Genomic DNA, 144,179 nt, shown 5'->3' with positions numbered 1-144,179 from the left:
CGAGCGCAAGTGGAGATCAGACTATTGCCCCTCAAGACAATTATCTTTCTGACTGCCCTTAAGAACTATAAATCCGCTATTTTAGCAGCCAAAACTGAATACTTCTCTGCAAAAATTCTCTCAATTCCTCTAACAAGGCTAAAGAGATTTTCTCCATCTTTGATGAATTAGCCAAACCGGATCGCGTCTCCATCAAACCACTATCATCACAGTCTCTCTACCACTCCCTTAACAGCTATTTTATTGAGAAGATTATTAAGATCAAAGCCAGTATTCCCACAACTGCCCTAATCTCCAATTTGGGCACCTGTCCTCTTAGATTTTCCTTTAATGACCAAGGAAGTTTTCTTCTCTCTCCTCAGCAAAGTCCGCTCTGGTTCTCCACAAGACATTTGTCCCTCCAATATTGCTCGTAAGATCTTCCTTAATCTCCCTGACCCTGCTATTTCTCTCATGAATACCTCTCTTACATCTGGGGAGGTTCCCCTTTCTTTTAAATCGTCTCTCCCATTCTTAAACAACCGGGAGCTGACCCTGAGGTGTTGAGTAATTTCCACCCCATCTCGCTGCTTCCCTTCTTGGGTAAAATTCTGGAGGCCTTTGTAACAAACTGTCTCAGTTCTTTTGTGGAATCCTCCCATTTTTTAGACCCCATCAAGCGGGGTTTAGGCCTCAACATTCAACCGAGTCTATTGCCCTGGCAGTTCATGAGGTACTCAGAAAGGGGGCTGATCAGAACATCTCACAGGCTCTGGTGCTCCTGGATTTGTCGGCGGCAGTCGAAACCGTCGACCACACCATCCTTCTCGAGAACGCCGGCATCCGGGGCACCCCACTCTTGTGGCTGACATCATATATCCAGGAACGCAATCAAGCAGTCCGTCTTTCTGCTTTCACCTCAGAAAAGAAAAGCCTTGCCTGTGGAGTCCCTCAGGGCTCCTCTCTCTCTCCTTTATTATTTAATTTGTACATCTTCCCCTTAATCTTCGAGCTTCAGAAGAGAGCAGTAGTCGTCTTCAATTATGCGGATGACTTACAGCTCATCTTTAACATTGACTCTTCCCCCTCCTCTATTGCTAATGTCCAAACTACGATGACCTTTATCAGTAGCTGGATGAACGTGAATCAGCTCAAGCTCAATCCCGACAAGACCGAGCTGGCCTTGGCAGGGCCCCCAGGGAATCCCTGGAATACCAACTTCTGGCCTCGTTCATTGGGCTGCCCTCCCTCTCCTGTTAACTCTGTAAAAAGTCTTGGAGTCACTATCAGTTGTGACCTCTCCATGAGGGCCCAAATTAAATCAGTGGTTTCAGTTTGCATCTTCCACTTACGTCGCATTAGGAAAATCAGTAGATTTCTTTCTCGAGACGCCCTTGTTCAAGTCATTCTGGGCTTAGTCATATCCCGGATCGACTATGCTAATGCACTTTATGTTGGAATCCCTGCCTATCAACTGCATCAACTTCAACTTATCCAGAACCAGGCTGCCAGACTGGTTTTTGGCCAGCCCAGGTCCAGTCACACTACACCCCTGTTCAAACTTGGTTGCCTGATCCACAAGGCCCTCTCCCTGCAAGGTCCCGCATTTACTGCCTCCCTGATCCCTGTTATGCTCCCTCTCGTGCTCTTCGATCCTCGGGCACTAACCTACTGTCCACATGTACCTTCAGTCGCAGGAAACACGGTCGCTTACGCTTTTCTTCACAAGCTCCACTCTTTTGGAACTCTCTTCCTCTCACTCTCCGTTTAACCCCCTCCTACTCCCAATTCAGGAAGGCTTTGAAGACCTTGCTCTTCTCTCAAGCCTACAGTTAATTGGTCATAGCTCTTGCATGCTCCCAGCCTGTCCATAAAGCGCCAATAAACCGCTGGTGTACGCGTGCCACATAAATCCCTGCTATCATATCACCTTATCATAGCCAGCATTACGACAAGCAGTGTGCAGTACATAAGTTACTTGTGTTGTAGTTCTAGTCTTTATAGAATGTTACTTACTTGACTTGTATTCCATCAGAATGCTCTTGTGTTTCTGTTCTATGTTTATTCTTAAGCAAGGGTTCTATTCCACGGCAGTTGCTTGTAGCCTCTGTGGAGAAGAGTCCGCTCTTGTCTCTTCCTGCGTACTTTAATAAAGGACTTCTCAACTTACCTGTTGTTTCCTGCAATCGTATTTACCACACAGTGGTAACCTCGTATGAACCCCATGATCTTTCCCAACTCATTACAGGGAGATGTGGGGTCAGTGTTCCTTGTTAATCCCACTTCACCAAGTGAGGAGTTAGGCAAGTGCGGGGTGCACTGGAAGCCCTGTGATTGACATGCATCCTTGAGCAGCAAAAGGCTGAAGCTTGAAAGGGCCCAAGTTGCATTGAAGTAGCGAGGCTGACTTTCGTCACAGGTAGGAGGAGCCCCACACAGTGGTGGGCCTCTGAACCCAGGGCTGAAAAGGAGGTGAGCTTTGAAATGCCTGTATCTGTTAGTACATGCGCCCCAGCACATGCCCCAGAAAAAGAGCCATGACTCTGCCTGACCCTCCTGCAGAGCTTGGGTCAGAGTGAATAAAGCACAATACGAATTATATTCTTGAAGCACATGGAAGGCAGGAAATATGGGCAGAGCAGAGGCCCTACGCTCATATTAATGAGCCGCTCTTATGCCACCTCCTGGTAGGTGGCTAGGAGGGCCCTGTAATCTGGGTAGGTTAGGGTGTCTTGCAGTGTCTCCTCTGTCTGTTCATTCTGTCTAACTCAAGCCAGGGCATGCTGGTGGGGCTGCAAGAAGCTCCTCCTGCGGCCAATCTTAGCACACACCGGGACAGGCAGATAAAGTGGATGGATTGCTCTGTTTTTCATTAAATAAAAGTCCATACTCCAAAAACAGAGACAAGCTAAGCCCTGTGTGTTTCCTGCACTATGCAAGGGGGCTTGGCTTTAATTCTGAATGTATACATGTGCTTTCAGTAGTTTTCTGTGTGTGAACCCGGGTGGGGCACTTTAAAAAGCAATGGCTTAAACAGTCTCCTTGAAATACAAACCAATACATTCGCCTTTTTTGATTGGCTACTGTCAAACACAGAGCTTTCTGTCTCTGGGCAGATTTCAGTAACGTGCAAATAATAGTTGATGGATTGCAAGCGGTGTCTTCCTGAGGTGCAAGAAAAGGAACCACATCCTGAAGCTGAAGTGTGTGACTAGAAAATGAGCGCCTGTCTATCCTACACCCAACCCTTGTATCGGAGTGTACACCTCTTTCTCCATGGCAGTCCAGCTCACAGCATCCTAAGTAGGACTGTCATACTCTATTGCAAGCATTGGTGTGGAGTGTGGAAGGTCCCCAGCTAAGAGCAGTGAAAATAGATCATGGGTACTGCTGGAGAGGGCCAAGCCCACATAAGAATCCTGGGTATACTTTAAAGGGCCAAGCTTATCAACACTTTGCAGTGGTGCAAATTCACCAAACGTGATGCAAACTGCTGCAAAGTGTTGGTTTGGGTTTTACTTTCCAATGCAAAACTGCTATACGCTGCTTTGTGCTACTTTACAACAAGTGGGAATCTCATGGGTGGTACATGGGCGTTCCCATGCAACCACTCATGTTTATGAAGCAAATTCCCCATCTACTAACATTTGTAGTAGATGGGGACTTTGATCCAAAAATGTATACATCCTAGGGTTAGGTGCTGGTAGACCTCTTGGGGCCTATTTACGAGAATGTCAAGCAGTGCAGCCCAGCAAGTCACCTTGGTGCACTGCACTGCGTGAAAGGGAAAGGACAGGAATGTGCTGAATTTAATGCAATATGGCACATTTCTGCATTTTAATCTGTGCTGGTGCCCCGTTAGCAGCCTAGTGCCAATGCAGGCACCCTTGCACCATGATGCAAGGGTGCTTGCATTTCATGCAGGATTGTTTTTGTACAGGAAGGGGCACCTTCCTGCACAAAAACAATCCTGAGAGGCATATTCATCGATCTATGTGTGCTGCAGAATGCATATCTTTTTGGCGCAGTCCCAGACTTAACACTTCGGGTAAATGTGGGAAGTATTTAAAAACCATGGGAGTTGTGCAGGAACACTCACTCAATGCCCATGGAATGCCTTCCCAGGGCAAAGTAAAGCAATGCAGCAATTTGCGCTGCGTTGCCTTGCTCCAGATTTGTGAAGCCCCTCAGGGCCCCGCACAGTGGCCTTGTATGGCTTCATAAATCGCATTTAAGGTACGCAACGTGCATATACCATGTTGCATGGTGCAAATATGGCACAAACCAGCTAATTAATAGGTGCCCCCGTTTTACTGGCCGTAGATTCTGGCCTGTAAAATCACTTTGGAAAATGGTTGCACTGCAGCCCAGACCTGTTTTTTGGCATTTCTCTAAACTTCAGCCAATGCAGATGTGAAGTGTAATATATATTAGCACTAAATTCCACAAATACCACTTCTTTGTACGGTAAATAACAGCTGTTACGAATAATTAATGTAATGGTGTTTGTGCATTCTACCCCCTTAAAGAGCTATGAACCACATTAATTAATGTAATAATATTTGTGCACTCTAAACCTGAAAGTGCAATGAACCACATGGCACCATACTCACTCACTTGCCATTTTGTCGGATGACTAACTATCCTGGAAACAAAGATTTACTAGCCATGTTATGTCATACGTAGGTGAACTCGTCAATCCAATACCATGACCTCCCTATTTTCAAAGTAACACCTACCTCTCATTGTAAATGTGAAGTCTATTTTAATTAAGCATGGCTTTAAATTACTATTGGTGAACATTAATTGTGTGATTAAAAGTTGGGAGTCACACAGCCACCAAACTGGCTATTCAAGCTGTCATTCAGACACATTTTGGCGGACGGAAGTGAAGAACGATTAATTAATTAATAACCAACGTATGGAATCGAATTATGACCCTACATGGCTGACATCAACTACCACAAAAGGACTTTGAACCAATATTCTCTTTTGGGCAATGCAGCTTGCTAGAAGAGACAGCCAATAGCTTTTGCTAAGATGTAAACTACATTTTCTTTTCCATTTAGAAATGTTGGCTTGCCTGTGTACACATGGGTTGATATAAGACTATTACAAACAAACTTGGCAAGCAAGCACCAAATATGTCAACATCAATATGTGTCCATGCTTCTGTGTTTCCAGCACATTTTAAGGAATTTGTGCGGACTCAAAACAATTTGCTATTAGTAGGATATATGAATTAACGTTATTTATATTCAAATATGATAGCGACAGAACCTTAAACAAATTTCTAGAAACATGGAACTGGCTGGAAATAAAAACAAACTTGCCTCAAAAAAGAGGATTAGCATAATTCAGAAAATCAACCTTTTCCCCTAAACTAGAAATATATCGATTTTTGGATATAGCATTAGAATGTTTCCCGCTACATACAAAAAGGGGAAAATATTCGTTTTGTTTAGGCAATAGATATATTTTCTGAAGAGAAATGCAAGCCAGTCATACAGGTAAATTCAAGCCTCACAGACATTCTGCACTTTTCAGTAAAATGAATATGCATGTTCGTGTTCCTGATAGACCTTCCAGAGCCATTGGTAGATTTTCTTCTGTTTTATACGGAATATGCAGTAGGGGATTTGCAAGTGAGTACACCTTGGTGACTGAAAATGCAACTAGACTTGATATGAGTGTCTGCATTTCAACACCCCCTTCTTCCTCTCACTTCTCTATGACAGCCTACTCAACTGAACATGACTAAACACTAATAACCCATCTGCTTTCTTCCAAATTCTATCAGAATATATCGAATAATGTGTTGGCCCAAGGGAGAGACCATACTGGAGGGGGTGAAGGAACAGATTGTTACTGCATGCCATATTTTTTAAAGCGCAAAGTGAGCAATTATTTGGAAGTTCATCAACACAAATCGTACAAATGCTCATCACAATCACTTTTATTTAATATTCACGATCATGCCGGCGCACACACACCTTAAACACACATTGAACAACTTCACTTACACAGACATTGTAAACTCTTTATCCACACAAATATGGCATATCTTGCACAAGAATATTCAAAGCCAATATATGGTAAATACAAACTTTGTTACTTAAGTGCATGAAAGACCAAAAGTATCTAACTAAAAAAGCTCCACACAGTTATAGTGGGCGCCCAATTAATGCAGTTACACTGAGCTAGATAGGATCAACGAGGGGGTCATCGAAAAGTACCTACAGGTCAATTGGGGTCCAGATTTCCAGCTGAGTAATGCGGCAGAGGGCCCAAATCTGACGTGATATCGCCATGCGCCGCTATTCAGTGGGTGTCCACTCCTGGCAGGAGAAGATCTGCCCACTGGTATAACTAAACTTGAAGGGGCCCCCCTGCAAGGTACAATCAGTAGCCCTCCAGACAGAATATGGTGCTGAGGGGGCACCCTGGAGCTTTGAGGCCCCCACTCATCGCGGGGACTGCGGGGGCCTGTGTTACGCCACTGGTTCTGCCGCAAGCTCTTGGAGGATCTTCGCCGCTGGGCCCAATTTAAGCCTCAAGACATTCTAGGCTTCTCCTCCCAGACACATTCTCAGCACCTCAGGAGAGTTCTGAGGGCTGACTTGTCTACCCTCCATGCTCAGCAGGAAGAGTTTGCGCAGCAGTGCTATGGTAAGTCAATTTTTGTTCATATTTACTCAGATGCACATGCATTTTGAGAGTGTTGACCTGTAATATATTCACTTTTGTGTTGTTATAACCTTTAATGATTTATGTATCATGTGTTGTATGTCTGTTATCAAACATTTGAAAGCTTTACACCTCTAACATGTGCATTTAGCTCCTTTGTGTTTAGATTGACTAATCATCTGATTTTGATATTATGGAATGCTTTTCGAAATCTAGATTTTATGACACCATAACAGATAAAACCTAACATTACTGATCTGTTTAGCTTGGTCGGGTGGTTAGTGGACTTTTGCGTCCACTCCAGGATCCTGGTTTGAACTCATAGTCACATGTTCAAACTTGAGTGGGATCACTCAACCTTTCATCCTTCTGAGGTCGAGAAAATGAGTGCACTTGAGTAACAGTAAACATTTGTTATTCTGTCCCAAACTGTGACCATTTGCTCTGTAAACACTCACGTTACATTTTTATTTTGCCAGAGTTAGTTTATGTGATGATGACTTTGTGTACCTCCACGGTATTTTCTAATCATCATATTTTGTTACCCATTACATTTTAAAATCATGCAAATAATAAATACAGTGTGAAATATTGTGAAAATGATTCAACAAAAAGACACTCCTTTATAATGTTGCCTTGTATTATAAAACACTCTCATCTCAAACAACCAATGCGTAGAAGATGTTGAAAATCATCTTTCTCAAACTTTTAGCACAAGATTAGTCAAATAAATAGGAACTTATCTTAGCACTTTCTTCTTCGGTAGATGCCTAATTCCACAAATATTTAACCAAATATCATTTCTAACTATAAATCCGTAAACATAAACTATATGGACGGGCACAAATATTAGTTTCAAAGCATAGGACAAGTTTGTTAAAGGCTGCTGCTCCACAATGTCAGCTCTTGTATAAGGGATAAATGATCTCTTTTATGTACATTTATGTAGAATTTGATTATTGAACATAAGAATTCAAAATGTCTCTCTTTTTTGCATTCCTTTTTGGTGGACCAGGCTGGTCAAGCCTCACCACAGCAGGACACAGAAGAAGAACAAAGATCCTCCACCGGAAGACTAACACAAAGAAGTAACACCACCTGTGACAAGGAGGAAGCCACCTCAAACATGGCTAGTGCGCCTGCCCAAATCAGACCGTATCTGTCACCAAGAGACTGGGGCAGGAGTTAAAGAGGCAACTGGAGGTTGGCTATGTGGAGACCACTAGTCATGAGGAGGCAGGTGTCTGTGCTACTCCTGGCATTGAGCAACAATACCCCGTGGTGTAGAATATCTGGCCTCACCACTATCTATCAAACACAACAAGATGCTGGACGGAGTGCTGAATCTTTTCAACCACTCACCCCCTGTCACAGATCTCGGTTTAATCCATTGTTCTTTTGCTCACTATGCCACCCCAGTTTGGACCCAGCCATATGCAAATCAGCCTTTTATAATTTCTCACTGAGCACTCCACAATATATGTTATAATTCAAAATTATTCTGATTGTAACAAGTTCAAATCGTAAGGTCACAACATCCGATTGTCAATAAAGATCACGTCATCCAATAGTCCTTATCGACATAATATCCACTCGATTGTAATCTTGAGGTAAAATGACTAATCTACAGGATATGACCAGTAGATTCAGAAATAGAGGCTATGAAGAGAGACCTATTGGACAGGCATTAAATAGAGCCTACAAACTAAAAAGAGAGGATACTCTTAAACCCAAGATGAAACATGCTAAAGATACACAATTTCAGAAAATCAGAATAGTTACCAACTATGGTACAGGTAGCCATAAACTTTTTTCGATTCTTACTAAATATTGGCACCTCTTGAAGACTGACAATGATATTTCTCCATATTTACCTAACCGGCCTAGTTTGACATTTAGGAAGGGTACTACCCTAGCTAACATTGTCAGTCCAAGTTACCCAAAACCTATACAGAGGAGGGTTTGGTTGGGTACTCGCCCGATGGGCTTTTATTACTGTGGGAAATGTAGCTCTTGTCGTTGGGCCACTAAGAAAATTCAATACTTTGAATACAATGATACAGGGACTTTTAAAATCAAAACGTTCATTTACTGTGATACGATATTTGTTGTTTATGTTATTGTATGTACATGTGGAAAAATTTATGTCGGGAGTACAGTGAGACGACTAAAAGATCGAATGATTGAACATTTTCAAGCACTTAAAAATGGGGATACCAGGTACCCCATTTCTTCACACGCAATCCAAAATGGTAACGATTCTGTTAATCACAGGTTCACATATTAATGAACATGTAACAATGGATCGGAAAGGTGGTAACAGAATCCTTAAACTGCGACGCATGGAGGCAAAATGGATAATGGTTTTGCGTGCAGTTGAGGAGGGTCTGAATTTGGATTCTGAACTTCAATACTTTTTGGGATATTGATGTTTACTTCTTTACTATTTGTAAATCCTTCTGTTGGAATACCACACTATGAAGAGTGAGGTGGATTGTCTTTTTATGAAATATATAGGACTTCAAATATATGTATGGCTTACAATATCACTGTATGTATTGTACATTATCCATGTCTAATTGAATGTTCATAGTCTCTTCTAATTACGCTTATTTATTGGATTTTGAATATATTACAAGAGTTTATTATAGAAGGTATGCCTTTCCTTCTATTCTGACTCTCCTTCCCCTTCTGTATCTTTAATTTCATTTTCTTTGGAATTTGGTGGATTCGTTGTTCTGAAATATTGGGAAGCCGCTTTGTCTTTCATTTTTAATGTATATAATGTTAGTTTAATTGCTTACTAAAATATTATAGGTATGGTATAACACTTAGATGATTTGACTCGAATGCCTGTGATCGCAGGTTCAAGGTTGCTATTATGTTTGATCGTGTTATTTATATCACGGTCACCACCCCCTTTGTATGCTACACACTTCTTAGTTAAATTCATAAGTGCGCTGAATCTTGCTCATATTTTTTTAATGCTACACACTCCACAGTTAAATCCATTAGTGCGCTGAATTTGGTTTGCACTTTCATTTATTTTTACTGAATTTGGGAATTTAAGAAGTCGTCCTTCTAACCATATAACTTCGTTATTTTACTGATTAAGACATCCCGGGTGTGGAGTCATGCTTAGACTCTCTGACTGCGATATTTGGAATGCCGGTTCGAGTCTTTTATTAGACCCGATCGTGGCTATTACCATTGAACTGTTAGTTCTTTAATTTGCCTATTTTAGAGAAATATAATTTGACTATCTAGCGTTTTTGGTATTGTATGGTAAAGTAGACTGTATTGGCAAGTATGTTTTGGTGAAAGTATACCAGCTTCTTAGGCCAATGATGTTGGTATACCGATTATATTTTAAAAATGTACCGACTCATTCCGTGAGAATGTGCATATTCTGACAATTATACAATATCTCACATAATACCTGTCTCATTTGATTGTTGGATTAGAATATTGGTGAATTGCTGTCTTATATAACTTAGTAAGTGTAATAGACTTATTATTTAGCCACTACAAGATGGCTGCCAAGTCCAAACTCCGGACCGCGTGAATATATTTAGACAACATGGCGCGTATGTTGAACGCCAGATTTTGGTGTGACTGAAGCACAGACATACTCGGAACCGGTAAGATGAGCGCTGTTGAACAGTTTTAGTTACATTACAGGGTGTGTCAGGGAATCTGTAGCGTTGCTAACCCCGTGTTCCCTTCTTCTTCTTTTTCTGATAGAGGAACACGTACTCGTGTTTCGAATTCTTGACTCGATTTGAATACAACATATCATTACTATTGCCCATGGTGGGACTTTAAAGGATTATCACCTCATGCAGATGACTTTGCTGCAAAAGGAGGTGAGTTTTGTTTGCGGCAGTATATTGGGCTCACTTATGTATTTGATATATCTTTTTATAGTTGGTCTTTTTGCACTTTTTGTTTACAGATTTTGACAAAAAGAGATCTTATTAAATTAATACTGGTAAAAAGGATTAACTCTGAGGAATATTACAATTATCATATACTGGATATAACGAAACTGTTAGAGGAGCCTCTTGTTTATTGAGTATTTATTTGGATTAGGATTATAGGTTGGCTTACACAGATTCGTGTTAGGATATATTTTGAATACGGCATTCCTTTATTTCAGAATTTTGTTTCTCACATTATTTGTGACCATATATACAATTTTATGGCACATGGATTACCAGTTGAGGTAATTTTTATTTAACTTATTTTTCTTTATTGGCATCTTGGTCCTTCCATAGACACTGTGGGGTACACTTTAATTTTGGTTTTTCTTAAGTGACCGTTTCACAACTTTGGGACTATGGGCCAGATGTAGGTAATTCTATTTTACCGATTCATAAATACCGAATTTTACCGATTCGGTATTTATGAATCGATGAAATAGAAGTAGTGAGATGTAGGTAAATTTATTTTTCAATGTACCGAATCGGTATTTACCGAATCGGTATTGCCCATTGATTCCTATGGGCCATGAAGCCCATAGGAATCAATGGGCAATAGCGATTCGGTATTTACCGAATCGGTAAATACCGAATCCTGCAAGGGTGCAGGGGGTGTCACTTTGACACCCTCTAGCACCCCAAATACAGGCATGTGCGCCATGTGGCACAAAGACATGCCCTAAGGGCATGTCTGTGTGTCACATGGCACAGGTGTGCATGCACAGATGTGCATGCACACCTGAATTCGGTATTTTACCACCCAATTGAATTGGGTGGTAAAATACCGATTCTTAAGGGCCTGTAACACTCTTAGGAGTGTCACCTACATGTGGATTTACGCAATCGGTAAAAATACCGATTCGGTATTTTACAGAATCGGTAAATTTACCGAATTGGTAAATTTACCGATTCTGTAAAATGATGGCCCCTACATGCCAAATCCTAAATACCGGTCGGTAACGGCCGAAATCGACCGTTACCGACCGGTATTTTCTCTCCTACATCTGTCCCTATATTCCTTACCTTTTAAAAGGGTGATTATTACTCTTTCTATTTTCACTTTCTTACATTATGGAGGTGATGTTAAAACTTATGGAAGAATGTCTAATAATTATATTTCCTAATTACTTCCTCTTGGGTTGCAGCCCTGATGAAGTCATTGAGGCATGACAATAATGCCTGACAAAACATGTGTTGGCTGCTGAGAATATTATTTGCTGGGAGAATCAACAATAAATCTCACAGGATTGAACATTGAGCCCCAGTGTCTTTTTACCTCAAGATTACATTCGAGTGGATATTATCTCGATAAGGACTATTGGATGACGTGATCTTTATTGACAATCGGATGTTGTGACCTTACGATTTGAACTTGTTACAATCAGAATAATTTTGAATTATAACATATATTGTGGAGTGCTCAGTGAGAAATTATATAATTCTGAAGTACCCAGAGTTCTCTTTGGGTGATGTGGGAAAGTTTGGTAACCTTTCCTTCTTGCTTGGTAGCACCTCTATTAATCTGTGATATTACTTTGCCTGTACCCAAGCTGTGCGCCTTAATTTATACCTGGTTACCTCAATTTTTGCATTGCAAATCAGTCTTGACCCTGTTTATCATGGGAACAGTCAAGCCCAAACAGCCATGCCAGGTCCTCCCTGGACCGGTAACAAGCATCTTGGGACTGGTTTCGGGGTTCACCCCTCATCAGCCAGGCTAGCTTGAATCCAGTGGCACAGTGAGCAAGAGGACACACATCTGGCCATACCCTTGGCCTTTGAGTGTGAACATAGCAAACACATTAGGATGATTGATGGAGTGCTGAAAATTTACAACCACTCAACCCAGTCACAGATCTGGGTTCAATCCATTGTGCTCTCCATGCCACTGAAGTCAAGCTAGTCTGGTTGATGAGGGGTAATACCCTGAAACTGGTCGCAGGATGCTTGTTTTTGGTCCAGGGAGGACCTGGTCTGACAGGTTGGGCTGGACTGTTCCCATGGGAAGTAGGGTCAAAACTGATCTGCATATGGCTGGGTTATAAATGGAGTGGCACGGGAAGCAAATAAACGATTGATTTAGGCTCAGATTTCTGTACCGGGGTGAATGTTTGACATTGTGCAACATTCTGTCCATCAACTGTTCTTTTTGCATTTCTCACTATTATCTAGGCCTTCACCCAGCACCTCCTTAACTCCAGAAGCCCCCATTCCATCGGGACCTCCTGCTGCACAGGGATCAACTCATCCTCACAGTGCCCTCAAAGAAGAACAACAGTTGAGGGACACTTCAGCCCCTGACATCCCACACCCTGTTTGTGCAGTCCAGTTCGTTACTCCTGAACCTGTGCCCTTGGCCGCTTTCAGGAGATTCTGAGGCCAATCGCAGAGGTTTCAGGGAGTAATCTCTTTGGATATTGTAGACTTAGTTGGAGATGTCTGGATACTAATAGAGATGGCCATTGAACAGATAAGCTCTGTACGTGGCCTCCTTGATAGCAGGCCTTACATTGCAACTCCCTCCCCAACCCACCCCATTGCCTAATATTTCATCTCCCAGATCATCAGTTATACCTGATTCCCCTGCTTCCCCTGTATGTTTTTCATCCAAGTGGATGTCTGGTCCTTCCACAGCCAGCCATTTATCTGCCACATCTTAGGACATGCTGAGGAACCTTTGCCCCCAGTCCAGGAACGTGAATCTGGACCCCTGCCCCAGCTTGACAGAATTACTGTATTATAGGTTTGGACAGTGTACACATGATTTTGGACTATTCAGGGAATATGGGCTTTAATGTATCCCTTTGTATATAGACCAATTCCCCAGACATTTTCTGACATATTCTTAATATTTGCCCAACCCCCCTCCAAATTAGCCATGGCCTCGAATTAAGACTCCAATTTCTTTAATTCTGGCCACTTTATAAGGACACGTTTTCTTTATACCTCAAAATGATTATATTGCCAAATTTCTTTTTTCGTAATTCAGAATCTCAGGTCTTGTAATTGTTTTTGGACAACTAGGTAGAAATAGCGCATTTATGCAGAAAAACAGATAAGAGGAACAGGACCTTATTTGCAGTGCAATAACTTGGTTCAGGAGTGCTGATATAATAGTCTGAGTAAAGTATTGAAAATATGACTGGTGGTTCCCATTGCATTACCCATGGCATAGTTGCTATATTGTTACTGTTAATTAGCACTTAGTTTGATGAGGGTGCAATGTGGTATTAGTAAGGTATTGCAAAACATGCCAATAGCCTGGGGTATGAATTTTCAATGTTTCAATTTTAAACATAAGACTAATGCATTTTTGCAGAGGTGTGTAAGTCAATACTGTGTGTGTCAGACTTAATGATTTGTAATCTGAAGAGGAGGGAAACTTGAGGGCTGAATGAAAATCCTTGTGTAGGTCTGTTATTAGCAGAGGTGCTCATTGTCCTGCGAACGAATGAGTGTGGTAAGTAATTGTAACAGGTGCATTTGGACACAGGAAGAGCCAACTACTTGCATGTTTGGTCCATTTTGGGTGGATATTCAGAGTTCTGTTGTAATGTGTGCTGTTGAAAGGCAGTGTGCGGGTGAGAGAATGGGTTCTGACCCACTTAAACCCCCATGGATTGCTTAATTTTGGATCGCCAGGGGCAGGATGGCATGTCCTTGAGCTCTACCACCTGGGAGGGGAGCCAACTAAAAATAAAAATGTCATCAATGTATGGCCAAACTTAGAAGAAAGGAAGCCTGTATTGAATCCTCCTGGTTGCTGGAGCATACATCTATGGGTCCAAGAAAACAAACCCTGTCCAGAAATGCCTATGTGGGCTGGAGAACTAACCATTTTTCTAAGTACTCAAGGGTGGTTTTCACTGGGACTGCTGTTCCGAAACAAAATCCAGCTGCATTGAACTGCAATTCTCAACTAGCCCCAGGACTCGTTTGGCCTTGTGGATCCCCCTGGGCAGAATGACTAGAGGAGTGCCGCTAGCTCTACTCTCCAGATTGCTCCAGGGAAGGCAAGGAACCCAGAAATCTACGAGCCTTGGTCACACTGTGTATATCCAAATCAAAACTTCTGACATGAAGGGTCAGTGCAATGAGAGAAGAACATAGAGCCCCTGGGGAGGATCCCTAACTTCCCAGTTGCTATCCCTCTGTCTGGAGAGTGGGCAAGAAGCGCCACTAATGTCCTTTTACACATGCTCAGGTAGAGCACAGAAAGACATTCTGAAACTATTGCATGTTTCCAGTGGACTGTAAGCATGGGGATGTCTTCAAAGCTGAATGTGATGCCATGAACCAAGCCTGAACCAGCATGGCCCCAATCTAATTGCGACCTCCTGTAGCGCAGAAAAGGATTGAACGTTTTTACTAGAGCTGATTGTATTTCCAGTCTGGTCAGTTTTTACATGCCTGTATTCCTGGTGACATAGTAACATTATGATTTTCATTAACAAGGATTGTATCTGCATATGTTATTGTATTGTTGTTTTACTTATATGGTGCTTCATAACAGTAACGAGGTTCTGAAGTAATTGTGAATATACACTGAAATAATGCAAGCATGCACCATAGTAACCACCTAAATATGTTGCCATAAAGCTGGTTCTCTCAATACTGAGTCTGTCTTGTGATTAATTCAAGAAGCATACATCTAGTATCAGTGTGACTCACCTCGCATTAGAACATTGGAATTGTGGGAGCTCTATTGAAGACAATGGAGTGCTCTGGGCTTCTAATGGCTGGTAGAAGCCCGGAGCTCCAACATTCCAATGTTTGTTCACAGCTGTTGCTGTGAACAAAGGCCTCATAGAACCCGAGGGTATTTAAACCCCCTTGGGCTCGTGAGGCCTTTGTTTGTGAAAATTAGAACATTCTTCCCCCTAGCAGTGGAACGTTCTAATAGCCTTAGAGCTCTCCGTAGTTGGCTCTACTGGCCATTAAAGGCATTTTCCCTTGATAAAGGCCTTCGCTTTCAGTTCGGGCCTTTAATGCTGGAGCAGGCCTTTAATGACCAGTAGAGCTCACTACGGCAGGCTCTAAGGATATAGTAAACCACAAAAACTACTCCGTTTATGAAATTGAAGGAAACTTGGGATCACTTTAACTAGTAGGTGTCATTCAAAAAATAGAACATGCAAAATATTTATTACTAACTTTACATTCACTACTTAGCAAAGTATGTTTCACCCATTTTGACTTCTGAGACTAGTTAAATTAGTTACTATAATCCACGTGTGTTGTGTATTGTCAGCTGGGCAGTAAAATGTGTGCCTAAAACCACTAGTCCCAGAACAGGATGTGCAACATATAACGCTGCATCTCTTTTACTGTAGCTTCCTGTTATTTTATTGATTGATGCCAATAAATTGTGTACTGCAACAAATTGCAAATGATTTGAAATTGGTTATTAACTAACAACCAATAAGAAATTCTCCTTCACATATTGAGAACAAATCATGCATTTACTCAAGACACATGGTCAATCCACAAAGATTTAGCTTTGAGCAGATGAAACAAAAATTTGTGATTTGAACACCATGGCAATTTTAAGACGTTTTGTGAATTTTCCTGGAGGGTCAGCTTATTCTTCCATGGGACCGTATCAAAACGATTCACTCCGAAAATTTCTTGAAATGCTTCCTGCAAAACGTTTTGTCTGGATTTTGGTTTCTGCATGATAAGTATGTCCTTGCTTTCAATTTTCACTCAAGATTCTTTCAAGATCCTCGAAACGTGAAATAATTTAAAGATAACTCCGTTAAATTTCGCAAAATAATTTAAATATTGATTACCCCTACTCTTATTTTACTTCTGTATTCTAAGACTGCGTAACAGCAACATCTTTGTGAATGGTGCCTAAATAATTTTTTTCTTTAGATCGATTTCAGTGTTGCTGTTGCTTCCCTGAGCCATTAATGTCCATACTGAAAGAATTCTTCCTATACAAAATGTATGTAAACATTGTTGTGAAGGACAAGCAACTTCAATCTGAATGTGCTGCACCATTTGACCTTACCGAGTGTATGAGAAAAAAAAACATTTGGTACAGGATGAAAAGCAGTGTTGGAATGCTAATAACATTCTCAAAGCGTTAACGATGCAAAACTGATTGGCACTAAAAGCTCGATTTCATTTGGTACAGTGACAGTGAAGCCCTGCCATCATGAGTGCATGTCCATGCCCACATTATTACAGGGCAATTTAGGTCATTGTATTTTAAATTTCATGGCTCTGAAACACAGATGTAAATCAAAGTCACTGAGGCAAATGATGATTTTTTTAAAGAGGGATTTTATGTGCTTGATCATGAAAATATGCTTTGGACACAAGCTGTCTATCAAAATTCTTTGAATTGGCCAGAAACCTGTGCCTTGGTGACGGTGTGTAATTAGATTTAGAATGAAATATCCAGAACGTTTACTGCGAGACGTGTTCTGTCATTTTCACAGTATGTTTTGCTTTGCCACTGTATAAACCATTAAATATTAAAGAACACTTCATTTACCCTTGCTGCCAGGGAAGAAGCAAATATCTAGAACCATTAATTTACATATCCACAAAATACACAGGGGCTTATTTATGAGCCCTTAGTCACTTTTTGTGACGCACCAGCGACGTAAAAAATGCACCATGTTGCTTTATATTTACAAAGTGACGCATCTAGGCAGATGCGTCACTTTGTAAACCACTGTGCCACATTATACCTGCGCCATGCATAATGTATGCAGGGTGGGCGTTCTGACACAAGTAAGCCTCGTAGAAGTGACGCAGTGAAATCTATAAGATTTGACTGCGCCACTTCCAGGATGCAAATGCGTCAATATCTTACGCCTGCCACACAGCAGGCGTAAGACTGAGGCAGCCACATTGAATTGGGACTTGCCCATGTTAAATGACCCATTGCTGAAGATGCGTCACTTTTGTGACACACTCCAGCAATGTGTCATTTTTGCGCCTTCAGATACGTCAGAAATACTGACGTATCTGTAGCTCCTTGCAACCTGATGCGTCATATTGTAAATATGACGCATCCAGCATGTCGCAAGGAGGGTGCAATGAAAACTGATGCATCGCTGTTTTCACACAGCGATGCGTCACTTTTCATAAATGAGGCCCACAGTCTGTATATACATAAGTCTACTGGGTAAAACTGTAGCGAATGTTCTAATATGGTTTCTCTCAAAGTGACAAATGTCTTGTAATGGGCAATACAAGGATCACTCTTCCTGTACACTACCAAAGAGTTTGGTGTCAAGGTGAAATAATACATTAATTGTAGTGATCCGTATGTGATCTCATGGTCACACGTTTGAATCATGGCAGGTCGAATTAATTTGTATTATTCGGAGGAAAATAAAATGAGTATCACTGAGTTGCTTTAGAATACACATCTGTTATTAAGTACCAAAATATCCCAAGAGGTGAATGTACGTTTTCCAAAGACAATTTGTGCCATATCATATGTGGCATCCTACATTACATCATAAATAATGTCTTTAATTACTTTACATATGACATCAAACTGCCACAGATCTATCCAGAACCAGATGGAAGATGTCTAGAACAAATTGCTCATGTGCATTTTATTAAATGAAGCCATGTTGAGAAAGTTAAAGTTAATTATAAGTGTACTTTGGTACCTTAGGTAAAGAATTGCTAGATAGTTTAGGCTTCTGTTGTATTCGCTTTTTCACAACTTCAATGTCACCTTCAATTTCAAGTTAAAGTTTTCTTCAATCAACTTGAAGGATTTTAGTGATTTTCCAACCCACTGATGTTGAAAATGATTGCACTTCACAATGAGAACATACAAACTGTGGATGTGGGAGGGGCTGTTTACAGAGAAACAAAGGGTGTACAATCACGAGGGGTGGCGTCTTGGGGAGACAAGTTAATGAAAGAAAGACTGTGGTCTACCAGTAAATTTTCATTACAACTCATGTACCAGAGAGATTGAGAGCAAAGAAATGTATAATAGTACAGATATATATGTTTACTGAGATTAAGAGATTAAGGGAACTGCTGCAGAGACCTATGTACATCTTGTATGTTTCAGGACACTATATTTACTGATGAGACATACATGTAAATTGTGTTAAACAACCAAAGCTGAATGTGGCAAGGCTCTATGCACAAGATTCTTAGTAATCCCCACAGTCAAATGCAGAAATATCAGATTGTGTGCTCCAAGGAAGTGGGCAGCCACTCTTACCCACAAAAACAGTCCAGAAAATTCTGGTCCTACAACAGAAAACAGGTTATCCTGAGCACTACTCAATGTGTATTATGAAATCAAAGTCCAATCCGTCTTCGCTCCACTCCATTGTTTATTCTTGAGATAGAGATATTTTCATCAGAGGTCACTATTCATCTTTCCTTTACACGCGACAATGTTCTTCAAATAGCAAAAAACAGCCGAACACGTGTTTCATCAGATCTGATGCGTCTGCATCTCTGACTTCATAAGGGCTCTCAAATATCTCTCTATTCCACCCTTATATTGCTTAAAATAGATTTCTGTACAATCGCTATTCCTTTCTAGTCCTCTATCGAGGACACTCGATAACCAAAATAAAATCCTTCTGACCCGAGTGGCAGAGAGTACTCCTTACTCTTATTTTCGGCGTATTGGATTTTATTTTGGTTATTCCTCATTATTTAATACATACAGTGTTTTTATAAATACTATTGCCCATGAGAAGGGAATCATGCTCACCTTCATTAAAAATACTTTCTTTGAAAGGCAAGCTTCCAATTTGTCAAATGTTTATGATAAATAAATGAATGATGGAACAGATTATCTATCTTGATTGACAGAAAAATTGACAAAATTTGGTTGGCTCTCCTGTGTATGATACTCATATGCAGAGGGAACTTGTTGATAGGCACTTTACTCTAAAACCAATGTCACTGAGAGCTCTGAAAGTTCCATTTTTTTTACATTATCCCAGGCAAGATGACTGACTAAAATGGAGACCACAGTCAATACCCACGATTTGAGACTCCCCAGACAGACTGCACATGCATACAACATGTAGGTGTTAGACCTGTCATCCTTGGCGTGGTTTTTCCCTATCTTTTTGACTCTGCCTCCTGTAGTTTTGCTGTGTGCTGAATTTAGTTTTTGCTGGTCTAGTTGCTTTGGACACTTTGCCACTGCTGATCAGTGCCAAAGTGCAAGTGCTCCCTCTATCAATTGTGAATATGGATTGGTGTTTCCATTATTGGCTTGCTTGACTTACTACTAAGTCCCTAGTACAGTGCACTGTGTGTCCCCGGTGCCTGAAATTCAAATGCTGCTAGTGGGCCGGCAGCACTGCTTGTGTCATCCAAACAAACAGCCTTTCAAAGGGGTCTCAGATCTGCCACTGCAGTGGCTGCGAGCAGTCTCTACTGCCATGTCAGCCTAGTAAGTGTAGCCACTTGCCAGGCCCTAACCTTCCCTTGCATTACATGTGTGTAAGATAGGCCTGATGTACCACTGTGGGCAGGGTGCAGCATTTATAAAAGGTAGGACATGTACTGATGTGTGTGACATATCCTAATAGTGAACTACGGTGCATTTCATTTTTCACTATTGAAAGGCTATCTGTCCTATAGGATGCAATGGGAGTTTACTTATAATATCTTATAAGTATAACTTCCCATGGGGACAAGATAGACACATAGAGTTTAGTATGCCTGAACTCAGAATATAAAAATACATCTCTTAGTATAAGATGATTTTTATATTGTGTGTTTGAAAATACCACTTTTAGAAAGTATGTATTTTCTTGCTAAGCCATACTGTGTGCCTCTGCTAGTTTGTGGATTTACAATCTGGCTTTGGAGTGGCAGGGGCTGGGGATGTGCACTCACTGGAGACAGCCACTGGGGGGTTGAGGTGTGTCCTGCCTTTCCTGGATGAGTCAGGGCTAGGCTGAATAGACCTGGGCTGCATTTAGAGTAGAGGAGGCGATTTCCTTGCACCTAAATGGGCCTGGTCTGCCTTACACAATGCTGCCTCCAACTCCTGCCTTGAAGCTGGAATAGAGAGGACAGCATTGGTTGTGACTGAGCACAGAGCCTCTCTGCCACAAGAGAACAACGACAAATGATGTATGATTATTGGGGCCCAGACGCCAGTAAATTAGATTACTTCTGGACTCAAGAGGAACCTCTGCCAGAAGAGCTGTGAAAACTGAAGGAGAAGTACGGCCTCTTTGCTGTGTGCTGTCTGGGGTTGTCCTGCAGTGGCTGTTTCTGCAAAGGAGAGAACCACAATTTTGCAGTGTGCTGTTTATCCTGCTTCATTTCCTCTGTCCTCCTGCAAATGGAACTGCTCTTTCAGCTGCCACAGAGGGAAATTGGAACACCGACGCTGGTGAGTGATGCTGCGACCTGCACCGAAGCCATGGGCACTGCTCGTGAAGAGCACAATGCACTGGTCCGACTTGCACTGCAGCCCTGTCGCCTGTCGTCGCTGCACAGTATCGACTCAGATGCCGTAACCGATGCTGCTCCTGTACCAGAGCCGAGGGCACCACTCGGATGCTCACAACACACTGCCCGACTCGCACACAAGTCTCGATCTCATCGACGCCGGTGCGTCATCACCGCGGAGCCGATACTGGACATGGGTGCCTTCCTGAATCCAATGACACCGCATCGTCGTAAGGAACCAACCCCTCACTGCCACCGTGACATCACTTTCCAGGCAACACTAAGGAAATACATTCACACCTTCCTGACAATAGTAAGGAATCAACACCTCACCCCCCCCTGCATCACAGTAAGGAACCAAGGCCTAACCTCCCCTGGAGTGGTAAGGAACCAACGCATCACCTCCCCTGTGGTCGTAAGGAACCAATGCCGCTGCCACTAATGTAGCTTCACCTCCCCGATGCCATGTAAATCTTTGATTTCAATGTTTGCCGTACTGTTTTTTGGTGGGTCTGTGTGACTCTGTGCCCGACGTCGCGCACCTCGCGTCGTAATATCTCCAGGTGGAAGTATTTGTTGCTACAAGCTTTATTTGTGTGAATAACCTATTTTTTAGGATATCTTGGTATATGTATTGTAGACTTTTGTTGTTTTGGTCTTGTTTGGTTTAGATAAAGATTACTTATTTTTCTAAACTGGTGTGATGTGTGTTTGTAGAGCTTTCACTGTCATACTGAATGTGTGCACAAATGTTTGCACATTGCCTCTGAGATAAGCCTGCCTGCTCATGCCTAGCTATCAAGAGGGTGAGCAGGGGTTGTCTAAGGGTATAACTCCCTTACCCTGACTAGAGTAATGGTCCCTATTTGGACAAAGAGGCAAACCATTGCCAGCTACAGAACCCCATTTTTAACAGTAACATATTACAGTAATATTGGACTTAGATCTTCAGAGTGCTACTATAAAGTGAACTCTCTGACCATTTTCTATGGTAACAACACTCACTCAATGATTTTATAGGCATTACACTTTTATGTAATCTAATGACTAAATAATGGTCCAACTTTAATGTGACTTTAATATGACATCTGTTCTGAGTGCACAGGCTAGAGGTGGCATGAGAAAATTCTGTAAGGTTTGGCAAGTTAAAACTGGTTATTTACCCTTTAAGTACGAGAGAGGATTTAGGCACAGTGCTTAACGGTCCGAAAAATATGTTCCTTTTTAATGTAAATATAATTCATTCCATGATGTCACTGTACGTACCATTAACATGTACTGGTAATATGAAATAACTACTTCACTGATTAGTCCCCCTTACTCAGCTTTGTATGAAAATCATCAAATTGAGAAATTTCCAGCAAAATTAAGGTTTTTTTCTAATGTTTTTAATTACCTGATTTTTCCTATTTTTAACATTTTTCTATTGGAATTGGATGTGGTACAAAAACACATCGAAATACATTTGAGAAATAGAAAACATTCAAAAAAAGGAAAAAAGGGAAGAAGCGAGAAGAAGAAGAAAGAGGAAAAGAAACAGTAGAGAGCAAAACAACAAGATAGAATAGAGAAACAATTACGACCAAAAAGCATGAGAGCCAAAATATATCAGATTTATCCATAATTAGTTTCATACTTATATTCCATATATGATGATTCCTATCCCATATTCATAAACAATGAAAAGGATGAAGGCTCACATCAAAAAAAATTCTAACATCAACAGAAGGGAGCTGAGATTTCATTTTTACAGTTAGTGCCCTTTTTGGTCCCTAAGCCGGAGAACTGCAACCTCCTTCTCACGATTTTCCCAAGGAATGCCCACCACTGATTCCATTTTCTAGCAATACATAAACAAGCTATGATCTTTGCAACACATTTAGCAACAGATATATATATTGGGCTGTATCTTCTTTCTATCACAGCATAATATCTTTACAGATAGCTGCACATCAGCCTAAAAGAATTGAGAGATATGCTGAGCTATAGTGTTCAAGTATTGCGGTAAAAGTGGACAATTAGCAAAAATATAAACAATGTCTGCAGCATACAATCCACACCTTGGGCAACCACTCCTGTTGCTGGACTTATTCAGACCCCATGTATCTACCTCTTCTGGTGTATAATACTGCATACACAGGCTTCTAAACTTTGATTCAGGTTAACGGAGACAACAGAATAGTCAATTATTTTGAGGGAACCCTTAATATCCGATGCCTGGACAGGCAAACCAATCTTTAGGCTACACTTTTCTGCAACGCTACCTAGGTTGTCCTCCTTATCTGTGGTCATAGGAGGATAGAGCATCCGAATAATTAGTTTACTATTGCCCGAAGGCATATATGATAGGAGCTTTGGATCATTGCTGATAATCTTGCTTACATCATTATGTTGAAAATAATCCCAAATCTGGAGATATTTTTAAAAGTCATTATAGGAAAGACCACACTTTTGCTGGAAGACAAAAGCAAAGGTGCTAAAACCTTGATGACCGAATAGCTGCCCTGCAACTTTAATCCCACTTAAAACCCACTGGAGTACCAGGATCTAGAGACAGCATCCTGAAAAATATACGGTAAGGATGGATTCCCCTAAAGAGATGCAAAATAGTGTAGAGATGAAATTTGAAAAGCATAGCAGATTTCTCCTCATATCTTACCTACATCAGTAATTACCTTAAATCATACAAACTTAAAATAATTAGGGTCAGAATGCCTGTACACTAAAACTTCTAGCCAGACTCCTCCCCTATTTGATACACAAACGCACTACAATCTGGTTGACAATAGGTAAGAAGGCAACTGCTACGAGAGCCGAAGGCTGCCTAAAAGTACATCTTAAATTCCGTGTAAAGCCCACCTTCCCTGGTTAGGGGACTATTTCAGTTTCCCCTGTAGATAATCTGACCTGTATACCCCGATAGAAAGCTGCTAATTGCTTGTTGAAGTCTCCTAAAAACAAATTTGGTCCACAAGGTCTGATAGCATGGAAGAGGTATAAAAGCATGGGAAGAATGTTAATTTTGACAATATTGTATCGCCCGGTGATTCCAATAGGTTGTCAATGCCATAAATGCATTTTAATTATAGACTGGTGAAGCAGCTGGTCATAAGTTAATTTAATTATCCTATTAAGGTAAGAGGTGATCTTAACTCCAAGAAAAATTGTGATTTGGCAAAACATGTGGTTCCTTCAAAATACAAGCAAAACTAAGAATATTTTGGGTCTTTTGAAGATTAAGACGGTACCCAGAAAATATCTTGAATCTCTTTGCCTCCTTTTTGATAAATTGGATGGCCTGAATAGCTTCTGAGAAATGCACAGCTATATCATCCATGTAGGCACTAATCGTGATCTCAATTCCATTCAAGGCTACCGGAGTTATGCGCAAACTACTAATAAGGTACTGTAAATAAGGTCAGAAATAAAGAGCAAATAAGAGCAGAGATAATGGGGATTCCTGATGTGTGCCAATGGAGATTTTAAAGACAGAGAAGTAGAGTTCAGCCAGAACTACAAGTGCAATTGGGTGCCATTATAAGCAATGGACATTATCATCATATCTATCCCCAAAGCCCATAGTTTGCAGAGCTATCCACTGAAAAGACTACAAGACCCTGTCATATTCTTCCTCAGCATCTAATAATATTCTTCCCATGCATCTGCCCAAAGTGTTAGCGTTATCAAATAATGCCATAATAGCATTAATATTATTGGTGGTGTCTCTTCATGGGATAAAGCTGTGCTGTTGTGAGCATACTAAGTCTTGGATACAGGAAGCCAGCCTTGTGGTCAACAGTTTTGCAGTATCTTAGCATCTGCATTAAATAATGATATAGGCAGATATAACCACTTCTCTTCTGCTGACTTGTCCTTTTTAGGAAAGATAACAATATCAGTAGAAGTGTCTGGAATATTTTCTTCTTGATCAGCATGAAGAATAACCACAAATAACACAACTACCAGTTTATCCATAAATATCGTATATAATTCTATTGGCAGGGCATTGTTTTCCTGATACCTTGACCAACAGAAGTGATCTAATAGTGACCTTTAACTCTTCAAGAGTGAACGCATCATCAAGTGCCTCTCCTTGCAAAGATCCTAACTGAGGAATATTAGCTACTAATATGTATTCATCCAATTCACTATGATTCGGGGGCAGTGTCTCAGCGTATAGATCCTGATAAAAACTCTTAAATTGTTCAAGGATGATCCTCGGTTTTTAATGCTTTTCCCGTGCTTAACCTTAATACATTTAACCATGTTCTGATTATTATTTTCAGCTATTTTATATGCCAATACCGTGCCAACTTTCTCCCCATATTCCAATAAGGACAACCTTTGCACCATGTAGGCCTCAGCAGCCTTTTCCTTCTGTATACGATCAGTACTGTGCTGCATCTAGTCATATCACAATGTATCTTTCACTAGGATTACTTGAGCATGTTTCTGCTCCCACCTAAGTAGTTCAAATTGCAACGGCTGTGCCTGGCCCTTATGGAGCCTATTAAGTTTAGATATAAATTAAGCAGTGCCCCTCACCTCCAAAAAAGCTTTCAAAGTATCCCAGCCATTACTAGGAAAATAGGAGCCCACATTAGCCAATATGAATTTACCCAACTGTATATGCATGCTTTCTATGAATACGATATTTGATAATAGGGCCTAGGAAAAGTCCATCTTTGATGTCATTATGAAGAATCAGAGATCTGAAACGTTAGCATCAAGGGGTTATGTTCACTAATTAAACCCCGAGAGATTAATATCATATCAATCCTAGAGTAATGTCTGTGAGGTGCAGAATAATATCTAAACCTGGGGCCAGATGGATGCAATATCCTTGAAATCAACTAGGCCATGTACTCTTGCTGACTCCTTAATAGGCTGCTGAGTTTTAGTCATATATATAGAAACAAAATGGTCCCTGACACAATTCAAACTCACATTTAATGTAAATCTCGTTATTTAAATAACGAGATTTACATTAAATGTGAGTTTGAATTGTGTCAGGGACAATTTTGTTTCTATATATAAACTATCACCCAGGTCCCTTGACCGATTGGGTTTACCCCATTGGTTTAATGGAGTTTTAGTCATAAACGGACTAGCAGATCTATTAGTTATATCCACCTTATAACTCATAATACAATTAAAATCACCAAGGATCAATAAATCACCAGACTACTATGCTTGCTCAACATTTAGATATCTAGAACTTATGGGTTATCTTTATCTTTATTGGGACCGGAGACAGCACAGATAGTATAGACTCAATTAGTTACCCAAATCTTGGAAATTGCCCACCTACTATACGAATCAGATGCAGTCCGTAGTACCTTACATTCAAAAGAATGAACATTTAAAATGGCTACCCTGCGGATTGAGACCTACTGAGTTGTACAAGATGTTATGTTATACCCGAGTTGCTGAAGAAGCATCTTAACTTTAAAAGTCTAGTAAGACGTATGTGATGTGGCCTTTAGAAAAGTATCTCCTCTTTAACTAACCATTGTTTCTAGGGGCGGTTAAGACCAGCAACATAACAACTTATTACCTTAAGCTGAATCATGATTAATGAAAAAATTCCCAACTTTCCCTTCTGTCCTTCTTTCAGCCATTAAATTCACCCTCACCCAAATAATAGCAATTCTTGTATAAAATAATGTACCATACTATAGGAAAGTAGAGTATATTATGGATGGGTGTTGGTCCTCACTATGTCATATTATCACAATACCCCAAAGATGGTCCTTGGATTCACACTAATAAATCCTTAGCTCAGTTCTGGCATTCAGGCTTTACTAGAGGAACATGTATTAAGCATTTCAGAATGCCAACATAGACAATAAGCAATTGAAATGACTCAAGAGAAATCTGACACCAATTTATAAAAATAGAGAGTATTTGTATTTTAATTTCAACACCAAAATGAATGGAATTAAACATATACAAACAGAGTTATAGATTTAAGAAGCAATGGAAAATCAATGCAAAATAATACAGTGAAAATGTAACATTGTGGTCAATGGGAAAACCACTAGTGACAATGGGTCTCTTGCAGGTCGAGTTGCGTTGGACCCATGTAGGAAAAGGTGATGCAGGACCTAGGACCAAACCACGACAGTGATTTCAATTTTACCTGGCCCATGGAGCCCGGTTGCAGAGTTGTCCTGGCTGTTCCTGGTGCTGAACGGGAGCCGCAGGAGAGCTGCTTTTACCACTGAAGCTGTGCTGCAGGGAAAAAGATGCAAAAAGACAACAACAAGTGGTTGATGATATCAGTCAAAGGCAGATGGAGTTCCCTCTTAATGCAACATCAAGTAAAGGGGTCAGTTTGCAGACTGTCAACCAACAAGTCTTGGCAGCGGTAAGTAGGGCACGAAGTAGCTTTGATGTCCAGAGGCCCACAGGAACGCAGTACTGCCTGTAACTTTGTGGAAGACAGGACTGCATTCCCACAATGAACTAGACCATCTGGATTTGGGCGATCCCTCGGAGGGTCCAATGGCCAGCTATTCGTCGGAACCAGAGCATTGTTTTACCTGCAGTTTGCAGAAGACTAGTGCCACTTTTCCTGGGGAATCTGAGGGTGCTTCAAGCTTCCACGGGGGTCCCTCTGTCGAGGGGAACCAAGAGATAGCCTAGGACTTGCTTTTTTCAGGCTGTTCCAAGAGTGTTGCCTCAGGTGCAGGGTATTCCTCATTTGATTTGTGCAGGTCTTGTTGTCGCTGACAAAGGTTTCTTCTTCAATCCTGTTTGATGCAGGTTGTTCAGAACTGAGTTCTGGTGCCAGGGGGATCTCTTAGATTCTCGATATAAGGGTGTGAGAGCTAGTAGCCAGTGGGCAGCTAGTCCCTGCAGCTAGTCCACCCCTGAGGACCGAAGCCTCTATCCGCTCTAAGAGAGCAGAAATCTGATTTGAATGTACGTACCAGGGTGCTTACTCCAGAGGTATGGCTAGACTTCTGGAGTTGTACACATGCATTAATAACTAAGTTCCCCCCTGCTTGGGTACAATTGGGCCTGGGGCAGGGGGGGCTGTTTTCTTCACTGGAAGTCAACCCTGATGCATATATATCAGAGGAGGTGCCGCCTCTGAAACTCACCACCTTGAAGTGCTACTTCACTAGCCTGCTTAGGAGGTGGGTGGTGTGACCTCCTTCCTGTCCCAGCCTTTGTTCCTGACTCCTGGGAGACATCACACTGCCTAGCAGGAGGTCAGAATCCTGTCTTGGCAGCAGCAAATGCAGGAAGCACAGACTTGCCAGCTAGAGCACAGAAAAGATGGGGCAAAGAGGTGGGCAACCTCTCCTGGCATGCACATAGGTGCATGCCATATCACCCAGGACAAAGGATTTGTGCCAGGGGTGAGACGAGATGTTATTTGATACCAAACAAGACATATTTTGTTAGTACCATAATGGAGTTTCCAACCTCAAAAATGCCCCGGGTGCAGCGCATGTTATCATATGAACCACTAACACTTACAGTAGTTTCCAATGGGGAATGCTACTGAAGGGATATATCGGCTTGCACTTAGATGTCCTCACCTTTAATATAATGCATCCTGCCTCCTGGATCCAGGAGGCCTTTTTTAGGGGTGCCTGACATATATTAAAAATAGAGTATTGGCTGTGCCCCACATGGTGACGGCACAGTCGGGTTTGAGCAGTTTGCACTGCTGTTGCAGTCTGCAATGGCAGCCCTCCTGTCAGTAGCTTACCTGGGTCACCCAGGGTGACAAACATATCTGCTGCAACCCTGGAGAGCACTTTACCACCTATGCCCTGGGTACCCCTGGTTCCATATACTATGGACTTATACGGGGGTAACGTCTTTGTCAATTTCTGATTACCAAGTTGAACATAACAGTTTGGAGAGAGAGCACAGGCACTGGGGTCTGGGCCGCAGACTCAAGTGCAATATAAGAATCATAACCATCAGCATTTGAAGCAAAATGTGGGGGGTGACCATACAAAAAGAGCACATTCCTACACATACATATATCACAGTCCAAGTCACCACAATAATTCCTTTTATATCTTGCAATTATAACCCCTCTGCACATATTACTGTTTATCAGATGTTGCCAACAAAAATCCCACCCACTATCCCACCACCAACCTCGCACCCACCAATAACCCACATAGGAAAGATCACCTCGTGCCTTTCCTGTCAGTAGGAAAGACAGTCCCCCATCCACCTCCATCAGATACCCCCTTCAGCCTGTCCACACATGAAATACAGAAGTGCAAAGATCACGATAACAAAAACAACAGCAGAAATCTACAATTCGGTATTGACACTCAAATAATCAACAATAATTCTGTTTGGAAGACAATTAGACCCCATCCTGCTGTTGTTTCCGCTCCTAGAGAACATTTATGGCTTCTTTATCAGTGAAACAAAACCTAGTCTGTCCTCTGTCCCCCACACACTCTTTTAAGGTACGCAGGTTTCTGAAGATAGTCCTGAGAGCTGGTTGCTTTTAGTGGTTCTATCAATTTTTCTTAACCTCCATCTGCGATACATAGTTAGTTTACAAAAACCAAGTTGAACAAAAAAGGAAACAACATCTACACATATTGGAGCTGTTGGGTAGTCTTGAGATAGGTAGCCTGCCACTAAAGAAAGTTTCCTACAAAGATCAGTGTAGAGCAAGGGCTGTTGCCAGCACCGAACCCGGAGCCAGAAAGTCTAGATATCGGAAACCTGTGTACATGTGGAATCTGGCAGTCCCAATCCCAGTTCTCTATACCTGGAAAGGCCTGTTGAAATAGCTAGACTACGTATGAGCAGGTATTGCTACCCTATTTGTCTTCCGATATCCCTACGATCCTTAGGTTATTATGGCTCTGACGATTCTCAAGATCTTCTAGCTTTGATTGGGCAGACTAGATTATGGTATCATGTTCTGTAACTGTCCATGCTACAGATGCTATAGCCTCCTCAACCTCAGTGACCCTCTGCTGGAGATCCTGCATATGAGATTTCAGGGTGGTTATATTCCCATCCATCTCCATTATAGTTTGCAGCAGGTGGGAGTTATGCTCCCTAACCTGAGTATAATGTTTTATAGTCTGAGAGTGATCGATTTGAATCAGGTGAAAAATGGACGAAAGAGACGGCTCCGAACTGTGAGTAATGAGGTCTCTCAGACCAATGTTGATTTCCCTTGAGGAGTTATCCTGCACCAACTGAGCATGAATCTGCAGGGGAAGTAGGCCGACCACGTGCTACGGTAACATCCTGAGCCTCCCTGTACTGAGGCTGAATGGCATGAGAAGGGGTTCTTTTATCAACAGCACCGATCTGCGGAGGGGCAGTTATATTTATTTTCACCTTTGTGCTATTAGTCGTAGACCCCCTTTCTTGTTATCAGTCTCTGCTTTAGGGGCCCACCCTAACTATCCACAATAATAGTCTAACAGCAAGATTGGTAACCAGGTTTAAGTTTGGGCGCACTACCGTCTGTCTGGGCGAGTAGTAGAATTCCCGTAATAAATGAGTGCTACTAAGGGTGGAGGGGTTGGTTACCAAACAATCCCACAAGTCCCCATGAAATGCGCACAGCTAAACTTATCACAGTTCCTCCCTGAACACTTCTACATAAAGTCAATCAATTGTGTAAACAAATTCAACGAAACAAATTTGATTAAGGTGCAGACAATACAAATGCAATTGCTCCAATGTCCAGATATTTATGGTAAGACAAATTATTTCATTGTTGGTTCCAAAGAAGAGTCCTATTCAAATCCAAAGGAATCTCCAATATCAACAGTAATCTTCTCAGTATCAGCAATTATACAGATCCAGAGTATTACGGTTATCATCAAAAAGTGCAGCCACCGCGTGTTTCGTCATGCAAATTCAAATGCATCATGACTTCATCAGAGCTTATACACCATATATTCAGTCATAGATGTATAACCTTTTGTCTGTATACTATAATAATCCAAACTCTCAAAAAACGATTATCACAGTAAGTCATAAATTGATGAAATCTCCCTTCAAACGTCTTAAGGTACTTATAGGTCCCGAATAGCAGTCTCCATGTATTTCATATTCCTGCTGGGTAGTCGGGCTCACCTCGGAAGTAACAATTCACTCTAGTGGTCATATATTTATCAATTGTCCATTTTGTAGCTCTTCCATATTACTTTATTTCAAGTTGGGATTATAATCCTTGTTACGGTGCAATCGCGTAAGTCAAATTATTATGGAATCCAAGAGTACTTGCTCAATTCCCGGTATGTGCGTGCTCTCTCCACGAGTTCGAGTTGCAGTTTAGCATACAGCTCGAACGCCATCTTACGTTTCCTTAAATCAAACCATTTTCATTGGTGATCGGACAGTTACTGAGGCACCATCTTTGAGTGGTGATTTTTTTTAAAACAAAATGTATAGTTTCTCATTTATTTGCTTAGTTATTGCAATTCCATGAAAGCATGCAATACATTAATCCAAATTAATGAATGATGCTTCAAAATAAAAATTTCAATTTCACAAGATTATAATACGTCATCTACACTTCATACAGATTCCTGCCATATTGTAACCTTATATATTCGTCTCCTTTCAATGAAAACCAGTCAATGTTTAAAGCATTGGTACATTTTTCTTCTGAACTAACATACTTCAAATTCAGATACTAATATTAACATGGTGTTTCTATTCATTTTGAGAGTTTGCTTTTTCATGTTCCAAAGTTGCATTTTTATAAATTCCAGTTCTTAATTACTCAATCAACAATCAAAAGCTCCATGACAGTTAATAAAAGACATCTCAGAAGGTGGTGTCTCCTAGAGATTGGACCTTTTTATCTGGAGAGCATGGACACAAAATAAAGGGCTCATTTAGAATGTTATGTGATATAAGCCTTGCTGTGTTGGGCCAAATAAATATGTTATCCACTTGGAATTTATCAGACCATTAAGTATATATTCTTGGTGCATGGAATGTACTTTGGGGCTTAGATCGCCCACCCCGGGAAAACCAGAAAAACTAATTAGGATGTATGACATTACAACGCATGCTTTTACCACGTATGCCTTTACATCGCAGTTTTTACAACGCATGCAGTTACAACGCATAGCGCTTAGGGGTGCTGGATAGTGAATAGTTTAATTTACTATTCCAACTCCAGTCCCCGTGGATAGTAGGGAAGGTGTTGGCTAGTAAATTAAAACTATTCCCTATCCTAGAGCGCCCCCCAGTGCAATGCATTGTAATGGTTTTCGTTGTAAAACCTGCGTTGTAAAAGCACTGCGTGGTAAAAGTTGCGTGGTAAAGGATGTTTCCCCACTAATTAACAGGACTAGTCTAATTTTTCTTTCTTTAAATAAGTCCCTAACTAATTTATTTAATAAAACTATGCCTTAATATCACTTTATAGTGAGGGGGTTAACTGATGTTAGCTAGGGGCCTATTCTTACATTTGGAGATCCTCTTTAAAAGGTTTTCTCAGAAGTTACTAGTGTTGTGTAGTTCCTTTAAATCTATATAGGATCTGCGTGTTTAGACAACAAAAACTGGGGGATTGGTTTCCAGACTGATTCCAGACACCCCCACAGGACATGTTCATCTGTACACCTGCTAGCTCACAGAGCCACTATGTGCTCCTCTTACCAAGAAGTGAATAGTTCCTGGTAACTATCGAACATGACAACCCTGACTCCTCAGGGATGATGGAAACAGTACAGTACTTTTTGCTCAGTCATTCATGCTCACTTTGTCTCAGAGATATACACAGAATAAACAATGGGGACTTTTTCAATAAGCATTTATTGAACAGGCGTCCTTCTAGAGTAAAATACGTGTGCAGCAACAACCATGAGACCGAAACAGATATATACGGTTATAAGTACCAACAGAGTACATTGATGGTAGGATAGTGCTAAAACAATGTGTCTCTACAGGTATGTGGATACATGACAGTAATAATGCATACTCCTAAGATGTAAACCCTAACTAGATGTACCTAAGTGTACCTAGCATGTATGTAGTTGCTATGTCATGTCAGCTAAGGATGATGATAGTGATGACCCCTATACAGAGTTATTATGCATAAGATGGTAACCCTGCTGTGATTCTGCGAATCCTTATGCATAATAAATTAGGCTAGCTTTCAGAGAAAACCACACAACATTTACACAGCACCTAACTAGGTAAAAGGTCAGCACCAAAACAGTTATGTAGTACAATGGCAGGGTAAATGTAGGTGAAAGATTAGATGACTACCCAGGCCTATATTGGGGCATATTGGGCATAATAACACTAGTAAGTCTTTGTCAGATGGTTCATTGACATAGGAATATGGAAATACCTATGTGTCGTGGATTAATCTAGTTACAGAGCACATTTTCAAGTACTAATACAAATTTGACAATTTCCCACATAATCACATAATGGTTCTCTGCAAAAGAACATCAAAGTATACAACTAGAGTTATAAAATGAATGTGCACAGAGGAAGTTACAATGCCTAGATTCCATAAATTCTTCCTCTATGTCTAAGAAATACTATAAAATATTGGTAGTGGAACATGTCTATGCAGTCTTCTCATTGGCTCTTATAAAGGACATTTTGTGTTGTGCTGCTTATGAGGTGGGGGAACATGGTTTTTCTTCAATGGGGTCTGGGACTGAGCACTATTCATTCAAACATTTGACAAGTGTCAAGTTTTAAAAAGGTAAAAAAGTTATATGAAGAGGAATTATGAGAAATTAGAGATTGATGGTATAGTACTACCTCTGGGAGTAAAGCTTATAGCGATCTTGTAAGGAAAACAGAAGATGGTGTACATGCTGAGAAGAATGTTATTTCTTGCAACTTCAGTAGATTTGATACACTTGAGACCAATTTATACAGGTGTTTTTGCCTAATCAATGTAGCTAATGGCACAAAGGAAAAAAGGAGAGGGGATAGTGTGCACCCCAGCTGGCACCCCACTCAATAGAATGGGGGTAGAGAGGGTTCAATTGACCTGAACCTGAGCCCGTGCTGTGGTGAATAATATTTATGTATGAGCCAGGAAGAGAGGGCCAAAGGTCATATTTTCGAGAATCTGGAAGAGGAAGTGCAAACCAATAAAGTTTAAGGCCTTTTCAAAGTCTATCAAGTCCACTGCAGCAGAATCATGGAACTTCCCAACATTTGCCAATGCCACATGTAGGTGCCTGTTACAATTCTGGGTGCTGAGTTCAGGCACAAAACCCTTTTATCCCCAGTGAATTACTGATCAGGTTGTTTTTATCAACATAATGTCTTCAGTTTTTTTTAAGGAATTTTGTTTCTATGTTGATTAGTGAGTAGGGCTCAATTAGGCATATTCACTTGGCATTGAATATGATTTCAGTATAACTGTCTAAATGATACCTCTGAGGTCATGCGGTTGACACAGTTTGTAGAGCCTCTTCATATATTGCCGGTAAGTATGGGTTAAACGGGAAGAGTTGTGTTTGAAGAATTCCAGTGGGAACCATTGGGACCCAGTGTTTTGCCAGTAGGCATTCTAACATCATTTGTTATTGGGTTTTCAATCTCGACTGTGAGTAAGTCGATATTGGTGTAAAATTGCTGGTGGTATTTTGGAAAGGTTTCTAAAATGTCAGGATAAACACCGTCCGGAGGCAGGAAGCTCCCCCCCCCCAGCTCAAAGCATGGGAAAAATGGGTGACAGCTATTGGTCGCCCCAGGCTAAGTTGGGCCTCCCCCAATCAGGGTAAGAGGCCACAAACCGCGGAGGGGGGTAAGAAGGGGGCAAGAGGCCCCCTTGAGCATACAACCTCCTCACGCAGGCTTACGCAGTGTCCTTGGAATGGCTAACGGCAGGGGCACTGAGGGAGCCAGCAGTGGACATTGTAGCCACAAACAGAGTAGATGGGAGGCTCCCGCATGGCGCTTGGGATGACTCACAGCAGGGGTACAAAGGAGCAAGAGGTCTGAACTCAGCCACAGGCTGGAAAGATGAATTGCTCACATGGGGTCCTTAGGATGCCACACAGCATGGACCTGGAGTAGCAGGGATTGGTCAAGATAGGTCTGAAGGCAAGCGGGATGACACTTGTGGTCCGGGAGAGTCCGGATGGACACCCACCAAGTTGGTAGCAAGTTAAAGCCTAACCCCTTACAACAGTGGCCTTGGTAATTGGGCCCCTCCCCAGGAAGAGATCTGTCTGAGAGCAGATAACAAACAAAAAACGGACTAAATGAACTATGATGGCAAATCAGTTAATGAGTCAATTGAAATGTATGTATGGCCATGCAGAGGAAATGTTCAAGTGTTATGTGTTATAAACTGTGACCTTTTTTGGCATCAAACAAGTTGTCATTGGTGGTGTGAAGGGTCAATGGGCACAGTTTGGAAAAAGGCTAAGGGATGGGGAGGTAACTCGCCTCTTGTGAGGGGTTTGTTACTGGACTTATAACCGAGTTCCAAATCCTTGGTATTATTCTGTTCTCCATGTTGTGATTGGCACATTAATATAGGAGTTGTGCCCACTAGTGCATTCCTACCTCTTTTTTAACTCATTCATATACCCTTTGCCTTTGTCTCTTTCTTAGTCTCCCTCCCTCCCACTTGTTTTCTTTCAATCTTTCTCAACCTTACACATATTTATAGGCAACCACACTCTAGGTACCCTCTTGATCATTTTTTGGTGAAAAATATATACCATGTTAAATGCTGTCCCATATCAATGACATTAACATTGGAATGTTTGCACATTCACATGCCAAAATGGTGAATATTTCCAGGAGAAAAACCATAAGGAGAAATGAAAGGGCTGTGGAGTAACAATTCTCCTCTTTCCTATTTTTGTATTAATATATGGTCTTCCTCCATTTGTTTCTTTTTGTTGCCGATACCACTAACCTGAGGTATATCTCCAGGCTCAATCCACAGGAGCGATGAGAATTTTCCCACTCTCCTAAAGCCTGTCTATGGGTGAGAAGATGCGGAACAATCACACTCCCAAACTGACTCTCGGTGATGTGGGGATCAGAAGCCAGAACTATTTGCCTCAAATACCCTAGCGGATTCCCTCGGAATGACCAACAAAGAAGAGAGGTGAACCTACAGGGAAAACAACAAAGACAAAGTTAGGACACAAACCTCCCCTCCCGTGGAACAATACAGGTCATAAGGCACTATAATGCAAGCTTTATGGAAAACACACGGGGCCAGATGTAGGTAGCCAAATACCGGTCGGTAACGGCCGAATTCGGCCGTTACCGACCGGTATTTGGCTTTTGAGATGTAGGGGGCAGGAAACAGGACATTTCGGTAATTTTACCGAATCGGTAAATATACCAGTCGGTAAATTTACCGACCGGTATATTTACAGAATCGGTAAAATTGAGATGTAGGTGGGACTCTTCTGAGTCCCACAAGCCCTACAAATTCGGTATTTTACCATCAAATTCAATTTGATGGTAAAATACCGATTCAGGTGTGCATGCACATGTGTGCATGCACACCTGTGCCATATGACAGGCAGACCTGCCCTTAGGGCAGGTATGCCTGCCACATGGCCCCCGAACCTTTTTTGGGGGTGCTAGAGGGTGTCAAAGTGACACCCCCTGCACCCTTGTCAAAATCGGTATTTACCGATTCTGTAAATACCAACCAGTAATGCCCCATTCATTCCTATGGGCTTCAAAGCCCATAGGAATGAATGGGGCATTACTGGTCGGTATTTACTGAATCGGTAAATACCGACTTTTTAAGATTCGGTAAATCCACATCTGGATTTACCTACATCTCGGTACTGCTATTTTACCGATTCATAAATACCGAATCGGTAAAATTCGGTATTTATGAGTCGGTAAAATATAATTACCTACATCTGGCCCACGGTCCCTTACCAGGTGGACATCTCCAGATGCCAAAAATGAAAATCTTAATGAGCAGCAGTGCAGGAACAGGATTCTGTAATCTATCAGGTAGGTAGAACTATAGATAATTCACCATAGTTAATGGCATAAAGGGAAAGTGAATATAAATAGGATTAAAGAAGGTCAGACTCTGTTGCAAACTCTTAACAGAATTATGATTCAAGCGAAGAACTCGCAATCTAAAAGGAAGGGGGCAAAAAGGCTTCAATTGCACCACAACAAAAGCAGCTGCCAATTCTCACTGACGTAATGGCAGAAACAAAAAATAAACTCTTGCGCACTGTGCGTTAACAAATGCCCCAAAGGCTGCTTACAAAAGGAAATAATTGAAACGCGCACCGCGCTTGTAAAAAGATTGCCTGTGCTTTTTTTTTATATAAAGAAACGGGTTATAACCGCAAAGATGCAGTGGAATGATAGACGCCGCCACGTCTAATTAAGGGGCCTGGGCGCGGCCGCGGGTGCAGGAAGAACATTTCGGCATGCACTCCAAACACGCACAGAACAAAGGGCAAAGAACAAACAACTCGAGACTTCTAGGGCCGCCAAATACACACCGGCTGGCCTGGAGAGGGGAGTAAGGAAGGGGCGAAGGCTGGAAGGGCGAAATAGCAGGGACAGCAGGGATCTCAGGAACCGCTACAGGGAAGTGCAGAACGCTGGGAACAGGCGGAAGAGGCATGGATTCAGGAAGACGAAAGCCAAGCACCGGCTTCTTGGCCATTCAAAGTATTTAAATGGAGGGAGCGTCCAGAAACTCCACCTCCATCAGAGGTACCATCTAAAAAGCGTGTATTCATAAAGCAAGCATTCAGCCCCCTCCAAGATTCCAAGGAACTACGCAAGAAGCCTGATGCCTAACACTTTTAGACTCTCTTCTTTTCACTCACTCACTCTTTGTTTATTTTCCATCTCTTTTATTGATTCTCATTCCTTATCTCCCTACCTTGGTCATCTGTTGAAATAATGTCATAGGGATGGAGTTTGGGTTCAATTCAAGAATGTCTTTATTTAACCTACCTAAGAATGACTTCCCTGTGCTAGCCATAACTCATAACTGCCACAGGTAGAATCCCCACACATCAGGAATTCACAACAGAGCATTAATAGAAAAGATTCTAAAGAGTGTTTTACAAAAACAACATATCCATCCTGTTCACATTATACAAAAGCACATAGGAAAGAAACAAAAAACCAAACTACATGAAATATAACTCTAAAATTAAAATAAAATTGAATTTTAGAACTTGAGGGAAATGCCCCCAGAGCAATGATAAAATACCTATGAATTAAACTTGCACATATTCCTCCAGATACTTAGGTGATCTCCTCTCTCTCTCCTTGCACATCCCAAACTCACTCCTTCACCAGCCACAAAACTCCTTCTTCCTTCTATACCATTAGCACCAACTTCAGAAACCTTTCTTTATTATTCCACACTACTCCATGAGCCACCACTTGATCGGCATTTCAACTCTTTATCTCCTGTCAACATAAATCCACTGAAATCACTTTCTTTACCCTTCACCTCACACCAACTACCTTTATGATAAGGAGCTACTGTTCATCTGTGCATCTGTTCCACTTGTCTCCATTTTCCAGAACCACATGCCATTCATTCACCTTCTTGACTTTGAAAGATCCTAGGAACTTTGAAGACCTCGCCTCACAAGGCTATCTTTAATTTAACCCAAATTCCAACTTTAATTGGACACTGGAACCAGCCGACCAAGGAATGTACACTTTACATCACAGTGTTCTAACCAACTTTGTACTAACTTGGATCTAGGTTTCCGACCTCTCATAACCTCAGCGAAATGAGTGACAGACTATTTACAGTGGTACGATGTGCCCACACCAACTCATTAATAGCACAGTGGGCATAATAGCACAGTGTGCATTAGAGCCACCCTGAACAGTCATTATAGTAGCCCCTTTCACCCTACAAATTGTCCTTTCAACAATACCATGAGCTTGAGGGCTGTACAAAGCTGTGCAATGATGCTTAGTACTATTGTCACTCATAAAACGTCTTCAATTCCTCTGACAAAAGTTGAGTACCATTATCAGACTCATTATCAGTGATTAGAGTATTGGGAAAACCTTGCACCCTGACAATCTCTTCAAGAATGGAAATAGTGTTTTTTGTAAACTTGATGTCCAGCCACTATGAAAAAAACATCCATCAGAACCTTGGCAAATCTCTTTACCAGCTAATGGGCCAATAAAAGGTTTGTGATCAATATGAAGTTTGAAGTTTGCAACCTATACATAAGTCTTAAAAATTCTAAACACTCCAAACTGTGGCCAATGCTTCATGTTCAGTCACTGAAGAATTCTGTTATTTCTCTGTCAATGAAAAAGAAGGAAAACAGCACAGTCCTCTCCACAGTATTGTATGACGGTATCAAACCCTGTGGCGCTAGCATAAACAGTCAAAATAGATTGCACCCTAACATCAAATGGCATTAAAATTCCTGCTGAACATAATTCTTTATTGATTAAACCAAAGCTATGATCTTGTTCTTCACCCCATCTGAATGCACATCCCTTCCTTGACTCCTCAGTCTTAACAGCAAAGTTCTCCTTCAACATTGAGTAATATTCAATTAACCCCATAAATGATGTCAATTGGTCCTTTTACTGAGGTGAAAAAGACGACTTAATGGTCTCAAGCATATACCTTTTAGGTTTCATCCCTGTAACGGTGTGACCCAAACATTTAATCTCCTCGATTAAAAAAACAAATTTTCCTTTATGCAGGGTAAGACCTGCGTTCATTAATCTCTCCAAAACTTGATTAAGCACCTGATTGTGCTGTACCACTTTCGCTCCATAAAGAAGACTATTGTCATAAAAATAAATGACATTTGGTAAACCTTTAAACACCTGGGACATCATCAATTGGAATACACTAGCTGTCGAAAATAACCCAAACAGCATCCTTGTGAAATGAACTGTGCCCTCCGTGGTAACAAATGCGGTAAGATTTTGGGAATTTTTATATAATCAAATCTGATGATAAGCACTCCTCAAGTCTAACTTTGAAAAGACCTTACCACCATTTAGCAATATTACAAATTATTTGGTATAAGTCTAGAGCCCTCCCCAGCCTGGGTACCTGCTTATAACTACGCAACACATGGAGCTCAGTACAATATGTCTCTATTCTTCAGTGTGTTACTGCAAACTCAACATTATAAAGCTGCTTTCACTTCACCACCCTCTAACATTTATGTCACAGTTCTACGGAGTCCACCAGGATCCAAAAAGATTACTAACTTAGACGACACTACATTCCCCCTCTGTTAAATAAAAAAATACATTTATTTACAAATATATACAATCATAGCTCTTCAAGGAGTCTTCATGGTGCTCTCACCACACATCCAACGGTGCCTTCTGAAACTGGGGACAGGCAGTTGAAGTGCCCATGAACTGCGTTGGTGATGTAGAAACAACAGCAGTCATGGAGCCTTCTTTGTTCTTTCAGAGCCAGTCTCTACATTGACATCAGTGCCTGACTAGGAATGGGCCACACATAGGATATTTAAAGGAATCTCATGTAATGGACTTCCTTGGACATTGGGCACTCACCAGGTGTTCTTTACTGGTCACAACATAAAATGGCTCAGCATTGAAGGGAGCATCAGATTTCCATGTTCTAGACTGATGAATAAGCACTTGATCTCCTCTATAGTGAATGTGACATATTTTGCATGTCGGTGCTTGTCTGCATAGGCCTTCATTTTTCTGTTACGACTCAAGTCTCTTATGCAAGTTTCTTCCTCAGTACCTGATCTTCTGTTGGTCGATTGAGAATACATTGGCCGTCATAGCTTTCCTGAACATCAAAATTGCAGGGATTTTCCCTGTGGTTGAGTGAGGGGTCAAATAGTAAGCTCAAAGAGAGGAGTTCAAGACAGTTTTAAGGTCAAGCTTTTCCAATACAGCATGCTGAACGACTTTCCTGAGAGTATTCTTAGAACTTTCGACAAGGCCATTGGCCTGGTGCCAAAGAAGTGTGCTCTTCTGATGTTTCACATTAAGATAACTAAGAAAGTCTCTGAATTCTCAACTGTTGATAGGTTGGCCATTGTCAGATTTTAAGATCATAGGAACACCCCAAGTACCAAAGATGCTGTCTAATCCTACAATGACTCTTTCTTGAGTGATAGATGAGAGATCTTCTATCAATGGAAAATGGGAATATTCATCAACACTCACCATCCGGTGATGTCCATATTCAAAAAGACCGAAGAAATCAACAGCAGTGCTTTCCCATGCATGCTTTGGCAACTCTGACATGTTTAAGGTGTGTTGAGTGGTTAGGCAGTTACAGAGATGACAGGCCTTCAATCCTCTTTCAACTCTCTCACTGAGATGAGGAAACCAGACTCAGTCTCTGAAAGCTTGTTTTGTTGCTACTATTCCACAATATCCATCATGGATCACTTCTATTACCTGTTGTCGCAGACTCTCTGGAATAAAAATTCCCAAACCTCTCAAGATAATGCATTCTTGAGTAATGGACAGTTCTTCTTTGTTGTTTTTTTATACTTTTGGTACTTACTACTCACTGGCAAAAGGTTGAGTGTGCTGGTTCCAAGATTGATGTGTAATAATGTCTTTGATTTTTACCATGTCACTTTCTTGCTTCCTCTAGGGTCACTCCACCCAATGCTGTGTTATTATGACTCTCATTACTCAGTTCTGGTAAGCAGATTACCATTTCTTGTCTTTGGCTTGCTTTGCCTTTAGGCGTCTTTTTGTACTGTCTGACACCTGGTTGATCGGTGCCTCAGAGAGATTCTGATCACAGCATTATCTTGAAATTTGCTGTAGCTATTTGTTGCTCTTTCAAAACCTAGTTATATCTGCCTTTAATGTTATCAATTGATATGATGTATAGCTTTAAGTTGCGTAGCAGCACGGTACCTCTTTTTACGGCCTTCCCAGCAGGTTCTTGGCCACTGATGTGTTGATTTCTCAGTGAAGCTTTTGTTACCTTCAACTGCTTTACATAGGCTCGAGTTGTGCTTTGATTCCACATACACCAAGCGTAGATTTGATACTTTGACTGAAGCACATGTGGCATGCACAAGCAGTTTCCTGGAATAGGGCAAACTCTCTGGGGGAGCACTGTTGATCTTCAGGTTACTAATCCCCTATCTCATTGCCAGTTGTAACATCCTCCACATCCTGGGTATCCGCTAATGACTACACCACACTCGGAGCTTAGAAGAACAAGTTTTTATTCTTTTTTCTGTAACCGCAAACTCACCAGTCTAAACCTGCATTTACTTTGATACGCTCTAACACTTGCATCACAGTTGGGAAACAGAATTTCCAACACTGCTTCAAGCATGCGTTCCATTTCATTGCAAGCTGAACACCGCTTGCCTTCACCACACATTTGGCTCAACCACACATATGCGCGGTTAAGGCATCAGGGCATTCTAGCTGCTGGCTGGCGTGGAGAGGAACCGTAAAGGAGAACCTGCATGAAGGACGCCGACATGATGAGGTATGTTGGGATGGGGTAGGTTTTAGGGAAGGGGCCGGATTTTGGGCTCAGGGCGGGAGGGCAAAGGTTGTAGGTTTTAAGTAAGGGAGCTGATTGTAGGACTCAGGGCATGGGGCATTTGAGGTAGGTTTTAAGGAGGTGACAGAGTCTTAGGGCTCAGGGCAGGGGGAAGGGCAGCTTTCAGTGCAAGGGGGCAGGGGATTCAGGTTAGTTTAAGGTGTAAGGGATGGGGTTGTTTTTAGGGGTAATGGGTGGTCAGGTTATATGGCAGGGGCTAGGAGTTTAGGACTCAGGGTAGAGGAGAAGGAGCGAGAACTTTACCACACATCCCTTTACCAAACATGCCTTTACTATGAAAGTGCGTGGTAAAGGCATGCGTGGTAAAGGCATGTGTGATAAAGGAATGTGTTGTTTAGAAGCATCCGTGGTTCAGGCTGCATGGTAGAGGCAGGCGTGGTTCAACCATGTGTGCCTCTGTTATACAACTGTCACAGTTATACAGAGCCCATCTCACAGGACACTACAATTAGGTAAGGGAAAGTTATCAGTGACATTACTTTGATTATCACTTCTCAAGTCAACACAAAATCTCAATTGACCATAAGCTGTTTGTGTGTCTTGGCAACAGGAGATATCCAATTTGAAGCTGCACCAGGCTCTGTAACTCCCTCCTTTATCATTTCATTCAAAAAATGTTTGACTTCATCCCTAACTACCAGAGGGACATTTCTCAGTTTATAATAGATTGGTACTGCCCCTGAACACTCTGTGCAACCGCTCCAAAATGTCATCAACACTCATCTCTTCAACTCGCATCATCTATTCAGGGGACCTGCGATGAATTGTAATATGCAAATCAGACTGATGCATTCATCCCAGAATAGGTTGTCCACTCTCTGCTACATAAGGCTTTCCTTCAGTCTCCTTAATGGTAGAGTTAAAATAGCCCACAATGTAAAGTTCCCCCTTGGCAAATATTCTTAGGAAGAAGTATAATATTAGATCATTATCTCACAAACATGCCCTTGGGAATAATGGTGTACCTACATCCAGTATCAACCATCAACTTGATACCTCTTCCTAACACATTGAATAAGGCGTGTGGCCAATTTTTCTTCTCTCACTCCCTTTATCCTGACGCAAAGTTAACACCCAATAAATCATCATTTCACCATATGTTTTCTTCATAACAGCCACCCTTGATTTGGACAATTCTTATACATGCGCACAAAATTATCTTTGTGAGCACACTTCCTACAGTCCTTACCAATGGAAGAACAAGACTTTAAATCCCCTCTGAAAATGACTACCACACCTATGACAAACCTTGAACCCTGCTTTGTCGCAATATTTCTCTGTGACTTGACAACACTTTTAGACACAGCTCCCACACATTGCCTGACTTCTCCACATCTCCAACAGCTACTAACTCTTCCTTGTCTCCTGAAACACCACCTCCTCAATTACTCATCTCCTTCATACAAAATTCGGACTCTTCGACCAGCTTAGCTATATCAATAGCTTCTTTCAAAATGGTATTTTTTGCAGCCCATGATCGTTCCTGAATTTTCCTACTCATACAGCGAACAATTAACTGATCACATAGAAATTCTTCTCCCATGCCACCAAAATGACATTTCATTGACAATACTCACAATCTTATAACAAATTCATCATTTGACTCTCCAGTTCTTTGTGGTTGGCTATATAATTGTACCTAGACATTACTAAATGTTCTTCCTTGGCAAACCTACATAACAGACTCAATTTGGCCTCTTTATATATGTCTAGTATTCTTTGCCTGTTCTGACCCATCACTTCATATAGACATGTATATTTGTGTTGACCCACAAATCCTAAAGAACTCACTAAGATAGCATTCTTCCACTCAGGACTAAACTTTGGGCCATCGGATCAGGAGCCAATAAATAATTATCAAATATGACAAACCAATCTTCCCATTGGATGGGGGGAGGCCCTTGATGAGAAAGGAATGGTGGGGGAGTAATAACCACAGCCAGTTTCATGGTGGTGACCACCCTATATGTTAATGGGGAAGAAAACAACTTGAAAGCCAAAAAACACCACTGTAACACAGATAACACGAGGATTTCCACAGAGATGATGGTCCAAAAGAGTTTCCCTTATTCATTCGTCATGAGCAAATAACGCACTTGCACCCAGTTTATATGTATATCAACGAATCCACTGCTTCTTTGCTCCGAAATTGCTCCTCTGCCCCACCCACCAGTTAGAGCATATGCAGCTGAAGCGAATGCAGAAGTACTGCCGGGGGACCGCACACCTACACCAGAGACTGATGAGACAGGCGTAGGCCATAAGAATGCTCACATTATGTGTGCAGCTTAAGCAGTGCCTCTTAACTGACTAGTGCAAGCGACTCATGAACGTGACACTTACCTCGAGTTAAGGCATGTTGTTGCTCTCATATAAAATAAAATCTGGCCCCTATGTACCGTAGTTGTACTACGCAATGGCGAATACCTCAAAATACCAGGTGTCACGGTCTCTCCTTGGTGCTCCTTACACAGTTATGAGTATCTCAGTGAAAACAGTTGAGAACATCTCTGCAGGTCCAATATCACCTGACAGGTAGAATGACCTGGCAACTCATCGCCAAAATGTTGCAATAATGTCGGCCAAATTGAGTTTGGCTCCAATTCAACAATGTCTTTAGTCAAACTGCTTGAACGTGATGTTCCTGTGCCAGCAACAATTCTAAACTCACATAGGCCGAACCCTCACGCATCAGGAATCCCCAACAGAACATTAAAGAGAAAAACTTTTAAAAGAGTGCTTCAGAGACACAATGTCATGATCCAAAGACTAGATGTCACAAGAGAATAAGGTAAACTTATGTATTTCATATGTAGTTGCGCTGGAGGAGAATATTACACACAACATATTCCTCATTCACTCCTTATCTCTCACTTTTTTCCCACTCCCTCTTTCTCCCACTCCCTTCATCTCTCTCTCTTTCCCTCCTCTTTAACCTTTGTCTTCCCATATATTTTGTTTGCTGAACTCTCTCAGAGACTTACTAGTACTGTTGCAGATGAAAGAGGGTACCAATGTCTCTAAGCGAAATGAACAATTGCAAAGCAACGGTTGCGCTATGAGCAAAATAAATCCCTAGCCCCCTTTGAAATGGCAGCCATGCAATCCATCAAACGCCCTATTTAGCATATCTACATTCAAAAAGACTACGTTAAACATACTCTTTTGTATTTAAAAAACACAATTCCTCATATTGGCAGACTGCACTTGGAAGATTTATTTCTCAAACTTAATCAGGCTATTGAAGAAAATGTGCATCTTTAATTCATTAATCACAGCAATGGGCAATTGCTATTTATAGTTTGAGCTGTTAACTCTTCCACCTTATAATCATGTTTTCATGGCTGCTTCCTGAACAATCTGCTGATACATATTAAGAATGAGTTTGGTACCTGTTCGGCCAAGCAAGGAGCTATTAAATGTATGCTTATTAGAAAACAGTGCTCTCAACCTGGGAGCAGTGGGGACTGAACCATCTATTACAGGGGAGGGGAGGGAGGTGATTCCTGCAGGTAAGGTTTGAGCTCACAGGTGATGCAACAAGGAAGGCACTAACAACATGTTCCAAAATGGAAGCGTTCCAGATACCATGCCCCTAACTCGCTGCATTACTGATATACCACTCTGCGTATAAGCACTGCCGACGTAATTCTGTAGAGGCGATATGAAGATTTTCATATAGTTCTTCTAATATTGTTATGCCAATATATCCCCTGGCACATCCGGTAATCCATTCGTAAACACGTACGTGCGAAATCTTAATGTGAAAAACTGCTACTGCTTGAGGTGCGTATGCAAACGAAGTAAACAATCTTTAAAACCACGCATGGGGCATTTTATGTCACAACAAAGTCAAATGAGGAGTTTGAAAGTAATCTAAAATGGCGGCCTTGAATTCAGTGCCATGAAACCGAACAGAGAATCCCATAATGAGCAGCTGCAGGGTTGCATTGAAGGTAAACTTGTGACTATTTAGGCTGGTTAACAGCTTATCACAAGAGACTAAGAAATAATTCCTCGGAAATGATTGAGGTGCATCTGCTTTCTTTATTATTAAATTAGAGGAAAAGGAGAAGAAATGAATATTTTACTCAAGCAGCAGCAACGTGGGAAAATACCATGCATCTGAAGTTTTAGTGGCCTGGGAGAGCTGGAATTTATTTGTTGCGAGCAGAAAATAGACAGCAGGCATAAAAATCTGCAGATTCCTGCAAGTAAAATTATTTATCAAGCTAACAAGGGAAGAACCTTCGTGGTAAGAACCAGCCGGAGAGGAAGGCGCGCGCCTTTATATGTTACCTTTGGGTTAGCGCATCAGTAAAAATGCCAACTGACAAGCACTTCACATAAACATTTCTTTCTAAATGAGCTGCCTTATTAGAATGGAGAAATCTAGGCATAGCAGCACAGCAGCGAGCAGAGAGATCCCGACTGACTCTTAAAGTCTACATCAAACAGAGACAATTCCATGCTATTATTGAAACTTGAATTGGCAATGAGCATTGTTTTACCTGGAAGGACAAGTTTACTGGGAATAAAAGAGTGTGACAAAAAGGGGGCGCCAAAAATAGGGTGCATTGCCTGACAAACAGGCCCTGCCCATGGCTATCAAGCCTAATACACAATGAGAATGCATAAACCATAGAAAGTAACTGAAACAAATAGGAACTTTGCTAATACTTACCATACAGATTTTCTAAAACCTTTCAGTTTGACAAGCTAGTTATGCATGTCAAAAAGGCAAGGACTTAGTCAGTGCAGAGAGAAGTTCAAACAACCAATCATGTGTGCTGTAGAAGTGAAAACTTAAATCATGGCCTACTAACAGCATACCATACCCTCCATCCGCACAGGATTGGCTTGCTTAGTCAAAAATGTACCGTAGGTCCGGATAAACCTCGCCATCCATTTTTTAGTAAGGCCAGTTAATAAAATGGGAGTGAAAGGAGGTAGAGTTATTAACAATAAAATGCAGGGCAGGTATAAGTGGTAAACACAAAACCACAAGTGATAACATTCACCTAGAGCAGAGAAGTGACAAAGGGTTCATTTTGTTTCAGTCTGTCATCACTGTTTTCACCAGTCGGTTTATGGGTAGGCTTATTATCAGATGCAAGCTGAATCCTCAGTCACTAAACTTTTTTGCATTGTTACCTGAAGTTGATTTTAAAATATTTTGACAATGTATTACTTTGACAATTTATAGGGGTGCTATCAAGCATTTTCCTACTTACCAGGTATTCCAAAGCGTGCATGATGTCTTTGGAAGGGACTGAACCACAGAGGGGGGGCGGGGGTTGGGGGGGTTAAGATGAAAGAGAGACATATTGAAATATTCGAGTACATTTGGAGAACCCTGCAAGGGAGAAAACAATTTGGAGTAAAACTATATCGATAGAAGGTCAAGTCATGCATACCAGCTAAGATGAGTGCTCTCTGAAGAGAGTATGATACTAATATATTGTATCAGCACCACATGAAATTGATGTATCGGGGAAATGGCATCAAAAACGATGTTTTGAGGAATTTGTGTACTAAACACAAACAACTTCAATGACACAGGAACAGAAGTATTAAGCATTCCATGTGCTGGCAGTAGAGCGCTTTGGAAGACTTTTCTCCAAGTTTTTAATACGGTTGCTTCCTCATTCTTCGCATGATGTGCCTTGAATTGAAAATTGGCCCTATGCTATTTTAGGAAAAATAGTGAGAGATTCAACTACTCTGAATATATTTAGTAAATGTGAAGCATTACAAATTGCATTGAGGTCAGTGAGTTAGCATTAGTAGTAACTGCTCCACTAAGAATAAGCGAGATTAATTCATTGAATGTTAAAATGACTTTCAATATAAATAAGTATATATTCTTACAAAATAAACATGATTTTTGCCTTTTGTGATCTGATACCTTGCAGCAGGTCACCATCAGGTTTCAATATTTTTGTACTTTTTGAAAGTCAAATGGGATCCTAAATTAACATTCTCTTGGTTCATCTGGCATATTTTAATAACTTTGTTCAGAAAAAAAGGTACAGGAAAACCGTAGTAGCCTTGTCTGTCTAAGAATTATGTTAAGTGCACTTGTAATGCACACTATCACCCTTGAGGATATCTTGGCTCTGAGCAGCTGAGTGTGCCTAGCCCTGCCTATGGTAGGTTGTTTTTTTAAAAAGCCAGATCTTCAGCTTTCCTGTGGAATTAAAGAAGAAAAGAAGGCTCTATTGTGGAGAGGGAGCTGTTCCAAGCTTTAGAAGCACAGTAAGAGAACACCTGTTCTCCTGATCTGGTTCAGAGTATGCGTGAGATGTGTGCAAGTAGGAGTCTTGTGGATCATAGGTGTGTGGGTGGTTGGTTGAAGGAGAAGGGGCTGTTCAGGTGGTGGGGCCATAGCTGTGAAGTGCCTTGAATGTATGAGAGGAATTTGAAATAAGCTTGTTTATCACGAGCCAGTGGGGGATGGAAAGTGAGTTGAGACAGTGGCGGGGTCCGGTTGAGGGTTGAAGATACTGTATATGGAAGGGATTTTGTTACAGAAGAATTCTGAGAGCTTGTTATAAAGGTCTTGTGATGGAGTGATGTTGCTGAAGGCAGCAGGAGGTGCAGTGAAATCTTTATGGTATATGATGGTTCAAATTTCCTTGTTGTTGTTAGTACCAGCAGTGATACATTCTGCAAGAGCTGTCTTGTTGGTATATCTGCCGGTAGTAGTGTCTTAAGGCTGATTTGAATATGTCTTTTTCTGTGATGTCTTGGCTTGTTCCCCATTTGCAGTCCAGTTGCTTACAGTGGCGTTTCATCAACCTGAGTTCCTCTGTGTACCAAATTGCCTGTGATTGGGCTCTTACCACTGATTTGCGCTTCAGGGAAGCTGGGATGTTGGTGTATGCAGCAATGTTGTTGTTGAGGTTCCTGATGGCTTTCGGCATGTGACTCGTGTGCTCGGTACAGTGCGTGGAGAGGGCGAAAGTCCACACCTCGTCTGTGATGCTTTTGCAGCTGCAGCTGGTGGTTCTGGTGGTGGAAGGCCAGTGGTACTGTGGGATCAGTATGCTAAGATCCATATGCTGAAACTGATGAGGGTGTGGTCTGTCCAGGCCATTGCTGCTGGAATGTCGGCTGAGATGTTGCTGATTGAGGAGAAGACTGGGTCTGATAGGTGTCCGGTGGAGTGGGTGAGTTGAATAACGTTCTGGATGAAGTTAAAGTTGGCAAGGTTTACGTAAAGGGCCAAAGAGTTTGGGTCAGTGCGGTCTTCTAGGGGTAAGTTAATGTCTACAAATGAAAGTGCTGCATTGATGAAGAGGGATGCATGATGTTGTAGCAGGATTGGTGGGGGTCCTCATGGTCTGCACAGGGAGAAGTTGACTATGATGCGTATCTTGAACATGAGGTGTTTCATGTAGCTGGTGGGGTGTCTGTGTAGGTGGTGCATCGGATGGAATCTTTGTATATGAAGGGGACTCCACCTCCAGACTTGTGTTGACTGTCTCGTCTGGCAATCTTGTAGACAGAGTGGATGCCAACAATGATGTCCAGTGCAGAGGTGGGTTTCGCCATTTTGTGTGAGGAAAACAGGTCTGGAGTGTGGTAATGAAGTAGGTCCTATATCTGTGTGGCGTATTTGGTGAGTGAGTGGGTGGTGAGGATGCTGGTCTGTGTGAGTATGAGCCTAGTTTGTGTGAGTGTAGGTGAGTGGGATGCTAGGAGCTGTTGCTGCAGGAGTGGTGGGTCTGGGGTGTGGGAGAGTGCATGAAAACTTGCAGAAGGTGCATGTCAATGCTCCTTTCATGTTGTGTGGTGCTGCAGCAGTGTGGCGAGCGGGGACTGGGATTGAAAGCACGGAGGAGTATGGCAAGGTATCAGTGGGTAGGAGGAGAACAAGGGTTCCTGGCACTGGGTGCAGTCCAGTTGCAGCTGGGCTTGCCTTTGGCTCGCCACCTAGCTGCATGCATCTGCGGCGCATCAGCATTGCAGCTGCCATGAAGTAGGGCTTGGGAGGGGGAGAAGTGTAGGGTTCCTTGGGAAGGAAACCAGTGATGTCACTTCATGTGGAGACGGATGATGGGAGATCAGGAGAGGCCATCCCCTGGGCTGATGTGTGATACAAATTAAGTCCTCTTGCTTGACTTCCTATTATAAAGAGAGATTTGGCAACAAACCTTTAACCAAATGGTTAAATGTGTCCTTACTTTGATGAATTCTGGACGAAGTTCCCGTGACATATTGATGTTAGCTTCAGGTGCTATGGAAGAATGCTTTGGTAACACTGCTGACTACTACATTAACTAATTACTAAAGACAACTTAGGTGTGTCTTGACATAACTTCACCAAAATGACTTTCAACTGTCACGTGTCGCAGAGGAACCCAACAAACTGTTGAGGTGCACTCACACCCTAGGCTTGCCCCAATCAACTATAAGTGGCACTTCACACTTTATATATAAGTTGCGTTTTTGTTAATGCCAATTAGTGTACATTTACACTCCGGATAATTACAGTGTACATTCAGTAATTGTTTTACTATTAAATCGTCTGCGGATTCATTTCCATGTGTCAATTCCTGCAGGTAATATATAAGCTGTACAAACAGGCAGCAGCTGCTGTTCATATTCTATGTTTGCAGTTTCAAATTAAAAGTATTCCCCAGGGGGGTGTCAGCTGGTTTTTAAATCTAGTACATGTAACCTGGTAATTGATAAATGGGTTATGATATGTGCATCCCAGCAAGAAACACCATCAACACAGATGTGGACACATTACGGAAAAAAAATGTCATTCAAAAAATATATAAGTCCTGCTTTAAGTAAAAGCTAGTAATGTATGGCATGATCAGTTAAAGACTTGGATGGATGTAAGCTAACTATCTGATTACTAATTAAACTTCCTTCGCTAAAAAGGTGGCATGTAAACCTAGTTCAAGAGCCATGGGCACATGTATAGTATTAAAGAATAACACAAACGTAAGCATTAATCCTACCCCTAGAAGTGAATGGATTAATGAGCTACACCAAATTCACACATTTTAGGCAATGAATGTGAAAGGCTTTTAAATTAAGTTTGAAATACTTTTATTTTCAGTAAAAAACAGTCTTCTAATGGTTCTTTACTATCTACAATGTAAAGCAGGTAGAACATGCTTTTCCCCACACTTTCAGCAGCACTTTCATATCCATATTTCATGTGTAATTTGCATGTGGTGCTAAAGTATGTGGAAATGCATATTCACTCTCTCTTCATTAGGCACTGACTTATACCCGCGTGGATGTTAATCACATTGATACAGAAATCATACCCCAACCGTCACTGACCATTTTTCTTTACACACCAATAGAAATATACACAGTTGTCGAGAATGATAAACAAATGTCATAACTTAAACACTTTATGGGATGAAATTTTCTTTTACGACAATTATGGAGTCTGGGACCATGGACACTTTGCAGGCTAGGGTAAAAAAAGCCCTTGCATTGCCCTTGAGTCATGCAAGTTAATGCAAAGGCAACCCAATCTTTAAGTCAGATTTACCCAGCCACTCATAGCCACTTTGCATGGCCCTGCATGGCTTACTGAATCTGGAGTAACGCAAGGCAGTGCAAGTCGCAGCCTTGCATTGCTCTGTCCTGGGTAGATGCTCCATATGTGGAGATTGGGTATTCCCATGCATCCACCCTTGGTTTTTGGAACATACCCATATTACCAACACTAGTAAACAAAATGCTATGCATTTACAGGGGAGGCGTAATGAGGTCATATTTTCTTCTCAAGATTTTCGGGATTTGTTTTTGTGCACAAAAACAATCCTGCCTGCAACATGGCACCCTTGCACCATGATGCAAGGGTGCCTGTGTTGGCGCTTGGCAGGCACTAGTGTACCAGCAGAGGGAGAGCAGGAATGCGCCACATATGGTAAATATGGCCTGTTCCTGTCTTCTTAGAATGACGCAGAGCAGCAAATGATCTTGCTGCATTGCGTGGAATCAAATATTGATAAATCTGGCCCTTTGCATCAGAGAAATAAAAAAAGATTTCCGCCTTCATCCAACTTCACCCAGTGAGCTTAGCAGTAGGAGTAGAGCACCCGATCTTTGGGTTCCATGTTAAAGATGCCTCATAGATGGGAATAACAGGATACATGGCTGTTGTTCTATGAGTTTGGAGTGGATGCATGGGACAGTGGTGGATGGAGGTGGTGGTGGTAGGCAAACTGTACTGTTCGGGTCGAGGAGTGTTCGGACCGGCTTTGACAAATGATAGTTCAGGTCCAGGGGTCCAAGTGGTAACTGGGGACTGCTTCCATCCTGGTAGGGTGGGTCTGTCCCTGATTAACTATAGGTTAAATGTGGGGTGGCAGGAAGCTCCCTGTACAACCCTTTGCTGCAAATAGAAGGCTTTCCCTTTTCAGCAACGGTACACTTTCTTTCATTTATGTTCGAAAAAATTTCAGAGCCTTGTGAAGTGAGTAGATGTAAAAAAATTATGAAGTATAGTTGCGCAATAGTTCACCTTTTAACACAACTAACAAGCCAATACATTCCAAACACATAGAATTCATAGTTCTCCCCCTACATACACCTTTGTTAATCTTGCACAAGAAGCATGTGTCATACAGTTTTCCAATACGTAAATTCTGACTTGAAACTGGAAAAACACTTGGCAAAATGGCAATTGCACTAGCACATATGTGGTGCATTCCAGTGGGCCTGCACACAACTGTCGTGTTTACCTTGCTGGCCAGGGGCACACCAAAACGCAGCACGACAGGTTGGTGATTTAACTCTCTTTATTTACATGTTACGGAGCTGGTCATGGGCACGTCCGTCCTCGTCCTCTGTTCTCGTCATCCTTGCCACTTCCTGTCCCCTCACCGGATCTGGTGTCCGGTGACCTGGTCACTCTTCCATGGGACCCACAGGGTCCTAGCGCTCACTGGTCAGTCGCCCCTACTGTCAGGTCATGACATCTCCCCCTTTGTTGTAAACAAATGTTCATGACACATTTTCATAATCACCGTCGCCCCCATTGACAGTCCTTACTTACAGTTGCAGTGAAGGAAGAAAAAGAGAAGGAGAGAGCGAGAGTGAGAGAGAGAGAGAGAGTGAGAGAGAGAGAGAGAGAGAGAGAGAGATGGACAATATTGGTAGCTCTACATCTCTTCAATAAGTCTCTGCGGCTTTCTGCAAGTTCTTCTTGGTCTTGTGTTCCTGTCATTTCCTGGTCCTCCATCTGATGCTGTTTCTTCTTCCTCCGTCTTCAGCTCCTTGAAGTGAGAGCTGTTTCTTGGTATTCGTTGCTGGTCGGAGGCCGCCGTTATCATCGATCCTTTCACCTTTGTTACCGTCAGTGATTCTTTGGAGAATGGGCTGTCATATTTCCGGTGTTGCTTCTGCCTCACCACCACCAGATCTCCTTCATTCAGTTTCCATTCAGATGCGTGTCTCCATTGATCCGCATATGCTTTCATCTTCATCTTGGCTTCTTGATCTCTTTTTGCAATGTCACTCCGATCAGCACTCGTCTTCGCTTCCATTTGTGGTAGTCTTGTCTTGCTCGCTCGCCCTAGCCCCAGTTCGGCCGGGCATCAATCTGTGGAGCTGTGAGGGGTGTTCCTATAATCCTTCAATACTTGACCTCGGTGGTATTCATGGGCCAGTTCAACTGTCCTTTTCTTCAGCCCCTGGGATATCACTATTCGTGATCCTCTCATTAAGATGCCGTTCTCCGTTTCTGATAGTTCTTTATTTATTTTCTTGAAAGCTAATATTTCTCCTTTCATTACTCCTCTCTCTGTGGGTCTGTTGTTATTTGTGTGTCTCCATCTTTGTTCTCTCACCACGTTTCTTATTACTCGCATGGTGTGATCTCTCTTTGTTTCTTGCTCTAGTTCTGCAATTGTGAAAATTTCAGCTTCCGCTGGCTCAATGATGTCTTTGTCCAGCAGTGACTTTATTTCTTCTTCCACTTGCGGTTGTAGGTGTATTGGTACACGTCTGTGATGCTGAGCAACAGGCCTGATCGCTTCGTTGATGTGCCGTGCGATCTGTCGCCCTTTCAATTTTCCTAGTCCTTTTATTATGTTCGGATATCCTCTTATGATGATTCCTTTGTCGGACATGTGGTATGTCATCTCTAACAGACCCATTACTTGCGCTGTGACGTTGCTTAGTAAGCATGGGCCTGGTATGTCTCCTCTTAGTACGTGAATCTCTGCGACCGTTTTGTTCTTATATGTCAACGTGTCTGTGAATTTCCTTAAGTTTGTGACTGGTCGTGGTCTGCGATACTGTGCGCTTTGTTTGGTCTCAGCCATGTTCTTGTTTTCTTATTTCCTCTTTTATCTCTGTTTCTTTTGGTATGCTATGTTGTGCTCCTTTTTCTTTATTCTTTATCTTTTTCTCTGGTGCCTTAATTGTGTTTGTACTTTGTTTCTTCTCTTTTATCTTCTTTTGCCCCTTGTTTTTCTTCCTTGTTCTTTTATTGTGGGGATCTTTTTGTCCCTTTCCTCTTCTTTCTACCTCTGTTTACTTTTATTTCTCGTTTCCTTTAACTATCTCTTTTTAAATGTTGTTTCACTTATTTTCTTCTTTGCCTGGCCTTGAAATGGCAGCCCCTCTGTTTCTTATGGCCTATTTTTCCAATGTCCCATTTAAAATGGCTGCCGTTATCTCGCGAGATTTCGCGATCGAAATCTCGCTTTTCCTGACCTCATAATGGCATCCTCACTGGTTCTCCTCTTTGATTGGCTCAGCCGCCTGACTTAGTAATGGCCGCCGAGACTCCTAAGCTCTCGCTGGACCTCGCGCCTTGTTTTCAAAGCCCGCGCTTGTTCTTAGCGCTTACCGCGATCTGCTGCAGCTTTCCACAGTCGCTGTCTGGTGGGCTCCCGCGTCGCTCTTCCCTTCTTCCATTTTACTTGCGGCGCATCCAGGGTGGGCACCTAGTTTTTTTCCGATGGTGCACTTGCTGGACACACGTCGATCCACGCGTCGATCCGTTTCTCCCTCGTCGCCAGTTGTTGTGTTTACCTATTTACATGTTACGGAGCTGGTCATGGGCACGTCTGTCCTCGTCCTCTGTCCTCGTCATCCTTGCCACTTCCTGTCCCCTCACCGGATCTGGTGTCCGGTGACCTGGTCACTCTTCCTTGGGACCCACAGGGTCCTAGCGCTCACTGGTCAGTCGCCCCTACTGTCAGGTCATGACAACAACGACGTTTTGTGTACTAGAATCTAGTAGTGTTTTTTTGCATACTCTTCGACCCCTTTGTGAATTTGGCCCCAACACATCTAAAAATAAACAAAATTGGGCATACTCGGGGACTAGTTCACATACAATTAGCTGTGATTGTAAGAACTGTGACTTGTTGGTATTGTTACTAAAAGGGATTTATGTGCTTTAGGGTGTTTCTTAAAGGCATGTAAGAGTATGTAAAAGAGTACTCCTGTAGTATTAGTTCCCCTACTGACAAATGAGAAATGGGGAGAGGGTGTGGTCCGCCGGCTAGGTTGCCAACTTTGGTGCTGGGAAACAAGGTTCGAGCCCCTGGTCGCGTCTACATCCTGTGATTCTGGGCAAATCACCTAATCTCCCTGTGCCTGAATGGATAAGGACACATTCAGGCAGGGGGGAATGAAATTCAATGTAAAGCGCTCCAATACCTTCGGGTCGAGTTGGGCTATATAAATCTACATTAAAAAAATGATTTTGTGAATCAGCCTCTAGGTGTTGTGTTATACCGATATCTTGAGCAGCTAGTCCATGTCTTCTGTATTTCGAAGCAATTCAGATTTTATGGCTGAATTCTTCTGAAATATTGGCTACAGCTGCACATTTCTCAAGAAAATACAACTGTTTAACGTAAGCAAACCAGTACGTAACAAAACACATTAACACCAATATTACCTGTATATTTATACTACGCTGGGAAATGATAAATGTCATAATTTCCAATTTTTTTTCATATAAAATAACCGGAAAAGAAACCAGAGGCTAAGAGGGGAAAAAATCACATTTAACCGGCGATTCCATTTTATTATTTTTTACATGAACCTGGGGCCAGGTTTCCATACTTCCTTTAAGATCGATTTAAATCTAACTTCCGCTGCCTACCTACCTGCCAGTAAATGAAACGACTGTGGCTTGCAAAAGGCTAAAATGAGTAAAACGGAAATTGCCCATAGCTGCGTATGAGCGCCATTTCCTATCCAGTCTGCCTCTGTTTGATTGTCATTCTCACATCGCTGGTGATTAAGCTGTAGGATGTTAATGTGCGTTGTTAATTAGGAGTTAATATCTCCGAGCAGCCTCGTGCACTCTCTCCCTCTCCAGAGGTTGCGTCTCTGAATGAGGCCTGTCTCCTGTGACAGAACCTGCAATCCCCACCGCCCTCCCAGCTCAGTGCGCAACAGCTGGAGCTCTGGAATGTTCCAAGCCGGCTCTCGTTTCCTCCCTGAAATTATATGAGTGCTAATATCTTTATCATCTTGCTGGTAGAGGCGTGATGCCCGATCGGACCGCACAGCATGCTTCCAGCACGCTTGTTTTCACAACTGCATTTTCAAAACATTTCCTACACAATTATTTTGTTATTCATAGATGTTTTATTGTTAACAATTCCATTAGAAGCCCAGGGGGAGAATTACAGTAATTTTTCTACATGGAAAGATAATGTAAATATGCACGAGCTGTTAGTGCAGATACACTGAATATGAGCTGGGACTGGAACTAAAAGTACTTTGATGGAGGGAATGAAGAAGGCCGACCGATTTGTGACAAGAACTGCGCACTCCGTCCGTCTGTGCTGTTTTAAAGAAGCGATGAAGCAGTGCTATTAAGAATAGCAGTTAACTTGATCACAAATGCAGACTATTCAGTCCACCGTGCAATCAAAGTTACAATTCATGGGGCAGTAGGATAAAGGCATATATAGTACATATATGTCTTTATTCTATAAAGTCTAACATTTGTTGTCCATATACATGGGCAAAAATCTAAAATTGGCAATAAAAAGACAACAAACGTGCCAAACATGCAATTTGCAGCCTTCCAGGAGTTGCAGCTTTCATGAACCTGGGCCACTCCACTTCTTTGAAGGTGCTTTTATTTCACAAAATACAGTGATGTCAGAATAAATCTATCACACGGAATCGTGAAATGCAGGAAATGTTAGGTTGTGAAATTTGGATTCACCATTATAATTCTAGAGCTTTAACACTGTCAGAGCTACTGGGATTAAGCAGCATGATACAGTGATTAATTTGTAAAACAAAGAGTGCTGCTCAGAGAGTGCTGCTTCAGAAAGCTCTGCTCAGAAGCCCCCAACTGTGCAATTTAGTGTTGTCGCATCCAAACAAAGGCTGTCTGTGTAGTCTGGAGTCCACATCATGACTCTCTAATCCACCACCAGGCACTCCATACCACTTTATTTCACAGTTGCAAGTTCCTGCTTTCTCCTTTTATGGCAGTTTTCCCTCATTCTTTTCAGCTTTGTTTGTTTTTCTCTCTCTTGCTCGCTGTCCATATCTGATGAGAAACAATAAGTGCTGCTCCCCAAAACTGTAAGCCGCTGTCCCTGACCAGCGTCCACTGCCTCAAATTAAGCACTGAATATGAACTAATAAAATATGCTGCATGACATCTAAATTATGTAGCAAAAATGCAGATTGTATGGTACATTTTATAGTCGTATTGATTACATCCATTAAAGCTAGAAACAGCATTTTGGTGATATCTAGAAATTTTGAAATAATGTGGCAAATCATGTTGCATATATGCTACGTTCACAGTCATGCAGAGAATCAATCAATCAATCATATTATTTGTAAAGCACGCTACTTACCCGTGAGGGTTTCAAGACGCTGAGGGTAGGGGGGAGCTGCTACTGTTCGAATAGCCAGGTCTTGAGGAGTCTCCTGAAGGTCAGTAGGTCCTGTGTCTGCTGTAGGTGGAGGGGGAGGGTGTTCCATGTCTGGGCAGCGAGGTGGGAGAAGGATCTACCGCCGGTGGTTGCTCTTCGGATGCGGGGGATGGTGGCGAGGGCGTGGTCTGTGGAGCGGAGCTGGCGGGTGGGGATGTAGAAGTAGAGGCAGCAGTTGAGGTATGCTGGTCCGGTGTTGTGGAGTGCTTTGTGTGCATGGTTGAGGAGCTTGAAGGTTATCCTCTTGTTGACGGGGAGCCAGTGCAGGTCTTTCAGCGGGGTGTGATGTGGCTGCAGCGCGGGATGTTGAGGATCAGATGTGCTGAAGCATTCTGGATGCGTTGAAGTGGTTTGAGGAGCTTAGTCGAGGCTCCCGCGTAGAGGGCATTTCTGTAATCCAGTCTACTGCTGACGAGAGCTTGGGTGACCGTCCTTCTGGTTTCGGTGGGGATCCACTTGTAGATCCTGCGAAGCATACGGAGGGTGTTGAAGCAGGAAGAGGAGACAGCGTTGACCTGTTTTGTCATGGAGAGGGTGAAATCGAGGATGACCCCTAGGTTGCGTGCGTGGTCGGTGGGTGTGGGGGTCGTTCCTAGCGAGGAGGGCCACCAGAGGTTGTCCCAAGCCGAGGGGGTGGACCAGAGGATGAGGACCTCTGTTTTGTCTGAGTTCAGCTGCAGCTGGCTGTTTCTCATCCAGTCGGCGATGGCCGTCATTCCCTCGTGGAGGTTGGTTTTGGCTGTGTGAGGGTCTTTGGTGAGGTAGAGGATCAGCTGGGTGTCGTTGGCATAGGAGATGATGTTGAGGTTGTGCAGTCGGGCCATGTGGGAGAGCTGGGCCATGTAGACGTTGAACAGCGTGGGGCTGAGGGAAGAGCCCTGGGGTACGCCGCAGATGATCTCGGTGGCTTCGCAGTGGAAAGGAGGAATACGGACGCTCTGTGTTCTACCTGAGAGGAAGGAGGTGGTCCAGTCCAGGGCCTTCTCTTGAATCCCTGCGTCATGGAGGCGTGCGCGTAGGGTGTGGTGGCAAACCGTGTCGAAGGCGGCCGACAGGTCCAGGAGGATGAGGGCCGCGGTTTCACCGTTGTCTAGCAGGGTTCTGATGTCGTCGGTGGCAGCTAGGAGGGCTGTCTCGGTGCTGTGGTTGCACTGAAATCTGGACTGGGACGAGTCCAGGATGCTGTTTTCCTCGAGGAACCTGGTTATTTTTATGTTGACGGCCTTCTCGATGACCTTTGCCGAGAACGGGAGCAGGGAGATGGGTCGGAAGTTTTTTAGGTCCTTGGGGTCAGCCGTGGGTTTCTTCAGTAGGGCATTGATCTCGGCGTGCTTCCAGTCCTCGGGGAAGGTCGCTGTCTCGAGGGAGCTGTTGATGGCCTTCCGGAGGTGGGGTGCGATGACAGTGCTGGCCCTGTTGAAGATGTGGTGAGGGCATGGATCTGTTGGGGATCCGGAGTGTACGGAGTTCATGATCTTGATGGTGTCGTTGTTGTCTATGTTGGTCCAGGAGGTCAAGCGGTTGGGGCGAGTGGTGGTCGTGGGTGTCTTGGTGGTTGCCGGGGCGGTTGCAGTATTGAAGCTGTCGGTGGTTGCCGGGGCGGTCGCGGTGTGGAAGCTGTCGCGGATGTCCATGATCTTGTGGTGGAAGAAGGTGGCCAGTGAGTCGCACAGTTCTTGCGAGGGTGGGATGTCGTTGCCACTGGAGTTAGGGTTGGAGAGTTCTTTCACGATGTTGAAGAGCTCTTTTCTGTTGTGTGCGTTGTTGTCTAGGCGGTCTTTGAAGGAGGCTCTCTTGTCGGATCTGATGAGGTGGTGGTGGGTGCGGGTGGCGTCCTTGTGAGCTGCGTAGCTTTCCGGGATTCGTTCTTGGGTCCAGTTCTTTTCTAACTTGCGGCAGGTTTTCTTGGATGCCTGGAGGTCTTGGGAGAACCAGCTCACTTCCTTCCTGGTGTGGCTGGTGGAGGGTTTCTTGATTGGGGCAAGGGCGTTGGCGCAGTCTTCGATCCATTGTCTGAGGTTGTGGGCAGTGGCGTCCGGGTCGGTCGGGTCTGCGGGTGGGCTTTGGGCAAGGGTGGTGGTTGGTTGGTCATTGGTGACTTTGCTCCAGCAGCGGCGTGGCATCTGTTGGGTGCGGTGGGGTGTGACAGGTTTCTGAAAGGTGAAGTGGATGCAGCGGTGGTCAGTCCAGTGGAGTTCGGTGGTGTGGTTGAAGCAGACGTGGGTGCTTGCTGAGAATATTGGGTCCAGCGTGTGGCTGGCAGAGTGGGTGGGCATCGTAACAAGTTATCTGAGTCCGAGGTTGGCGAGGTTATCGATGAGGGTGGAGAAGTTGGGGTCGTTGTTGTTCTCGAGGTGGAAGTTCAAGTCCCCGAGGAGGATGTAGTCTGTGGAGGTGAGGGCGTGCGTGCTGACTAGGTCGGCGATGGAGTCGCAGAACTGTGGTCAGGGTCCGGGGGGTCTGTAGACGAGTGCTCCTCTGAGAGTGGTGTTGGGTGCGGTGTGGATCTGGAAGTGCAGGTGTTCTGCGGTGCAGAGGGTGTCAGCGTCATTAGTCGAGATGTTGAGGGTGTTCTTGTGGATGATGGCGATTCCTCCTCCTACTCCGTTGGTGCGGTCCTTGCGGATGACCTTGTAGCCTTACGGGATGGCTATGGCGATGTCGGGTGCTGAGGAGGAGTTCAGCCAGGTCTCGGTCAGGAATGCAACATCAGGGGTGTGGGTGTCGAGTAGGTCCCAGAGTTCGACGGCGTGTTTCCTGGTGGAGCGGGTGTTTAGGAGGATGCAGCGAAGGTGGTTGGATTGATTGGCGGATGGGTTGGTGAGCCGGATGCTGGTGTAGCTGCAGTTTTGGCAGGTGAAGTGTCCGTGGGTGTGTTTCGGGGCGGCCAGGTAGCAGGTGCTTGATCGTCCTGTGTTGAGTGCGTGGAGGGTTCCATTGGCGTAGTGGAGACAGATGTTGTGGCGGTCGCGGGGGCCAGATGTTCTGGCGCTGGGCACAGTCCAGGCGCCGACGGGCACAAACGGACCTGCCTTAGGCGCACCCGCTGCGTGCGGCAACTTCGCGGTCTGCATAAGAGCGTTGATGGGAAGGAGGAGCAGCTGGGTGGCAGGAGATGGGCGGCGAATGGGCTGTCAGGGGGGCGGGCCGCAGGGAGGCAGCGGCGGGAAGAGTGTGGCAAATGTGACCGGCTCATCAGCGGCTGGGACCAGAGGCAGGCAATGGCAGCAAGCGGGCAGGCCGAGTAAGCTGGCAGCAGGAGACAGCAGCAGGAGACCAGGTTGAGCAGGCGGCAGCGGCATGGGGGCGACCTAACCTGTAGGCAGGGTCAGAGGTCGCACTGCTGCAACTGATTCATCTAAAGTCAATGATCCTCTCCATTTCCCACTGTTTATCAGAAAATGTATTCAAGATAGGTCAACAAAACCTAAACATTTTATCTCCAGCCAATGCACATTGTTACCTGCACTTTGAGGAAACCAGCTTCTTCATGTTAATTTATTTATTTTATTTGTAAAGTTTTATATAGCGCTGGCTAGACCCGGAGGTATCAGAGCACTTTACATGAGGATCAACAAGTTATAGGATACATAGTTATATGGGTACCATGTGTAATATGGTCCAATATTTTCATCTCATGGTTCTGGTGACATTTTCATACAACTCAGCATTTGAGGGTTTATGCCGTCACCACAACCCCTTAATGACAGTATTAGGCCATATTGTACAGCTACCCATTATGTCTCCTTTCGTCTTCTCTCTTAGAGAGGTAAACAATGCTCTCCAGTCTTGACAGATATATGTTGCTAAACAATGCTAAACAAAGTCATATCCAGTCCCTGCAATTAAAAAGATAGAAGATGGTGGGCTGCATTTTTCGAAACAACGGAAACAAACCATGCCCCTTCGCCACGGTGATGTTGTCATAGACATTATAAAAAGAGGGGTTCATTTGTGGGCAAATTACTGTTATGAAAGAATATATGACATGTTAAAATCGACAAAAAAGGAAATATTAACATGCTTGTACACTGCACACTTGGGGAAATGCCGGGGGCTTGTTTAAATTACAACTGAGGAAAACTCAAGGTCCTAAACAGAAAAAAAATAGAAATAGCCAGCAAGATAATGACTCACTCAAAGCATTCTCATAAACATACACAAAGCACAGGCACAGTCCAAGATTGCCCTTATCGAAATGTTTACAGGCAGAGAATGCAGTTTTACTTCTCTATACTGAACAGTCCCTTTCTAGTTGAGTTAAATTTGTCCAACCATAGGCAATTTTGATGCATAGTATGACAACAATGTCACCACTTTAGGAGTCATGTAGACAACTTCAACTGCTTACCACGTCAATCCATGTTATTGTGTCTTGTTTGCAGGTAATGTGCCAAGACAGCAGCATTTTCAAAATTGCATCTAATTCTGCTTTGATGTTGTCCAATCCGTAGGTGTATCTTTTATATGGTTTGACCAAGGTAGATAAGTCTGCAGTGGCACACTATACAAAACCCCACATTGCTAGTGTTATAGATACAGTGGAAAACCAAGCATAAAGGTTTTTGACTCTTCTGTTAAAAATGTAGTATTGTTTCTGAACAAACGAACAGCAAAATTGCCACATCAATAATGGCCTGGTGTAGGTGGTAATCCCCATCATGTTCTAATGGTATTGTGCCTAGATGATGGTTGGTATGCCCTCACTAAATGATCTCCGATATTGCAGGTTTTCTTTTAAGAGCACACATTGGCACTGGAAAATTTGATAAGTGCAATGCGTAACCTGGAAATAAACCAACTTTGGTAATTGCACAAACCTCTGAGTGATCATTAATTGGAATTTGTTGAAGAAATGATGTCCGGCGCGCTCCGCCGGCTTTGAACGATCCTCTGCGCAGGGCAAGGGATGCGGGTATCAGTTGCTCCATCCTTCATTGCCTGACGCGTTTCGAAGGAGTTTCCTTCTTCCTCAGAGGCTCAATTTGTACGTGGGACCTCTGGCGACAGTGGCCAGAGACAGAGGGCTGACTCTGGTGTCGTATGCCGACGACACCCAGTTGGTGATCGCTTTCTCTAAAAATGTAGGACCAATCTGGAAAATTTTAAGGAGGATCTAACAGCTATCTCGGCTTGGATGAAGGTGAATTACCTTCAACTAAATGCCAGCAAGTCCGAGATCTTGTTGTATGGGAAGGACCAGGGACTCTGGTCAGAGAAATTGTGGCCCGACCATTTAAAGCCCGCACCGGTACCTAAGGAGACGGTGAAGAACTTGGGCGTCTGGTTCGATACCGGTCTGACCTTCGATAAGCAGACAAAAGCGGTAGCCTCTGTCTGTTTTGGGCTTCTGAGAGGGTTAAGACCCTTGCTTGGTTTCTTCCCTCCCGGAGTACGTCAGTCCATCCTGCAAGCTTCCATCTTGGCAAGGCTAGACTATGGCAATGCCTTATATCTAGGCACTAACAAAGCTAGCATCAAACGCTTGCAGAGGGTCCAGAACGCAGCCGCACGTATGTTAGTGGCTCTCCCTAAATCGCACTCTGTGTCCCACATTCTTGTGAAACTGCATTGGCTGCCAATTGAAGCTCGCATCCAGTTCAAGGTGCTCTGTATCGCGCACAAAATCTTGCGACTTCAAGCCCCTGCGGGGCTTCTGGGCCTTTTGAAGCCTTACCTGAAGATCAAAATGTCATTGACTCTATAAGACTCGATAGTAAAATGTCGATACTGTTGCACAAATGAGCATGGTACCTGTGAATTGTGACTACAAACGTTGTTTTTAATCGGTCACACTTATATGCCTGAGCCTTTGAAGTTAAAATAGACTATTCATTTTGGTTTTTGTTCCCACACTTTTGTCTGATATTTATACACAACGAATACTTATGAGCTGTCAATTGGACAACATATATAGGTTTCATTGCATTCCCATTTATATTCAGGTATTTATATGCTTTGGTTAAGATGATGTGGGTCCAAGGACCAGGCTATACCAGTCAGTTAAGTTTTACCTGACTCATAGGGCCTGGGTGCAATGTTGCTCTGGCTGTCATTGATGCTGAAGCGGGAGCTTCAAGGAGGTGGATTTGCAGCTTAGACAGTGCTGGTGAAGAAACAGATGCAAAAAGTTGAAAACTGGGCCACTGAAGTGGTCCGTTTAAGTTGCTGTGGAGCTCCCACGGATTGCAGCCATCAACAAGTATTGGCTGTGGCAAGGTCAAGATGAAGATATTTGGATGTTTGGAGGGCTGGGGAAAAATAATAGCCACCTGAAACTTGCTGGAGGTGAGGACTACATTTCCCACAATGCACTGAACTATCTACTTTTGGGCAATCCATTGGAGGGCCCAATGGCCAGTTATTATTTGGTTCAGGGACCTTGTTTTTACCTCCAGGGGACTAGTGCCCTGGTCCCTGAGCTGAGGAGGCCTTCCCTAGGGGTGACTGGTATATATTAAAAATAGTACTTTGACCTTGCCATACATGGTGAGGGCAAAGTAGAGTTTGAGCAGTTTACATTGCAAATATGCAGTCTGCAATGGCAGAACTACTGTCATTTGTTTACTTGTGTCAGTCAGGGTTGCGCAAACAGTGCTTCTGGCCCTGGTGACCCCTATAACTCCCATTCCTTGGGTACTAGTTGTACCATTTTCAAGGGACTTATAAGGGAGCTAAAGTCCTTGTCAATTTCAGTTACCAATTCACAGGTTTCAGTTTCAGGGCTAGAGCACTGGCACTGAGGCCTGTTTAGCACATGACCATACAAAAACAGCACTTTCCTACAGTTTAATTGAAATGTTTGACAGAACGTGCAGCTATCATACTTAGAGGAAATTAAGAGTATACTTGAAAGTGGTTCCCCAAGTTCAGGGAATGAAGGATAATGAGAAAGAGGTGTACACAAATTTGAGAAATAGTTTTAATATTGTCACTATTGACGTTGTGAGGGAAAATTTGATTGAGTGTGCTTCCCACTACTTGTGTGGGGTCTTGATGGTTTGAGTGAAAGTCAGTGCACACATACTTTAATTAAAGCTTCTATAGGTGTGTGGTCTGGTGTATCAACCTAGGTGTTGACATTACTAATTAGTATTTATTTTGTTACTTATGTGTGTAGATGTAATGTGCATTTAAGTATATAGTTTAGGAATTTAGGGATGTATCCAGCAGACCACGATACAGTTGCAATAAGAAAGGCCCAGTAAGGGATATTCATGCATAGTGCAGATTTTTGAACAGGTAGTTTGGAATGTGTTTTTTCTTACCTGTCAAATTGTGTGGGTAGATGATGGTGATGTCTCTCCTCTTATTTCTTGTCTTTTTGTTTTTATCAGTCATTGTAAATGCAGGTGAAATTAGGTCATTGAAAATTATTGAATCAATTTCAATGATAATGATTGCAGATAATGAGATCATGTCTATGGCATGACCAGTGCAAAGGTTTGAGGTAATCGTCAGGCAACATAAACCACACACTTAGAAAAAGAGGCTACCCCTGGAGCTTTGTCAAGGTCACTAGTACTTGCCAAAGGGAAAAAGAAGGAAGCAAAGCACGGGCGGAAGGGTGATCTTATTTTGTCACCATCTGGTACTGGGACATGTCAATTCTCAGTTCAAAGTGGGTCATCACTGTATCTCAGTTGGTAAAAGGAGCACCACGGGACAAACAAATGGAATTCAGTATTATGCAAAAAATATCGAGGAAGTATATACAATATAAACTACACAGCTCAACTTACCAGAAACCTCTTAACAACTGTGATAAATCCCATGTAAGTAAGTAAGTAATTTATTGTATAAGTTAATAAAAACCTTTAAAAAAGAAATTTGTTCAAGATGAAAATTCATAAAAGAAATAAACTACAATTTCATCATTGATGCAAACAATAAAAGAGGGGGCTATGGGACAGTTTTGTCAAGCCCAGCGTTTCCTTTTCAACAAGGTTGTGCCTTTCTCCGACTGAGTGTCTATTTTATCTAATCAGCTTTGGTCGGACCTTAGTCCCAAACATGTGATATAAAATCATGTGTTTAAAAAGAGCTTATGTAATGCATTTATAAAAATAGCTAAATCAATAGTGTAATTTATCAGATTAGTGTAAATTATTATAATAGTGATGCTAGAGGTCTGTGGCCTTTCAAATGTCCAATTGTTTCCAATGTGGTGAAAGGACATTTTTAGTGTCAGGCGTTTCTCCAGTACAAGAAGCCAATACCAGGGAATGGTGAGTCTTGATAGAGTGTTTATGGTGCCCCGGATCTCTTCAATTTCGCCTCTACTGCCCCCTTGAATTGAACGAACCATCCTGCCAGCTATATGTCTCCTCCTCCAAAGCAAGCCTTTACTACTTCCCTGTAGGTTCTTATCCTCTTGATGTTAAAGATAACCCTGGGCGAAGGACTTAGATACGCCCACGTAGTGGGCGTAGTGTTGCCTACTTCGCCCTTTGCAAAGTAGGTGTAGCAGGCAACACTACGCCCACTCCGTGGGCGTAGCGAAGTTGCCCGCCACCCGCCTCCCTCCCGCCCTCCAGCCCTCCCCATACCTAATTTTTGTAAATTCAGAAATAAAAGTAAATAAAAGTCACTTACCTTGTCCGCTGCGTCCCGGGGCTCCCTTTGCTCGTTCGCGCCGCCGTCGCCACCATCTTGGATACCAATGCGCATGCGCGGCCGCATGCGTATGCGCATTTCTCATGAGAAATCTCAAGAGTAGACTTAAGATTATTCTTGCTGATCTCATCACAGTTTGTTCCAAAGTATCCTCATCTTTTCCCCTGAAGCACTCGCTACCATAAGTGATGGCTGGGATTAACTTTGCTTGTAGAACTTGTAGTAAAGGATAGAAGCTTGGCCCGGCAGTTTTAAGTTTCAGAGATTTTAGAGCTACTGCTACAGAGTTTCCTCTCCTTTTTATGGCTTCTTTTTGTGGTTTGAAAGTAACTTTCTCATCAAGTATCACCCTTAAGTACTTATATTCCGTCACAACATCCATGGGTGCACCGACCAGATTCGGGTTGAAGCGCATATCTTTGACTTTTCTAGTTTGATGGTAAGCCGTTTGATGCTGCGTGATTGACAGTTGTATTTAGCAAGTGCTAATTAGCACGACGTCGTCAGCATACAGCAGGCTAGAAAGTGACAACCCCACTAGCCTGGGTGCATGTGAGGTAGTGTTGTTTAACTCTGATGTAAGGTCTGCCATAAACAGGTTAAAAGCATGGGGGCCAGCACGCACCTCTGCTTCAGTCCCCATGCAGTTGGTATTCTCCTTGACAGATATTCACCGGTTCCTAGCTTTACTTGAACCCAAGTGTTGGTATGTAGGTGGATTATCTGCTTTAATAGCGCTACTGAAATTTCCATCTTCACTAGTTTATCCCACAGTTGATGCCTGTTTATACTGTCAAAAACAGCAGAATAATCAATGAAGCAGAAAAATGGAGGGAGATTCGCTGTTTTGATGCCATCCATCAGTAGCGTCAGGGCAAATAGGTTTGTGGTGGTCCCTGTCCCTTTGGAAAAGCCGGTCTGGTTGTTGGGGATGAGGGCTTTTTCATTTGCACATGCTGTTAATTCATCCAGAAGGAGACCAGCATAGTATTTTGTCTCAACATCAATTAGGGATACAAGTCTATAGCTGGTTGCTTTATTCTTGTCTCCCTTCTTGTAAATTGATGATATTACGGAGCCTTTCCAGGAATCTGGAATTCCGGCCCCTTCTCCTATGGTATTAAACACTGGTAATAATGTGGCAGCCCAATAATTCGGATCAGACTTGAATAGTATTGGGGGAATGCCGTTGGGGCCAGGTGCGCCCTCTAGGCTACCTTTGGCTACTCGGTTTTCAATCTGAAGAATCGAGAAATGCAGATCTCTTGTGGACCTCCTGTTTGAGTTTCTGTGGGGGTTCAGTTTGTCGGGCTGACATGACCATGGTTGAGCTATATCGGGGCTTTCCCCTTTTGAGTTAAAGTGTTCCAGAAGGTGGCCTGTTCAAATTTCCTCTATTAGGTGAGAGTTGATACCCTGCATATTGCCATTATTGGACACTTCACAGGGAAAGCCAGGAAGGGTTCCACAGCGGTATGAATAACAGCGCCAGGAAACTGCTTGGTGGCAGTGCGGTCTATAAATACCTTGACATTTACATTTACATTACCTAAGCTATTTATTGTTCGCCAAAATGTTGCGCTTTGATTTGTCTTTGCGTCAAACAAGAGCTTATCCCACAGAGTATCTTCTGCTGCCCTTTTAGCTTGGCAGATCATTTTCTTCTTTGTTGCTTTTAACTGCGCAAGTGTTTTTTGTAAAGGTGTTTTGTTTCCCCTTTGTCTTAGCTTTCATAAAATGTTGTTTATTTCTTTGTTGAGGGCCTTCAAATTTGATATGTTGTAGATTGGTAGATGGTTAAGTTGGTTTCTAGAGCGCGATCTTACAGTCTGGGTGTTGGGTGGTCCCCTGTCTGATGCAGGGCCTCCTGTTCTTTTAGCAAATTGTTCCTCTAGTTGTTTGGTCAATGTTTCCCAGCGGGCTTTAGCATTGCTATGTTCCTCTGCTTGTTTTCCCCAGATTGACTTAGGTATGGTTTGCAGTTTGTCTGGTTGGCTGGTTTTGCAGTTGAGCCTTCTGAAATTCACGGTGTAAATGGTTGCTGGATCCTCCATTGGAAAAGATATGGGGCCTTCCCTTTATACACATTGAGATTTCCTGGGACTGGTGGTCGCTGTGCTCTTTTGTTCCAATCCTAAAACTAGAAATCCTACTAAACATTTGCAGTGTAACCAACATGTATTCTATTGTAGAACTTGCCCTAGCTTTATGGTAGATTGCGGCAGGTGGTTCATCTTCCGGAAAGCGATTGAATACCAAAAGGCTCAAGTGTTTCATGTCCTGTATAAAGTTCCTAGACTAGGCTGACAGTTTTATCCTTTTGCCCTGTACTTGGATGGGAATCTTTGCTGCAGTAAGTTGTTCCTCCAGCTCGTTGTCTCTTGTTTGTGGTCCTAATAGATGCATGTTAAAATCCCTGGCCAGTACAAGGTTAGTTGTTAGCTTCTCCGAGAGTAGCCTTTTATTTCCATGCCCACCATTTCCACTCCTCTGGCATTGTCTCGAGGGTGAATATAAACGTTTAGCACTATAATTTGTTGTTTAGCGTGCCCTCCTATAAGGCCAATGCAAGAATTGTGAGCCCATTTGTTGGGGTTAAAATGGAATCAAGTTCTATTGTCCCCCTATGGTGCTATTTGACAAATAGATGGATAGGGCACCCTTCAGGTGGCCAAATGTGGCTCCTTTGGTTGCTGGGAGGTAGTGAGTTTTGTAGCCAAGTAAGTGCTGAGGTTCTTCCAGCCACGTCTTCTGCATTAGAATTAGGTCAACGCCTTGGATTTAAGAGAGAAATTCTGTGTCCAATGCCTTGTTTCCCAGACCATTTACATTCCAGGAGCATATTCGAAGTTGCGTGCTGCCTTCGGGGGCTTTTGATGGAGCTAAGTCAAGTGCCCTCTCCTTGTGAGTTAATTGTTCTAGCTAACCAGGTCCAGTCGTCCTGTGAGGGTTCTTCATCCTGGCTTTTCCTTCCCGATGAATGCATGTCTGTACTCCGCGCTCTTTGAGAACTGATTGGACGCTCCTGGGATGTGGATACCCTGAATGATCCAGCCTGTTGGGTATAAGAGGATCAGGGTAGCCCGGTTGTTGGTGTAAAAGTATTTTGATTCCCGATGCTTTTAACTGGGCACCCTCCACGAGGATCCTCCTTGCTGTTTCCTCTGAGGCCCAAATTGCCTTGGTCATCTCTCTTCTTGAAAGCTCTTCATTGGTTTTTAACTCAATTGCTTCAAGATCAGGTGAAATGATGCCTGCCAAGCTCTTGATTGATTAAATCAGATGCAGGATGTTCCCTCTATTAAGGGTGTCCCCCTGGCCTCTCGATTTGAATTCCGGGATAAATAAGATTGCGCAGCTCTTCCGGTTCATGGTATTGATGGGGGAATGCTTATTGTGGTTTAACTGGCCTGCTGGTAGGGGGCGATCGGTACCACTGGCTGTGCCTCCAACGGCCTCCTTATTCCCCTACAAGCGAGTGGGCCAGTTTGTTGTTGGTTATGCAGGCCAGATTGCTGTTGCTGTCGACTAGCGCACTTTCTCTTCCCGCAGTGCAGTCTTGCTTGGGCTGTTCTACTCCAGGAATTTCCGCCTCTGGTTCTGGCGTCTCCTGCGATTTCTCAGTGGTCTGCTTGTGTCGAGCGTCTGTAAATGCCAGAGTGCTTTTAGTTATGCAGGCCATATTACTTGTTCTGCCGGTCGATGTGCTTTTGCATCCCATGAAGCGAATTTGCTTGGCTCGTTCTACTGCAGGAGCTTGCACCTCTTGTTCAGTCATCTCCCTAGATAACTCGGATGACGTCTACTGGGAAGGCTATGTGGTTAAATGGCACACTTTATTTTCTATATTTGGCGAGGAAGGTTCAGAAGTAGCAGTGTCATCCGTGCTTATTGTCTCAGAATCCGGTCTGTTAAGAGGAAAGTAGTCCGTTATGTTCTTCTTCCTGTTTCTCCCTTTCCTCTTTTTCATGCGGTTTTGGGTCCACGGCTCATTGCCTTGCCCATTTACCGTGCCTTGGATTTTAGGGGCTTGGGATAACAATGGTTCCCCTTCTGGCTGCTGCATGCGATCACTTTGTTCTATGTTATTGCTTGCTCCATTTTCTTTATTACCATCCTCTGTTAGCGGGCCATCAGCGGCAAATGATGTGTTAAGCCTGTGTGGACTTGGACGGATACTCGGACCATCCTCCTTGGTCTAGGCCTTTAAGTGGGGAATGTCCCTACCCTTGTCCTCGGGGGCTATTTCTTTGCTGGTGAATGCCTCCATATTGTATTTTTTGAAGGTTTCTTGGGGGTTTGTCCTGGCAGTGTTCGTTAAGTTCCGAATGCCGCTCACCAAATCCCCCATTGCTGCAGGGAGTGTGGACAGTTTGTCCACTATGGTGTAGCAGGTACAGTGTGCTTACATTAATTGTGTTCCCTCCTGCACCCTATGTATAATTTCAGCCATGTTTGTAAGTCTATGATCAATATTAGCGACATGATTAGCAACTGAGTTGAGAATAGATAATTGTATATCCATTTTGTCCGAGTGAAATTGCATTACCTTGATGGACAACTGCATAGTATACAACAGGGACGACCACAGCCTACCTGTGTCTAGGCCTTCCCAATTCCTTGGGATGGAATCGGTGCCCACTTTGAGCCTCAGGGTGCCTAATACAAGTAGCGTTTAATGAGTCATATCGCTCTTGTTCTAGTCACGTATAAGGCCCGCTGCTATCGGGATCAGAGTGTGGCACCTCTGGTTCATGGGTCAAGGTGTTACCTGTTGGCTTTTTGGGAGATTTGTTTGACACATTGCCTGAATATGTAATTGTAGTGTTACTTTTATCATCAGGCCCGTTGCGCTGAATTCCTCTTTTTGCCTCACCTCGTCCTTCCCCCTTTCCTCCGGGACTGCATGAAAGCCACAGGGCAACCAAATTAGGCCCCAGTACTAGGGAGGTTTGTTCTGAGGATCCCTGTACCCCTAGCGAATAAGGATGCTCTTCAGCCATTGATAATTGTTCCTCTCATATCATAGTGTGCTTTACTGTACTCGCTTGAGCAGTGTTAGTGACCTCCGTACTTGAACTTAAAGAAGAACTGTCCTTAGCATAGTCGTTTGCCCCTCCTTGAATTTTGCAAATGCTTTGAGTGTGAATCTTCTCTTCCTGTCACTACTGTGACCAAGGGTTCAAGTGGTTGGACTGTTCTTGATTCAGATGGCGCCCCAGTGACTCTTGGCGCAGCTTGAATAAAACCGATCAATGTTCCTCCCACAATGGATTTTGTGGGAGTCAGAGGTCTTTGTTAGGTGGGGCTGCCGTTGGTGTAGCTAGAATTGGCCCTTCTTCTAGATGGACCTCTGGCACGGGGCGGCCCATTCTCCTTTCTTAGCCTCACTCTCACCCACTTTATCTTCTCTTTTTTCTATGTGCTTTTCATTCGAGTAGGGTGCTGTCTCTGGGCAGAGGGGGGAAGGAAGGTTGCTCAAGTTTTCATTATTGAGAGCCAAAACTGCCCCTGCATCCTTCAGAAATAAAATTTTGAGTAGATCTTGGGCTGAAAGCTGCCCCGAAACATTGTGTGGTTCTTTTACTCTTCTATCAATCAATCAATCAGCAAATTTGTAAAGCGCGCTACTCACCCGTTAGGGTCTCAAGGCGCTGGAAGGAGGGGGAGACGCTACTGCTCGAACAGCCAGGTCTTGAGTTGTTTCCTGAAAGAGAGATGGTCCTAGGTCAGCCGAAGGTGGGTGGGGAGGGAGTTCCATGTCTTGGCCTCCAGGTAGGAGAAGGATCTTCCTCCGGTGGTTCTGCGGATTCGTGTGACGGTGGCGAGGGCGAGTCTGGCAGATCGGATCTGGCGGGTGGGTGTATAGAATGTGAGGCGGCTGTTGAGGTATTTGGGGCCCATATCGTGGAGAGCCTTGTGTGCGTGGGTGAGGAGTCTGAACGTGATCCTCTTGCTGACGGGGAGCCAGTGCAGGTCTCTCAGATGGGCAGAGATGTGGCCGTGACGGGGGATGTCCAGGATGAGTCATGCAGAAGCTTTCTGTATGCGCTGGAGTCTTTTCTGGAGTTTGGCTGTGGTTCCCGCGTAGTGGGTGTTCCCGTAGTCCAGTCGGCTGGTGACGAGGGCCTGGGTGACCGTCTTCCTGGTTTTGGTGGGGATCCACCAGAAGATCTTTCGGAGCATGCGCAGGGTGTTGAAACAGGATGACGAAACGGCGTTGACTTGTTTGGTCATCGTGAGGGAGGAGTCCAGGATGAAGCCGAGGTTGCGTGCATGGTCCGTTGGCTTGGGGGCGGAGCCCAGGGCCGGGGGCCACCAGGAGTCGTCCCAGGCAGAGGGGGAAGGTCCCAGGATGAGGACTTCCGTCTTGTCGGAGTTCAGTTTCAGACGGCTGAGCCTCATCCATTCCGCGACGTCTTTCATTCCTTCCTGGAGGATGGCTTTGGCGGTGGTGGGGTCATTGGTGAGGGAGAGTATCAGTTGGGTGTCGTCAGCGTAGGAGATGATGTTGAGGTTGTGTTGGTGTGCGATGGCTGCAAGGGGGCTCATGTAGACGTTGAAGAGGGTGGGGCTGAGCGAGGATGCTTGCGGAACGCCGCAGATGACTTTGGTGGCCGCAGATCGGAACGGGGGGAGGCGGACTCTCTGGGTTCTTCCAGCGAGGAACGAGATGATCCACTCCAAGGCCGTTCCTTGGATTCCGGTGTTGCTGAGGCGCTGTATCAGGGTGCGGTGGCATACGGTGTCGAAGGCTGCAGAGAGGTCTAGGAGGATGAGGGCAGCTGTTTCCCCTTTGTCGAGCAGGGACCTGATGTCGTCGGTGGCTGCGATGAGGGCGGTCTCGGAGCTGTGGTTTGCACGGAAACCAGACTGTGAGGGGTCGAGGGATCCGTTACTCTCGAGGAAGGCGGAGAGTTGTTTGTTGACGGTCTTCCCGATGACTTTGGCAGGAAAAGGGAGGAGCGAGATGGGGCGGAAGTTCTTGAGGTCCGTGGGGTCCGCTGTGGGTTTCTTAAGGGGGGCGCTGAGCTCGGCATGTTTCCAGCTCTCCGGGAAGGTGGCGGATGCGAAGGAGCGTGCTTTGTTGAAGATGTGGTGTGGACAGGGGTCGGTTGGGGAGCCGTAGTGGATGGTGGTCATCATGCGGGTGGTGTCTTCGGTGCTGACCGGGGTCCAGGTGCAGAGGGTGGTGGTGGAGGGCGCTGGTTCGGTGGTTGGGTGCGTCGTCTGTGCGCCGAAGCTGTTGTGTATGTTGGCGATCTTGCGGTGAAAGAACGAGGCGAGTGAGTCGCAGAGGTCTTGCGAGGGTGTGATGTCGTTGTTGCCGGCGCTGGAGTTGGAGAGCTTTTTGACAATGCTGAAGAGTTCCTTGCTGTTTTAGGTGTTGTTGTCCAATCGTTCTTTGAATGTTGTCCTTTTGGTGGTGTGGATCAGCTGGTGGTGTTTGCGGGTGGCGTCCTTGAGGGCTTTCATGTTTTCTGTTATCTTGTCGTGGCGCCAGGCTTTCTCGAGGGTGCGCCAGGTATTCTTGGAGTTTTTGAGGTCATTGGTGAACCACGAGGCTCTCTTGCTGCCAGGTCGGCTGGGAGGGTTCTTCAGTGGTGCGAGGTCATCGGTGCAGTTGGTGAGCCACTGAGTGAGGTTGCAGGCTGCTTCGTTGGGGTCCCTCGTGTTGGTGGGAGGGTTCTGGCTGGTTGGTGAGCTGGTCGGTGGTGATCTTGCTCCAGCTTCTGCGGGGAACCTTTTGCGGGTGGTGGTGGGTCGTGGTTCTCTTGAAGTTGAAGTGGACGCAGCTGTGGTCTGTCCACTGTAGTCTGGAGGAGTGGCTGAAGGAGATGTGCTTGCTGGAGGAGAAGATGGGGTCTAGCGTGTGGCCGGCATAGTGGGTGGGGGTGTTCACCAGTTGCTTGAGTCTGAGGTTGGCGAGGTTGTCCAGTAGGGCTGCGGTGTTGCTGTCATTGTTGTTCTCTAGGTGGAATTTGAGGTCCCCTAGGAGGATGTAGTCTGAGGAGGTAAGGGCGTGCTGGCTGACGAAGTCTGCGATGGCTTCGCTGAATTGGGTGCGTGGTTTCGGGGGTCTGTAGATGAGAGTACCTCTGAGGGTGGTCTTGGGGTCGGTGTGTATCTGGAAGTGAAGGTGCTCGGCGGCGGTGAGGGTGTCGTTGGAGTTGGTCGTGACTCGGATGGTGTTTCTGTGGACGATGGCGATGCCTCCTCCGGTTTGGTTGATGCGGTCCCTCCGGGTGATCTTGTAGCCATCCGGGATGGCTATGGCGATGTCAGGGGCTGAGGAGGCGTTCATCCAGGTTTCTGTGAGGAAGGCAACGTCTGGTGATGTTGTGTCGAGGAGGTTCCAGAGTTCGATGGCGTGTCTGTGGACGGAGCGGGTGTTGAGCAGGATGCACTTGAGGTGATTGTTGCTGGTGCCTGGCTTGGCGGGTGCGGTGCAGGTTTGGAGGCAGGTGAATTTGCAGGCTTGGCAGGTGAAGGGTCCGTGGGTGCGTTTCGGGATGGCTCGGTAGCAGGCGGGGTTCCGGCCGGCGTTGAGTGTGTCGAGGGTGGTGGCGTTGTAAGTCCGTCGGGTGGGCTGGCATCGTAGAGGGCCAGGGGTCCTGGCACTGGGCGCGGTCCAGGCGTGGAAGGGCGCAGACGGGCTTGCCTTTGGTGCGCCTTTGGTCACTCCCTGCGTCGCCGCGAGGTCCCCTAATGAGGGAAACCCGGGAGGGAGGAGCAGCTGGGTGGCGGGACCAGGGCGGCGAATGGGCAGGGAGGGGGCGGGGCCGCAGGGAGGCAGCGGCGGGAAAGTCCGGGAGGGCGGGGGAGCGAGTGCTGGAGAGCGCGAGGGCTGCAGGCAGGGCAACCAGACAGCCAGGCAGGCAGAGGCGGCATGGGGCGACCTGACCCGGAGCAGAGGTCAGAGGTCACTCCCTGCGTCGCCGCGAGGTCCACTAATGAGGGAAACCCGGGAGGGAGAAAAGCCGGTCTGGTTGTTGGGGATGAGGGCTTTTTCATTTGCACATGCTGTTAATTCATCCAGAAGGAGACCAGCATAGTATTTTGTCTCAACATCAATTAGGGATACAAGTCTATAGCTGGTTGCTTTATTCTTGTCTCCCTTCTTGTAAATTGATGATATTACGGAGCCTTTCCAGGAATCTGGAATGCCGGCCCCTTCTCCTATGGTATTAAACACTGGTAATAATGTGGCAGCCCAATAATTCGGATCAGGCTTGAATAGTATTGGGGGAATGCCGTTGGGGCCAGGTGCGCCCTCTAGGCTACCTTTGGCTACTCGGTTTTCAATCTGAAGAATCGAGAAATGCAGATCTCTTGTGGACCTCCTGTTTGAGTTTCTGTGGGGGTTCAGTTTGTCGGGCTGACATGACCATGGTTGAGCTATATCGAGGCTTTCCCCTTTTGAGTTAAAGTGTTCCAGAAGGTGGCCTGCCCAAATTTCCTCTATTAGGTGAGAGTTGATACCCTGCATATTGCCATTATTGGACACTTCACAGGGAAAGCCAGGAAGGGTTCCACAGCGGTATGAATAACAGCGCCAGGAAACTGCTTGGTGGCAGTGCGGTCTATAAATACCTTGACATTTACATTTACATTACCTAAGCTATTTATTGTTCGCCAAAATGTTGCGCTTTGATTTGTCTTTGCGTCAAACAAGAGCTTATCCCACAGAGTATCTTCTGCTGCCCTTTTAGCTTGGCAGATCATTTTCTTCTTTGTTGCTTTTAACTGCGCAAGTGTTTTTTGTAAAGGTGTTTTGTTTCCCCTTTGTCTTAGCTTTCATAAAATTTTGTTTATTTCTTTGTTGAGGGCCTTCAAATTTGATATGTTGTAGATTGGTAGATGTTTAAGTTGGTTTCTAGATCGCGATCTTACAGTCTGGGTGTTGGGTGGTCCCCTGTCTGATGCAGGGCCTCCTGTTCTTTTAGCAAATTGTTCCTCTAGTTGTTTGGTCAATGTTTCCCAGCGGGCTTTAGCATTGCTATGTTCCTCTGCTTGTTTTCCCCAGATAGACTTAGGTATGGTTTGCAGTTTGTCTGGTTGGCTGGTTTTGCAGTTGAGCCTTCTGAAATTCACGGTGTAAATGGTTGCTGGATCCTCCATTGGAAAAGATATGGGGCCTTCCCTTTATACACATTGAGATTTCCTGGGACTGGTGGTCGCTGTGCTCTTTTGTTCCAATCCTAAAACTAGAAATCCTACTAAACATTTGCAGTGTAACCAACATGTATTCTATTGTAGAACTTGCCCTAGCTTTATGGTAGATTGAGGCAGGTGGTTCATCTTCCGGAAAGCGATTGAATACCAAAAGGCTCAAGTGTTTCATGTCCTGTATAAAGTTCCTAGACTAGGCTGACAGTTTTATCCTTTTGCCCTGTACCTGGATGGGAATCTTTGCTGCAGTAAGTTGTTCCTCCAGCTCGTTGTCTCTTGTTTGTGGTCCTAATAGATGCATGTTAAAATCCCTGGCCAGTACAAGGTTAGTTGTTAGCTTCTCCGAGAGTAGCCTTTTATTTCCATGCCCACCATTTCCAATCCTCTGGCATTGTCTCGGGGGTGAATATAAACGTTTAGCACTATAATTTGTTGTTTAGCGTGCCCTCCTATAAGGCCAATGCAAGAATTGTGAGCGAATTTGTTGGGGTTAAAATGGAATCAAGTTCTATTGTCCCCCTATGGTGCTATTTGACAAATAGATGGATAGGGCACCCTTCAGGTGGCCAAATGTGGCTCCTTTGGTTGCTGGGAGGTAGTGAGTTTTGTAGCCAAGTAAGTGCTGAGGTTCTTCCAGCCACGTCTTCTGCATTAGAATTAGGTCGACGCCTTGGATATAAGAGAGAAATTCTGTGTCCAATGCCTTGTTTCCCAGACCATTTACATTCCAGGAGCATATTCGAAGTTGCGTGCTGCCCTCGGGGGCTTTTGGTGGAGCTAAGTCAAGTGCCCTCTCCTTGTGAGTTAATTGTTCTAGCTAACCAGGTCCAGTCGTCCTGTGAGGGTTCTTCATCCTGGCTTTTCCTTCCCGATGAATGCATGTCTGTACTCCGCGCTCTTTGAGAACTGATTGGACGCTCCTGGGATGTGGATACCCTGAATGATCCAGCCTGTTGGGTATAAGAGGATCAGGGTAGCCCGGTTGTTGGTGTAAAAGTATTTTGATTCCCGATGCTTTTAACTGGGCACCCTCCACGAGGATCCTCCTTGCTGTTTCCTCTGAGGCCCAAATTGCCTTGGTCATCTCTCTTCTTGAAAGCTCTTCATTGGTTTTTAACTCAATTGCTTCAAGATCAGCTGAAATGATGCCTGCCAAGCTCTTGATTGATTAAATCAGATGCAGGATGTTCCCTCTATTAAGGGTGTCCCCCTGGCCTCTCGATTTGAATTCCGGGATAAATAAGATTGCGCAGCTCTTCCGGTTCATGGTATTGATGGGGGAATGCTTATTGTGGTTTAACTGGCCTGCTGGTAGGGGGCGATCGGTACCACTGGCTGTGCCTCCAACGGCCTCCTTATTCCCCTACAAGCGAGTGGGCCAGTTTGTTGTTGGTTATGCAGGCCAGATTGCTGTTGCTGTCGACTAGCGCACTTTCTCTTCCCGCAGTGCAGTCTTGCTTGGGCTGTTCTACTCCAGGAATTTCCGCCTCTGGTTCTGGCGTCTCCTGCGATTTCTCAGTGGTCTGCTTGTGTCGAGCGTCTGTAAATGCCAGAGTGCTTTTAGTTATGCAGGCCATATTACTTTTTCTGCCGGTCGATGTGCTTTTGCATCCCATGAAGCGAATTTGCTTGGCTCGTTCTACTGCAGGAGCTTGCACCTCTTGTTCAGTCATCTCCCTAGATAACTCGGATGACGTCTACTGGGAAGGCTATGTGGTTAAATGGCACACTTTATTTTCTATATTTGGCGAGGAAGGTTCAGAAGTAGCAGTGTCATCCGTGCTTATTGTCTCAGAATCCGGTCTGTTAAGAGGAAAGTAGTCCGTTATGTTCTTCTTCCTGTTTCTCCCTTTCCTCTTTTTCATGCGGTTTTGGGTCCACGGCTCATTGCCTTGCCCATTTACAGTGCCTTGGATTTTAGGGGCTTGGGATAACAATGGTTCCCCTTCTGGCTGCTGCATGCGATCACTTTGTTCTATGTTATTGCTTGCTCCATTTTCTTTATTACCATCCTCTGTTAGCGGGCCATCAGCGGCAAATGATGTGTTAAGCCTGTGTGGACTTGGACGGATACTCGGACCATCCTCCTTGGTCTAGGCCTTTAAGTGGGGAATGTCTACTCCCTACCCTTGTCCTCGGGGGCTATTTCTTTGCTGGTGAATGCCTCCATATTGTATTTTTTGAAGGTTTCTTGGGGGTTTGTCCTGGCAGTGTTCGTTAAGTTCCGAATGCCGCTCACCAAATCCCCCATTGCTGCAGGGAGTGTGGACAGTTTGTCCACTATGGTGTAGCAGGTACAGTGTGCTTACATTAATTGTGTTCCCTCCTGCACCCTATGTATAATTTCAGCCATGTTTGTAAGTCTATGATCAATATTAGCGACATGATTAGCAACTGAGTTGAGAATAGATAATTGTATATCCATTTTGTCTGAGTGAAATTGCATTACCTTGATGGACAACTGCATAGTATACAACAGGGACGACCACAGCCTACCTGTGTCTAGGCCGTCCCAATTCCTTGGGATGGAATCGGTGCCCACTTTGAGCCTCAGGGTGCCTAATACAAGTAGCGTTTAATGAGTCATATCGCTCTTGTTCTAGTCACGTATAAGGCCCGCTGCTATCGGGATTAGAGTGTGGCACTTCTGGTTCATGGGTCAAGGTGTTACCTGTTGGCTTTTTGGGAGATTTGTTCGACACATTGCCTGAATATGTAATTGTAGTGTTACTTTTATCATCAGGCCCGTTGCGCTGAATTCCTCTTTTTGCCTCACCTCGTCCTTCCCCCTTTCCTCCGGGACTGCATGAAAGCCACAGGGCAACCAAATTAGGCCCCAGTACTAGGGAGGTTTGTTCTGAGGATCCCTGTACCCCTAGCGAATAAGGATGCTCTTCAGCCATTGATAATTGTTCCTCTCATATCATAGTGTGCTTTACTGTACTCGCTTGAGCAGTGTTAGTGACCTCCGTACTTGAACTTAAAGAAGAACTGTCCTTAGCATAGTCGTTTGCCCCTCCTTGAATTTTGCAAATGCTTTGAGTGTGAATCTTCTCTTCCTGTCACTACTGTGACCAAGGGTTCAAGTGGTTGGACTGTTCTTGATTCAGATGGCGCCCCAGTGACTCTTGGCGCAGCTTGAATAAAACCGATCAATGTTCCTCCCACAATGGATTTTGTGGGAGTCAGAGGTCTTTGTTAGGTGGGGCTGCCGTTGGTGTAGCTAGAATTGGCCCTTCTTCTAGATGGACCTCTGGCACGGGGCGGCCCATTCTCCTTTCTTAGTCTCACTCTCACCCATTTTATCTTCTCTTTTTTCTATGTGCTTTTCATTCGAGTAGGGTGCTGTCTCTGGGCAGAGGGGGGAAGGAAGGTTGCTCAAGTTTTCATTATTGAGAGCCAAAACTGCCCCTGCATCCTTCAGAAATAAAACTTTGAGTAGATCTTGGGCTGAAAGCTGCCCCGAAACATTGTGTGGTTCTTTTACTCTTCTATCAATCAATCAATCAGCAAATTTGTAAAGCGCGCTACTCACCCGTTAGGGTCTCAAGGCGCTGGAAGGAGGGGGAGACGCTACTGCTCGAACAGCCAGGTCTTGAGTTGTTTCCTGAAAGAGAGATGGTCCTGGGTCAGCCGAAGGTGGGTGGGGAGGGAGTTCCATATCTTGGCCTCCAGGTAGGAGAAGGATCTTCCTCCGGTGGTTCTGCGGATTCGTGGGACGGTGGCGAGGGCGAGTCTGGCAGATCGGATCTGGCGGGTGGGTGTATAGAATGTGAGGCGGCTGTTGAGGTATTTGGGGCCCATATCGTGGAGAGCCTTGTGTGCGTGGGTGAGGAGTCTGAACGTGATCCTCTTGCTGACGGGGAGCCAGTGCAGGTCTCTCAGATGGGCAGAGATGTGGCCGTGACGGGGGATGTCCAGGATGAGTCATGCAGAAGCTTTCTGTATGCGCTGGAGTCTTTTCTGGAGTTTGGCTGTGGTTCCCGCGTAGTGGGTGTTCCCGTAGTCCAGTCGGCTGGTGACGAGGGCCTGGGTGACCGTCTTCCTGGTTTTGGTGGGGATCCACCAGAAGATCTTTCGGAGCATGCGCAGGGTGTTGAAACAGGATGACGAAACGGCGTTGACTTGTTTGGTCATCGTGAGGGAGGAGTCCAGGATGAAGCCGAGGTTGCGTGCATGGTCCGTTGGCTTGGGGGTGGAGCCCAAGGCCGGGGGCCACCAGGAGTCGTCCCAGGCAGAGGGGGAAGGTCCCAGGATGAGGACTTCCGTCTTGTCGGAGTTCAGTTTCAGACGGCTGAGCCTCATCCATTCCGCGACGTCTTTCATTCCTTCCTGGAGGCTGGCTTTGGCGGTGGTGGGGTCATTGGTGAGGGAGAGTATCAGTTGGGTGTCGTCAGCGTAGGAGATGATGTTGAGGTTGTGTTGGTGTGCGATGGCTGCAAGGGGGCTCATGTAGACGTTGAAAAGGGTGGGGCTGAGCGAGGATGCTTGCGGAACGCCGCAGATGACTTTGGTGGCCGCAGATCGGAACGGGGGGAGGCGGACTCTCTGGGTTCTTCCAGCGAGGAACGAGATGATCCACTCCAAGGCCGTTCCTTGGATTCCGGTGTTGCTGAGGCGCTGTATCAGGGTGCGGTGGCATACGGTGTCGAAGGCTGCAGAGAGGTCTAGGAGGATAAGGGCAGCTGTTTCCCCTTTGTCGAGCAGGGACCTGATGTCATCGGTGGCTGCGATGAGGGCGGTCTCGGAGCTGTGGTTTGCACGGAAACCAGACTGTGAGGGGTCGAGGGATCCGTTCCTCTCGAGGAAGGCGGAGAGTTGTTTGTTGACGGTCTTCGCGATGACTTTGGCAGGAAAAGGGAGGAGCGAGATGGGGCGGAAGTTCTTGAGGTCCGTGGGGTCCGCTGTGGGTTTCTTAAGGGGGGTGCTGAGCTCGGCATGTTTCCAGCTCTCCGGGAAGGTGGCGGATGCGAAGGAGCGTGCTTTGTTGAAGATGTGGTGTGGACAGGGGTTGGTTGGGGAGCCGTAGTGGATGGTGGTCATCATGCGGGTGGTGTCTTCGGTGCTGACCGGGGTCCAGGTGCAGAGGGTGGTGGTGGAGGGCACTGGTTCGGTGGTTGGGTGCGTCGTCTGTGCGCCGAAGCTGTTGTGTATGTTGGCGATCTTGCGGTGAAAGAACGAGGCGAGTGAGTCGCAGAGGTCTTGCGAGGGTGTGATGTCGTTGTTGCCGGCGCTGGAGTTGGAGAGCTTTTTGACAATGCTGAAGAGTTCCTTGCTGTTTTAGGTGTTGTTGTCCAATCGTTCTTTGAATGTTGTCCTTTTGGTGGTGTGGATCAGCTGGTGGTGTTTGCGGGTGGCGTCCTTGAGGGCTTTCATGTTTTCTGTTATCTTGTCGTGGCGCCAGGCTTTCTCGAGGGTGCGCCAGGTATTCTTGGAGTTTTTGAGGTCGTTGGTGAACCACGAGGCTCTCTTGCTGCCGGGTCGGCTGGGAGGGTTCTTCAGTGGTGCGAGGTCATCGGTGCAGTTGGTGAGCCACTGAGTGAGGTTGCAGGCTGCTTCGTTGGGGTCCCTCGTGTTGGTGGGAGGGTTCTGGCTGGTTGGTGAGCTGGTCGGTGGTGATCTTGCTCCAGCTTCTGCGAGGAACCTTTTGCGGGTGGTGGTGGGTCGTGGTTCTCTTGAAGTTGAAGTGGACGCAGCTGTGGTCTGTCCACTGTAGTCTGGTGGAGTGGCTGAAGGAGATGTGCTTGCTGGAGGAGAAGATGGGGTCTAGCGTGTGGCCGGCATAGTGGGTGGGGGTGTTCACCAGTTGCTTGAGTCTGAGGTTGGCGAGGTTGTCCAGTAGGGCTGCGGTGTTGCTGTCATTGTTGTTCTCTAGGTGGAATTTGAGGTCCCCAAGGAGGATGTAGTCTGAGGAGGTAAGGGCGTGCTGGCTGACGAAGTCTGCGATGGCTTCGCTGAATTGGGTGCGTGGTTTCGGGGGTCTGTAGATGAGAGTACCTCTGAGGGTGGTCTTGGGGTCGGTGTGTATCTGGAAGTGAAGGTGCTCGGCGGCGGTGAGGGTGTCGTTGGAGTTGGTCGTGACTCGGATGGTGTTTCTGTGGACGATGGCGATGCCTCCTCCGGTTTGGTTGATGCGGTCCCTCCGGGTGATCTTGTAGCCATCCGGGATGGCTATGGCGATGTCAGGGGCTGAGGAGGCGTTCATCCAGGTTTCTGTGAGGAAGGCAACGTCTGGTGATGTTGTGTCGAGGAGGTTCCAGAGTTCGATGGCGTGTCTGTGGATGGAGCGGGTGTTGAGCAGGATGCACTTGAGGTGATTGTTGCTGGTGCCTGGCTTGGCGGGTGCGGTGCAGGTTTGGAGGCAGGTGAATTTGCAGGCTTGGCAGGTGAAGGGTCCGTGGGTGCGTTTCGGGATGGCTCGGTAGCAGGCGGGGTTCCGGCCGGTGTTGAGTGTGTCGAGGGTGGTGGCGTTGTAAGTCCGTCGGGTGGGCTGGCATCGTAGAGGGCCAGGGGTCCTGGCACTGGGCGCGGTCCAGGCGTGGAAGGGCGCAGACGGGCTTGCCTTTGGTCACTCCCTGCGTCGCCGCGAGGTCCCCTAATGAGGGAAACCCGGGAGGGAGGAGCAGCTGGGTGGCGGGACCAGGGCGGCGAATGGGCAGGGAGGGAGCGGGGCCGCAGGGAGGCAGCGGCGGGAAAGTCCGGGAGGGCGGGGGAGCGAGTGCTGGAGAGCGCGAGGGCTGCAGGCAGGGCAACCAGACAGCCAGGCAGGCAGAGGCGGCGTGGGGGCGACCTGACCCGGAGCAGAGGTCAGAGGTCACTCCCTGCGTCGCCGCGAGGTCCACTAATGAGGGAAACCCGGGAGGGAGGAGCAGCTGGGTGGCGGGAGCGGGGCGGCGAATGGGCAGGGAGGGGGCGGGGCCGCAGGGAGCCAGCGGCGGGAAAGTCTGGGAGCATGGGGGAGCGAGTGCTGGAGAGCGTGAGGGCTGCAGGCAGGGCAACCAGACAGGCAGGCAGGCAGCGGCAGCGTGGGGGCGACCTGACCAGGAGCAGAGGTCAGAGGTCACTCCATGCATCGCCGCGAGGTCACCTAATGAGGGAAACCCAGGAGGGAGGAGCAGCTGGGTGGCAGGAGCGGGGCGGCGAATGGGCAGGGAGGGGGCGGGGCCGCAGGGAGGCAGCGGCGGGAAAGTCCGGGAGGGCGGGGGGAGCAAGCGCTGGAGGGCGCGTGGGCTGCAGGCAGGGCAACCAGACAGGCAGGCAGGCAGGCAGCGGCGGCGTGAGGGCGACCTGACCAGGAGCAGAGGTCACTCTTTTTTCTCTTGCTGAGTATAGATGTAACTGACCGCCTAGCTTTCCCTGATCTCATTGCTATTGTAATCCTTACGTCTCTTTAGGTCTCCTAAGGTCTCCTGGATTTTTAAAAATTTGGTAGCCTTGAGATGACCTTAAGTGCTTAGTCCTGCTTGGTCCTGCTTATGCCTACTTGGCCCCCTGACCTCCTGGGGGCTGTTGGTTAAGGTGGCTGAAATGGCCCATTCTATTGATTTAACTAGGCCTTATGTGATACAGTCACAGGGAGTGCAAAGAGTGGACGGGGGGAGGAGCAGGGCTCACAGTCGGACCCCGCAAGCTATACTCAGCCTACTAAGGTTACTTCTACGGGTCCGCCAGGCATGCACTCTACGGCCATCTGCTAAAGATGGAGGCGCTCGCTCCTTTGCCCCCTTGCCTCTCTGCTTTTCCCCGTACTAGCTGTCAGGGCTGCCACAGACAGGATCCCTGTCCTACAGACTTTATTGTTTGTTGTTAGCTGTTTTACGGTTGTGCTGCTTCCCTTTGCTATTGCCGCTGTCTCCAACTGCCGTATCCAGTCCTGACGCCACAAGCAAGGTGAGGCTGGGCCGGCAATCAACCCGAAATGGATAGCGCTAAAAAGCGACCAAGCCCAAGGCAGGGTGGAAATTGCCTGGTGCTGCTGCTGCGAAACTCTGCACCAGCTCCGCACTCCACATTCCACTGCCGGCGATCTAGTGTCTGAGGTGCTGCTTCTTAATCCCCCCTAAGACCCTGGGGGGAGGAGAGCTCGGGAGCAGAAGAGTGAGTGGGAGAGGAAGCGGCGGAGCCAGAACCCCAGTGCTGTGGCGGCATGGAGCGGGGGAGCAGGAAATTTGCACGGCTGCCAGTCCAACCTGCTCCACCCGACTCAACCCGGCTTATCAGGATTATCAGCTGCCACTGCTCTGACCCCCTGTACCTCCAACCGCCGATATCTCACTGGTCTCGCAGGTCTCACCGGTCTCGCCGATCTCGCCCGATCTTGTCCTGACCTCCGCCCTGCTCTGCTCAACCTGCTGCTGAACCTGCATTCCGATTCACTGCGAAACGCGAGAAAACACTGGGCTTCACCCCAAGAAAGGCAACTGGCAGGCAGTCAGACGGCTCTTGCCCCTCTCCTCTGTTTCCCGCCCCCACAGATGGAGAGGCACTCTTGGCTGCCCAGCAGCCTCAGGGAGCCTCTGGCGGCCCCCTTGCAGCAAGGAAAGAAGGCACCGGCACTGGCTGCCTCCCGAATGACCACGCGGGCCCTGTCGCCGCCGGGAGGCTTTCGCGGCTCCTGCCACTGTGAGGTGACTTTTGCAGCTTCTGCCTGTTGAGTGGTACCCGTGGCTCCGCGGCACCACTGCTGCAGAGAGGCCCACTCAACCACAGCAGACCCCGCAGCCTCGGGGAGCCCTGCGCGGCAGCGAGGAGGCGAGAGCCGGCAGCAGGAAACCCCGCACCTGCAGCCTCTCGCACCAACGGGGAACAGTCAGGGGAATAGTCAGGTGAGTCAGTCAGGAGAACTTTAGGAAAGTTAGGCAAGTTGGAACAACGTGACCCCATGTAGTACCAGAATACATCCTGCAATCCTAGTGGCAACTGAACATAAAACACAGTACACAACAATCAGCCAAAATAGTTTAGAGCAGGAAGGGCTGGAAAAAGTGTGAAATGCGACAGAGCTAGGAGGGAAGCAAAATCATAAGGTGAGAAAATGCAAAGCAGATAAACAACTATAGTAAATAGCAGAAGGCTACAACAACTGAAACACAATGTTGCCAGCACCATGCTCATAGACTTCCGTTTCTGTATCTGATACTGCACAGTTTGGTCCGGAACTATTGTGTAATTTAGGTTTTTTAAAGGGCGTGTTGCCCTCAAAGTGATAATTAACCCCTACATGCCACTGGCCTGTCCTAAACAGGCTCCACTCTCATAACCTCTGTGCCCTTCAGCCTAGTTTGTGCTATATGCAGGTAGGCTTCTTGTTTTACCCGCCTGACGTTCTGATATGTGTGTTTGTCTCCTGTTCTCTCTAGGTGTGTGTGTGTGTGCTCTTTGACTCTGATCTCACTGATCCCTGACAGTCTGCTAACTGATTGTTTTAAAGCAAAATAGTTATTGATGTGTCCCAGTTTAAGCATTGGAGTTGACTTTCTGACATGCTTCTGGATGTTTGGAGATACCGGGATATCTTGATTAATGTTTTTAATAGATACGTAGTAAGGTTTTCCATGAGTGGCTGAAGTTTGATGCTGTTCAGTTGGTGTGGTCTGTATTATTCTGAGCAGCTTTGCCGACATGATTAGTGTTACTTGTAGTGTAATTGTTGGGTGGATTCTTAGATGGAGATTCGATTGCCTGTCAAATTTTGCTTTGATGGGCAGGTGATTGGATCCATGTATTGAGGGTTACAGTGAGAGTGTTAATTTGTGTGACACTCTGGGTGTCTCTATGCTTATTAGCTTGTGCAAGGTAATGGCGGTAAATAATGGAGGGAATTAGAGTAGATGAAGAAATACTTAGGAAGTTTGGTTCCTGGTAAAGATGTAGTAGAAGAAATTGTAGTAGGTCCAGCAATACTCAGTTTTTGGGTTTTTGAGGTTAGTAACATAAATTCTTGTCATTTGCTTGGATTATGATTGGAATGTTAAGATAAGTATTAATAGTGATGCTTCTAGGGATGCCAATATAGATATTGTAGCCAAGAGTGAATCCATCTTAGTTTTCTGAGAACTTATAAGGGGTGAGATTAGACTGGAAAGTGCATTACACTGCATCCAGACTGTTTGGGAAGAAAACATGGTCAGTTTTAGCAATTGTTTCTTCAGACTGGTATAGACATCAGGAATGATGGTTTCTATGTTTGATTTCATTGTGACTTCATGTAGTCTTATTTTGCATTTTGGATATTGAAGTCCTGGCAGCAGAACATATAAAAATTCAAGACTCACAGTTTGCCAGGGTTCTGAAATCTAATCTAGTGTTGTTTGAGCTTTCACAGTTAGATCGTTGTGAATGAAAGAAAGCCTTTCAGTATGAAAATATATCTGTATGGTCACAAAGTATCTACTGGTGGGCTGAGCATGAACCCCATAGTTGAGATTAATTTATTAATAAAGGGTACATTATACATGTAGAACTAAGGTTCTTGCCATTATGGTTATGTACCACAATCTAAAAAACTCTGAAATTCCTTAGTTGAGGTCGGACATGCATTCCCCAGTGCAATGCACACAATCTAATACATGACCACAACGATGAGATCACAAATATAACACCCATTTAAATTATGTTTATTAAAGTGGTAAGGCATATCTTTGTGCTTAAAACTGTATTTGTATTTCCACAACAAATTTAGAAATGTTTCCAAAATCTAAAAAATGCACATCATTTATTTGTGGATATAATCTCATGATGCCAACAAGTTACTTCTCTTATGCTTTATATCTGACACTGGTTGTAGCATGAATATTCGGTGGCGTTAGTTGATTCTTTTATTTGGATAAAAAGAGAATGACACAGTATTCATTAAATAGCTGGAAGAGGAATTAAACTTAAACCTCTCCACACGCAGAGTGTTAAGGGTATATTAGAACAAACTGACCTTTGCTGCCTTTCAGCATTCATAATAAACAGGTAGTGGGCACCTTTTTACAGTAGTATTTACCTTATTTTGGGAGTATAATACATTCTTTATGGATTAATCATAGGATCATTTATGAATTTAGGCTGCCTTAGGACACTTAATACATCCTTAATGAACTTATAATGAATTAATATTTAATTCACTTGTTCACTTAAGAAGTTTTATCCACTTTATTCTCTTGATTGCACTTTCATTGCACACCACATATATGAATACTAAATGTGTTTATGTCGCTTGTTCAATCAAATTGTTTTAAAATGACTTTTTGGCACATTCATTTAGCATTTTTGGTTTAACCCTGTAAGTGTATTTTAGCAACTATGAAGTAATTGTTAAATTGACTGTTGAGTTTTCTCTATCCTAGTGATCGCCTTCCTTCTATGGCTATCCCTTTTCTAATTTCTTTCATCTCCCCCTTTCTGTTTTAGTGAAGTGATAGTTGTTGATGTAAGCACTTTACAAAACTCCTCAAATAAGTGAAATATATAAATATAAATGTAAATAATAAGAAATGGGCATTATTACAGAATATATATTGTTGCTTGTTTTGTTACTTTGTGATAAAGAGCTAGCTCTATGATACATCACATCAGTCCCAGGTGGCACACTACAGCATGTGGACTCAAGGGAGCTGCATTTGAACACACAGAAATATTTGACAGCTCTATGGTGTATACGCCTTTACAGTGCAGTAGTCTCACCTGCCTCTTTAGCAGGGTGCATATAAGGAATATATAGGGGAGTTCCACAAGAGTGTGGATACTCCTTTCCATAATTTGGTTTATCTATATTATCTAACTCATCCTAGAGCGGCATATGTTCAGCTTAGCACATATTTCATTATCTCCACATTACCTGAAATAGAATACAGAATATGGAATAGGGCTGTCACTGGCTAGCATTCTCAGACAGTATAGACCATGAGTAAAATGCAAAAAAGCACAGAAATCTTCAGCAATATTAATGGAAGTTAATGCATGCACATTCTGCAGATATAACAATAGGATATGCTTACCACCTTAAAAATGTCGTGCAGCTGGGAACTAAGCCACAATCAGCAAAGAATCTGGTACAACAGATGATTCAAGCCCAGGTTGCTCTCAATCCTAGAATCAAGATAGTTAGAGGGAACAAGGCAAAGCAAAACAACATTAAGTCAAAACAGAAATTAATCAAGGTCAGAGAGCGGACCTTATTCAAAAACTGAGGGAACCGGGGAAGGGAGGAGAACAAAAATCAGGAGGGACGAAACAGCAGCAGGAACGCCAATGCAAATCGGAAATGTACTAGACTCCTTCTTAGAGGAAGTTTAAAACATAAAAGCTGCAGTCACCAAAAATGCCCCAGAAGTCCCACCCCTTGAGATTTCTTTTCAGTTTAGTAGCCTCAACATTCCAGCTGCCACACACCACTTCACCACAATCTAGTGGGAAAATGCCCCACAGTTCTTCTTGCTTATTCCCAGAAGCAAACCAAGATCTTGAATTCCTGACAGTATTTTAAACAACATTAGACCCTATGGTAAATAATAATGTCAGGGTGACCAAATAAACCCTTGGAAAGCCTTAGCCGGGAGAGTTTTAGTTTTCTACATATGAATCATAGCTTATCATCTGGGCTTTAACACATCGGAAATGTAGGTCTTCTGACTTTCAGTATACATAGGGCCTAACATATTAAAGGGTGCTAGCCATTCTGTGTCTCTGGGGGAAATGTGCTGCTTGATATATAAGAACCTCCATTTTTAAAATGAAATCATACGGGTCAGAATAAAATTCTGGGCAACAGATTTATCGTATCTACATTGTTTCTGGTCCAAGGATTAATGACCTGCTTAATTCTGTAGTTTTGATAATGTGATATGAAGTTGTCTATACTGTTGGTCAATATTAAAGCAGGAGGGTTTATTCTTTGCAATGGCAGCTGGCTGCAATCTAATGCATTTCAAATCATCTAAATGTACATTAAACGTCAGATCAAATATTTGACCTGAAACTGCATCTATCCTTGTAGCTAGTTCACAAAGAACATAAGGAATCAGTGACTGTCAGGGTCATATTGTCTGCAAATAGAGTCACTTTGTGTTAACATGGCCTACCTGAATTCATTTAATGTTATTGTCCTCTTTGTTTCCTATGTCTAACGTTTTAAGGCTAGATTCAAAAAGTATAGCTAGAGAGGTCACCCCGACAATTAGTACCTTTGCCTAGGGACACTTCATTGAAAGTTGAGCATTAGGAGTTTACACACACTACTGAACGTAAGCTAAAGGTATTAACACCTTGCCTGCTAAGGCAATTCCCGCTGGGTGCTGAAATTTACAGAACCCCATATTACATGACGAGTTGACCTTGTCATGAGCACAGCTCCAGTGTGCCTCATGACGAGTTCACCTTGTCATTAGCATGGAAGTGGTTAAGCTAAACAAAAATGGTCACATAGTCCCATTCAGTGACATATTTCACATAATTGCAATGAACATTGTGGAAAGTATTTTCATCATCTAGACTTAACTGTGGTGATCAAATCTGTCCTTGCTAACTTGCATGTGTTTTCTTACTACCTGTCTCATATTGTTGGCACTGCTTCTTTTCCTAAGGAAAGCTTAAAGCCCCTGAACTTCAAGTTCTTTTATTACCAATTTCAATCTTGCAGTACGGATCTTTGTGAGAATAAGTTAGAAGTGTGTACTCCCAAAGACCAGAGAATATGTATCCAACTGGGGCTGGAGAATAATATGAGACTCCCTCATTGACCTGGAAATGTCCAAAATTAATATAATAGAGTTGAAGACCTTAGTTAGGATTTCTATTACATCTTAAGAAAAAGAAAAATGGGATCTGAGCGCATAATTTCCAGGTGAATTTCAGCTATTTAAATCTCTAATAGCAATAACTTCAGATGGTGTGATGGACATTTTGATGATCGTATTGCTTCCTACAATGAGCTTGCGTATTTGTATAATGTCAAAAGAATATTTTATACTATTTAGTGAGGCCACTTTTTTGGAGTGCAAGCCACTCAAAGAAAGTCCTCAATATAATGATTATGGTTTACTGCCAGAGTGAGTCCATGCTTACTCTTCTTTTAGTGTCTTGCTATTATTTAATTGCTTTGGTCCGTGTGCTAGAGGCTTACCACACTCTACCATACCTTTCAAATCCAAGGACAATTCTGCTATACATTTTATTAAGTTTTTTTTGTTTACTGAGATAATGGATCGCCTCAAGTCAGGTGAGTCAACCTGAAATTTCAATATGTCTTCCAGTCCATTCAAATGCTTACCCTAAGATTTGTTTGTCACAGTTCTTTTTGTGACCTAGAAGCCTCAACATCATTCATGTTCAGCTACAGAAAATGTGTTGCGTCATATTTTACTTTTCTATCGTCTGCATTTTCTAACATAAAATTAACTAGTTTGCATATGAAGATTGCATGCTGACAATATTATACAAAACATTTGCTTCTGTTTGGTCACATTGTTGCAAATGAATAGTCGAGGCGTGCTGAGGGAACCTTTTTCGTAATATTCGAAGCAATCAAAACCAAGTCCTTTTTAAAGTATGAATAGTTGGATGCTGAAAAAAAAGTGTACGCCCTCTCAGTATTTTAGGTCTTTCCTATCTGACAGTTTGTCATCACACAACTCTCCCTACACAACTCAACACATAACATCATAATACAGAAAAGTACACATACCTATATGTCCATATGTGGGGCTTTTGACCAACATTTTTCAGTCAATAGCTACTGTGGTTTAGTTGGATTTAGGCATTGGCTCACAGGGGGGTCCATTAGAATTTATATAAGCACTTGGTATTGAACATCGAAGAACTAATGCCTTTTGCTCATTATCGCAAACAGCAATGCTTGAAGATTTTCCTTCACTGCTCACTTTAGTAAGCAAATATTTTACAGCACAAGATGTTCTTTTAAAGTCTCTTCAATCTATGGGCGATAATTTATAGCCTGCTGGATGCTCATGGAACACAACAACACCTTTGTTAGCTGACAACCACTAGAACAAATGTTAAGCACAACTTTTCACTCCTATAGGAAACACGGCCCAGCTGACTCAGAAAACATAGGTAGGCTTATACATCTTCAGTGTACAGGCTATCTCTTAACATATCAATACACTAAACCCACCAAATAAGACAGCCACTTCACGCTGTCATGTCAGGCCTTTACATGGATGTATACATGAGCTCTTTTCTGAAGGTGATCTACTCTCTGTGGACTCTTCACTTCAGAGTATCATGTTTCACACTTGTGTGTGTGGAAAAACTCAATTAGCTAGGAAAGATTTTTTAGTATTTTGGAAGTGTGTGTGGATCTGAGCTCTTGCCGTAAAGAAGGCTTTCTACTTCCATGTATGCCTACTTGATTTAGTATTCAATATCGTGTTAATTTTACTTGGGTATAAAAGTATAGAATATATTGTTTAAAAAATCCATTGACTGTGCTTACTTATTCTCCAAGGGCAAAATCAGTCTTCAAGATCCAGTTTAAGGAAAATTCTCTTGGAGTCTGATGACATCAAGGTAGGATTGTGTAGTGCAGACATTCATTGTTTCAGGAGTCTGAAATTATAACTCATACCAGTGCTGATATGAGGGAGGTCAACCGGGTACTGGAGAATCAAACAGAAGTGACTTATATTACAAGATCAAGTAGACTAGCAAGATGGAGATGTAACTCACAGAGACGTCCAGACACTGATTGTGGTGAGAGTTAACCAGGTACAACTGGTGGAAGCAGCATAGCTATGGATAAGTGGGTGCAGCTCCCTTAGAAGTTATGCACCTTGGCAAAAGCACTGGTAGATTCTCTGGGGTTTGGGGGAAGGCATCCAAGGCAGACACAGGCTCAGGGCAGTGAAGCAGTACACCCTATAGACTGAGACAAATAGAACTAGCTAGAAGAGTAGAAAAAGCTGAAAGTGGCTCAGGAGGGGATTCTGATCTTGCAACACTGGGGCCTAAGGTGCGGCAAGAGTGCCACAGAGACTCTCAATCTCCCCTTGGCTCATTTGACTTCAGAGTTGGAGATTACAGTGGAAGTTTTGATGCATGTCAAAGGAGGGCACTGTTGCTGTCTTGAAGGGGGATGCTATGATGATGTATGGATTTTTTGGGCATATTTGAAAAGAGTCATTTTCTAAAATTACCATTGTTTGTCATGATTATTTCATACACACTACTACCAAGGCAAAAGATAGTGATGGATGTAAGATCCCAGAAATGTATGTGTATCTATGAATGAAGTAATGAACATATGCACTCAACATATTTTTGCTCTTATTCCTTTTGAGAGGACAAAGCTGCCCAAACTCAGCAGGACATAGGGCAAACATCCAGAACCTCGACTGCAAGGTGGGCACAACTATCAACAAACAGTGACGAGGAAGCGAAACCTCCCACCAGCAGTGCCGACCATGCGACAAACATGTTTGACCACCAAAAGACTCCATGTGCAGGCTGTTTAACCCATGGCAGGGTGGGAGAATTGGACACCCCCAGCAGGAGGAGTTGGACAACAGGGTGAATCCTGACTTTTACGCTTCTGTAGTGACTGAAGAGCAGGACCCACTATCATCTGGCCCTGCTTCAAACCCCTCCTGAACTCCAAAGGCCCACATACCATCAGGCCTACAGCTGTACCCCTACTTGTCCTTCTCTTCCTTCTCCTAGTACCAGTCCAGAACAGCTACAGCTATCAATCTGCACAAAATGTCAAGTGGGACTCCTTCAAACCTAGAGAGCTCTACCGTAAGTATGAGGGCTCTGTAATTTACTTGACCTCATTCTATTCCAACTTGATTGTGCAGGAATATTAGTATAGAACTGTGCCGGACAAAGTAAGAATTTCCATCATACATGTATTGTATTCATACTTATACAACCAAGGTGCAGAAATGTAAATGTGTAGTGCAGATGACACAGTGCTCATATGGTGATTATTTTGACAACATTTAGTACACAAAGATACAGTACAATACCGAGTGGCTATGTAATCTTCTAAGATCAAGTAGACATTGGGAATTCCAATTAATTTGCAATCCTTTCTTGTTATTTGTACATGTCAACCAATTGGGCGGGGGGGTTCTTGACGTTTCGCCTCACAGTATTTGAGGGGTCTACTGAGGACTTCGTCATCCAACTACCACACCTGTATAAGTAGGGAACAGAGAGTGAAAGACCCTATGTACCAGCACTAACCACACATAGGTCAATAAACACAAAGCAGAGTGGTAAGCACCACCTCTAAAGTTAGACATCACCTTGGTGTAAGAAGGATGCTGCCAACAATCTGTCAACCATTCATTCTAAGAAAGAATCAAAAGGCTACAAATTATTCCTAGGCAGTTCATCAGCACATGCCCCAACTCCATGCATTCACTACTGTGAAGGCAAATCAAACTCCTGGGACCAATGTGCAGGAGTGGCTGGGTACACCAATATCATATTCTGTCGCACCAAGTCCAAAATGTAGTGAACCTGCACTTGTTACCAAACCTCTATTATGGTGGTCAATTTGGCATGTGAAATACTCTACCAGACATTAATGAGATATTGGAAAACATTTATAAATCTATGCTGACCATTGGTGCCATTTCATGTCAAACCCAGATTATTCTGTGATAACCTAAACCAATATGAGAACAAATGTAAACACAGAATGGTGCTTCTCCCTATTTTCACAGATGAAGTTAAACACACAATATATAATCGTTGAGGCTTACAACTCCAAGAGTTTTGTGTTACCGTCAATTACCACACAGTCGCACCTGTCTAACCATTTTGTGAGTAATACATCAACTGATCAACACAATATTACAGCAGACACAAACATGGGAGATAATCATGTATTAATGTCAAAGTTAACTAACAAAACCTCTAATTCAGATAACAAGCACAGAACGTGCAATTACTTATAGTTGGTAGACCTCAGTGCTCCTTGCTACAACTTCCTGCTCACTCCTCCGATACAGAATGAAGAAGCAGAAGACACTGTCCTATCTCTATTCGTGTCAGGCTGAATACTACAGCGCTGATCTCACGGCTGCCATATTGGAGGTCCGTATGCTAAGCAAACCGCGGTTGAGTCAATCAGGGGATGCAGAAAACCAACCGTATCTAAGGACACCAGTCATATATACCATATCAAAAATACGTATGAATTTGTTGTAAACACCCAGTCGCCTGATTGTATCTGGATGTGGCTTGGTACTTGAACCTCTATGTTAATTTAATGACCAATACATCAATGATGATGCTCCAAAGATGCAATCATATGTCCAGAACAGTATGCTATTCATTTACATGGTGGATGGATTGAATTGTGAATGTGGCTCTGAAAGTCTGGAGACCTTGGATGTTGAATCCCTGTACAACAACATTCCCCAGGAGGAGGCTATGGAAGTCATTAAGAAATGTATATTACAAGTAGGTTTAGATGGGGCACTTTGTGAACTCATCACAGACTTAGCAGGGGTTGCCCTCAAAAAGCACTACTTTTAGTTCAAGAAAGAATTTTACATACAAAAGAAAGGAGTGGCTATAGGAGCCTGCTTTGCATAAAAGAGGCACACTTACATTATTGTGCAAGGGTGCCTTCATTGGTGCTAGGCAGCACACAGTGGGCCAGCACAAGGAGAGAAGAGAAATGCTCCATAATTTGTAAACATGGAACATTGCTGCTCTGTCCTTTTTACTCAATGCAACACAGCCACTTTATATTGAGTGAAAGATTAGTGCGTATGCCCCCCAGTTGTTTCTGGTCTTATCAATGGATGGTAAAGGTATAATTGTTGATGGTAGGAGGTCCTCGGATATGATCTGCAGTGTTGGATGCAATGTAGATATAAGCATCTGATCGTAACTAACAGGAGAGAGCGAGAGTGAGAGAGAGAGCTAGATGAATATGTCATGCAAAACCATACATGATAATTGCATGGTGATGGGTTGAATAGAAAGTATGAGAGACATACAGATTCCTTTCCTGAAAGTTAAAATAAAGCCTAATGGAACTATTATAGTGCTGCCACTAAAATGCCAAGCCTAACAATAAATACAGTTGGTAAATATATTATAATCAGCAGAACCAATAAATAGGAACATATAGGGATGTGGGAGAGAATGCATACACCTAAGCTGACACTTACAAATAGAAAGATAGGTTAGACCTAAACCCAAAGGATCACATGTTATACTTACCAGTCTCTACCATTGGTCTGCTCTGTGAAGCCTGTCTCGGATTTCTTTCAGGACTAAGAGCAGAGTTAGAGGTGGTGGCAGTTGGTGGGTGGGACAGCAAAACAGGGCCTTAAAGGTGGATACAAAATATAGTGGGAGAAAAAAAGGTAAGAATATATGTTTTTTAGGCATATGATATTGCTTTTTGAAATATCATTCTATATAATAACATTTACTTTAATATAGTTGTATTTAAATATTGTTTTTAAATTATTTTATTATATATTAGTTATTACAAAGTCTTTAGGTGTTAGTATTATCATATTTGTTTTAGCATAGTACCTGCTCACCAGATGGGAACAGCCCAGTATACCAAACACAAATACTCTAATGAATACCGTCCATTCAGGAGCACCCACTGACTTTTCAACCTCTGAAGAGACCAGCTAGGCCACCAGTTCACTACCATCCTCTACACCTTCATTGCCACAGCCACCTTTCCTGATGCCTGGAAAAATGCAGTGGTCGGATCCCCCCCTCCTCAAGAATGACTCTGCAGACCCCAGCAAGCTCCAGAACTACCATCCCATCTTACTGATCCCATTACCCCAAAGTCCAGGAGAAGTCAATCAACCTCAAATTCACTGAACACCTGGAGAGAAACAACCTACTGAACCCTCCCCAATGAGAATTCAGAGGCAATCACAGCACTGAAACAGCATTGATCGCCACAACAGACGTCATCCGAACCTTACTCGACAGAGGTGAATCCTCCGCCCTGATCCCACTCGACCTCTCTGCAGCCTTGAACATCGTATCCCACCACGCTCTCATCAATCGACTGCGCCAGATCGGAATCACAGACGACACACTCAAATGGATGGCATTCTTTCTCACGGGGCGCATCCATAGAATCCGTCTACCTCCTTTCACCTCTCAACCCGAGCACACCATCTGAAGCGTCCCTTGAGGCTCATTATTTAGTTCAACCCTCTTCAGGATCTACATGACACCACTCACAGACATCATCAGAACCCATGACATCAACATCGTCTCCAGCGCCGACGACACCCAGCATGTCGTCTCGCTCAGAGCAGAGCCCACCACGCTGAAGACCAACTTCTACAACTATTTGAAGAATGTCTCAGCCTGGATGAAGAACAACTGTCTGAAACTCAACATGTACTGACCTTCAACAGCCGTACCTCTCTATAGAACAACTCCTGGTGGCCATCGGAAGTCAAATCCACCCCAACTTCGAAAGATCACACCGGCATCTCAGCATCATCCTGGACAATGAACTCTCCATGAAACGTTAGGCCAATGCCATCTCCTTCAGCCTGCTTCCCCACTTTCCGCATGCTCTGCAAAATTTTCAAGTGACTCCCCATCAGCACGAGGAAAACTCTGGCACAGGCCCTCATCACAAGCCAGTTGGACTACAGCAGTGCACTTAATGCAGGCACCACCACCAAACTCATGAGATGACTCCAGATGATCCAGAATGCAGCAACCAGGCTGATCCTCAACCTGCTACATAGGACCCACATCACCAGGCACCTGAAAGACCTCCGCTAGCTCCCCTTCCAGAAAAGATGCCAATTCAAGGTCCAGATCTATGCCTACAAAGCCCACCATGACCAAGAACCTGCCTACATGAACCACCATCTGAATTTCGACCTACCGCCTAGGAACATCGACTGCCCGCATCTCGCTCTTACACAGATACCACACATCCATCACTGACGCACCCAAGGACACTCCTTCTCCCACCTCACCTCCAAGTCCTGGAACACCCTTCCTCTCCACCTCTCTACTTCACCCTCGCTGACCCACTTCAGGAAGGGACTCAAGACCTGGCTCTTCTACTGACACTGCATCACTGCGCCTGGATACCCTCTCGGGTGATAAGCAGTGATATATAAGCACCGCCTGATTAATTGATTGATTTTGATTTGTACATTTTCATATGTAACTATGGTTTTTGCTTTTAATTAGTCATTCTAAATTTAGTAGTGGATTGGAGGGTTTGCAGGGGTGGGAAGTTCTTTAAATTACATACTATTGTTTTTTATACATTCGTATTTTATACTAATTATATATTTAAGTGGTCATTAATCATGTAACTTATTTAATTGATTCATTGTTATTTTAGCTATTTTAGTATAGTTTGTTATTTTTAAAGTGCAATTTAATGGTTTTTAAATAAATTAGTATTGTTTTATTTAGTAGCAGGTTGGTGGATTTCTTCATGATTAAGAAGGGTATTTATGTTAAATATAAATTATTGTTTTTTATTTTTAAATAATTATATATTAATTAAGCAATTATTTCTAATGAATTATGTTACTTATTTATTTAGAGAATTGTTATTTTAATTATTTAAGTATATTTGTGATTTTGTAATGCATGATTAAAATTTTCTCCAGTTTGATTACTAATTCATAATTTAGTAGTGAATAGTTGAGTTTGCAGGGGAATAGTGTGGGAACGTATTGAAAATTTACATTATTGGTTTTTATTTGTAAAGGGTGTTTGAGATTATTTAAAAGATTAGTGGCTCATTATGTAATTTGTTTAATTGAGTACTTGCAAAGTCAATTAATATTTGTATTTTAATTAATTCTTAAAACCATTATTAAGTATATTTATTGCTTGTATTAATTTATTTTGCTTTATTTCATTATTATTGTTTCATTATATTTATAATTTTAAAACCTTTTTGTTGATAGTTTTTTTGGGTAGGAAGGAGGGGTGTATTTATTTTTTTATGTATTTACTTTGGTTTATATTTTTTACATTATTTTTGTAACATAAGTTTTTTTTCTATTGTACTTAATTGTATTTATTTGTAATGCATATATTTTTATTTTGAATATATTTTAGTACTTTAACGTTGATAGGTATTTAAATGTGTTTTAAAAAAATATGAATTGATATGTATGGCTAAACCCTTTAACAGTCCAAACCATTCCCTGCTGTTGCTCAGATAGGAGTAGGACTAGTAAATCTAACTCCTCAGGAGGTCAATCCTCTCCCTGCTGTTACTTAAATTGCAGTTGGAATAGTAAATCTAACCCCTCCAAAGTCCACCACTTTTCCGGCTTATGCTTAAGTTGAAGTGGAAATAGTAAATCTAGCCTCCAGGTAAAGACTGAGGAAGCAGGCTTTTGGTAAATGGGTGATGGGCTGGTACCTTAGGCCTATTTGTGGGCTAACTTTTTTTGGCTTAGTGGTGCCCATTTTTAACAGTTTTGGGGTGAGATGTGTTATCTGTGGTCTCCTGTGGCTCTGTAGGGCTTAAGAGATCTATCTGGAACCCTACAGCAGAAACAAATGGAATCTTGCAGCATCCCTACCTCCTAGCTGCACCTGGCAGTGTCCATACCCATCCCCTTCTGAGCTGGCCCATTAGTGTATGGGGGTGGCTTGATCTAGCTACGGACACACAATAGTGTGAGCAGATTGAGCCCGGCAAGGAGAGAGGAGTGAATAAGTGCTCATGTATGTGGCTGGCGGAGTCCTTCATCTAATCCCTCCCGTGCCTGTCTGGCATATGGTAGGAGTAGGGTGGGATCATGAGCAGCCTCTCTGGAACGTAGGTAAGGTGGGCCAATTCACACCCTGATCTTCTTGCAGGAGACCGGCATTGTTCTGTCCTGGTACCTGCCCTGTTAGGCTCTCTGTATATGCATGGCACCCTTCAGTGCTGTTCATGCGATTCCACAGACTTTGGGACTACCTGAGGAGGAGGCAAGGAGGGAGAACATTGAGAAAGATGCTAGTAAGTAAGGGGGAAGAAAAACGGTAGAGATAGAGCTAGAAGGGAGAAAAAGACAGTGACGGGCAATGGAAAGAGTAAGAGGTACAGAACGACATTAAGAGCAAAGATTACATAGAGAAAATGCTGCATGGAGGGTGTGCACAATTGTGGTAAGGGGTGAGGGAAAGTTAGAGAGCGAGAAACAGAAATGAATGAAAGAGTGATTGAGAGATTAGAGATGGAGAAAAGGGAAGAGAAGAATGAGAATTAGAGGGAAAAATGGTGTCTGAGGAGGTGGAAAGTAGAGAAATCTGTGTGTGGAGATGCATAAAATAGGCAATTGAGTGATAAGAGAAAGGGGGCACTTCTAAGGGGCATGCAGCAGGTGCACTTTATTTTTTATGATACAAGCTCTATAGCTATGAATTGACTTTATATTCATTATCTGTAGTGTCTATTTGTAGAGTATGGCTGAGTGCTTTCCAATAGCGCTTTCACTTTACAATTTTCTAGGCACTGTCTACAGAAGGATCACTTTTACCCAGTTTAAATTAATCAATAATCCTACCTCAGATGCATGTTTTTTTTTTAATCCGAAACACCTTTATTGAAGAAACTCAAAGCAGACAAGGTACAACGTGCAGTATGTGTAGTTATACATTCAACATTAGACAAAGTCAATCAGTGCATTACACAGAAATGTCAGCTGTAGAAACCTGTAAGCATCCATAGAAACAGTTCCACAACTCCACCATCCCGGGAGTCCCCCCACTCGCGGGGATGAGCCAGGGGGTCGAAACAGCAGAAGGGGACAGAGGAATAGGGAGTAAAAGCGGGCAGGGCGGGGGAAAGCAAATAACTAACCAACACCAGCGGCCGCCAGGGACCAACGGCCGGCAGGGTGCGCGGGAGAGGCAGCACCGATGGAGCGGGGACGGAAAAGCAGGTAGGTGACCAGAGGGCCCCAGATGTCAACAGTTCAGGACCTAGCAGGCATTAAATCCCAAAAATCCGATAGAAGGGTGAGAGAGCGCCATTTACAGTAAAGTTTGTAGGGGTGCAGCATATGTACAAGTAGTTAGCACCCACATATATAGAGGACTTTTAATCATGTTTAGACGCAATGTATGACAAGTACTCAAGTAAATTGGTATAGAGAATGTGCAGAGCCAATGTTACAAGGTGCAAATTCATATTTGCTGCAATATAGAGCTGCTTTGAAATGAAATCTTTTACTATTAAGGAGAGTGTTTAATTGATTTACTAATGTGCCTTCAGGTTGATTTACTGAAATGTGATCATGCTTTATGTACTCAATAATTAGTCGAATATAGAGAAAATGCATTTGTCGTTAAGGTTGAAGGCCTAGAGAACACAGAGAATTGTTCATGTAAACATGAGGCCTAAAACTCTAGCAGAGGCCTAGTGCATGGAAATGGCGCAGGCCTGTATGAAAATGTTTTGCTTAAACATATAACCGATAGAAATGCTTATGAAAGAGGCTTTAGAAAATGTTGCAACATTTTTAGAATGTGAGCCTATTTGCGTATATTCTTTTGCAGGTGCATCACCCAGTAGATTGTAGAGTAGAAGGGCCCATTGTGTATGAGAGTTAGAAATGTTAGACCCAGACATGGAGGAGTAGACCAGGAATTTGAAGATACAACTTGAAGCGACAGAGAGTCTGAGACCCAAGGACGTTTAACGGACAAGGATGGAAGAAGGCCAAGGTGGAAAAATTCATGTAATCGACACCTTGGAGAGGGCGTACTGGAAGGCGTGTCATTCACATTTTGGGATTTCGTATTAGGGACAGCACCCCGAGGGTGGAGGCAGTGCAGATGGGCTGAGGAGCTAGAGAGAGTGGTCGGATGGACAAAGAGCTTAGCTATGACTGAGGTTTCTCTAGTTTTGGAGGGAAGTGAGTGAACTTCTTTGAAGTCACCACTGCTGACACCTTTCGGTTAGGTTGGACTATTGTTGAGTAGGGATGTCATTTAGAGTAGAGTAGGGACAGATTAACCTGGATTTATGTCCTTTATTCCGATGAGTACCAGAACCCAGGTTATAGCCATTCTGTTCAGTCTGATGGTTCTGGAATTAATCTTGGTGTTGTTCATCAGTCGCCTGAGACTTTTCCGTAGGATTATGTTTGTATTAGTGCCTGTTTACCTTTTGAACCTCTTGCTGAGGTGTTTGTACCTGCAGTTATTTTTGGTTATGTAATAAACCTTTCAAACTTAGTTTGGTCAGTGGTTCTTGGGGGTAGCAATTGGGATTTCTAAATTGTTTATTCTCTTATGACAGATTGCCTAATTCACTCTATGGCAGGTAAAAAGGTCTAGTCGACCTGTGACGGGATTCTGGAGAATGACAAGCAGACTCTAGAGGTAAAATCCCGCCTTTCCAGTTGGTAGCAGAGTAGGATGGTTTACCTTCTAGAGTGAGGGGGTATACAACGGTAACCACGCATTTTTTACAATGCGGTACCGTTACCACGCTACTTTTACCATGCAAGTCGTTACCACGACTTGCGCTGGGGGGCGCTCCAGGATAGTAAATAGATTAATTTACTATCCAACTCCTTTCCCTAGAGTCCACGGGGACTGGAGTTGGAATAGTAAATTAAAAAATTTACTATCCAGCGCCCCTCCACGCAAGTCGTTGTAACGACTTGCGTGGTAAAAGTAGCGTTGTAACGGTACGCGTTGTCAAAGTACGCGTGGTACCATCATATATCCGAGTGAGGGTAATCCAGAAGCAGGTTGAGATTTCCCCGAGGCCCATAGAACCAAGGATGAGTGTCCAGAGAATCGCGGATGGAGGACGGCGTTCCACGAAAACTGATGGAGAGTGACAGTGCGGCAGAAAGCAGCAGGTCGAAGGAGAGTGAGTATGAAAAGGGTCATGCGTTGCTAGATTGCGGTGTTATGTTGTATTGTGTGTTGTATTGTCTTGCGGAGTTGAATGCCTGTAGTGTGAAAGAGGAACAGGTTGTGAGCGCGCGCAACCAGTGAAAATCTTGGGCTCAAGGAGAGTCCAAGTGGTTCGGGTGTATCGAACACCCAAAGTAATTGTCGACCATTGTTAAGGGAGTCATGAGGTACCATTGATCGCCCGCAGGACCGAGATAGGGGGAACGAATGTGTGAGTGCGTGGGTAACAGACGCTGGTCGGAAGTTGGCGTGAGTTTGTAACCTATCAGTGAGGCGATTGTCCGGTCGTTCGCGGACAGACATTTGCCAGTTCAGGTGACAATTACAGTTAGACTGTGGCCGTACAGTCAGGGAAGTGGTTGCTTGGTCGGAAGTAATCATTTTCAGTGTATGATTGAGACCGCGAGAAGTACGGAGAGAGGAGGGGAACTGCTGCGAAACGGAGGCGAGTGACGTCAGAAAGAGCCGCGCTGAGATTGGTCGGTTGGTGTGGAGCCGCGCTGAGATAGGGCGGTTAGTGAGAAGCCGCGCTGAGATTGGTGGATTGTCATCAGGAAGTAAACAAGCGCTGTGGAACAAGGAAACGTTTTGGGCTTTCATCATGAAATGTTTTAAGGTGTTGCGGAAATGTTTTAAAGGCGAAAACAAGATAGAACCTCGGGGTGGGGAGGAGGCTCCACCCGAGGATACTCCAGCTCATTACATGGCTTCGAATGTTGGGTTGCATACCATATTGTGGCTTGATACCTGGTGTAAGATGACAGATGGAAATGAAGAATTGACCTTCCCTAAATACGGGACGTTTAGACTAGAAGTGTTATATCAGCTGAAAGCGACTATGGCTGCGTTGCGTCCTTTGCCCAGACCAACACAATTTGAAACGCTAAATGCATGGATCAGGGCAGCCCATGACAGGGGCAGAGATAGGCGACAAGAAAGAGTGAAACGATCAGTTAAGGCGGTCCAAGATGCGAGATGGGATGCCATGGAAAAGAGATGGAGGGTACAAACTATAGAAGGGGATAGATTGTACCCGTTGCTAGATGCACAGAGGCGAAATACAGAAGACGAGGATGAGGACAGCGAGACAGACGATGGCCTGATAGAGAGGATGTTGGCAGAGAGACCACCTCCATACAATCCCGAGTTGGGGGGAACGCCAATGTCAGCCCAGACTGGGGAACATTCTGATGGGGATGGTGGGGTCAAAATGGTGAGTGATAAGAACACCTCAGAGGATATATTTTATCCAGTGAAGGGAGAAAAAGCACCTCCACCCTCCCCAGTGACGAGAGTAGTGGGGCGATTTACAGTGCAGAAGGTTCGGGTGGAAGAGGGTGTCCACTCACAGAAATTGCCAGATGCGCTTACGGTACCTGTTACCATAGGCCCCATAGTATCAGTGTACAACCCAGAGCAGAAACAAGTCGAGAATCCGTTGCAAAGGGGGAGTGAGAGATGCACCAGTGAAGACAGGAGTAACGGGACAGAAAAAGGGTGGAGGCAGTTGCCAACGCCAGTAGACAGAAGCACTCCTTTGGTGGCATTGGCTGACTCCTCGGAAAGACAGATGGGTTGGAGGGGACCAATGGATCTAAGGGGACCAAGGCCGAGGTCGATGAGAGAATTAAGGCCAGATTTGAGAACGTGGGAAACGGTTGTGGACACTCAGAGTGATAGATCCAAGAATGTTTTTGGGTCTGACAACCAGGAAGATAGGATGGTGTCCCACTGTGCGCCTAGTGAAAGCAGGCAGGAGTGGGAATGAGAAGGGGTGGGGAATAGGGGGGCGTCCCATCACACCTCTAGCGATAGTAGGCAGGAGTGGGTTCGAGAAGGATGGGAGAACAGAAGGGTTCCCCCTAACACACCTGAGGAAAACAGACGAGAAATTCAGGACAGTGGCGGGAGGGGCTCTAATGGAAATACTAGCCAAGGTACATTGAGGGCTGCGATAAAGGCAAGAAGAATAGATGTGCTGAGGCTGAAAACAGAAGTGGAGGAAATAGTGGAAGGTACATTGCCACTAGAGAGAATTGAACTATACGAACCAGATGAGCTACTGTTTGTAGCGAAGGATGTTACACGAAGGGCTAGGGCTGCTCATGAGAAACTCTCGGAATTGGCAAATAAATACAGCGTAGACTTGACAAAAACAAAAGCTTTGAAGAGTGGCCACCGGTTACAGTATTCAGATCAAGATCTAGAAGAAAAGAGGGTGATCAGATTAAAGACTCACATCAGGGAGCTGATTGTGGGAATACGAATGTGGTCCCCTCTGGAGAAATGGGAGGAAAGGTGGTCAAAGAGAAAGAGTGTTAGAAGGAGCGTTCTGGAGACATCTCCGGGAGGAGGGTTGATGCATGCGGAGGCATACCCCTTGCGGGAGGTGGCTCATGGAGGCTATTTACACGTACCCTGGAGTAGGGGAGATCTGGCTTCCTTTACGAACACATTCCCAAAGTTGAGAGAGAGTCCAGTGGAATGGTACAAACAGGTGGAGAGGTTTGTTAAAATCTCAAAGGTGCTGTGGATTGATTTGAACACACTGTTTGACATTGTGGTCCGAAGTGACTTGTGGATAGCGTGCAAGGTTAGTGTTGAATGGCCCACCGCGGAGCCAGAACGAGATTCTGCCACGAATGGGCCGTCACCCAGGGTAATGGCAAAGTATGAGCAGGCGATCACGTGGCTGAAGACTAAAGTACCACCACAGGACATAGACTGGGTGAAAATAGATCGGACTAGACAGGAGCCAAAAGAGACAGTGCATGAATACTACGAGAGGTTATTGCTGATCTTTAAACAGTACAGTGGGTTAGATGTGATGGACCCAAAGGATATGGGACAGTTCGTATCCAAATTTGTCCTAGGACTAAGGCCTGATATTTGCCTTATGATACAGCAACATCTGATCTGTTGGCAAAATAAACCCCTAGATGAGATTTTGAGGTATGCGAGGTACTGCAGTGACGAGATAGATTCGAAGACAAAGAAGCTTAAGGACAAACTGATGTTAGTACAGATGCAAGCGGGAGGACAGGGTCAGTCAGGCAATGGCACCATGGGGAGGAGATCAGGGGGGCAGAAGAGGGACGGAGAGGAAGGTCCGAGACCTAGGATAGATATAGAGGCCCTGAAAAAGACGACCAAGTGCCATCAATGTCACGAGGTGGGGCATTGGAGACGCGAGTGTCCCCATAACCCTGACAATCAGGTACAGGAAGAGGAGGAGGAGGAGGAAGTACAAGCCCCTCCGGTACGGAAGGTGACAGTGACCAAATCCCAGACGACGAAAGGGGGGACGTCAGCCCCTAGGGCTCCAGTTCCCCAGGCACCGAAGATTTCAACAGGTAGCAAGGTATATAAGCAGATGCCTTTCATAGTGGAAGGGGACGAGTGTTACCAATTTGACCCAGTGACAGGATGGTATGTGGATGGGGAGGAGGGCTGTACTCTAGGAGCTGTACTGGAGGTAGACCAGAGAGGACCTTTTGTAGAGGCAGATGTAGATGGCCATCCCACCACATTTTTGGTTGACACTGGTGCCTCTCGCTCCACTGTGCGGTCTGCGGTAGTCCCCAATTTACCCCTTTCAGGACAGACCATCCAAGTTGTAGGAGTTGCAAACAGAAGAATGACTAACCCCCTGACTGAGCCAGTCCCTGTTAAGATTGGAAGTTTTAGTGACCGACACCAGTTCGTGGTGTGTGATTCCAGTCCTGTGTGCCTGTTAGGAAGAGATCTCTTGTGCAAACTTAATTGCACCATCTATTGTACCCCAAAGGGAGTGGAATTACAGACTAACGATGATGATGCTGATTTTAAGGTTGCAAATACGCATACGTGCATTGAGTTGTACCCTGCTATAACTGTGGAGGAACTCCCTTGGGACTTGAGAGACTCGGTCTCCCCAGAAGTCTGGGACCTCACAGGAGAGGAGATTGGACTGATTAAGGGGGTAGAGCCAGTTAGAATTCAGGTGAGACAGAATGTTGAATTCCCTCGAACTCCCCAGTACAAGCTGACCCCAGAAACACTTGAAGGTATAAAACCTGTGATTGAATCCATGGTTAGACAGGGAATTCTGAAGGAGGTTATGGGAAGTCCCTGTAACTCTCCGATATTGGGGTTGCAGAAACCAAGTGGGAAGTTCAGGATTGTGCAGGATTTACGAAAAATTAACAACATAGTTGTTCCATGCTGTGCAGTGGTACCGAATCCATCAGTGATGCTGTTTCAGATACCGTTCCAAGCTGAATGGTTTTCTGTGATTGATTTGTGTCAGGCTTTCTTTTCAATCCCATTGCACGAAGAAAGCCAATTTCTTTTCGCATTTAAAATAGAGAGTCGCGTTTTAACATGGTGTCGTATCCCACAAGGGTATACAGAGAGCCCATCGATCTTTAATCAATTGCTGAAAAGGAATCTTGAGAGTCTAGTACTGCCGCAGAACTCCGTTCTTGTGCAGTACATAGACGACCTCCTTGTTGCGTCAGACACCGAAGATGCTTGTAGGATTGATAACATTGCCTTGTTGAACCATCTGGGGAAGAATGGACACAAGGTATCTCCCAGTAAATTACAGTACTGCCTACAAGAAGTGCAGTATCTGGGTCACAGAATAGAGAAGGGAAAGAGAAAGGTGTCACCGGACAGGATTGAGACTATCATGAGAATGAGCGTGCCCTCGACTCAAAGAGAGGTCAGGATGTTCTTAGGCATGGTTGGCTACTGCCGACAGTGGATTGTTAACTTTTCTCTGAAAGCGAAACCACTGCAGAAACTGACGCACAAAGACGTGAGTGATCCGGTACCAAGGGACACAGATTGTATGATGGCTTTTCTCGAGCTGCGAGAGGACCTGTGTCGCGCTGCAGCTCTGGGAATGCCCGATTACACCAAATCATTTGCATTGTTCTGCTGCGAGAGGGAGGGGTGTGCATTGGCAGTCTTAGTGCAAGATCATGGAGGAGTCCGTAGACCAGTTGCATACTTCTCGGCTACCTTAGATCCAGTAGCCGCAGCGTTGCCCAGATGTCTCAAATCCGTTGCTGCAACGGGTTTCAGCATTGAAAGGTGTGAAAGTATTGTGATGGGATATCCACTGACAATGCATGTACCTCATTCTGTGGAATTGTTGATGACCAGGACCAAGACGCAGCACTTGACCAACAACAGGCTCACACGCTACGAGCAGGTTATACTTGCTGCGGAGAATGTGACTCTCAGGAGGTGCTCTGTCTTGAATCCTGCTACCTTGTTACCATTACCGAATGATATAGAAGATGATTGGGAAGATCATGATTGTCTTGATGTAACTGAACTATGCACCAAACCTAGACCGGATATTGTTGATGTGCCATTAACAGACCCTGATTAAATATATTTTGTGGATGGCTCATGTGTAAGAGACAATACTGGTCAGTTGAGAGCAGCCTTTGCTGTCTGCACTATTTCTGGAGTAATTGAAGCAGCCTGCCTGGAAGGAGTACACTCTGCTCAGGTGGCTGAGATAATTGCATTAACACGTGCCTGTTTAGCAGCCAATGGCATTAAGATCACCATATTCACGGACAGCCAGTACGGATTTGGGGTGGTTCATGACTTTGGCCAGTTGTGGTCCCAGAGGGGTTACATGACATCATCGGGCTCCCCAATCAGAAATGGTGAATTTATCAGGTTATTGCTGGAGGCCTTGCAAAGACCTGCAGAAATAGCTGTGGTAAAATGCACAGCACACACAAAGGGAACGGACTTTGTGACACAAGGGAACCGTTATGCTGATGAAGTTGCACGCTATTGTGCAGAGCAGGGATATTCCTTTACGGAACAAACAATTGAGGGACCAAGGGAAAGAACCGAACTAAGCATGATGCTTGAGGTGGCAGACACATGGGAAGAGCTGAGAGACATGCAAGGACAGACATCTGATTATGTAAAAAGGGTGTGGGAATCGGCTGGCTGTGTCAAGGGAGATTTGGACATGTGGGTTTCAGCTGATGGAAGAGCTGTGTTACCGAATGAGTTGGTGAGTGCAATGGCACGACAGATACATGGTCCTGTACATTTGGGAAGGGATGCGATGGTGCGTGTATTCAGGCAAACGTGGTACAACCCAAAATGTAGACAGGCCGCAGAAGCAGTATGTCGGAGATGTGTGACCTGTCAACAGCTGAATGTTGGGAAAAGAACACCTGTTACCTTGAGTCACATTGGGAGGTCTGGCAGACCTTTCTATAGGATGCAGATAGATTTCATCGAGATGCAGAGGTGCAATCGCCTCAGGTACGTCTTGGTGATTGTGTGTGTGTTTTCTAGATGGGTTGAGGCATATCCTACTCGTAGGTGCGATACACTCACAGTAGCAAAACTGTTGTTGAGGGAGCTAGTGCCACGATTCGGGGTTCCGACCTCTTTGGAATCGGACAGAGGAAAACACTTTAATAGCGAAGTTGTGAAGATGCTTTCCTCTGCCCTGAACATTGACCAGAGACTGCATTGTAGCTATAGACCAGAGGCTTCTGGCATAGTAGAGCAAATCAATGGGACCTTGAAAGCTCGAATGGCAAAAGTGTGCTCATCCACGTCCCTGAAGTGGGCCGATGCCTTGCCATTGGTACAGATGAGCATGCGTAATACCCCAGACAGAAGGACAGGGCTCTCGCCCCATGAAGTGCTGATGGGGAGGGCTATGACACTGCCATCTATTCCTACAACTGCCTTGATGAATATCACAGATGATGTGACTCCTGACTATTGCAGAGGACTTTCTGATGCCATGCGTTCTGTGTCTCTTCAGGTGCAGGCTGCTGAAATTCCGGCTTCTAGCGACCTTTGTCACGACCTGTGCCCTGGTGACTGGGTCCTGGTGCGGAAGCACGTCAGGAAGAGCTGCCTGGACGTACGTTGGAGAGGACCTTTCCAAGTGATCCTAGTCACTACTACTGCTGTGAAGTACGGTGGATTGCCAAATTGGGTCCATGCTTCTCACACCCGACGAGTCCCAGCACCCAAGGAGAGGACAGCTCCTCTCGTAGATGAAAATAATAACGAAGAAGAGGATTCATCAGAGGGAGCAAGTCAAGCTGTGGGGGTGCCTGTAGAACTTGGGGACTCCCCTGATCAAGCAGGAAACGGCCAAGACGAAAGTGACACGGAATCTGCCTCAGAGGGAGGAAGTGGCGGAGAAGGCGATCTGAGCGCAGAAGAGGTCGACAGTGGAGACGAACAGGGTGTGCGAACGAGAAACAGAAGGGCAAGAAGTGCAGGGGATCATTGGCCCAAGAGACGGAGGCGAATGAATGTGAGATTGGCTTCCGAAACAGATCTTGCCCCTGTGTCCGAAGAATCGGATCCGGAAGAGGGAGAACGAGGAGCTGAGCAAGGAGGTCCGAGAAGGTCAAGGAGGGTGAGAGTACCTTGCCAAAGATACGCCACTCCAGAGTGGACCTACCCTTTTACAAATGCCAGGAGTACTGAGGTCCGGGAGGGTGAGGTCAGTAGCAGTGACCAGTACGATCCCAAATGTTAAGCTGGAAGTGATACTGTTGGTTCCTGAACTTGAAATCGAAGGTAAACTGACACTCACTATTCCCAATCCCCCTCTCCTAAGCAAGATACGTGATTTACTACTGGATAGACTGATTTTTCCTACTTTTGTACCCGACATGCCAGCATATGATGAAGTCGTGCTCCGCATGGAACTTTTAGATTATGTGTTGCAAGCAATCGGATCAAGTATAATAATAGACTATTGAGAACTTTGAACTTTGAATTTGCTTTGAAAAACATTTGAATCGACTTTGTGAATAACTGTTGAACTTAACCTAGAGCCGAGTGGAAGAAGAACAAATTTAGGGACTTTCCATAGAGGACGGAGAAGGGTTAAGGTTGTCTGTCGTGGAAACAAAAGAAGAACTGAAACGGGACTTTCCGCTTTTCAAGGTGGTTCGAGAGACTCAAATAGCACAGAAAGAGACTTTTGGGTGCTTTCCGAGAACGAACTACTTTGTACTGAGACCATGGCGTCTGGAAACCCGAATCGTAGAGCCAAATGCATAGTAGGCACTCTTTTAGGAGGAGTGATACTCCTTATAGCTATAGTAGTTTTAGTTTCTTATTTTGCACCACACGAACAGGTAGAGAAGGCAGTGGGGACATCGACACCTACCACTCCTAGCCAGAAGGAAGAGAGAGAGCGAAGAGAGAAAGCCATACTGGCTGCAGAAAGCCGTAGGCTACACACTGATCTGTCTAAAGGAAATTTTGGGCAGAATGCTTATGCAAAGCTGTTGTATGAATACATTAAGGCGATGGATGCGAAGGACTGTTATGTGTGCATGCAATTACCAGCTTCAGTAGATGAGGGTATTAGATACCATCACCTTCCATTGACATATGGAATATCCTGTAGTTTGCTGATTAGTATCCTATATGGACGAAATCACTTTGAATATTTCTATTCGAATTATGATGCTGTGTTGCCAGAAGTCCCGAATTACAAGCATTTGAACAAGTGGGACTATTATAAGTCGGAGGACAGACTTGGGTATTTTTTCATTCCCACTAGAGAGCTAGACACCCCGTATGCACATCGACACAACTTGGCATGTTTGTTATCTGATACAGAAAAGAAGTTCATTGAACAGGTAGAAGATAGGTACACGAAACAGAAAAAGTTACGAGATCCAGGGCAAGGAAAGGTAGATTGGACCGAAGAAGAGAAGCAGCATAAGTCAAGAGGGAGTTATGGACCAATAGCTCTAGATGAAGTAATGAAATGAAATGAAATGAAAAATGAAATGAAAAATTGCATTTGTATAGAGAATACAGAAAGGGAAGTTGTGTCTGCACAGACCACAGACGTATTATGAAAATGTGTATGTGGGTCAGACTACGTGTGACCACACCTTCACCTTAGAATACTATACAAAGGACTTCTTGAAGAGCGTGGTTCAGGTGATTCCTACTGTGTATTTTGTCTGCGGAAGGAATGCGTATGTGAGATTGCCAGAGAAGTGGTATGGAACGTGTTACCTAGCAATCATCTTTCCCAAGATTTATCATACGGAAGATTTTGCACTCTTAGAGGGAGGGTCTCAAAGGAGGGTTAAGCGAGGGGAAAGTGCTGGAGCAATTGTGGGAGATGTGTTTGGAGCAGCGATACCTATGTTGGGTGTCATTTTGAATGACATAAAGATACGACGGCTGGCAACTGTTGTGGATGAATTGTCAATGAATACGGCCAAGTCATTGGTGTTGGTTGAGGGTGAGATGTTGTCGATCAGGACAATGGGTTTACAGAACCGTCTTGCTCTTGACGTCATACTAGCAAAAGAGGGCGGGGTCTGTAAACGTTTGAAGGTCCAAGAATGTTGCACTTATATACCAGACAACTCTAAGGATCTGGAGAAATTGTAGTGTAGCTCCTATTTTCCCAATAGGCTCTGCGCATTGGAATAGTACCTACAGCAGTAAAGGCCTAGGCCAGACGTTAACTAGGTCTACTACTGTCGATACTAGACTTAATTTTTGGGTTTGCCAGCTAAGCTCAGAGTTCGCTAGAAACTTTCTCGAATGTTCAAGGAAGGATTAACTTCCCTGATTAGACAAGAAGGGATTTAGTTTCTGACAACCATAGAACATGACAACTTTGCTCTCCCCTAATCAAGAGTCAATCTCAAGAGTCGTGTGAGCACAAGGCAATTATTTTACTCAGTCAGTACGTGCATTCTTAGTCTCATCAGAATGTAGAGAAAAGGAAGAGACGGGCGTGTTCAATAAAGATGTTATTTATTGATCAGTCTCTTTTCTTGTACAAGAGAAATGGATCGATATTATTGTGATACTTATAGTTAAGTAAAGTGCATACATTAGAAGCAATAGTATAAAATAATACTGTAAAAACATTGATATGGTTTCTGAGCCATATGATGTTTTAAAATGATTAAAATATATTTACATACACATATACATTTGACTAAACGTACTCAACTGGTGTTTCTAAATACGCCTACCCCGTGTACCTGACCTAAGTCTAATGCGTGGGCGGGAATAGAAAGTTACAGTTTAAGTTAAGTTTGTTTTTGCCAAGTGAATAACTAAAGAATTCTCTAGGAGGGGTTATTCAGTTCTGTACCTGGAATTTAGGATGAATGAGGAATGGTATCTCTTTCTCTGCTCTCGATATTCCAGGCTGCCTGCGAGGGCTACCCGGAAGCGCCGGTGCTGGGTCTCTCGGCTTGAGATAGCAGCGCGTCTCTCAGCGCGTCAGGAAGGCGGGGCTGCTGCCTGCGGGGTCTGCTTCTGCTCTCTGCTTCGGCAAGTATGGCTGCTCCGTCTTGTCACCACGCGTGTGTCTTGCATAGGGCAAGGTCGGCAATATTTATACCTTAAAGGTGCCGGGATTGACGTAAGGATGGACATAGGTACGTCAATAAAGATGTCATACGACTTGCTCGTTAGCACATTCTTTACTAAAGTTCTCTGTGAAATCAAAACAATGGCCGCACGGATTATCCAGGTTGTCATAGGTTTGATTTGTTATGAGAACGTCGTATGCCTTATCAGGGGCTGGAGGAATGTCGCTTGTCTAATTAGATCTCAAGCGTTATGACCTAATCAGATAACACGTTCCTGTGCCGTAGTGTGACTGCGTCAGATAACGGTATCTGCATCATGGGGGATTACTTGCCTCATGGGCTGACTGTTAGTTAACTAGCTAGTAAGTTTAACCAGAATAGGGTCAGGAATAGGGGGATCGATTCAGAACCTATAGAAATACACGACACCCACTCCACGCTAACTATGGTCATATCTACTAATCTATGCATAGTATAACATAGTACAACATACTATAGAGTATAGTGTATACCTTACCACCCCAAAATACATAAATGCATTTCGAAATTTTCAAATATACTGAAAAATTGCAGTCATATATATTGTATGCACTTAAGCTATGAATTAAATGCAAAAGTAAACACGCATTGTTATGCATTATTGCTTGTTGGTATATGAGAAGTACACATGAACTGGCTCTTAATATGGCTATACAGAAAAAAATTCGAAACCATTTCATCACATAAAATATATTGTGAACATACCAGCGGGCAGCTAAAGTCTATATAAAGTCTATAAAGTATCTAAAAAAATAGAAATCTTAGTTCTCTAGGAATAGTTTCTTACTTTAAGCAGAAGATCAGTGTCCCGGGGAAAAATATATAGAAAAATATTTTAGGGGCTTGCTGAAAAAAGTTGCTGTCCGTGAACTGGATTGTAATTGTTCATGTGACTTTATTTTTAAAGTTGAAGGCCGAATTCAGGGAACGCCGTGTGCGAGTTTACTCAAAAGTCTCTATTTCTGTTCCGGAGAGAACATCATATCATTCAGGCTTTCGAAAAAACTGTCAACAGCTTCATGGGAAAGTTCCTCTAAGTCGGAAATAGGGGTAACCATGCATTCGTGCGCATGATTGTCTCCATTGACATTCTGATTTGCATTGCTGACAGAAGGTCGTACCTGTTCGATGCTGCTTTCATCTTGAACTTCACTACTCTTCAATCGCAGTGGTGAAGATTCCAGGAATGCCGTCATCAGAATTGGCAGCCTTTGAGGGCAGCACAGTGCGTGAACCTTGGTAGGAACCAACAGTGTATCTGCATCCACCGGCGCATCCGATTGTAGCGTCAGACAGGTGTCTAACACGCATTCTTCTCCGCATAGCAGACACCTTAGTACAGGTAAAACACACCTTTGCCACATTGGTCGAAATGATAGAAACCAAGTCATGTTTAGGTCTCTAAGCCGGGAGAGTCCCAGGATTTTTGATATCCGGTCCCGGTATCCAATGGCTAGGATCGTATCTTCCATTGTCGTCAGAGTTTGGTCTGTGACATGGGTTGCCATAACGAAAAATAAGGACTAGGAATAGGATTCCTGCAATTAGTCCCAGGATCAGGGGAAGTCCGCCAAAAATCGAATGGACGAAATCTGGAAAAATACCCAGTATGGCTTTGAATGGTGTTAATGCCATCGAAAATACTGTCTTAAATACCTTTGAGACTCCTGTGGTATCAGAAATATTTAAGATTTCGCTCAGGATTTCCGCGAAATGTACGGGGGAATTGGTTGATAATAATGTATGTATCTCTGCAGTCGTCCTTGCGACTTGTAGATCATACGTTTCTTTAGATGACGTGAGCCTTGTAGGCGTCTGAAGAAGCACTGTTTTCATTCTGCTTAAAGTGTCTATTCGAATAGAAGTAATTTTCAGACCGGGCCATGCCCTTGCCTCCCTGTCTGGAAAGGAGCTGGGGAACAAAGAACGTCCACAGCACTTGACCTTCGCCGTCGTAGTGACGAGATAAGGAGTCCCGGGCATAAGACTACAACATCTGCGGTCTACAATAAGAATGTAACTCCCATTATAGAGTCTTTGAAAGAATGGTTCTATTTCAGTTGCAGGTGCGCCTTGCTGGTGGCATGAAAGGTTGTATGAATTCCCTTCACAGGCTCCGTGCAAACTAATACCGTTACACAGAAGCGTGCCGCTTAGTGACATAGCACAATTGTTGCCACTAAGAAACACTTTCTGTCCTTTGTTACTGACACATGCATGTGAATAGGGCAGGTTCCAAGTTGTTTTAAGGTACCCCTTTCCCAATTTCTCGTACATGCCAGCCTGTATATATTTTTGGCAGTATTGAAACCTGAAGGTTGAGATTGGAATATTTATGATTCCGTGGATTATCCATTCACTGACAGGTCGTTCTGACATTGTCAACGGTAATCTTTCTAGTTTTTCAATGCTCAAGATTGTATAATCAGCACCCTTCTGCGCCATACCGATTTGTCTATCAGTAAGGTTAAAGATTTGGAATAGTGACGTTGTGTTGATTAAACGCCAAGGCACGTAGCCTGAACGCAGATTTTGTAACGTCCAGCCAAGCTGTACGATAGAACGCAATTGTGACTGACCATGTTGTAATAACAGTAAGTCTTGCGATAATATATCGATTGCTGAAGACACAATGCTGTCCAATGAAAATATTCTGGAGGACAGAGTCATTAACCCATTGTCCACTAGAGAAAGTGATTTTTCCAAATTAATACGGTCAATTTCCCGTATTCTTTCTGCTGTCTCAATTTGAGTAACCTTCCAGGCCTCATTGTATGCTGCATATACAGAGGCTGCTATGAAACGCTTTTGACGCTGTTTGCGTGGTCCCATTATGAAATCACGCAAGTCAGCACCATCAGTAAGTAAAGTTAGGTGTTGCTTAATTTCAGGCAGTGTGGAAGTTTGTAGCCATTGAAGGCATAATTTGCCCACACTGTAGGTTGTTATTATCCCTGGGTGATGTCTTTGGGGATATCTAGGGTCTGGCCTGGTCATTTTGAAACCCTGTGTTTTATTCAGGAATCTATCTTGATAGTTATTTGTATCTGTGGGCCAGATCAACCATTGTTTCCAATCAGGATGTGTTCTGTTTTGGTTAAGTATATGGTTTATGTCTATTTCTTCATCTGTATCAGAGTTATTGCTAAACATTGTTGGCTTTGGAATAGACGGGTTATTTAAATCTTTGATTTTGGCTAAGCCAAGACAGGTGGTTTGTTGAACAGTGTCATTTAAAAATATCATTTGTTCTGGGATCATGCAGGCTCTAAACAAAGCTTCTAAACCCTGTACTTGCCATTCTTTTGTGCCCCAAACACTTTTCAAATCAACATTTTTGTCCCAATAATCGAATCCAAAAGTATTCATTTTTTCAAAGAATGAATCAGAATAAATCAATTTTGTGTTGGTTATCATGGTTTTGGTCCCTGTCTTGTTTGACAATTTGTAATAAAATGTTTCAGCATTACTAGTGTTAAAACCTTGAAAGTATGAATATTTGTCATAAACGGTTCTAGAGCTCCCTTTTGGAGGTGTAGCACAATGTTCCCATTGATTAAAATTTAAAACATTTCTAGGTTGTGCAGATTTATGCAAGAAATGGTTACCATAGTGGTTATAGCAATACATACTATCATAATTTGTAGAACCTTGCAAATAATCATGTTTTGTAAATTTAGCAGACATTACTAAGTCAGACATCATATTGTTTATACTTTCAAAGTCCCAATCATCAGCAAATGAGTTTGGTTTCGCAAAATCACTCAAGGAGATCTTGATTTGGTGTGGATATTTCAGGATCTCGACCGGACCATAAATTTCATAGTCAGTGTTGTCCCAGGCTACCCCACCAGGTATTGGAATTGCTGTGAAGTTGGCTGAAGAAAGTTCTGAAGAAAGTTCTCGTTTCTCGACGTGTGAAGATGTGTGTGGTTTGAGGACCAAGTTGATGTTCTGACTTGCTGTGTCCATTTTAGCATATTTTCCCTCAATGAAGCGTCCCAAGGTAAATACCATGATGAGCCAAAGTATGAGGATAAATGCACCAAAACCCACCCAAAATTCAATCCATGGAGAAATCAGATATGTTTCTTTTAGTTGTTTCAAAAGTTCCTTCGCTTTGTCTTTAAAGGATTTTGGTGATGGCTGTGTCTTTTGTTCACTGAAGCCGTCAGAGGAATCATCGAAGTTGATGAAGTAACCAGATGCAGTTCTATCAATTGTTCCAATTGGTTCAGGATTTTTGTTTTTTGCATTTTCACTTGGAACTTCATTGTAGATTGGTGTGTCTCTGCTAAATGTCTTTATTTGGGTTTTCAGAGGTCTGAGTTCTATTGCATTGTTGCATAGTCCTTGTTCTTCTTCTTTAGGCGTTTCGAATGTGATGAGCCTCTTTGTTAGGACCTCTGTACTGGTAGCAAACCTTGGTGTTCTGCTACTTATTGGGAGTCCACTTGGCCTACTGTTTGTTATCGGCCACATGTTGTGGTTTACCAGGTCGATGGATACAACTCGGTTCTCCTTTTTTCCAGCAAGTGGCGGTAGTACAACTGATCTTGTCCCGTTGACAGACAAGACAGGAACTGCTTTTCTGTAAGAAGGCCCAAATTCCTTCTTTACCGCGATCTTCTCCCTGACTAGATCCCCGACTTTTGGAATCCAGACAGGTCTTGCTGGGACAGGTGGTGATTCTTCAGTGGTTGTTGGCTGTTCTTTCAACTGTATGTTGCTCAGGTCTTTTCTTGTTTTGTTTAAGTCCTGTAAAATAGCCAAACGGTCTTTGACATCAAAGCTTTTTTCTATTACCACTGAAGTCTGACTATCAAGGTCAGAGATCAACATCCTAGTTCCGAATAATAATTCGTACGGACTGAATCCCTTCAGAGAATTTCTTGGCAGGTTATTTAGACTACGTTGGACACTTATTAGATGTTTGACCCACCCAGCTCCCGAACCTAATACCCTTTCTATTATAGATTGCTTTCTGTCTTGGTTTTTTCTTTACACCATCCCATACCCTCAGGAAGGAAGTGAGAAGATTCCCGCTGGGCTGTGCTCATTTGGCCATTCTTTCCCCCCCCCAGGCTGGATTGCCTGAGAAAAAAGAAAAAAATGGTCGAACGTAGCATGCTCTTAGCGTATATGCCATTTAGACTCGCAAATCTTGTATAACAGTCTGGACGTCAGCCGAGTGCTGTGGATCTACATTATAAGTGGGAACTAGCCTGTATATGTTAATCGCAAGCCATTCTTTTTAGTGGTGATGTTATCTGCCTTGATACGACGAGGTATTAAACTGCTTCTCTCCCCACTGCGATCTCTGTTGCAGTTTGGGCAGTTTTTTACAAACATGGTGTAGTGCAGGCTCATGCCTGGCCACCAGTACCGTGATTGTAATTCTTCCAGAGAATCTTTTAATTTAAGGTGTCTGAGACCCTCGCCCATGTGTGCGTCTGCGATTAACAAGTTTCTCCTGTCCATGTTTGGAATCACTCTATCCCCCACTCCAGGGATTCGAGCAAAAGGAATGGAGTTTGCATCTATGATGTATGTGTAATTGAGTGGATAGTTGATCGGTAACGCCGAGCAGTCGCCTTTTGATGACGTTTTTACTGCCAGCAATGTTTCGCCGTCAATGTATTTTAATGTACGCTTTTTTCGATCTACGGGAGCCGGTTTACTGGCTGCCGCTGCGGCTGTTTCAGCCAATGAATTCCCTACAACGTGAACGCCATCACGCTGGTGACTCAGTGAGTGTGTCACGTGAGTCTTTGGTAGTTCTTTTTTCAAAAGAGCTACTTGTTCCCAGAGCAGTCTCTGCTTTATTGGTGCATCCGTGTCATCTTTGTAACCGTTCTGAATCCAGGTCTGCAAATCCTTGTTATATGCTTTGACGCAGAAATATGAATCTGACACTATAAGTGTCGGGAATTCGCGATCCGCATTATCTAGCGCCATTTTCAAAGCTAATATTTCAGTTTGTAGTTCTGAATTAGTTTCTACTGAGTGTGATTTTGTTAATAGAGGTCTTAGTTTACCTCCGTGCCACACTTCTTTCGTAATCTCACATGTGGGATTGTATGCATGTTCTCCCCAAACGGAGGGTTGAGCATGTCCGTCTGTATAGATTACACAGGCGTAATGTCGTAGAGGCAGAATGTCGATTGGCAGAGGGTACGTTTTTTCATATTTTAGATTTTTTAATTCTTCTAGTTCTGGATCAAAGAAGTAGTATACTTTGTCCGTTGTGATTGAATTTACCCATTGTAACCATTCTGGATCCAATGTTGTTGTTGGTAAATTACACGGTGTTGTTAATGCCTCAAAGGCTGATTCAGCTGTTCTGACTGTGATATGTCTACCGTCAGCTATGTCTTTTTCTCTAGCTATTGCGGTTTGAACTGCTTGAACAATTTTTCCTTTGTTGCTGAATCTCTGTTCAGCTTTTGTGTACAAGTGTGATCTGAATGCAATTGGTACCTTTTCTCCCTCATTGGAGGTTAGGTATGTGAATCCGCATCTCCCTGGGATGACTCGGATCACAAGGTTGCGTGTATTATCACGGGTTTCTAATTTTGTTTTAATTAGCATGTCTGTTTGTAAGGATCTCAAAATTTCTGTGTGTGCTTGAGTCCAACTGGATCTTTTAAAGTCTGGTTTAATTAGATCATAAAGGGGTTTGACCCTTTCTGCGTAATTTGCAATGTAAGTTCTTCCGAAATTTAGGAAGCCTAGAATTGACTGTAGGTTTTTTTGTGTTTTAGGAGCTTGGATTACGGCACATTTCTCTAGGAAATTGTCTGCCAGGCTTTTGCCTTCACTTGATAACTCATATCCTAAGAATAGGACTGTCAGATGGGCAATTCTGGACTTTTTGAAGTTGAATTTGTAACCCTCTGCAGCGAACCCAAGTATTATGGTGTTCACTCTTTTCAAGTGAGTATCCAAGTCATCATCTGTTAAGTAAATGTCATCGACATAAGATAATGCTTCATCATCATATTGTTGTAGTAATTCTGTTACTCTCGCTGAGAATACCCCCGGGCTATTCTTGTACCCCTGGGCTAACCGACAGAATTGTTTTTGAGTGCCATTTACTGAGAATGCAGTTAAATATCTGCTCTCTGGTGCTATGTTTTGACAAAAGAATCCGTTGGAGATGTCCAAGGTTGTTTTGTATTTTTTGCGCACTATGTTATTCATTAGTGCAGCACTGTGTGAGTTTTGCACTGCAAAGGTTTTGCAACATGTGTTAAGGTGTCGGTAATCCAAAACTAGACGGTACGAATTGTCTGGTTTGGAGACCGGAAACAAAGGATTGTTCATTTGTGAGGTGCAAGTTTCAATCACCCCCTGGTATTCTAGCTGATCTAGTATTTCATTTACTTGTTTTTTAGCTTCTTGCTTAATTGGGTACTGCCTTTGTGCAGTAGGTTGTGATTTTAACTGGATTTTGTGAGGAGGAGAATCCTCATCCCATCCTACATGATTTTTATATAAAGCAGGTGCTAAGGCCACTGCCCACTTTCTAGCAAGTGTATATTTTTTATGAATCGGTATTTGATTCGAGAAGGCAGGCATAATTACTTCTTCGCCATGAGGGCACTCCCTGACAAACTCTGGTGGCCAGTCTTTTTCAGCTAGAAGGATGTCATAGCCTTTGGATAGGTTATCCCAAAATAGTCCCCTTATTTTCCTAGTCTTATCTCCCTCTATACGTAATGTTATCTCGTATATTTTGTGGGGCTTGCTAACTCTGGTATCTGCAGTTTCCACTTGAAGGTATTCATTCGTGTCCACTGTCTCCAGATGATCCATAAGGACTTTGCGAGCTATGCTCACCTCTGCTGCGCTGTCTAGCATTGTCTGAGCCCATTCTCCGTTTTTCAGTTGTGTCCTCAGTATTCTCGGCATTGTTAACTACCTTGATACTGGCTACCTTCTTTTTTGGAAATTGTGATTTCTTTTTCAGTTGAGCAGGTTCCTTGTCTTTGGACTTGGCGTGCTCTTCTGATCGTCCTCTTCTTTCCGATTTCTGCGAGGAATTCTGAAAAGATTTTCAAGTGAGTATCCAAGTCATCATCTGTTAAGTAAATGTCATCGACATAAGATAATGCTTCATCATCATATTGTTGTAGTAATTCTGTTACTCTCGCTGAGAATACCCCCGGGCTATTCTTGTACCCCTGGGCTAACCGACAGAATTGTTTTTGAGTGCCATTTACTGAGAATGCAGTTAAATATCTGCTCTCTGGTGCTATGTTTTGACAAAAGAATCCGTTGGAGATGTCCAAGGTTGTTTTGTATTTTTTGCGCACTATGTTATTCATTAGTGCAGCACTGTGTGAGTTTTGCACTGCAAAGGTTTTGCAACATGTGTTAAGGTGTCGGTAATCCAAAACTAGACGGTACGAATTGTCTGGTTTGGAGACCGGAAACAAAGGATTGTTCATTTGTGAGGTGCAAGTTTCAATCACCCCCTGGTATTCTAGCTGATCTAGTATTTCATTTACTTGTTTTTTAGCTTCTTGCTTAATTGGGTACTGCCTTTGTGCAGTAGGTTGTGATTTTAACTGGATTTTGTGAGGAGGAGAATCCTCATCCCATCCTACATGATTTTTATATAAAGCAGGTGCTAAGGCCACTGCCCACTTTCTAGCAAGTGTATATTTTTTATGAATCGGTATTTGATTCGAGAAGGCAGGCATAATTACTTCTTCGCCATGAGGGCACTCCCTGACAAACTCTGGTGGCCAGTCTTTTTCAGCTAGAAGGATGTCATAGCCTTTGGATAGGTTATCCCAAAATAGTCCCCTTATTTTCCTAGTCTTATCTCCCTCTATACGTAATGTTATCTCGTATATTTTGTGGGGCTTGCTAACTCTGGTATCTGCAGTTTCCACTTGAAGGTATTCATTCGTGTCCACTGTCTCCAGATGATCCATAAGGACTTTGCGAGCTATGCTCACCTCTGCTGCGCTGTCTAGCATTGTCTGAGCCCATTCTCCGTTTTTCAGTTGTGTCCTCAGTATTCTCGGCATTGTTAACTACCTTGATACTGGCTACCTTCTTTTTTGGAAATTGTGATTTCTTTTTCAGTTGAGCAGGTTCCTTGTCTTTGGACTTGGCGTGCTCTTCTGATCGTCCTCTTCTTTCCGATTTCTGCGAGGAATTCTGAAAAGATTGAGAGGGACGTGTATCAATGTCTTGATATCTATCAGGTTTTTTAATATTATCCCTATTTCTAAGGTTATATCTATTCCCAGAGGGTTCACTCTGGGGTGACCTTTGTCTCGGGTTTGGAGATTTCTCTCTTCGCCTAGGAGACCTTCCTCTGGACTGGAATTTCTTTTCTTTAGGATTGGATTGTTTGTTTCCATCCCAGTTCTTTTTTGGTGAATTATTATTATTAAAAAATATTTTTTCTGGACTTGTAGTCAGTTGCGGTTTTACTGGTATTCCACCTAGACTATCTCTGCCTAGTTCTTCATAGGATTTTTCTATGATTCTGGCAATTTCAGCTGGTTGGTCTGCTATATCTGTCTCTTTTAACCTCTGGCGGATCGCCACGTTTGCTGCTTCACCCTTTATGTTGGCTAGTAATATAGCCGAGACCTGCTTGAAGTCTTTTAGTAATTTCATACCAAGAGTTAAAGCAGGTTCTGGACCGTATTCATCTTGAATTTGTTTTAGCACATCTGGTATTACCGAAATGGATGGAACACCGTGCGTTTTTGTGTAGATGGAAGCAAAGACTGTACCCCAAGTGTCACAGTCCTCAATGTGTGGTGCGATTCCCATTGGGAGACATATAGTCAGAATCCTGTGTTTTTCCAATGGGGTGGTGTCAGGAAACACCGCCTCTATTTGGGTAATTTTCTGTGCCAACCAGAATGGTATCTGTTCCCGTTTAGCTGGAACTTTACCTAGGCAGGATTGGATGTTCTGTGGTGTAATTTTATTTGTGTTCCCCTGGTGAGGGGTCAGCTGTGGAAGTTTAATCGCTGGCTGAATTGTTGAAGTCCGCATTACATACTGAACTAATTGTCTGTGAATTTTTAGTAGTTGTTTTAGCTGTATTAGCAGCTCTGCTGCAGGCATTCTTTCGATGTCTGGATGTGGTGTGTATCCGGCTAAGACCGGCCACGTTGCTCCTGGTCTTCCTAAAGGACCGAGCCTTGTAATGTGATTGTTATGTTTTAGGGCGCCATCAAATAAGAGCAAATGCTCTTGGAATTTGAGTGGTACTTCCACCTCCTCGAAAGGAGTGTACTCATTAGGAGGTTCCTCTACTTTGTAATAGTGGAAGTACTTTGTTATAGTATTTGCTGCTGGAAAATGTATCCATGTATAGTATACCTCTGTCTGCCGATATTCGTGTGCCTCGATTACGAATATGACTGTGCCACCTCTAGGTGTCAGTCCATTTTCTATAAGTTTTAAGGTTATAGATCTCCTTTTAATGACCGGAATGAGTATTATATCCGCGTCTGCTGCTTGCATGGTAGCATCAGCATCTGCTATTTCAGTGGCTAATCTAATTGCCTCTCTTTCATCATCACTCTCTGCCATTTTACAGACAGGATGGTATTATGTTTGTTTGCAGATCAGGTTTCTTTATGGAAACAGAGATTAGATGCACAATATTCTGGAACTGTTTTATCCTTCAACGTTGACTAGACCAAGAACCATACATAGGAGTTCCCTCCTGCGAGGTTTTGGAGGATATTATAACCTTTCACCCACTCCAGACGTCTTTGGAGTATTTGGGAAAAGGGGTCTGAGTGAGAAAGCACGACTGAGTTACTCTAAATGTCTTACGTTAGTTTTATCGCCCTTTCCAAACGCGTTGGGCGCCATGTAGTGTAGCTCCTATTTTCCCAATAGGCTCTGCGCATTGGAATAGTACCTACAGCAGTAAAGGCCTAGGCCAGACGTTAACTAGGTCTACTACTGTCGATACTAGACTTAATTTTTGGGTTTGCCAGCTAAGCTCAGAGTTCGCTAGAAACTTTCTCGAATGTTCAAGGAAGGATTAACTTCCCTGATTAGACAAGAAGGGATTTAGTTTCTGACAACCATAGAACATGACAACTTTGCTCTCCCCTAATCAAGAGTCAATCTCAAGAGTCGTGTGAGCACAAGGCAATTATTTTACTCAGTCAGTACGTGCATTCTTAGTCTCATCAGAATGTAGAGAAAAGGAAGAGACGGGCGTGTTCAATAAAGATGTTATTTATTGATCAGTCTCTTTTCTCGTACAAGAGAAATGGATCGATATTATTGCGATACTTATAGTTAAGTAAAGTACATACATTAGAAGCAATAGTATAAAATAATACTGTAAAAACATTGATATGGTTTCTGAGCCATATGATGTTTTAAAATGATTAAAATATATTTACATACACATATACATTTGACTAAACGTACTCAACTGGTGTTTCTAAATACGCCTACCCCGTGTACCTGACCTAAGTCTAATGCGTGGGCGGGAATAGAAAGTTACAGTTTAAGTTAAGTTTGTTTTTGCCAAGTGAATAACTAAAGAATTCTCTAGGAGGGGTTATTCAGTTCTGTACCTGGAATTTAGGATGAATGAGGAATGGTATCTCTTTCTCTGCTCTCGATATTCCAGGCTGCCTGCGAGGGCTACCCGGAAGCGCCGGTGCTGGGTCTCTCGGCTTGAGATAGCAGCGCGTCTCTCAGCGCGTCAGGAAGGCGGGGCTGCTGCCTGCGGGGTCTGCTTCTGCTCTCTGCTTCGGCAAGTATGGCTACTCCGTCTTGTCACCACGCGTGTGTCTTGCATAGGGCAAGGTCGGCAATATTTATACCTTAAAGGTGCCGGGATTGACGTAAGGATGGACATAGGTACGTCAATAAAGATGTCATACGACTTGCTCGTTAGCACATTCTTTACTAAAGTTCTCTGTGAAATCAAAACAATGGCCGCACGGATTATCCAGGTTGTCATAGGTTTGATTTGTTATGAGAACGTCGTATGCCTTATCAGGGGCTGGAGGAATGTCGCTTGTCTAATTAGATCTCAAGCGTTATGACCTAATCAGATAACACGTTCCTGTGCCGTAGTGTGACTGCGTCAGATAACGGTATCTGCATCATGGGGGATTACTTGCCTCATGGGCTGACTGTTAGTTAACTAGCTAGTAAGTTTAACCAGAATAGGGTCAGGAATAGGGGGATCGATTCAGAACCTATAGAAATACACGACAAAATATATAAGCAACATTACTGCAATCCATTATGAAATAGAGGACTTGACGCAAGAGAATGCGTGGGAGACGGTTGGCAAGGGATTTGGGAAGGTTGGAAGCTGGTTTGCTTGGGAAAGAGTTTTCTTGGTTTTATACTGAAGCTCCTTATCATAGCAGTGGCATGTGTGATTGGATTGTGGGGTTTGGTAAGATTGTACAAGTGGTACAGGTCCAATAGGTTGGCGAGATCAATGAGAGCGCAAGAGATGCGAATGGAAAGGCTGCAGGATAGTCAATACCGCACTCTGAGAGCGTTGGAATCGTTCAAACGAGGGAAAATGGCCACAAGCTCAGTTTAGTTGATTCTTACCCTAAGGAAGATGTGTGGGTGGTGATGACACGGGTCATCAAAGGGGGGAACTGAGAGAGCGCCATTTACAGTAAAGTTTGTAGGGGTGCAGCATATGTACAAGTAGTTAGCACCCGCATATATAGAGGACTTTTAATCATGTTTAGACGCAATGTATGACAAGTACTCAAGTAAATTGGTATCAGAGAATGTGCAGAGCCAATGTTACAAGGTGCAAATTCATATTTGCTGCAATATAGAGCTGCTTTGAAATGAAATCTTTTACTATTAAGAAGAGTGTTTAATTGATTTACTAATGTGCCTTCAGGTTGATTTACTGAAATGTGATCATGCTTTATGTACTCAATAATTAGTCGAATATAGAGAAAATGCATTTGTCGTTAAGGTTGAAGGCCTAGAGAACACAGAGAATTGTTCATGTAAATGTGAGGCCTAAAACTCTAGCAGAGGCCTAGTGCATGGAAATGGCGCAGGCCTGTATGAAAATGTTTTGCTTAAACATATAACCGATAGAAATGCTTATGAAAGAGGCTTTAGAAAATGTTGCAACATTTTTAGAATGTGAGCCTATTTGCGTATATTCTTTTGCAGGTGCATCACCCAGTAGATTGTAGAGTAGAAGGGCCCATTGTGTATGAGAGTTAGAAATGTTAGACCCAGACATGGAGGAGTAGACCAGGAATTTGAAGATACAACTGGAAGCGACAGAGAGTCTGAGACCCAAGGACGTTTAACGGACAAGGATGGAAGAAGGCTAAGGTGGAAAAATTCATGTAATTGACACCTTGGAGAGGGCGTACTGGAAGGCGTGTCATTCACATTTTGGGGTTTCGTATTAGGGACAGCACCCCGAGGGTGGAGGCAGTGCAGATGGGCTGAGGAGCTAGAGAGAGTGGTCGGATGGACAAAGAACTTAGCTATGACTGAGGTTTCTCTAGTTTTGGAGGGAAGTGAGTGAACTTCTTTGAAGTCACCACTGCTGACACCTTTTGGTTAGGTTGGGCTATTGTTGAGTAGGGATGTCATTTAGAGTAGAGTAGGGACAGATTAACCTGGATTTATGTCCTTTATTCCGATGAGTACCAGAACCCAGGTTATAGCCATTCTGTTCAGTCTGATGGTTCTGGAATTAATCTTGGTGTTGTTCATCAGTCGCCTGAGACTTTACCGTAGGATTATGTTTGTATTAGTGCCTGTTTACCTTTTGAACCTCTTGCTGAGGTGTTTGTACCTGCAGTTATTTTTGGTTATGTAATAAACCTTTCAAACTTAGTTTGGTCAGTGGTTCTTGGGGGAAGCAATTGGGATTTCTAAATTGTTTATTCTCTTATGACAGATTGCCTAATTCACTCTATGGCAGGTAAAAAGGTCTAGTCGACCTGTGACGGGATTCTGGAGAATGACAAGCAGACTCTAGAGGTAAAATCCCGCCTTTCCAAGGGTCTGGCAACGAGAGGCATCCTCCAACCAACACTCAACCTTGGGGGCGGGGCAGCGACACCAGTACATGGCCACCCTACGCCTGACAAGGACCAGCAGCATCGCAATAGGACGACAGGCGACATCAGGGCAGAACTTGACAAAGCTGAGAAGGCACAGTGAGGGATCCGGGTGCACCGCCGTGCCCGTGATGTCAGAAATTGCGGAACACACCGCCTGCCAGAAGTCCGATACCCTAGGACAAAGCCAGGCAAGATGAGCAAAATCTGCCACCGGTGCAGCACAATGCATACAGTTATCACCAGGGATAAGCCCAAGCTTGTGGAGCTGCACCGGGGTGTGGCACAGCCTGTGCAAATATTTGAAATTAATCAACCTGAGTCGTAGTTAGGCGACAGCTTCTTCGTCGGAGTACAACAGTAAAGCTAGTCCGCCGGTGAGATTTCGGTACCGAGATCAGTACCCCATGCCACCCGAGCACGATCAGAAGAGATGGGGGCAGACACCAGAGTGAGAGCATATAGTTTGGTGACAAGTTTATGCGGGGATGAGGAAGTGCATATGAAGTCCAGAGCAGGCATGGTGGGTGGAGGCTGAGGGAATGTAGGATGCAACTTCCGACACGTGGCACGCAACTGTTAAAAGAGAAGCATGTCCGGTAGTCCCGAGGCATCAGGGAGAGTGTAAAAGGTGTTCCCTCGATAAAGATCCGCGATCGTCGTCAGGCCCAAACGCCTTGCACCCGCGGACAAGCTGGAGGCCTGGAGTGAGGGCAAATCCGGGTGATTCACAATGGGCATAGAGTTGGCAGAGAGCAGGGGAGCGCCAGAAAACTTGCGCAGGCCAGACCAGATCCATCTGAGCGTCGCGACCATGTTGACCTCAGTCCGGGGGTACACTGCAGGTGCGAACAGAGCCCTGGAAAGGGGCCAGGGAGACGTCACGTCCGTCTCTACCGCGACGTGCGGCTGATAAGGAGAGGGATGGATCCAAAAGTGCAGAAAGCTGGCCTGTGCACACAAGACGTAAAGCTGGAAGTCAGGCGTGCCCATCCCGCCAGCGGCCATGGGCAGGGTAAGGATGTCATAAGCAACTCTTGGCTGTTGACCGGCCTAGACCAGTGAGATGATTAAGGAGCGTAATTTACGAAAGAAGTGGGAAGTAAGGGGGATAGGAATATTTAGAAACAGATAAAGGAATTTAGGGAGTACCACCATTTTAGCAATTGCGATGCGGCCCGCCAGGGACAGCGGAAGTGGGCTCCATGATGGAATCCTAGACTCCAGCCAGTCCACAGCACACCCAAAGTTTGATCTCCAGAGTTCATCCAGATCCCTGCTGATCCAAATACCCAGATAGCCCGTGGGGCCAGAGGCCCACAGGAAAGGAAAGTCAGATATGAATGGCATAGTGGCGTCTGTCAAGGGAAAAAGAACCAACTTGCCCCAGTTCACCTGAATACCCGACAGCCCACCAAAGCTAATGATCTCCCGAACCAAAGGGCTAAGGTTCTCCTCAGGATGGCGAATGTACAGCATGACATTGTCCGCATACATAGAAACTAGCAGGGAGCGGGACGAGAACCCAATGCCTCTGTGAGTGTGGTGCTGTCTCAATATGGAGGCCAAGGGCTGCATAGCCACGGCAAAAAGAATAGGCGACAGCGGACACCCCTGACGCGTGCCTCTGGCGATAGAAATAGGGTTGGAGATCAGGCCATTTACAGGGAGACCCGCTGTGGGGCTGGTGTAAAGAAGTTTAACCTTGCGCAGAAAGATGACGCTGAAGCCCATACGCGGCAAGATGTAAAACAAGAAGGGCCACTCCAGCGTATCGAACGCCTTTGTAGCATCCAGTAAGGCGGCGACTGCCGGTAGGTTGGGATTAATTTGGTGCAGGACCGAAAAAATGGTGCGGAGGTTGTGCGAGGTAGCCCTACCGGGGATAAAACCTGATTGGTCGGGAAGGGCAATGGTGGGCATGAGCAAGAGTAGGCGGGAGGCGATCAATTTGGCAAAGATTTTGTTGTCGATACTGATTAAAGAAAGGGGCGGTACGAATTGCGACTGTCAGCAGGCTTATCGGGTTTTAGAAGTAAAGTTATCAATGCCTCGCGAAGAAAAGGCGGGAAAGAGCCATTGTCCAATGCATCGTTGTACATTGCAGCCAGATGTGGCTCCAATATGTCTGCATAAGTTTTATAAAACGAGGCCGGGAGGCCATCGAGTCCGGGGGCCTTATCACCAGGGAGACTGCTGATGGCAGCAAGTATCTCTTCCCTGGAGAACGGTTCATGAAGGAATTTGCGGTTGTAGTCCTCCAACCAAACAAGCGCAATAGAATTGAAATATTGATCGAAATCTGCACGCGGCGGGGTAGTACCAGCGGAGTAGAGCCGGGAGTAGAAGTCAAGAAAGCGAGATTGTATTTCCATCGGGGAAGTAGTCCTGTCCGGGCCACCATCACTCAAGGCCGTGACATAAGAAGCGGCATGCGGAGGACGTAGAAGGTTAGCGAGTGTATGCCCCGGGCGGTCCCCCTCACCAAAACGACGCGCTCGACCCTACCTGCCCAGGAAGGACAGCTTGCGTCCAGCCTCCTCTGAGAATTCAGTGTGTTTTTTACGTAGAAGGGCTAGCGTCTCAGAACTGGGGCAGGCCGCCTGGGCAGCGTCTAGATCTCGAATCTCCACCTCGAGTTTTGCCAAAGTGGCGCGAATAGAACAAAGCACACCGGCCTGCATAGAGATACATTTGCCATGAATGACAGCCTTAAATCCCTCCCAGAGGGTGGACGCAGAGTCCATGGTGCCCGCGTAGAGATCGAAATAGTTAGTGATCGCTGTCTGGATGTATACGCTAAAAACCAGTATCGCGAAGGGCATTAGGAGGGAGACGCCACAATAAAAAATATTAAACAAAAAAAAACACAAAAAAAAAGGAGGGAGGCGCCAAGTAAAGGCCTGACGTGGGGAATGCGGAGGGCGAATGCGAATCTGGACTGGCGCGTGGTCAGAAAAGGTGCGACCCATGTGCACCGCATCGATAAGCCAGGACAAAGCGTCAGGCTAGGTCAACTAAAGGTCAATACGCGACCAACAACCACGGGCTCCAGTAAAGCAGGTGCCCTCCCGAACTTCAGGATGAGAGTGGCGCTAGGCATCGTAAATAGCATTGTCAGAGAGGATGGATTAGAGAGCTGCAGTAGCACGCGGGTGAGAGGAGAGAGACCCCGATCTATCCAAGGAAGCAGAGATAGCAACATTGAAGTCCCCCCCCCAGAGGATAGCAGCAGGGCCACAGGAAGAGATGAGGTGCCATACGTGTGCAAAAAATTCTGCGTCGTCACAATTGGGGCCATAGACCGCGGCGATAGTGACAGGCTGTGCAAAGAGCACGCCATGGAGAATCACATATCTGCCTTCTGGGTCCTGGATCACTCGGGTGGTCTGCCAAGGAAGGGTCCGCCTTATCAGAACTGAAACCCCCCTGGCATAGGAAGAGTAGGTGGCGGAGTGGGATTCCCCCCAATACCGGGTGCGCAGTATAGAAATAGTCCCGGGCAGCAGGTGTGTCTCCTGCAAGAGACAAATATCCACCCTGTGCTGCTGTAGGTGAGAAAGAATCAGTTGGGCTTTACGGTGATCGTTCAAGCCCCGGATATTCCAGGACCAGCACACTACATCAGTCATTGGGAAGTGGTGCTAGTAGGTTTACCATGCAGCCCAGCTGATGGGGCGCAAAGGGTGGCACAGCGCACCCATGGAGCAGGGAGAGGGAGGGCGGCGGCAGTCCGCCAACACGGGAGGGGGAAGCAGGCATCACAAATCTGATCACGAAGGGGGGCAACAGCCCGGGCAGGGGAAGGGGAGCGCACCAGCAGCTAATTAGCAGGCGAGGTCCGAAGTACGAGGCCCCGCTGTGGGCAACACAAGCAAAGCGTGTGACAAACCATAAGGGATGGAGCATGCTAGAGGAGGGACCTTCAATCAGCAACCAGCGAGCAAAGGCAAAGAATGCTGAGAAGCACTGAGGAACATGACCTAGGAGATTTAGCAAGGATAGCCATGGCAATACGCACAGTACAATGTCAATAAGAAAACATGTAAGAGCAACATTAAACAACAAAACAGCGGCAAACCAAAGCCGCCCCAAACACAATACATTGGCCTTGGTTAAGCATGCAAAGTCAAAACTGGACAATAGCATGACGGCAGTCTGAAGCTACCTCCTCAATAGAGGAAATAAACATCCCGCTTCCCCCCCCAACATCCCCCCAACCCCCAACCCCACAGAACAACCCCAAATCAGCAAACCCAAACCGGCCCACACCCACTCCAACCCCCCAATTAGGCTGAGTTGACCACCCACCCCACCCCAGGAACCCGCAACCAGGAAAAAGAAGAACAGTGGGAGAGAAGGGAATCATCCCGTGGGGGCAGGGCTAAGCATACATCCCTACACAGGAGCAGGGTGGCCAAGCAATACAGTCGTCAGACATCATTCAAAAGAGGCAACATTCAATAGTCCACTGAATAGTGGACCACTCAGTCATTATCGCTGAGGTGGCCAGACCCATCAGGTTGAGACGTAGAGGGAGGAGAGCGGGCATCCTTGTCCAGTCTTTTAGCGAATACCAGGGCCTCTCTAGGGTCTGGGAAAACAAGTGTTTTTGACCCCTGGCGGACTCTCAGCTTTGCCGGGTAGGCCAGTGAATAGGAGACCTCATGCTTGAGAAGGATGCGTTTGGCAGGGAGGAATTCTCTCAGTTATGAGGCCGGCGCAGGGACTCAGAGAATGGTGAGCTCGCTCAACGATGAAGACTAAGGACAGGACATTACCAAATAATTCTTTGATCAACTGTTCTATGAAGTCCTCCATCTTGGAAATATTTGTTGACTCCGGGAGGCCAGTAATGCGGAGGTCACACCTCCGGGAGCGGGCCTCCAAGTCTTCGTTCTTGTCCCAGATTATGGCAAGGATCTTGTCCATCTGTAACAGCTTCTGCCGATCATGGGTGGCAGCATCCTCCACGTCAGAGACCCTGGTTTCAACATGCAATAGTCAATTGCCATGGGAGTTGACACGTGACTTCACCGTGTCCAGGCGGGTCGAGAGTTGGTCCAGCTGGGCGGCAATACCCATCACCGTGGACTTGACGTCCAGCATGATGGCCTTGAGATCGTCCTCACGGGACGGGGGGACCTCCATGTTAATTGTAGAATCGGCACCTTCGGTGCCCGCAATGTCTTGGCGGAAAGACCTGCGCAGCTCGAAAGCAATCTTGGGCTGTTTTGGATCGCTTTTTCCCATGGTGGAACGCCCCAGCAGGCCGGAAGCAGACCAGAGGAGTGAAGAAGTGCCAAAAACACAGCAGCCCAAAAAGCCGGCGGCAAGAGGGAGCGAGAGGTGGATGGATTACGCCCAAAACAACTCCAGGGGTATACTAGAGGCACCCTTGGGAGCAACGAGGAGGAGGCGTGAAGCACCCGGAAGCAACCAGGAAGGCCCGGGCGAACGGCGGCACGTCCAGGGTCAGCACCACCCTTGACTCCAGGCCAGCAAGTCAGCAGAGCGGGGCATACAGCGGATTCTGGAACGGGACCACAAAGTCAGCCCACCAGACCTGAACCCCCCAAGGAGAGCCAGACGTGAGAGTGCACCACCGCAGTCGTCAAAAGGTTAGTTCCTACGTGGAGCAAGGACAATAGTCCGCCACACCATCGGCCATATAGCCAAGCAGCAACACTCCAGAGATGGAGGCCAACCGCAACACCCACTGCAAAGGGGGGCCGCAACAGGCAGGCGTGGCCAGATATCAGACAACATTGTAGGGCAGGGCGCAGGCAGTCCCGGCAGCGCCTCATGGGCAGAGGCGGCAGTCAGTGAGGGGGATGCAGGTGCTGCTGCGGCGATGCCGCACGGACTAGTGTGGGTGGCGGCGAGGAGGGAGCAGGCAGGGCGGCGGTGATGACCCAGTGGGCCTGGGGCCACCTCTCAGAGTCCATAAAATTCATGAGGGGCAGTATGTCCCAGTACCCAAGCAGGAGAGGACAATTGACCGGCCCCGGGCAGCAGCAGAAAGGGCCCTCTGGGAACAGACCTGCAGGCAATGAGTCAGTTCACCAGGGCGGGACCAGGCCGATACAAGTGGGTTGGGGCCCCAGCAGTCAACCCAGCTGGGCCCAACGGTGACGGGAGCACATGGCCTAAAGGAGCCAAGCTTCAAGGGATCCCACGTAGATAGTGCAGCCCCACAGGTCGGCCACAGAACTCCATGGCACCAACCAGGGCAGCAGAGCCCGTCCTCAGGCAGGCGGGCATGCAGGAGAGTCGCGGGAGAGAAGCAGCAGCCTTCCCTCCGCCCCCTCCCAGGAGCGAGTCTCGGAGCCAGGAGTCGGGAGCGGGAGGCAGGCCTCAGTGAGGCCCTGATTGGGAGGCGCTCCGGGCAGTGCAGTCATGACAGCAAGCAAGCTTCAACGCACCAGATCGCCGGGGCCGGCACACACCAAGGGGGAGAAACCAGTGGAGGAGACACGGGGGGCACACCGCTCCTACAGTCGAGCACCGGCAGCACCACACCCGCGCGGGGCTGGGATAGTGCTACTAGCCCCATGAGTTCGCAGTGCCGCATGACCAGGCCACACAGCAGGCGGCCCCCAGCCCCACAGGCAAACCCCACGGGCAGAGGCGCGACTCACCGCGGAAGTCGGGGGTCGAACGTCGGACTCAGTCAGCAGCCCCGCAGTGGCGTAGTCCAACCGGGAACAGCAGGTCCGGCAAAGGTGCAGGCAATCCCCAGCACAGGAGCCCAGCGCCAGTCCCGAGGAAGATATCTCCGCCTGGGAGGCGCGTGGAAGCACCAGAGCAGGCCAGGTAGGTGCACGATGCTCCCCAGAGGTAGAAATCAGTGGCATAGTGCAATAATTAGTGCGATGTCTGCAGGATTCTGTCGGATGAAAGTGCTTGGCCGGCAGAGCCCACTCAAAGTGTGGACATCTTGCAGCCAACCAAGCCACGCCCCCCAGATGGATGGTTTAGTTTTACCTTTATCATAAGAATTCACATGCAGGTCACAGCACATGTCAGCAGCAGTCGCTTATGTCCTAGAGCTCAGCAGCAAACAAAGCTAAGAATTCCCCTTCCACCACCTTTGTGCTGCACTATGGGATTAATAATATTTTCAATATGTTCAATGTGTACTGTTAATTCTAAGTGGGTTCTACTGGCTGCCATTTTAAACAGGCTACGGGCTTCTAATAAGGCAACTGTGACACTCATTGGTAATACTTTCATGGGTCAATACCTGAATTTCAAAAAGGTTCTTAATCATATTTGGTGATGTTTGTGGTGCTCACCCATTCCCCAGCATTAAAGGACATTCTAGATTCTTGCCTCATCTCCTTAGGGCTGGGCCGCTTTTCTCACTCATCAGCCTGCCAGAGCAGGAATACAGCCAGAAACATTTTAAGGAATGGGCAGTGTAGATAATTGCAAAGGTCCACACCTTCAAAGGTCCCTCCTGATAAAATTATCTCTCACTCTCTTTTTTTCGTACCTCTGACTCATTAAAACAACCTCTTCTCCCTCTCTCTGTCTACCTCTGACTGTATGTCTCTTCCTATCCGTCTCACCACTTCCCATATTTCTGTCTACCTCTCTTTCTATCCTTACCCCGCACTTGATCTATCATCTCTTGCTATCTGCCTTCACCCTTCTTTTCTGATCTATCCAGTTTTTATTTAACTCCCTCTAACTTACTATTCACATTACCTTCCTTTGTTTATCTTGTCCCTCTCTCTCTACCTCTCCCGTCTCTTTTTATTTAACCTTTTGGTGCCTCCTCTCCCTTTCTACCTATCTTTTTGTGCTTTATTTCTGTCTATCTCAACAGTCACTAAATCCCTGCCCTTATTTATTTACTCAACTCTCTGACTACCTTAATGTCTACCTCCCTTTCTCTGCCTCACTTAATTTTCGGTTTCTACCTCCAGTTTTTAGTTAAGTCCTTAACACCACATTTTTGTCTAACTCACCTCTCCCTTCCCATACCCCCGGTATCCCAGCTGCCCCCAGCTCTCTCTCTCTCCTACTACCTGTACCTACCGCCACATTTCTTCCTCCCTATCCCCTCTCTACCCTATCCCTTTCTCAGCATCTTGCAGTCTTTTGCATCTCATTGCCCTGACTATCTCCTCCATCTACTTTAACTTTTTCTAAGCCTCATCTGTGTCTTTGCGTGACCACTCTACCTCCAAACCTCATCTCTCTCTATCTTTCTCCCCACTCTACCACATCACTCTCAACCTCACATCTCCCTATTTCACATCTCACACTCGGCCTCATATTTCTCCCCATTCCATTTCTCTCACTACCCAACCTTTTAATTTCCCTCATTTGATCATTGTCCCACCTCTTTCTACCTCTATTCCCTTTACATCATCTCTCTCACAACCTTACTCCTTTATCACTAACCTTCTTTCCCTAAGCCCTTTTTTTATGCTATCATTGTCTTTTCTCACTCTTTCATTTCTCACCTTTCAATACACCTTCTCGGCCAATTTCTTTTTACATCTCACAGGCTCTTTGTGAAACTCTCTCTCTCTTCTTCCATCTCAGTTTCCCATCTCTTTCTCTACCTCACCTCTGTCTCTCTACTTCTCCTCCTTCTCCTCCTTTCTCTACACATAATCTACAACTAATCTCTTTTCTATTGTTCACCCATATCAATCTACCTTTCTCTCTCCTTCTATTGTTCACCCCCAAATCCACCTTGCTCTCTTCTTCATTGCTCAGTTTACCTAACCTATCTTTCTGTACGCTAGTTCTCATTCTGCCCCTCTCTCTACCTCCTCACTGTCTCTAGCTTGCATTTTTCTATATTTCTCCCTCATCTTTTTGCCTGTACAGCTCTGCCTTTCTAGCTCTCTCTAACTAAAATGTTTTGTCACATTAACGTTCTCTATACCTCCCCTTTCTGTGCACTAAACCCCTCTCTTTATGTTTGATTATCACTAGCTCTCTCTAGATATCTACCTCTGTACCTCACTGCTAATTCTTATCTATCACTTTACCTCCCTTGTTCTATCTACCTCCTCCTCTGTCTACCTCTCCATATCTTTCTTTCTGGCCACCTTACCATTCTCTTTTTACCGTTTGTGTCTCCTTAACTTACCTATCTCCCTCCATCATCCCTGCCTCTACCTCCCTTCTCTCCCTACTTCACATCTCACTGTGACATTCTCACCTCATTGCTGTCATTTTTATTTTGCTTACTCAACAGAGCTGGAGATCACTAACTAGCTAGAGAAAGAAAGGAGAAGGATAAAGGCAGGGCAAAGGCAGGGCAAGAGAGTGAAGCAGAAAATTATTTTATTTAGCCTAATATAACATTGAACATTCTAGAGAAGTGCTTTGATTTTCCCTATTGCATCAAGAGGGACAATAGTGAAGAGGGATTTATTTGTGACCTCAAATATTCACCCATGAAAACTGCAATCTCAGGCACCATGTGCATATGCTTTAATATTATGCACTGGCCCACTAAGCATCCAGGTCACCTTTACTGTACCTTTCGAACAATGATCGGAACTGGCTTGTTAGACACTGATTTGTACATATATTAGAAATAAAACGGCTTTATCAATGCTTGTTCAAGTATTACATTGGTACTATTTGACTAGCAGGTGTTGGCAGCTTCGGTTTTGGGCTGTTATTGTATGCTCCCATTTCTGAACAGGGAGTCCTGAAATAGGTTTTGCCTGGAACCCCAAAAACTTCAAGATGACACTCAAAACAACATGACTGGGGGGGGGGGGGTTGCATTAAGCTTCTAACCTCACCCTTTCTCTTCCAGCCAAGGGGTTCTGAATGGAAGGGGCATGATAATTTAAAGATTTGCTCTTTACCTCCTGATTTCCATGCAGATTTTGCCAGGTGAGAGAGCTAAATTGCTGGAATCTACAATGCCCGCTACCAGCAGGATCTCATCCAAATGTAGCAGCAGGAGGCAAAGCAAAGAGTTAACCAGTCCAGAGGTGGACACAAGGCAAATTTCAAAAGACCAATGTTGCAGACCACTTCTTCAACTCCTTAGGTTTCAGCCTTTTCCTGTCCTGCCCTGCCTAAGAAGAACGAATCCTGGCCAAGACCAAGGCCTTCAGTGGCCCAGTCTAACTCCTAAGGCCCAAATGGAAGGCAGGCCACAACCTTCCCATCCAAAAGCAACCATGGAACCCAGCCCATTGTTTTCTGTTACATAACTCTGCCAAGCCAGAAGGATATCAGGACCATAACACAAACTCCAGAGGACCATCTAATTCACCTTTCAACACCACTCCCCTCCACCGAGGACTGACCAAAGTATGATGACCTAAAATCTTCCATCTTGGCTTTTGACTACATGTCTGTGATAAACAGAGTCCAGAACATAGTTGGTCGGGGCATGATATCTCACTTCATTGTGCAAGATATTGACACTGCAAGCAAGTATTCTGTTTTTCCAAGTTGCAGTGTTTCTAATCTTGGCCAGTATTACTGACCCTTATAAGCTTTAAAATACTTAATATACCACATACATGTGCAAAAATCAGTTCCTTGATATCAATTTAGCAGTGTTTTAATAAAGGTTACAACCCGCAAATGTGGGCCTCTGTTTTTGGGGTGCCCGGGCCTATTTTTGATAACAATCTGTCCGTCCTAACCCCTCCAAAACTTAAATCTTTCCCCACTGCTGCTTAAAATGGCATGTGAATCATAAATCTCATCCTTCCAAAGTCCAAAACTTTCCCTAATTTTACTTTTGGATAGGATTAGTAAATACAATTCCTGCAAAATCCAGCACATTCCATATTACTGCCTAGTTTGGAGCGCCAATAGTAAATGTAACCCCTTCAAAGTCCTATACTTTCCTTGCTTTTGCTTAAATGTGAGTTAGAATAGTAAATTTGACTTCTTTAAAATCCAACACTGTTGCTGCTATTGTTTATTTAGATTGTAGTTTATTTTGTTATTTTTTGTTTCTATTATTTATAAAATAGGACTTCCAATTTTCCATTTCAAATGTAATATATTTTTAATATAGATTTGATCATTTTAATTTTTAGTTGCTTGTTAATATTTTCAATGTAATTTATTTTAAAATTGATTTGTGTCTTTCTTATATGTGTGAATAGTTTAAAGTGATGTTTTCGTACATGTTTAATTATTGTTGTTTATATGTTTGGAGTTGTTTTTTTATATATTATATATATATATATATTCACTAAAAAAAACATAGGTTTCACAATCGTTATAGTTAGGAATTAGCTTTTAAAAAAGCTTTGAAATTCACTGAAAAACCATAGGTTTCATACTCGTTATAGCTAGGAATTAGCATTTAAAAAACCTTTGAAATTCTCTGAAAAAACCATAGGTTTCACACCAGTTATAGTTAGCTGAACAGTTTACTCATACAAAACCATTGAAATTCCCACGTTATAGTTAGTTTGACTCACTATAACTCGAGGGCCCGCAATCCACTGCTGATGATGTCACATATTACATCATTCATGACATGGTCAGTGACATCACTGATGACATCTCAAATGACATCACTGATGACATCATCCAGTGACTGTGTGTTTCTGTAAAGTTTAAATATGTTTTACATATTGAAGAATGAGTGTATGTATGAGTGACTGGATGAAGGATTTAGTAGGTGCGTGACTGACAGTGTGAGTGATTAAATGTGTCTTACTGACTGTATTGGTTAGTGACTAATCTATTTGAATGTGTGCATCAGTATGTCTGTTGTTGTGTAAGCTGCTGCATGTGTTGATCAGTAGCAATATGAGTGTCTATATGGGTTATTGATTGGTTTCCCAAGTATTTGTATGTGAGGGTGAGTGTGTTTGTGGGTGGCTGGGAGGTGTGTGACTCTGTGAATAGATGTGTGAGCAGTTGATTCACTTGGTATATGGGTTCAAGAGTGCATGTGCAAAGAGCTGTATGGGCGGTTGACTGTGTGCATGGGTGTGTTGGTGAGTGAATGGATATCTCAGTGCTACATGTCCAAGTAAGTACATATATAAAACACAGTGCATGTGAGAGTTGGCATATATAAATGACTATACATGAGAGCCTGTGATTGCGTAAGTGACTGTATGGATCAATGTGTAGTTCTATCAGTGATTGTAAAAGAGAGTAAGTATGTGTTAATCTATGTTTGAATAAGTAAGGTTTTGTGTCTATAACTGTATAAATGAGGAAATGGGAGTGTGATTGATTCTTTCCATGACTAACTAGGTGTGTGAGTAAGTCCATGGATGAGTGGCAGTGTGTGAGTGTCTGTATAGGTGTATGAGTGCATATGATAGTGTTGTATTGATGACTGACTGTATGTATGAGTGATTGTATGTGTGAATGAGTGGATATGTGTGTAGACCTAGGAATCAGTGAGTGCGTATGTAGTAACTGGTATTGGTGTGTCAATGGTTTCTGGAATGGTAGTCTGTATTTAACACCGGGCGTATCAAAGGTTATATTAGAGTGTGAGGAGGTGCATCGTATTATCACATGAATGATGTCATCAGTGATGTGATCAGTGATGTCATTTGAGATGTCATCAGTGATGTCATCAGTGATGTCATTTGAGATGTCATCAGTGATGTCATCAGTGATGTCACTGACCATGTCATGAATGATGTAATATGTGACATCATCAGCAGTGGATTGCGGGCGCGCGAGTTATAGTGAGTCAAACTAACTATAATGTGGGAATTTCAATGGTTTTGTATGAGTAAACTGTTCAGCTAACTATAACTTGTGTGAAACCTATGGTTTTTTCAGTGAATTTCAAAGCTTTTTTAAAAGCTAATTCCTAACTATAACAATTGTGAAACCTATGTTTTTTTTTGTGAATTTCAAAGGTTTTTTAAAAGCTAATTCCTAACCATAACATTTGTGAAACCTATGGTTTTTTCACTGAATTTCAAAGGTTTTTTAAAAGCTAATTCCTTTCTATATCGAGTTTGTAACCTACAATTTTTTATTTTTTTTATTTGCTGTTTTGTGTAAGTATTAATTTTTAATAATTAAAAAAAAAAAAAATTCAAATGTTTTTTTTTTAAATTATTTTTTCCTGGGGCGCTCAGGGTGCGCGCACCGGTGAGCTTACCCATATCATTTTGTCTTGTAGCGCTCAGGGTGCACGCACCGGTAAGCTCTTCCGAGAGCGCAGCGAGAGCGCTAATTCTGCGTTAGTAAAAAAAAATATGTATGAAAACTAAATAATAATGCAAGACATTCAGTACCATACTTGAAAAAGCATTATTTTAGATTTACGAAATGAAAATGATTTTGCATTTCCATAAAGCTAGCACAACGTCACTCAGGCGCGCCGCGTAAGCGCCCCCGGAAGCGCCCACGTTCGTGCCGCGTAAGCGCCCCCAGAAGCGCCTACGTTCGTGCCGCGTAAGCGCCCCCAGAAGCGCTCCGGTGCACGCAGCGTAAGCGCGTCAAGTCATGTGACCTTAAAATAACTCTTTTCATTGGTTCCTAACAGTTTTTTTTTTACAAAGAATGAAATCCCCAACCATTTCCTTCACTTCTTCTTTCACTTTTGTGACTGCAAGACCTGCCTTTTTGCTGTCGGATCTTTGTGGGAATAAAATCTTGGAATATCATGGCTGCCAGACCATCCAGCAGTGAAGATGACTCCAATGAATTTCTTGATGAAGAGGCTCCTCAGCCGAAAGTAAAAAAACCCTTTATTTGGAAGTTTTTTTTCTATTTCTGATGACCAGAAGAAAGTAAATGCTCAAAAAGTGGAGTTCAGGATTTGTCACACTGTCCTGTCACGGGGTGACCCCACTAAAAAATATTCTTTTGGTAACTCCACAATGATTAGCCTTGTGAAGAGGAGGCACCCCCAGAATTTTGCCCGGGAAAGTGTCAGGGCTCTGGCACGAGAGGTTCCCAGTGATGGGGCCTCTACTTCAACCGGAGGACAAACTGCATCAGGGAGGGAGCAATCACAAGAGCTGATTCCTAACATTCAGCCTGCTTTTATTAAAGGCTTTATTAAATGCAGATATTGCGATCAGCTATTTTGCTATGGGGAACAAAGTGTTCTGCTCATGGCTCGAGCATTGGAGAACCATCGCTGCCGTTCCCAGCCCTAATTTTGTTTTGTTTTTTTGCTCCTGTTGAGCAGTTTCCTATTCCCTGTTTTTGTTTTTGTTCTAAAAAAAGGAAAAAAGAAGAACAAAAAAAAGTTATTATCAGAACTACCTCCAATTCTCATCAAAGAGCTGTGTTCTTAAAAAAATGAAAAAAAGAGTAAGTGAAGTGGAGTGCAGTGAGAGAGGAGAGGAAAATGAGTGAGAAAGCAAAAAAAGGTACGAGAGGAGAAGGGAAGTGAAGTAGGGAGACTGAAAGAAGGTGAGTGTGGGGAAGGAGAGTGAGGAAAAGGAGAGGGAACATGGGGAATGTGGATATGCGAAGAAAATGTAGTAAAGGAACGGGGGTGTGGAAGGGTAAGAAAAGAGCAGTGATGTTTTGGAAAGAGTGGAGATACAGACTGGATAAAGACAAGTAAGTGTGAGACCAGGTAAGTAAGGCAGTGAAGAAACAGAGAAAGTGAAAGAAAAAATAACAGTAGAAGACTTAAGGCCTCATTTTTGCACCTGCCTCACACCAAGCGTAACACTGACGCAGGTCCTTTAACATGGGCCTGGCCCCATGTGAAAGGATGCATTGCTGGAGTTGTGTCACTTTTGTGACACACTCCAGCAATGCATCACTTTTGCGTTTACAGATACGTCAGAAATACTGACGTATCTGTAAGTACTTGCGACATAATGCGTCATAAATTAAATATGACGCATGAGTAGAAGACTGAAGGCCTCATTTATGTGGCCATGCGTCACTTTTACGCCACCGGTGTGTCACTTTTTGTGACGCACCAGTGCTGTAAAAAAATACACCTTGCTGAGTCATATTTACAAAGTGACGCATCTAGGTAGATGCGTCACTTTGTAAACCCCTGCGCCACATTATACCTATGTCAGGTGTAATGTATACAAAAGGGGCGTATTGACGCAAGAAAGGGTCGTAGAGGTGACGCAGTGAAATCTATGAGATTTCACTGCGTCACTTTTAGGGCGCCATTGTGTCGAAATCTTGCACCTGCCTCACAGCAGGCATAAAACTGATGCAGGCCCTTTCACATGGGACTTGCCCCATGTGAAAGGATGCAATGCTGAAGTTGTGTCACTTTTGTGACACACTCCAGCAATGCATCACTTTTGCGCTTACAGATACGTCAGAAATACTGACGTATCTAACTCCTTGCGACATAATGCGTCATAAATTAAATATGACGCATGAGTAGAAGACTGAAGGCCTCATTTATGAGGCCATGCGTCACTTTTACGCCACCGATGCGTCAATTTTTGTGACGCACCAGTGGTGTAAAAAATGCACCTTGTTGAGTCATATTTACAAAGTGACGCATCTAGGTAGATGCGTCACTTTGTAAACCCCTGCGCCACATTATACCTGCGCCAGCTGTAATGTATTCAAAGGGGACATATTGACATAAGGAAGAGTCGTAGAAGTGACGCAGTGACATCTAAGAGATATCACTGCGTCACTTTTATGACGCTGTTGCGTCCAAATCATGCGCCTGCTTAACAGCAGCCGTAAGACTGACGCAGGCCCTTTCACATAGGACTGGCCCCATGTGAAAGGATGCATTGCTGCAGTTGCATCATTTTTGTGACACACTCCAGCAATGCATCACTTTCTTCTAAACACTCTACTTTATTTTTTTACTCTATTTGTTTTACAGTTTTTCCCCGTGGTGCGCTCAGGGTGCGCGTACCGGAGAGCGCACCGGTGAGCGCAGCCAGCGCTTACCCCGCAAAAATGTCAACAACATTTTTTTTTTTTTGCCCTTCAGGGTCCTTCTAGGCCCCCCTCAGAAAACCTAGGGGGTCAAGGGGTGTCTACTCTGCCCCCTTTTAATTATTTCCCCCTTTATTTTTCACCTCTTGAGTCTCTGTTGTTCAGAGTCACAAGATGGTGGACTGTGCAGTCCATTTAGAATGTTTACCGACACCCAAGAGCCAATTAGCTTTTGAAATTTACAACTAATTAAAATGTTTCTTTGGTTCTGAATTTGTGTGTGATGAAGTTTCATTGGTTTTCTACTAATGAAATGATTCTCTAATGAGAGGGAAACACAGCCATTTTGTGATAGTACTCTTTGAGGTACATTTTTGAGGAATATTTGGTGTTCTATTTCTGGTGTGAAATTTACACAGTATTATCTCTTCTACTCCTTTCTAAAAGGTGAGTTGTTAATTTGTAAGGGGAATGTAATACTTGTTAAAGCTAGTTTAATATTATCTATTACTAAAAACGATAAATTAAAGTGATTTTTTTTCTGCTATTTACAGCAAGAAATTTGAAAAGAATATGAATCTCAATGAGGACACCGTTAATATTAATTTTGAAATTTCTGCAACCTTTGTTGAGGAGAGTTTGATTGAGGTCTCAAATGATCCTATTCATAACACTATTCATGTAGAATACCTTCTTTTGAGAGAAGATGGAATGGAGGATTT

The sequence above is a fragment of the Lissotriton helveticus genome, chromosome 12 (genome assembly GCF_964261635.1).
Source record: "Lissotriton helveticus chromosome 12, aLisHel1.1, whole genome shotgun sequence".
NCBI classification, from domain to species: Eukaryota; Metazoa; Chordata; class Amphibia; order Caudata; family Salamandridae; genus Lissotriton; species Lissotriton helveticus.
This window is presented reverse-complemented; position numbering follows the sequence as displayed.